Source organism: Oncorhynchus keta, chromosome 24 (assembly GCF_023373465.1).
Source record: "Oncorhynchus keta strain PuntledgeMale-10-30-2019 chromosome 24, Oket_V2, whole genome shotgun sequence".
Classification (NCBI taxonomy): domain Eukaryota; kingdom Metazoa; phylum Chordata; class Actinopteri; order Salmoniformes; family Salmonidae; genus Oncorhynchus; species Oncorhynchus keta.
This window is the reverse complement of record NC_068444.1, coordinates 28,052,980-28,180,985: the sequence shown is the minus strand read 5'-3', so window position 1 is coordinate 28,180,985 and position 128,006 is coordinate 28,052,980. Positions and strand designations below refer to the sequence as shown.

At 44.0% G+C, this 128,006-nt stretch overlaps 7 protein-coding genes and 1 pseudogene across 13 annotated transcripts; 4 read left to right on the top strand and 4 right to left on the bottom strand.

The window, feature by feature from the left end:
* Positions 1-53,482: 53,482 nt before the first annotated feature.
* On the top strand, positions 53,483-61,641 carry LOC118402914 (neuronal pentraxin-2-like). Its single transcript, XM_035801281.2, has 5 exons — positions 53,483-54,344; positions 55,404-55,623; positions 57,192-57,436; positions 57,729-57,908; positions 60,398-61,641. The coding sequence occupies exons 1-5, from the start codon at positions 53,889-53,891 to the stop codon at positions 60,632-60,634; spliced, it is 1,338 nt and encodes a 445-aa protein (XP_035657174.1). The 5' UTR covers positions 53,483-53,888; the 3' UTR covers positions 60,635-61,641.
* A 3,876-nt stretch (positions 61,642-65,517) lies between these two features.
* LOC118402923 (protein FAM104A-like) lies at positions 65,518-67,696 on the bottom strand. 2 transcript variants are annotated; one of them, XM_035801294.1, is made up of 4 exons: positions 67,678-67,696; positions 66,918-67,028; positions 66,288-66,411; positions 65,518-66,199 (listed from the first exon to the last, which is right to left on the bottom strand). In XM_035801294.1, exons 2-4 carry the CDS (start codon positions 66,932-66,934, stop codon positions 65,963-65,965), a joined length of 378 nt encoding a protein of 125 aa, XP_035657187.1. In that variant the 5' UTR covers positions 66,935-67,028; positions 67,678-67,696; the 3' UTR covers positions 65,518-65,962. The 2 variants fall into 2 exon arrangements, with proteins under 2 accessions (XP_035657187.1, XP_035657186.1); XM_035801293.2 differs by lacking the exon at positions 67,678-67,696 and adding an exon at positions 67,497-67,633.
* A 1,641-nt stretch (positions 67,697-69,337) lies between these two features.
* On the top strand, positions 69,338-73,235 carry LOC118357712 (archaemetzincin-2-like; annotated as a pseudogene).
* A 190-nt stretch (positions 73,236-73,425) lies between these two features.
* Positions 73,426-85,045, bottom strand: LOC118402910 (monocarboxylate transporter 7-like). 2 transcript variants are annotated; one of them, XM_035801277.2, is made up of 6 exons: positions 84,882-85,045; positions 77,348-77,602; positions 76,821-76,964; positions 76,589-76,717; positions 75,348-76,358; positions 73,426-75,158 (listed from the first exon to the last, which is right to left on the bottom strand). In XM_035801277.2, exons 2-6 carry the CDS (start codon positions 77,583-77,585, stop codon positions 74,863-74,865), a joined length of 1,818 nt encoding a protein of 605 aa, XP_035657170.1. In that variant the 5' UTR covers positions 77,586-77,602; positions 84,882-85,045; the 3' UTR covers positions 73,426-74,862. The 2 variants fall into 2 exon arrangements, with proteins under 2 accessions (XP_035657170.1, XP_052334009.1); XM_052478049.1 differs by lacking the exon at positions 84,882-85,045 and adding an exon at positions 79,904-80,039.
* On the top strand, positions 77,869-95,855 carry LOC118402911 (arylsulfatase G-like). The gene is made up of 12 exons (XM_035801278.2): positions 77,869-78,005; positions 85,489-85,731; positions 86,023-86,210; positions 86,339-86,386; positions 86,527-86,644; positions 89,952-90,098; positions 90,761-90,957; positions 91,041-91,121; positions 91,240-91,348; positions 93,117-93,237; positions 93,370-93,460; positions 94,665-95,855. The coding sequence occupies exons 2-12, from the start codon at positions 85,502-85,504 to the stop codon at positions 94,943-94,945; spliced, it is 1,611 nt and encodes a 536-aa protein (XP_035657171.2). The 5' UTR covers positions 77,869-78,005; positions 85,489-85,501; the 3' UTR covers positions 94,946-95,855.
* On the bottom strand, positions 95,085-105,198 carry LOC118402915 (WD repeat domain phosphoinositide-interacting protein 1-like). 2 transcript variants are annotated; one of them, XM_035801282.2, is made up of 12 exons: positions 104,030-105,198; positions 100,269-100,351; positions 99,442-99,611; positions 99,221-99,317; positions 99,035-99,132; positions 98,701-98,793; positions 98,044-98,114; positions 97,792-97,899; positions 97,441-97,605; positions 97,234-97,341; positions 96,847-96,995; positions 95,085-96,697 (listed from the first exon to the last, which is right to left on the bottom strand). In XM_035801282.2, the coding sequence occupies exons 1-11, from the start codon at positions 104,104-104,106 to the stop codon at positions 96,899-96,901; spliced, it is 1,167 nt and encodes a 388-aa protein (XP_035657175.1). In that variant the 5' UTR covers positions 104,107-105,198; the 3' UTR covers positions 95,085-96,697; positions 96,847-96,898. The 2 variants fall into 2 exon arrangements, with proteins under 2 accessions (XP_035657175.1, XP_052334013.1); XM_052478053.1 differs by lacking the exon at positions 104,030-105,198 and adding an exon at positions 103,341-103,881.
* A 130-nt stretch (positions 105,199-105,328) lies between these two features.
* prkar1ab (protein kinase, cAMP-dependent, regulatory, type I, alpha (tissue specific extinguisher 1) b) lies at positions 105,329-115,097 on the top strand. 2 transcript variants are annotated; one of them, XM_035735073.2, is made up of 11 exons: positions 105,329-105,465; positions 106,915-107,152; positions 107,341-107,508; positions 107,750-107,841; positions 107,976-108,037; positions 108,149-108,195; positions 108,610-108,768; positions 109,033-109,093; positions 112,118-112,239; positions 112,321-112,402; positions 112,642-115,097. In XM_035735073.2, exons 2-11 carry the CDS (start codon positions 106,979-106,981, stop codon positions 112,812-112,814), a joined length of 1,140 nt encoding a protein of 379 aa, XP_035590966.2. In that variant the 5' UTR covers positions 105,329-105,465; positions 106,915-106,978; the 3' UTR covers positions 112,815-115,097. The 2 variants fall into 2 exon arrangements, with proteins under 2 accessions (XP_035590966.2, XP_052334014.1); XM_052478054.1 differs by having other exon boundaries at positions 105,379-105,535.
* An 823-nt stretch (positions 115,098-115,920) lies between these two features.
* Positions 115,921-125,699, bottom strand: fam20a (FAM20A golgi associated secretory pathway pseudokinase). Of its 3 annotated transcripts, none has more exons than XM_035801297.2 (12): positions 125,591-125,699; positions 124,066-124,549; positions 122,218-122,396; positions 122,003-122,053; positions 119,991-120,069; positions 119,776-119,868; positions 118,330-118,445; positions 117,976-118,156; positions 117,665-117,774; positions 117,379-117,460; positions 117,230-117,289; positions 115,922-117,036 (listed from the first exon to the last, which is right to left on the bottom strand). In XM_035801297.2, the coding sequence occupies exons 2-12, from the start codon at positions 124,458-124,460 to the stop codon at positions 116,757-116,759; spliced, it is 1,626 nt and encodes a 541-aa protein (XP_035657190.2). In that variant the 5' UTR covers positions 124,461-124,549; positions 125,591-125,699; the 3' UTR covers positions 115,922-116,756. The 3 variants fall into 3 exon arrangements, with proteins under 3 accessions (XP_052334010.1, XP_035657190.2, XP_052334011.1); XM_052478051.1 differs by having other exon boundaries at positions 115,923-117,036; positions 124,066-124,373; positions 125,591-125,665; XM_052478050.1 differs by lacking the exons at positions 122,003-122,053; positions 125,591-125,699 and having other exon boundaries at positions 115,921-117,036; positions 124,066-125,583.
* Between the last annotated feature and the right edge of the window lie 2,307 nt (positions 125,700-128,006).

The following is a 128,006-nucleotide window of genomic DNA, read 5'->3' as shown; positions in this document are numbered from 1 at the left end:
ACACCTCATTTGGCCGCCTTCATCGTTCAAGTACTTTGCTGCCTGTGACTGGAACGGCTCCAGGTCATCTGTCCAAAAATCGCTGAAGTTGGAGACTTTTATCTCCCTCACCAACTTCAAACATCAGCTATCTGAGCAGCTAACCGATCGCTGCTGCTGTACATAGTCTATTGGTAAATAGCCCACCCATTTTCACCTACCTCATTCCCATACTGTTTTTATTTATTTACTTTTCTGCTCTTTTGCACACCAATATCTCTACCTGTACATGACCATCTGATCATTTATCACTCCAGTGCTAATCTGCAAAATTGTAATTATTCGCCTACCTCATGCCTTTTGCACACATTGTATATAGACTCCCCCTTTTTTCTACTGTGTTATTGACTTGTTAATTGTTTACTCCATGTGTAACTCTGTGTTGTTGTCTGTTCATACTGCTATGCTTTATCTTGGCCAGGTCGCAGTTGCAAATGAGAACTTGTTCTCAACTAGCCTACCTGGTTAAATAAAGGTGAAATAAAAAAAATAAAAAAATAAAAAAAACTTTTTATGACCTTTTGCCTGTCCACGACGATTCTCTTGCCTGCCCCATGGATACTAATAAACATTAGGAATCTGCCTCCCGTGTCTGCATCTGGGTCTCACCCTGTGCCCTTATAGTCTATGTATATAGGCAGCAGCCTCTAACTGCTAGTGATGGCTATTTAACAGTCTTGAGATAGATGTTTTTCAGTCTCTCGGTCCCGGCTTTGATGCACCTGTACTGACCTTGCCTTCTGGATGATAGTGGGGTGAACAGGCTGTGGCTTGGGTGGTTGTTGTCCTTGATTTTTTTTATCTTCCTGTGACATCGGGTGGTGTAGGTGTCCTGGAGGGCAGGTAGTTTGCCCCCGGTGATGCTTTGGGCAGAGCGCACCACCCTCTGGAGAGACCTGCAGTTACGGGAAGTGCGGTTGCTGTTAGTGATACAGCCCGACAGGATGCTCTCAATTGTAAATGTTTGTGAGGGTTTTAGGTGCCAAGCTAAATTTCTTCAGAGGTTGAAGAGGCTCTGGTGCAATTTCTTCTCTACGCTGTATGTGTGGGTGGACCATTTCAGTTTGTCAGTGATCTGTACGCATAGGAACTTGAAGCTTTCCACCTTCTCCACTGCAGTCCCATCGATGCTGTTTCCTTAGGTCCACGATCATCTCCTTTCTTTTGTTGATGTTGAGTGCGAGGTTATTTTCTTGGCTCCCAGAGCCCTCACCTCCTCCCTGTAGGTTGTCTCATCATTGTTGGTAATCAAGCCTACTACTGTTGTGTCATCTGCAAACTTAATAATTGAGTTGGAGGCGTGCTTGGCCACCCAGTCATGGGTGAACAGGGAGTACAGGAGGGGGTTGAGCACGCATCCTTGTGGGGCCCCAGTGCTGAGGATCAGCGGAGTGGAGGTGTTGTTTCCTACCTTCACCACCTGGGGACAGCCCATCAGAAAGTCCAGGACCCAGTTGCACTGGACTCAATGAGGAGAACAGGGCCACAAACTTAATGATGACCTTGGAGGGTACTATGGTGTTGAATGCTGAGCTAGTCAATGAACAGCATTCTTATGTAGGTATTCCCCTTGTCCAGATTGGATAGGGCAGTGTGTAGTGTGATTGCATCGTCTGTGGATCTATTGGGGCGGTAAGCAAATTGAAGTGGGTCTAGAGCGTCAGGTAAGGTAGAAGTGATATGATTCTTGACTAGTCTCTCAAAGCACTTCATGATGACAGAAGTGGGTGCTACGGGGCGATAGTCATTTAGTTCAGTTGCCTTCGCTTTTTGGATACAGGAACAATGGTGGCCATCTAAAGCATGTGGGGACCAGTGATGGGTCATTCGCGAACGAGTAGGCTCTAAGAGCCGGCTCTTGTAGGTGAGCATCGGGAGCCGGCTCGCATATCAGACGAGCCTAATCTATTTATAAAAAAATTAAGATGTGAATAATCAAAATATTTAAATGAATAGAATTAACTAATGCAAAGAGCAACATTTTCTGTAATAATTATATAGGCCTAAATGCTCAAGCGCGCACACACATTCTTTCTAACTGTCTGCTCAGACTAACAGCCTCACCTGTTGCTCCTGTCAATCAGACATGCAGTGTTAACCAATGAACCAAATATGCGTGAGGAAGGGCCGAGCCAATTCACTCAGTCACACAGTTAGCAGCCGATGAGAGAGAGGAAGGACAGCTGTGAAAACAGCAGCTAGAAAATGAGTCAGAAGCACAGTAGCATTTGGATGCATTTAAATAATGTAGACAATATTAAAGCACAGTGTAGAATTTGCCAAAACAAAATCTCATATAAAGCCGGTACAGCTATCGAGAAACTAGCGGGCCTGCTAGTGATAGTGGTGGAGCCAGCACCTCCACACGTGGAGATGTATCCACTCAGTCAAGTAGGCCTACTCCGCGACCCACAGCAACGCAGTCTTCTATGGACCAGTTTATGCCAAAATCTATGTCTGTAGAAAAACAAGGCCAAATTGCTATTGCATTGGCTAAAATGATTGCCACCAATTTCCAGCAATTTTCGATCCTGGAGGACAGAGGTATTATAAATTATAGTAATAGTCTAAATCCAATATACACAATTACAAGCAGGAAAACCCTTTCAAAATCACTTATTCTACAACTGTATGAGAGGACACAGGCTTCAGTGTGGGAAAGAGTCCAAAAAGCTACTGCAGTTTGCCTTCCCACTGACTGCTGGACATCAGGGGTAACCACTTCTTACATGTCAGTTACATGTCACTTCATTGAAGATTTTTCAATGTCTATCTGTCTTCTGGACTGCTTTGAGTTCACAGACAGACACACCTCAGAGAATGTGGCAGAGGAACTGTAACCACAGGACATGTGACAGAGTTCATGCACACCCTATGTTCATCAATGGACAGAAAGTTCCACAGAATGGAATATAATCACGTGCTATCAGAAACCACTACACTTGACCCCAGGTTTAAGAAGTTAGCCTTCAGTGTTGCCAGAGCGATTAAGGCTCTTCAAAGAATAACCTCAGCAGCAGGGAGGGACAGCCCCAGCAGTCAGCTGGCTCAGGCACCAGGGCAACGAGAAGAAGAGGGATCAGATGGAGCAGAAGCACCAGCAGTATTGCCACACACATCTGCTGTTTGGATGCTGTTTGACGAGAGAGCAACTGGGGATGCAGCACGAAGGAATCACTCAGCAGATGCAATAATGGAGGTCCGATCCTATTTGGAGGAGCTCCTCCTCCAAAGACCTGCAGATCCTCTGAGCTGGTGGAAGAACAAGGCCTCTGTCTAGCCACGGCTTACTAAAGTCATGACAGGGAGACTCTGCATAGTGGCCACATCCGTTCCCTCTGAGAGGGTCTTCTCGAAAACGGGACAAATAATTACTGAGAGAAGAAACCGCATCAGCCCCTCAAAAGTGAGGCAGCTTGCATATCTGAATTCAAATCTCTCATAAAAGCAAAATATGGTCAGCATTGCTGTCTGCTGCTGGTTATAACATGGCAATAAAGAAGACAGGGAAAAGAGGGACCAGTGGAATATTTTAAGTGGGATGCTGCAGTTTTGCACATTGTGATTTATTTTTCTTTGATATGGTGCAATATTCTATTATGTTGTTCACATTGTATTCCTTTTGTATGGTTAGATTTATATGCTCTTTGTTTATATACTGTCACGACTCCCACCGGTCTACGGCGGTGCTCGGCGGTCGTCATCACCGGGCTACTAGCTGCCACGATTCCCTTTTCCTTTACTGTTAGTTTTGTCTTATTGGTTACGCCTGTTTCTTGTTTAGGTTCTGGTTAGGGCTATTTAAGCCGGTTATGCCCGCCTGCTTTTGTGCGGGCTTGTTCCTCTGTTCATTTTGGTGATTGTGCTATTTTCTTGTTTTCTCCGGTCTGTTTGGGTCCTGTTTTTGGGCTGGGTCATTTGTATGCGCCTGGTGTTTTGGCATGACTGTTTTCTGTGCCGGAATAAACACATGGTCCTTTACCCTCTGCTCTCAGCGCCTGACTTCGCACCCACTACTCCTGGAAGTTCGTAACATATACATAAAAAAGTTATACTTTAAATGCAAATGTTTAATACCATTATTTTTCATAACAAACCAATGCATTTTTAAATACATTGTGGTTGAGGTATAGTATGATTTCATTTAATTATAATTGTTTTAACACCAATCATAGTCAAACTGTTTGACTTGAAAAAATATTTTAAACTTTTTTTTTTTTTTGGTGAGCTGAGCTGAACAAGCCGGCCCACAGAAAATTGTCGGAATACCAGCATTGAATAGTCCTTAGCACGGGTACTTCCTGTTTGAGTTTCTGCCTATAGGAAGTGAGGAGCAAAATGGAGTTGTGGTCAGATTTGCAGAAAAGAGGGCGGGCGAGGGCCTTGTAGGCATCCTGGAAGTTGGAGTAACAGTGGTCGAGTGTTTTAGCAGCGCAAGTACTACAGTCGATATGTTGATAGAACTTCGGCAGCCTTTTTCTCAAATTTGCTTTGTTAAAATCCCCAGGGACAATAAATTCAGCCTCAGGATATGTAGTTTCCAATTTGCATAAAGTTCAGTGAAGTTCTTTGAGGGCCGTCCTGGTATGGGCTTGAGGGCGGATATAAATTCAGCAAAAAAAAGAAACGGCCCTTTTTCAGGACCCTGCCTTTGAAAGATAATTAGTAAAAATCCAAATAACTTCACAGATCTTCATTGAAAAGAGTTTAAACACTGTTTCCCATGCTTGCTCAATGAACCATAAACAATTAATGAACATGCACCTGTGGAACGGTCGCTAAGACACTAACAGCTTACAGACGGAAGGCAATTAAGGTCACAGTTATGAAAACTTAGGACACTAAAGAGGCTTTTCTACTGACTCTGAAAAACACTAAAAGAATGATACCCAGGGTCCCTGCTCATCTGCGTGAACATGCCTTAGGCATGCGGCAAGGAGGCATGAGGACTGCAGATGTGGCCAGGGAAATGAATTGCAATGTCCGTACTGTGAGATGCCTAAGACAGCGCTACAGGGAGACAGGACGGACAGCTTATCATCCTTGCAGTGGCAGACCACGTAGAACAACACCTGCACAGGATAGGTACATCCAAAAAACACCCGCGGGACAGTTACAGGATGGCAACAACAACTGCCCGAGTTACACCAGGAATGCACAGTCCCTCCATCAGTGCTCAGACTGTCCGCAATAGGCTGAGAAAGGCTGGACTGAGGGATGCTTGTAGGATGTTGTAAGGCAGGTCCTCACCAGACATCACCGGCAACAACATCGCCTATGGGCACAAACTCACCGTCGCTGGACCAGACAGGACGAGCAAAAGTGCTCTTCACTGATGAGTCGCGGTTTTGTCTCACCAGGGGTGATGGTCGGATTTGCGTTTATCGTTCAAGGAATGAGCGTTACACTGAGGCCTGTACTCTGGAGCGGGATTGATTTGGAGGTGGAGGGTCCGTCATGGTCTGGGGCGGTGTGTCACAGCATCATGTTGTCATTGCAGGCAATCTCAACACTGTGCGTTACAGGGAAGACATCCTCCTCCTTCATGTGGTACCCTTCCTGCAGGCTCGTCCTGACCTAACCCTCCAGCATGACAATGCCACCAGTCATACTGCTCGTTCTGTACGTGATTTCCTGAAAGACAGGAATGTCAGTGTTCTGCAATAACCAGAGAAGAGCCCGGATTTCAGGGACACATTATTCCATTTATGTTAGTCACATGTCTGTGGAACTTGTTTAGTTCATGTCAGTTGTTGAATCTTGTTATGTCCATACAAATATTTACACATGTTAAGTCCGCTGAAAATGCAGTTGACAGTGAGAGGACGCTTATTTTTTGCTGAGTTTACATGGCCGTGACTATAACCAAAGAAAATTATCTTGGGAGATAATACGGTCGGCATTTGAATGTGAGGTATTCTCGGGTGAACAAAAAGACTTGAGTTCCTGTATGTTATCACAATAACACCATCAATTACATGTATTTATAAAGTCCTTTTCACATCAGTCGATGTCAGAATGTGCTATACAGAACCCCAGCCTAAAACCCCAAACAGCAAGCACGTAGAAGCACGGTGGCTAGGAAAAACTCCCTAGAAAGGCAGGAACCTAGGAAGAAACCTAGAGGGGAACCAGGCTCTGAGGGGTGGCCAGTCCTCTTCTGGCTGTGTCGGGTGGAGATTATAACAGTACATGGCCAATATGTTCAAACGTTCATAGGTGACCAGCAGGGTCAAATAATAATAATCACAGTGGTTGTAAAAGGTGCAACAGGAGTAAATGTCAGTTGGCTTTTCATAGCCAATCATTCAGAGAGAGAGAGTCGAAAACAACAGGTCCGGGACAAGGTAGCACATCCATTTTATTTTTTTATTTTTTTTATTTCACCTTTATTTAACCAGGTAGGCTAGTTGAGAACAAGTTCTCATTTGCAACTGCGACCTGGCCAAGATAAAGCATAGCAGTGTGAACAGACAACACAGAGTTACACATAGAGTAAACAATTAGCAAGTCAATAACACAGTAGGAAAAAATGGGCAGTCTATATACAATGTGTGCAAAAGGCATGAGGAGGTAGGCGAATAATACAATTTTGCAGATTAACACTGGAGTGATAAATGATCAGATGGGCATGTACAGGTAGAGATATTGGTGTGCAAAAGAGCAGAAAAGTAAATAAATAAAAACAGTATAAAAACAGTATGGGAATGAGGTAGGTGAAAAAGGGTGAGCTATTTACCTATAGACTATGTACAGCTGCAGCGATCGGTTAGCTGCTCGGATAGCTGATGTTTGAAGTTGGAGAGGGAGATAAAAGTCTCCAACTTCAGCGATTTTTGCAATTCGTTCCAGTCACAGGCAGCAGAGTACTGGAACGAAAGGCGGCCAAATGAGGTGTTGGCTTTAGGGATGATCAGTGAGATACACCTGCTGGAGCGCGTGCTACGGATGGGTGTTGCCATCGTGACCAGTGAACTGAGATAAGGCGGAGCTTTACCTAGCATGGACTTGTAGATGACCTGGAGCCAGTGGGTCTGGCGACGAATATGTAGTGAGGGCCAGCCGACTAGAGCATACAAGTCGCAGTGGTGGGTGGTATAAGGTGCTTTAGTGACAAAACGGATGGCACTGTGATAGACTGCATCCAGTTTGCTGAGTAGAGTGTTGGAAGCCATTTTGTAGATGACATCGCCGAAGTCGAGGATCGGTAGGATAGTCAGTTTTACTAGGGTAAGCTTGGCAGCGTGAGTGAAGGAGGCTTTGTTGCGGAATAGAAAGCCGACTCTGGATTTGATTTTTCATTGAGATGTTTGATGTGAGTCTGGAAGGAGAGTTTGCAGTCTAGCCAGACACCTAGGTACTTATAGATGTCCACATATTCAAGGTTGGAACCATCCAGGGTGGTGATGCTAGTCGGGCATGCGGTGAATAGGTCAGGGTTCTACAGCCGCAGGCAGAACAGTTGAAACTGGAGCAGCAGCTCGAACAGGTGGACTGGGGACAGCGAGTCATCAGGCCAGGTAGTCCTGAGGCATGTACCTAGGGCTCAGGTTCTCTGAGAGAAGAGAGAAAGAGAGAGAGAGAGAATTAGAGGAAGCATACTTAAATTCACACAGGACACCAGATAACACAGGAGAATTACTCCAGATATAACAGACTGACACTAGCCCCCCAACACAAACTATTGCAGCATAAATACTGGAGGCTGAGACAGGGGTGGGTCCGAAGACAGCGATGTTACCCCCGGACAGGGCCAACCATGCAGGATATAACCCCACCCACTTTACCAAAGCAAAGCCCCCACACCACTAGAGGGATATCTTTAAACCACCGACTTACTACCCTGAGACAAGGCCAAGTATAGCCCACGAAGATCTCCCCCACGGCACAAAACCGAGGGGGGAGGCACCAATCCGGACAGGAAGATCACGCCAGTGACTCAACCCACTCAAGCGACACACACTAGAAATTGTAGGGACAATAAAGTGGCCTGCATCTTGTGACCGTATCATGAAACATCCTTCCCTGCCCTTCTTCTTCCCAGGGAGATACTTATTCCTGTCTGCACAATGAACTGGGAACCCTGCTGGCTGGATCGACTCAGACAGTACATGCCGAGAGAGCCATGTTTCCGTGAAACAGAGAATGTTACAATCCCTGATGTCTCTCTGGAAAGAAACCCTCGGCCTGAGCTTGTCAACATTATTATCCAGAGACGGAACATTAGAGAGTAATATACTCAGAAGCGGCGGGTGGTATGTGCGCCTTGCCTAGAAGACCACTCTGAGTACCTCGCCTCCGCCGGCATTGTTTTGGGTCGGCCTCTGGAATCAGTTCAATTACCCTGGGGGGTGCGAACAAAGGATCCGCTTCGGGAATATCGTATTCCTGGTCGTAATGCTGGTAGTGCTGGTGAGTTACCGTCGCTCTGATATCCAATAGTTCTTCCCTGCTGTATGTAATAACACAAAACATTTTCTGGGCTAACAATATAAGAAATAATACATAAAAAAACAAAATACTGTAAAGTTTCCTAAGAGCTAGAAGTGAGGAAGCCCTCTCTGTCAGTGCCATTTCCACTCTACTCTTTGAAGAGGTAGGGTTTCAAATGTTTTCGGAAGATGGGTAGGGACTCTACTGTCCTAGCCTCAGGGGGAAGCTGGTTCCACCATTGAGGTGCCACTGCATTGATGTTTGCAGAGAACGACAGGGTGTTGTACTTTGCACTCTGGGAGGGGGACACCGTGGAGTTGTCAACCTGATGGAGAGGTCTTGGAGCGGGCAGGCCTTACCCGGAATGAAGACTAGCTCCGCCTTGTTGAGCTTGAGGTGGTGGGCCAACATCCAATCTGAGATATCTGCCAGGAACGCAGAGAATCGTGCTGCCACTTGGTGTCAGAAGAGGGGAAGGAGAAAAGTAGGTGTGTCATCCACGTGACAATGATAGGAGAGTGTTGTTGTTTTATGTGTTCTTGTAGCTCAAGCTTTTTACGACGTGTGTGAATATGAGTTTATGACTCAGTGACCGTCACACTCTTAACATACTCCTTAAATCACACCTCTACTTTTATCTCCTCTGGACGAACAGACAGGAAGATAGCGTTATTATTCTCACCTCCTCACGCACACACACACACACACACACACACACACACACACACACACACACACACACACACACACACACACACACACACACACACACACACACCCTCTGGCTCATAGACCCCCACAGCGCACATTTGTTCTTTAACGGTATCCGTTAGTCTGTGTGCTGTAATAATGCCCTAGATGTGAAGGTTGGGGTTAGTTTGAGTGATTTTTCATCTTATGTGGTAAGGCTAGGGAGGGAGGGAGGGGTTGGGTCAGGAGGAGGATGGCACTGGTACTGGCTTGAAATAATAATAATATATGCCATTTAGCAGACGCTTTTATCCAAAGCGACTTACAGTCATGTGTGCATACATTCTACGTATGGGTGGTCCCAGGGATCGAACCCACTACCCTGGCGTTACAAGCGCCATGCTCTACCAACTGAGCTACAGAACAGGTTCTGGAAGTGAAGCTTGTACTAGATTAGATCAGGGGGGTGTATGTTTGTGCTTCATTTGGGACAGGGCCATGGGCAAGATGGGTTGAAAGATGGTGTGGAGATAATGACTTCTGATTGAACAGGAAGGCTAAGCCCTGTCCCTGACCTGTATGTATGGTGTGGAGGTGCAGGAAGAGGTGGAGAGAAAGATGAGAGCAGATGAGGATGATGAGGACTGTTAGCCTGGCTGACGCACAGACCCACGTGGTACACTGTCAGCTAGAGTATGTCGCTTTAGCCAACCAAGGGATTGTGTGTGTGTGTGTGTGTGTGTGTGTGTGTGTGTGTGTGTGTGTGTGTGTGTGTGTGTGTGTGTGTGTGTGTGTGTGTGTGTGTGTGTGTGTGTGTGTGTGTGTGTGTGTGTGTGTGTGTGTGTGTGTAACTAAATGTCTCTCTATGTTCTTATGTCTGTAGTGGAGACCATCCTGGGACTGACTGGAGCCACCATGGGCTCCCTCATCTGCTTCATCTGCCCCACACTCATCTACAGAAAGATACAGAAGAATGGACTCACTGCACAGGTACCACACACACACACGCTATATTGTAATTACTTCACCACCATGGCCTATTTATTGCCTTACCTCCCTTATCCTACCTTATTTGACTGTGTTTGTTTATTCCATGTGTAACTCTGTGTTGTTGTATGTGTCGAACTGCTTTGCTTTATCTTGGCCAGCTCGCAGTTGTAAATGAGAACTTGTTCTCAACTAGTCTACCTGGTTAAATAAAGGTGAAATTAATTTTAAAAACACACACAATCCCTACTAACCCCATCACTGTCCAAAATACCTCTCTCTCTCTGTCTCTGGTGGTCTTCTGTAGCTCAGTTGATAGACCATGGTGCTTGCAACAACAGGATAGTGTGTTTGATTCCTGGGACCACCCATATGTAAAATGTATACACACCTTTGGATAAGCGTCTGCTAAATGGTATATTTTATTATTATATAATCTTTCTCTCTCTCCTTCTATAGCTGGTGTTATGGGTGGGGTTAGGCATCCTGCTGGTCAGCACCCTTACCACGTTGTCAATCTCAGCCAGTGACTCCACCCCCAAGCAGGCCACTCCTCCCCCTGCATCGGGGTCCTTCCTGATATTCCTGATTTACGGAACAGTACAGCCCACATATTACTATTATAGCCACAGGCCATGTTCCATCGCCGAGGGAACTTTCCATTCTATTCTGTTCTTTGTTATTCTATTATAATCAGTTCCAAATCGGCAATGTTCAAAACTCCAAAGTTCACATTTTGATGTCATTGTTGGAGAGAGAGGTGTAGAAAAGTGAGAGTATAGAGAACAAGAGCCAAAAGGTGAAAGCAATCTTAAAACAAAGAAATATGGAACCGCAGATAAAAGGGGGAATATATTGGGTTTTTGACTGACAGACAGCTAGACAGACTGACAGACGGGGGTAGAGGATAACCACTTGATAATATCGAAGAGAAGCAGCGTTTGACATTGATGGAGCCAGAATGATGCCCTTCAAACTCCAGTGGTTTCTCATCTTCCCCTTATCCCCCCACTCTCTCCCCCTTTCCTTCTCACCTACTCCCTCTCCTCTTCCCCCTTTCCTGGGCAGCTGAAATGCCTGCTAGCTCTTTCCTGTAACAGTGGTATCAGATGGAGGGAGGGGTTGAGAGGTACAGACAGAGGAAATGAGGGGAGAGATGAGTGAGACAGGAGGGCTGGGGTTAGGGTTTGGGTAGGAGGAGAAGAGGGGGATCGTAAAAATTAGAAAGAGCTCCACACATAGGAGCAAGGACAGTTCACACAGCCCCATCCTCTGCCTTCCTCTTTCTACCTCTATCACTCTCTTCCTCTCTCTCACTCCCTCTGACTGATAGTCACACACTTCCTTCCAAACCTGTTTCCTGTTTGTTGAAGATAAGTGAGGCCAGTGGAACAGTTCTCTCTCTCTCTCTGTACCCTCTCGTAATTTTCTCTCCATTCTCTCCTGATTCTCTCTTCGACTGTACTGTAGCAGGTATTGTATTTATTGCATTAGTGTTGCATCTCTTTATAGTTTAGATCTCTGCTACCATCTAGTGGATCTCACACTCACAAATATTAGTATATAGATAAAAATTATGTTCTACATTCTCTCTCTCTCTCCCCATTTCTCTCTCCCCTCTCCCTCCCAGCAGTAGAGAAGCCAGTGGCAGTGAAACAGCCTGAGGTGAAGCCTGTGTTGGTGGAGAGGCCTAAAGCCCCAGCTGCAGTAGAGCCAGACCGTCCAGTGGAGAGACAGCAGGAACAGGCTGAGGCCCCCCAGATCAAAGGACCTGAACATGTAGTAACAGACATTAAAAAGAAGGAGGAGGAGGGACAGCTGGACAGCCCAAAGCAGGTATGGAACCAGGGAGAACCCTATGGAACCAGGCAGAATCCACTAGACTAGAACATACAAGAAGTAATCTATACGTGATAGTATTCCGGAATAAACTTTAAAAAACTATTTACATCAACATCTGAAGACCCATGTGTTATACCTGTTTGTGAATTCCCTCTCCTCCCTCCCTTAAGGTGTGGTGGTACCTGAGGTGGAGACTCATCGGCACGAGCCGCCCATCCACCACAACGAGGTCCAGATAGAGAAGAGGAAGAACGTTGCTGAGCTGGAGGACGCTGCACAGCTATTTTCAGGTCTCTCCAGAGATTTTCGATTGGGCTCAAGTCCGGGCTCTGGCTGGGTCACTCAAGGACATTGAGTCTTGTCCCGAAGCAATTTCTGCATCGTCTTGGCTGTGTGCTTAGGGTCGTTGTCTTGTTGGAATGTGAACATTCGCCCGCAGTCTGAGGTCCTGAGCAGGTTTTCATTAAGGATCTCTGTACTTCGCTCTGTTAATCTTTCCCTCGTTCCTGACTAGCCTCCCAGTCCCTGCCTCTAAAAAACATCCCCACAGCATGATGCTGCCACAACCATGCTTCGCCGTAGGGATGGTGCCAGGTTTCCTCCAGACTTGATGCTTGGCATTCAGGTCATTGAGATCAATCTTGGTTTCAGAAGACCAGATAATCTTGTTTCTCATGGTCTGAGAGTCATTTAGGTGCCCTTTGGCTAACTCCAAGCGAGCTGTCATGTGCCTTTTACTGAGGAGTGGCTTCCGTCTGGCCACTCTACCATAAAGGCCTGATTGGTGGAGTGCTGCAGAGATGGTTGGGGTTCTGGAAGGTTCTCCCATCTCCACAGAGGAACTTTGGAGCTCTGTCAGAGTTACAATCGGGTTCTTGGTCACCTCCCTGGTTAATACATTTTAGAATAAGGCTGTAACGTAACAAAATGTGGAAATAGTCAAGGGGTCTGAATACTTTCCGAATGCACTGTATAGACGGGTGTAGGCCTTTCCAAATCATGTCCAATCAATTGAATTTACCACAGGTGGAGTCAATCAAGTTGTTGAAACATTTCAAGGATGATCAATGGAAACAGGATGCATCTGAGCTCATTTTCAAATCTCATAGAAAATGGTTTGAATACTTATGTAATTAAGGTATTACATTTTTTGTTGTTGTATACATTTGCAAACATTTGGGCCTCCCACGTGACGCACTGCATCACAGTGCTAGAGGTGTCTCTACAGACCCGGGATAGATCCCAGGCTGTGTCATAATCGGCTGTGATCAGGAGTCCCAAGGGGCGGCGCACAATTGATCCAGCGGTTTAAGCGGATCAATTGATTCCGGTTTAAGCGGGGGCGAGTGTTAAGAAATGCCCTGTTTGGCGGGTCATGTTTCCGAGGACGCATGACTCGACCTTCGCCTCCCAAGCCTGTTGGGGAGTTGCAGCGATGAGACAAGATCGAAATTGGACAGAAAAAGGGGGTAAAATACATTATGGGGTATTGTGTGTAGATTGATGAGGGGAAAAAACATGTAATCAATTTTAGAATAAGCCTGTAACGTAACAAAATGTGGAAAATGGGAGGTGCCTGAATACTTTGCGAATGCACTATATGTCCAGCAGAATGCACTATATGTCCAGCAGAATGCCCTATATGTCCAGCAGGATCCACTATATGTCCAGCAGAATGCACTATATGTCCAGCAGAATACCCTATATGTCCAGCAGAATGCCCTATATGTCCAGCAGAATGCACTATATGTCCAGCAGAATGCACTATATGTCCATCAGAGATGTGTTGGGCGGAATGGTCTACTTCACTCCCTTCTTGGCCTGCAAGACAATAAGATGATCAAGTCAGTTGAATTTATACATCAAAGACAGACAAATGTCATACAAAATGATGGAACACCTGTAATATGCCACTCACTGCTGTAACAATGCAAGTCTTCAGAGCATCAAACTCTTTAACACACAGGTCCTTTCTCAGCTCCTGTCTGCCTGTGGTAGTAGCTGTCACACACTTCCCATAAGCTGCAGCCTGAGGACATGATATTCAAAAGTCAGTATTTAGATCAAACTTCTGTTGGAGGATGATTGCGCTGATTAGACTATATACATTATTGTTCAAGGCAGTGTTTCCCCTTGATTGTTTTTCTTAGTGAGGCACAAAGGCCCCCAAAGCATCATCCAGGGCCACAAGACAAAGTCCTTGGCGGGCCGCCCCGGTTAAACAATGGTAGGGGAAACACCGGGACATCTCATCCTCTCCTGACTTCGAGTCCACACATTCCTTCCAGACATGATCAGTTGAGTGAGCAGCAGCAGAGATGGACACTTGATCAATACTTTTTGACAGAGGAAAAACAAGGAAAATAATTGAACAACAATGTAATGCATTAGCATTAGCTCTTGTACAAGATTCGCATAGTATCATAGAAATAAAATGCAGTCGCAGAAAAATATTTACTCAAACAATTGGATTATCCAGACCATGGACAGCGACATGTTTGTTGTTGACTGAATCAGGAAATGACACGCAAGTAATCTACGAACGTGATTTGTTAATTTGCAAATTAATCTATGGAGAAAAGGGATTATGATATTTTTTATTCGCCAATGGGTACCCTAACTCAAAAGTATTGGACCAATGGTATCGTATAAGTCCTACCCATGGTTGTTTGATTGGCTACCTGTTATTATAGGCCTCGGCTTCCTTGTCTGTGCCAAGGAAGCGATGTGCAGACAGACAGACGCATGTTGCTGTAATTCAAATCAAATCAAATTTTTATTTGTCACATACACATGGTTAGCAGATGTTAATGCGAGTGTAGCGAAATGCTTGTGCTTCTAGTTCCGACAATGCAGTGATAACCAACAAGTAATCTAACTAACAATTCCAAAACTACTGTCTTATACACAGTGTAAGGGGATAAAGAATATGTACATAAGGATATATGAATGAGTGATGGTACAGGGCAGCATACAGTAGATGGTATCGAGCACAGTATATACATATGAGATGAGTATGTAGACAAAGTAAACAAAGTGGCATAGTTAAAGTGGCTAGTGATACATGTATTACATAAGGATGCAGTCGATGATATAGAGTACAGTATATACGTATGCATATGAGATGAATAATGTAGGGTAAGTAACATAATATAAGGTAGCATTGTTTAAAGTGGCTAGTGATATATTTACATCATTTCCCATCAATTCCCATTATTAAAGTGGCTGGAGTTGGGTCAGTGTCAATGACAGTGTGTTGGCAGCAGCCACTCAATGTTAGTAGTGGCTGTTTAACAGTCTGATGGCCTTGAGATAGAAGCTGTTTTTCAGTCTCTCGGTCCCAGCTTTGATGCACCTGTATTGACCTCGCCTTCTGGATGATAGCGGGGTGAACAGGCAGTGGCTCGGGTGGTTGATGTCCTTGATGATCTTTATGGCCTTCCTGTAACATCGGGTGGTGTAGGTGTCCTGGAGGGCAGGTAGTTTGCCCCCGGTGATGCATTGTGCAGAACTCACTACCCTCTGGAGAGCCTTACGGTTGAGCGCGGAGCAGTTGCCGTACCAGGCGGTGATACAGCCCGCCAGGATGCTCTCGATTGTGCATCTGTAGAAGTTTGTGAGTGCTTTTGGTGACAAGCCGAATTTCTTCAGCCTCCTGAGGTTGAAGAGGCGCTGCTGCGCCTTCTTCACGACGCTGTCAGTGTGAGTGGACCAATTCAGTTTGTCTGTGATGTGTATGCCGAGGAACTTAAAACTTGCTACCCTCTCCACTACTGTTCCATCGATGTGGATAGGGGGGTGTTCCCTCTGCTGTTTCCTGAAGTCCACAATCATCTCCTTAGTTTTGTGGTAGGATTCACGTTCCCGAGTTCCCTGTAAGGATGAAGAATTAAGGATGTTGCGGTAGCTAGGATCAGAGCTATCCAGGAAGTCTCATATGTGGAGGAAGTGGAAATAGCTGAAGTGAGTAGAGATGAGAATCCAGAAAAATCACATTGTAGGATTTTTAATGAATTTATTTGCAAATTATTGTGGAAAATAAGTATTTGGTCACCTACAAACAAGCAAGATTTCTGGCTCTCACAGACCTGTAACTTCTTCTTTAAGAGGCTCCTCTGTCCTCCACTCGTTACCTGTATTAATGGCACCTGTTTGAACTTGTTATCAGTATAAAAAACACCTGTCCACAACCTCAAACAGTCACACTCCAAACTCCACTATGGCCAAGACCAAAGAGCTGTCAAAGGACACCAGAAACAAAATTGTAGACCTGCACCAGGCTGGGAAGACTGAATCTGCAATAGGTAAGCAGCTTGGTTTGAAGAAATCAACTGTGGGAGAAATTATTAGGAAATAGAAGACATACAAGACCACTGATAATCTCCCTCGATCTGGGGCTCCACGCAAGATCTCACCCCGTGGGGTCAAAATGATCCCAAGAACGATGAGCAAAAATCCCAGAACCACACGGGGGGACCTAGTGAATGACCTGCAGAGCTGGGACCAAAGTAACAAAGCCTACCATCAGAAAACACACTACGCCGCCAGGGACTCAAATCCTGCAGTGCCAGACGTGTCCCCCTGCTTAAGCCAGTACATGTTCAGGCCCGTCTGAAGTTTGCTGGAGAGCATTTGGATGATCCAGAAGAAGATTGGGAGAATGTCATATGGTCAGATGAAACCAAAATATAACTTTTTGGTAAAAACTCAACTCGTCGTGTTTGGAGGACAAAGAATGCTGAGTTGCATCCAAAGAACACCATACCTACTGTGACGCATGGGGGTGGTAAACATCATGCTTTGTGGCTGTTTTTCTGCAAAGGGACCAGGACGACTGATCCGTGTAAAGGAAAGAATGAATGGGGCCATGTATTGTGAGATTTTGAGTGAAAACCTCCTTCCATCAGCAAGGGCATTGAAGATGAAACGTGGCTGGGTCTTTCAGCATGACAATGATCCCAAACACACCGCCCGGGCAACGAAGGAGTGGCTTTGTAAGAGGCATTTCAAGGTCCTGGAGGGGCCTAGCCAGTCTCCAGATCTCAACCCCATAGACAATCTTTGGAGGGAGTTGAAAGTCCGTATTGCCCAGCAACAGCCCCAAAACATCACTGCTCTAGAGGAGATCTGCATGGAGGAATGGGCCAAAATATCAGCAACAGTGTGTGAAAACCTTGTGAAGACTTACAGAAAACGTTTGACCCCGGTCATTGCCAACAAAGGGTATATAACAAAGTATTTAGATATACTTTTGTTATTGACCAAATACTTATTTTCCACCATAATTTGCAAATAAATTCATAAAAAATCCTACAGTGTGATTTTCTGAGAAAAAACAGTTGTTGTCATAGTTGAAGTGTACCTATGATGAAAATTAAAGAGCAGCAAGTCGTATGGCACCGGGAGCCAACCGGAAGCCAGTTGGGACAGCGTCGGGGACCAATCAGAACGGTGAGTCAAAAAAAATATTAAATGATATAATGTCTTCACCGTCAAAATACTAAATGAGTCAACCATTCAGTTTTCCTTTCTCTACCTCTATCCATCTTTCTCTGTTAGGGTGGAGGTCATGCAGTTAGGGGACTGTGGCCAGGAGATGGCGCTAATCAGCAGAATGACTGATGGCTCCAAGGTCTTCCTGTCCAGAAAGGAGAGCCAGCACTTCATCAAGGAGTTAATACCGACCAACATTCAACCCTTATTCCTCTCTAACCTCACCTTGATTTTTGCCCAGTGTCATTTGGATATAATTTAATTCCCTCCCCTCCCCTAATTCCCTCCCCCTTGTCTGCAGGTGTTCCACTCTAAACTGAGGTGGTGGTGGAGCTGCTCTCTCGCAGACTGCAGGACCCATCACAGACAGTCCAGATGGTACTGTCAAATTGACTGTTGGAATGTGCTGCTATTTTTGGCTAGATTTTTATTGAAAAAGAAACACGATTTCAAACATCAAACATGAGCCCTTACCTGGGGGCGAACTCACCCCCATACCGGACTTGGGCTGGCCCCAAAGGGGTACATCTGAGAGGTTACTAAATTACAACCATGAGGAGGATAGGTCTGCTACTCTGGATGAAGAGTTTGTGGAAAGTCAGACTGGGTTCAGGACTGGTGAGACCCAGCTCACCTTAGATCTTAAAGTTAAAGATCCAGAGCTCCATACAGAGAGGGAGCCCATCCGACTCAAGGACCCCAAGATTGAGCAGCCCTATGGGGTCAGACTCACTTTGTTCAGTGGCATGGTGCTGGTGACCAGAGGGAAGTCTGTGTGCCCATCAACCTTTACAGAGAGGAATGGAGACATGCAGTCTGAGGCGGAAAAGAGAGATGGGATGGAACGTCTGAGAGTTGAAATGGAGAGCATTACCCTTACAAACACACCGCTACTCTGTCTCAATGACAACCGTGATACAACGCCCACGTGTGACGTCATGCCCACCTGCAGCCAATCAACCTCAGCCTTTTCTTTCCTTAACCTCTGACGGTAATGCTTAGGATAATGTCACCATAAGTATGTCTGCTCTAAAACAATGACTATACAGTTTGTCACGGGAGCCAAGTCCACAGTATGTTCAGTTTGCATAGTTATGTTTTGCAAAAGTGGAGGTAATTTTCATGAGCTAGTTCAGGTTATTAAGAACAGTTGTTAGAGTATGTCTTCTGTTCTTCTCTGGCACTTGGTGCACTTATTACTACTGTAAATATAAACATTGTATGGGTTGTTTCACAAGTGTGTTTTATTTCTGTTGGTTCACATTCAATAGGAATGGGACTGGTTGTAGAGTGTGTAGTGAAGTAATATTTGATACGCATATACACACACCTCACATGTGACTCATCTGACTTAGTAATTCCCCTATTAAAATGTTTCTGACTCCATAAAGATAATTGTAGTATCCTTAAAGGCTTCTTAGAGTTACAACTCATGAGACTTTAGTACAGTTTAGTATTTAATTTTAACTTAGAATTACATTATTTGATCCACCTGGCTTAAACTACCTGAAGCTTTCTTAATCATAGTTATATAGGCGGAAATCGCTGCGGAAAGCAAACCCCCGTCTTGAGTCAATACTGTCATCTATTGGTAAACAAATATACCAGGTTACTACATTCCCCCCCTTTAAAGCTAATAACCCAACTTAATTCCACTCTGAGCTATACTATTTTCTTATTGACATTTTTTCAAAAATTATCTGAAAAAGTCTGGCAGACGTCTCTCTAATAGAGCGTCCCAGATCTTTACCCCTTGATGGTGAAACAAAGTCCCTTTGTGGAGACTTCACAGGAGGTCGTGCCAGACTGGTGGTCTCAGGAAGTTGAGCATTGTTGGTCTCAGGTGGTTTGTCCAACTGCAACTCTGGGGAACGTTCCTATGTCCTGTCCTGCTCGTTTAAGAATTGATCCAAATCTCTGGATGGAACTGGAATTCGAGCTCGGATCTGATCCACATGTCTCCTTAGTCTTTGTCCACTTCCGATGATCACAGTATAAGATACTGGTCCTGAGCAATCCTCAATGGTAACTGGAATCCATTCCGGACCAAACCCATAGTTTCTTGCATAGACATCATCTCCAAGTGAGAAACTTCTGAGTTTGGCTCGGGTGTCAGGATTACATTTTTGATTCCATTGCTTTTGTTGTATTTTCATTTTCGGATCTGGTCTGATGAGATCCAAGGTTGACCTTAACGTCAACATTTCTGCAGGTGACAACCCAGTTGTTGATTGAAGAGTAATCCTGTAGCTAAACAAGAATATTGACACCTTTGTTTCAATGCTGGGCCCTTGCATCTTCCTCATCCCCTCCTTCAAGCTCTGAACCGCACGTTCTGCTAATCCGTTTGAAGATGGGTGAAAAGGGGCCAACGTTACATGCTGAATTCTATTTTGTTTCATAAAACTTGTGAATTCAGTGCTTGTAAAACAAGTAGCATTGTCACTAACCAACATTTGCGGCAATTCCATAACACTGAAGCTTTGTCTCAACTTCTCAATCGTAGCGTACAATGTTGACGTGTTCATTGGGTAAACATCCATCCACTTTGAATGAGAATCAATCAGCACAAGGAACATTTTTCCTAGGAAAGGTCCAGCGTAGTCCATATATAGTCGTGTCCATGGTTTTTCTCGCCATTCCCATGGATGTAATGACGAGGTGGGGGGTGACTTCCTGTTACTCTGACAATCTGCACGCCGGCTAACCTCATTTTCCACATCGTGGTCCATCTTTGGCCACCAGACATATGACCTCGCTAGGCCTTTCATTCTCGACATACCTGGATGCAACTGATGCAACAAATTCAGTAGCAATCCCCGCCCTTGTGGTGGGATAACTACTCTTGAACCCCACAGAACACATCCATCTCGAACACTCAATGCCAAGCGGCGAGTGTAGTAAGGCATGATCTGAGACTTATGGTCAGTCACGATAGTGAATGTTCTCCCGTACAAGTACTTGTGGAATCTCTGTATTCCGAATATGACAGCCAGTCCTTCCTTGTCCAGCTGAGAGTATTTGTTCTCTGCTGGCGTCAACGTTCTTGACATGAACCCGATAGGTTTCTCTGCACCATTCTCCATCCGGTGGGATACCACCGCCCCCACACCATACGATGAGGCATCACGCGATAAGATGAGATCTGTCTGCTGAGTAGTGCACTGATTGCAGCAACACCTTTAACTTTGCAAAAGCTTCTTCCTGTCTTTCTGACCATTTCCAGGCCACAACCTTCCTTAGCAGTTGATGTAGAGGAGCTAAGAGGGTACAGAGGTTCGGGAGGAAGCGATTATAATAATTCAATAAGCCTAGATAGGCTTTCAGCTCTGTAACGTCTGTCGGAGCTGGAGCTTCCACAACAGCCCTCCCTTTAGCTTTGACAGTGTGTAACCCCTTGGTATCCACCTTGTGACCCAGGTACTGCACTTCATCAGCTAAGTGTACACTTGCTCCTCTTCAGCCAGAGACCGGTGTCCTCCATCCTCCTCAAAACTTCACCTAAGTTTCTGAGATGTTCCTCCTTCGTGACTCCCGTGACAAGAATGTCGTCGAGGTAAACCGCTACCTTGGGTATTCTTTGGAAGATAGCTTGTGCAGAAGACTGGGTAAGCGTTTATAGGTAAACATCCCCCTGTGGGTGTTTATGGTCAGGTACTTCTGTGAAGCTTTATCCATTAGCACTTGCTGATATGCGTGACTCATGTCCAGTTTTGTAAACTGTTGCTCTCCGGTTAACATTGACAGCAAATCCTCCACTTTGGGTATGGGGCACTGCTCTAATGAGGAAACTATTTACAGTCAGCTTATAGTCACCGCAAAATCTGATTGAACCATCTAGTTTTAATATGGGAACAACTGGTGCTGCCCACTCAAACTTGACAGGTACAATTATATCCTCTGCTAAGAGTCTGTCAATTTCCACATCCACTTTAGGCTTCATGGCATATGGAACTGATCTTGGCCTATAGAATCTGGGAGTAGCATCAGCAGCAACATGAATGGTAGCTTGGACCCCTTTTAATGTCCCTAGCTCTTCTTTGAAAACACACTCATGCTTTGAAAGCACCTGCTGTAGTGTCAATGTCTCTGTGGTGACATGTTTGATTTCATCCCAGTTCAATTTTATTTCCTCCAACCACCCTCTTCCTAGTAAACTGGGGCCAGTAACTTCCACCACTAAGAGAGGCAGACTTTTCTTTTGTCCATGATATTCCACTTGAACATCAGCAACTCCAATCACAGTGATCTTCTCCCCTGTGTACGTTCAGAGTTTAATGGGGGTGTCTCTCAGTTTAGGCACTTCAACGGTTTTCCACTTCCTATAGAATTGGGACCCGTTCATCAGCGTGACACTAGTTCAAACGGTCTAGTTCAAACAGTACCTTTAATCCATCTATTCCCATTTCCACAATGAAAGCCTTCACCTTCTTCATATTCGCCCCTTGTACACTGTACATTGAGAACGCTTGCTCTGCGTCCTTACTTTCACTTTCTATCACTTGATTAGAGCGGTAGCTGGAGCGTCTGTAGGTATTCGGTTTTCTGTCCGTTCTCTTTCCTGAAGCCCGTGGCTTTTTTTTTTATTGCTGCACGCCCTCGCAATGTGGCCAATTATCCCACATGCATAACACTTTTCGTGTTTGAATTTACAGTCAAACGCTGTGTGTTTCTATTGGCTGCTGCACCACGGCATTCCGTTCTTTGAAATTCAACGCGCTCAGAGCTGCTCTAATTTACTGTATGGCACGCAGTTGCGCCCCTTGCCTGCAAATCCAGTGCATTTCTATTTGCGGACTCCATGGCCTGGGCCAGTTTGAGTGCATTCTCAAATGTGAGATTAGGCTCTGATAACAATCGTATTTGTATCCTGTCATCATTAATCCCACACACCAGCCGATCACCTAGCATTTGCGATAATGTATTCCCATAGTTACAGTCCAATGCTAGTTCTCAACTCAGCCACATATTCACCCACTGATTCGGTAGGTTTTCTCATGCGTTAATTTATTTTCATTATTTTTTTTTATTTCACCAGGTAGGCAAGTTGAGAACCAGTTCTCATTTACAATTGCGACCTGGCCAAGATAAAGCAAAGCAGTTCGACACATACAACGACACAGAGTTACACATGGAGTAAAACAAAAATACAGTCAATAATACAGTAGAAACAAGTCTATGTCTACTATGTGAGCAAATGAGGTGAGATAAGGGAGGTAAAGGCAAAAAAAAGGCCATGGTGGCAAAATAAATACAATATAGCAAGTAAAACACTGGAATGGTAGATTTGCAGTGGAAGAATGTGCAAAGTAGAAATAAAAATAATGGGGTGCAAAGGAGCTAAATAAATAAATAAAGTAAATATAGTAGGGAAAGAGGTAGTTGTTTGGGCTAAATTATAGGTGGGCTAAGTACAGGTGCACTAATCTGCTCTGACAGCTGGTGCTTAAAGCTAGTGAGGGAGATAAGTGTTTCCAGTTTCAGAGATTTTTGTAGTTCGTCCCAGTCATTGGCAGCAGAGAACTGGAAGGAGAGGCGGCCAAAGAAAGAATTGGTTTTGGTCACATGTGCAACCAGAGGGAAAACTCTAGACCACACACAGAGATGCATACAAAGCTCTCCCCCGCCCTCCATTTGGCAAATCTGACAATTATATCCTCCTGATTTCTGCTTACAAGCAAAAACTAAATCAGGAAGTACCAGTGACTTGCTCAGTACAGTGGTCAGGTGATGCGGATGCTATGCTACGCTACAGGACGGTTTTGCTAGCAGACTGGAAAATGTTCATCCAATGGCATTGAGGAGTATACCACCTCAGTCATCAGCTTCATCAATAAGTGCATCGTCCCCACAGTGACCGTACGTACCTATCCCAACCAGAAGCCATGGGATTACAGGCAACATACGCATTGAGCTAAAGGCGAGAGCTGCCGCTTCCAAGGAGCAGGACACAAATCTGGACGCTTATAAGAAATCCCGCTATGCCCTCAGACAAACCATCAAACAAGCAAAGAGGCAATACAAGATTAAGATTGAATCCTACTACACCGGGGCGGATTCTCGTCAGATGTGGCAGGGTTTAAAAAACTATTACGGACTACAAAGGGAAACCCAGACACGAGCTGCCCAGTGACGCAAGCCTACCAGACAAGCTAAATGCCCTTTATGCTCACTTCGAAGCAAGCAACACTGAAGCATGCACGAGAATACCAGCTATTCTGGATGACTGTGTGATAACGCTCTCGGTAGCCGATGTGAGCAAGACCTTTGAACTGGTCAACAGTCACAAAGCCGCGGGGTAAGATGGATTACCAGAAAGTGTACTCAAAGCATGCGTGGACCAACTGGCAAGTGTCTTCACTGACATTTTCAACCTCTCCCTGACTGAGTCTGTAATAGCTACATGTTTCAAGCAGACCACCATAGTCCCTGTGCCCAAGGAAGCGAAGGTAACCTGCCTAGATGATTACCCTCCCGTAGCACTCATGTCTGCAGCCATGAAACGCTTTGAAAGCCTGGTCATGCCTCACATCAACAGCATCCCCCCGGATACCCTAGACCCACTCCAATTCGCATTCCGCCCCAACTGATACACAGATGACGCAATCTCAATCGCACTCCACACTGCCTTTTCCCACCTGGACAAAAGGAACACCCATGTGAGAATGCTGTTAATTGACTACTGCTCTGGTCAGACTCTGGACAAGGGCACATCGCACACCACTCCCCAGCATTCTTCTTGCCAATGTCCAGTCTCTTGACAACAAGGTTGATTAAATCCGAGCAAGGGTAGCATTCCAGTGGGACATCAGAGACTACAACGTTCTCTGCTTCACGGAAACATGGCTTACTGGGAAGACGCTATCCGATGCGGTGCAGCCAACGGGTTTCTCCACGCATCGCGCTGACAGAAACAAACATCTTTCTGGTAAGAAGAGTGGCGGGGGCGTATGCCTCATGACTAACGAGACATGGTGTGATGAAGGAAACATACAGGAACTCAAATCCTTCTGTTCACCTGATTTAGAATTCCTCACAATCAAATGTAGACCGCATTATCTTCCAAGAGAATTCTCTTCGATTATAATCACAGCCTTATATATCCCCCCCAAGCAGACACATCGATGGCTCTGAACAAACTTTATTTAACTCTTTGCAAACTGGAAACCATTTATCCGGAGGCTGCATTCATTGTAGCTGGGGATTTTAACAAAGCTAATCTGAAAACAAGACTCCCTAAATTTTATCAGCATATCGATTGCGCAACCAGGGGTGGTAAAACCTTGGATCATTGTTACTCTAACTTCCGCGACGCATATAAGGCCCTGCCCCGCCCCTTTCGGAAAAGCTGACCACGACTCCATTTTGTTGATCCCTGCCTACAGGCAGAAACTTAAACAAGAGGCTCCCACGCTGAGGTCTGTCCAACGCTGGTCAGACCAAGCTGACTCCACACTCCAAGACTGCTTCCATCACGTGGACTGGGACATGTTTCGTATTGCGTCAGATAAAAATATTGACGAATACGCTGATTCGGTGTGCGAGTTCATTAGAACGTGCGTCAAAGATGTCATTCCCATAGCAACGATAAAAACATTCCCTAACCAGAAACCGTGGATTGATGGCAGCATTCGCGTGAAACTGAAAGCGCGAACCACTGCTTTTAATCAGGGCAAAGTGTCTGGCAACATGACCGAATACAAACAGTGCAGCTATTCCCTCCGCAAGGCTATTAAACAAGCTAAGCGTCAGTACAGAGACAAAGTAGAATCTCAATTCAACGGCTCAGACACAAGAGGCATGTGGCAGGGTCTACAGTCAATCACGGACTACAAGAAGAAACCCAGCCCAGTCACGGACCAGGATGTCTTGCTCCCAGGCAGACTAAATAACTTTTTGCCCGCTTTGAGGACAATACAGTGCCACTGACACGGCCTGCAACGAAAACATGCGGTCTCTCCTTCACTGCAGCCAAGGTGAGTAAGACATTTAAACGTGTTAACCCTCGCAAGGCTGCAGGCCCAGACGGCATCCCCAGCCGCGCCCTCAGAGCATGCGCAGACCAGCTGGCCGGTGTGTTTACGGACATATTCAATCAATCCCTATACCAGTCTGCTGTTCCCACATGCTTCAAGAGGACAAACATTGTTCCTGTTCCCAAGAAAGCTAAGGTAACCGAGCTAAACGACTACCGCCCCGTAGCACTCACTTCCGTCATCATGAAGTGCTTTGAGAGACTAGTCAAGGACCATATCACCTCCACCCTACCTGACACCCTAGACCCACTCCAATTTGCTTACCGCCCAAATAGGTCCACAGACGATGCAATCTCAACCACACTGCACACTGCCCTAACCCATCTGGACAAGACGAATACCTATGTGAGAATGCTGTTCATCGACTACAGCTCGGCATTCAACACCATAGTACCCTCCAAGCTCGTCATCAAGCTCGAGACCCTGGGTCTCGACCCCGCCCTGTGCAACTGGGTACTGGACTTCCTGACGGGCCGGCCCCAGGTGGTGAGGGTAGGCAACAACATCTCCTCCCCGCTGATCCTCAACATGGGGGCCCCACAAGGGTGCGTTCTGAGCCCTCTCCTGTACTCCCTGTTCACCCACGACTGCGTGACCACGCACGCCTCCAACTCAATCATCAAGTTTGCGGACGACACAACAGTGGTAGGCTTGATTACCAACAACGACCAGACGGCCTACAGGGAGGAGGTGAGGGCCCTCGGAGTGTGGTGTCAGGAAAATAACCTCACACTCAACGTCAACAAAACTAAGGAGATGATTGTGGACTTCAGGAAACAGCAGAGGGAACACCCCCTATCCACATCGATGGAACAGTAGTGGAGAGGGTAGCAAGTTTTAAGTTCCTCGGCATACACATCACAGACAAACTGAATTGGTCCACTCACACTGACAGCGTCGTGAAGATGGCGCAGCAGCGCCTCTTCAACCTCAGGAGGCTGAAGAAATTCGGCTTGTCACCAAAAGCACTCACAAACTTCTACAGATGCACAATCGAGAGCATCCTGGCGGGCTGTATCACCGCCTGGTACGGCAACTGCTCCGCCCTCAACCGTAAGGCTCTCCAGTGGGTAGTGAGGTCTGCACAACGCATCACCGGCGGCAAACTACCTGCCCTCCAGGACACCTACACCACCCGATGTTACAGGAAGGCCATAAAGATCATCAAGGACATCAACCACCCGAACCACTGCCTGTTCACCCCGCTATCATCCAGAAGGCGAGGTCAGTACAGGTGCATCAAAGCTGGGACCGAGAGACTGAAAAACAGCTTCTATCTCAAGGCCATCAGACTGTTAAACAGCCACCACTAAGATTGAGTGGCTGCTGCCAACACACTGTCATTGACACTGACCCAACTCCAGCCACTTTAATAATGGGAATTGATGGGAAATGATGTAAATATATCACTAGCCACTTTAAACAATGCTACCTTATATAATGTTACTTACCCTACATTATTCATCTCATATGCATACGTATATACTGTACTCTACATCATCGACTGCATCGTTATGTAATACATGTATCACTAGCCACTTTAACTATGCCACTTTGTTTACTTTGTCTACATACTCATCTCATATGTATATACTGTACTCGATACCATCTACTATATGCTGCTCTGTACCATCACTCATTCATATATCCTTATGTACATATTCTTTATCCCCTTACACTGTGTATAAGACAGTAGTTTTGGAATTGTTAGTTAGATTACTTGTTGGTTATCACTGCATTGTCGGAACTAGAAGCACAAGCATTTCGCTACACTCGCATTATTAACATCTGCTAACCATGTGTATGTGACAAATAAAATTAGATTTTATTTGATTTGCTCAGCGTTCAACACCATAGTGCCCACGAAGCTCATCACTAAGCTAAGGACCCTGGGACTAAACACCTCCCTCTGCAGCTGGATCCTGGACTTCCTGACCGGCCGCCCCCAGGTAGTAAGGGTAGGTAACAACACGTCTGCCACGCTGATCCTCAACACTGGGCCCCTCAGGGGTGTGTACTTAAGTCCCTTTCTTTACTTCCTGTTCACCCACAACTGTGTGGCCAAACATGACTCCAACAACATCATTAAGTTTGCCGATGACACAACAGTGGTAGTAGACCTGATCACCGACAGCGATGAGGAGGTTTGAGAACTGGCAGTGTGGTGCCAGGACAACAACCTCTCCCTCAGTGTGAGCGTGACAAAGGAGATGATCGTGGACTACAGGAAAAGGCAGGCCGAACAGGCCCCCATTAACGTCGATGGGGCTGTAGTGGAGCGGGTCGAGAGTTAAGTTCCTTCGTGTCCACATCAACGATCTATCATGGTCCAAACACACCAAGACAGCCGTGAAGAGGGCAGAAAACTCCCCCCCCTCCCCTCAAGAGACTGAAACGATTTGGCGGGGGTCCCCAGATCCTCAAGAGGTATTGCACCATCGAGAGCATCCTGACCGGTTGCATCACCGCCTGGTATGGAAACTGCTCGGCATCTGAACGTAAGGCGCTACAGATGGTAATGTGTACGGCCCAGTATATCACTGGGGCCAAGCTTCCTGCAATCCAGGACCTATATAATAGGTGGTGTCAGAGGAAAGCCCATAAAATTGTCACACTTCAGTCAGACTGTTCTCTCTGCTACCGCATGGCAAGCGATACCAGAGCGCCAGGTCTGGGAACAAAAGGCTTCTTAACAGCTTCTACCGCCAAGCCATAAGGTTGCTGAACAATTAATCAAATGGCCACCAGACATTGACAACCCCCCACCATTTGTGTTGTACACTGCTGCTACTCGCTGTTTATTATCTGCATAGTCACTTCACCCCTACCTACATGTACAAATGTTACATACGCCTCTAGGAAGAGGGAACGCAACACCCTGCTACAACTCAACTTCCCGTGGAGTGAAAGAGGTATGGGATTGTAGGTGCGAGTAAGGATGACAAAGGCAGAGAATTTACCGTATACCGGGAATTTATTCCATCACACAGTCATTTTGGGGAAAAGGGGCTGAACGGAACCAAAGCAAAGAAAGTAAATGTCAAAGCCCCCAGTCCTACCGTACCTGCCTACCCACCTAACTTAGCACCTGGTATGCTAATCAAAATACAGAGGGTGATCTGCCCAGGTCTTACCTAGTGTGCATAGACATAGTACATACTACGGGTTATGTATGCCCGCAGGCCTCTTGCCTAAGCACCCCTAGGTGCCTTCACCTTCCCCTCTGGGAACAAAAACAGAATAATAAACTATTTCAATAATCAAAACAGTCCTTTGGACATAAACATACCACCGCAGGACCAGCTACTTCACACACAAAAAAAACTGAGAAACTACTAACACAGCACATCAAAGAATCTCTTTCTCTGTCTGAGCAACAAACAAACACAGAACATTACGATCAATCAGCTCTCTCAGCAACAACTAACATAGTACATACAAAATCTCTTTCTGAGAAATAACCAGCATATGATATAACCCTAAACTCTCTTCTGAGCAACAGAACACTGGCTTATATAGCTGGAGAAGGAGTCGGTAATTGAAGACAGCTGTTTCTGACGAGAGGGCGGGGTCAGCTCCAATCATCAAATGGGGCCAACCAATCAGCTGCTTGGGGGAATTTCAGGAAGTGTTGGTGTATACATACTGGAGAGGGAATGCAAAACAACGACGCTGGACAGAGTGGAATCAGGTGTATCAAAAAGGCAGTTTATTGAGTCAAAGATATCTTGTCCTGCCGTTTATCGTGCACGGACCTAAGCAATGTGACTCTGTGAGAAGTCAGAATAATTAGGCTGCCTCGCCAGAGTTTACAACAGAATGTATAAACAGAATAATGTAGGTGGAGTCTCGTCGTGTTGGTCTTCTGACTGGTCCTGAAGAGTTGGAGGCGGGCCTGCTCTAGCGCCCCATTAGTGCACAGCGGAGTCTTCTGCTGTTGGCACCCGACCAGTAGAGGGGGTAGAGTGTGAGTGTACAGTGCTCATGAAATGTTTGTGTGTCAAGGAATCAAGGAAACATAAGATAGGGGAAACTAGCAGTATCTGCTTTAGGCGAAGGTGTTTCCTGTTTATGCAGGAGTGCATGTAGGGTTCAATGTCAGTGAGATAGTTTGGCACTCTAAGCTCGTTAGTGTTGCAGGATGCTCTTTGTAGTTTACAGGGGAGTATATGTGCGTGATGGCAGCTGTGTGTCCTTCGGATAATCATGTTATTGCACGTAGGCTCTAAACTTGACTGAGGGCACTGGGCCCAGAGTTATCTGAGGGCATCCGGTTTAACCAGAGCTTTGGTCTGCTAGTAATGCTTGATATTGGATTATTTATATAACAGAAGTCATCCTGAAACACACACAAACAAAACCACAACACAGAAACTGGGGAACGTAACAGCAAATGACCTCTAACCTGTACCTCCCCCATCTAATGAACCATTGCATTTCTGTAATCATTTTTCTATCAGGACTGCCGAAATGTGCCTAATATGTTTATTAATAACTTATCATGTTCAAAATGATGCACTCTCCTGAAACAATAGCATGGTATTCTTTCACTGTAATAGCTACTGTAAATTGGACTGTGCAGTTAGATGAACAAGAATTTAAGCTTCTGCCAATATCAGATATGTCTATGTCCTGGGAAATGTTCTTGTTACTTACAACCACATGCTAATCACATTAGCCTACGTTAACTCAACCGTCCCGTGGAAGGGACACCGATCCTGAAGAAGAACAAATTCTTATTTACAATGACGGCCTACCAAAAGGCAAAAGGCTGGGATTTAAAATAAAAATATAGGTCAAAACACATCACGACAACACTACATAAAGAGAGATCTAAGACAACAACATAGCAAGGCAGCAACACAACATGACAACAACATGGTAGCAACACAACACGGTAGCAGCACAAAACATGGCACTAACATTATTGGGCACAGACAACAGCACAAAGGGCAAGAAAGTAGAGACAACAATACATCACACAAAGCAGCCACAACTGTCAGTAAGAGTGTCCATGATTAAGTTTTTGAATAAAGAGATTGAGATAAAACTGTCCAGTTTGAGAGTTTGTTGCAGCTCATTCCAGTCGTTCTTGCAGCGAACTGAAAAGACAAGCGACTCAGGGATGTGTGTGCTTTGGGGACCTTTAACAGAATCTGACTGGCAAAACCGGTGTTGTATGTGTAGGATGAGGGCTGCAATAGATATCTCAGATAGGGGCGAGTGAGGCCTAAGAGGGTTTTCTAAATAAGCATCAACCAGTGGGTCTTGCGACGGGTATACAGAGATGATCAGTTTACAGAGGAGTATAGAGTGCAGTGATGTGTCCTATAAGGAGCATTGGTGGAAAATCTGATGTCCGTATGATAAAGACCATCTAGCTGCTCAAAAGCACCCTTACCTGCCTATCTATAAATGATGTCTCCGTAATCTAGCATGGGTAGAATGGTCATCATCAGGGTTAGTTTGGCAGCTGGGGTGATAGAGAAGAGATTACAATAGAGGAAACCAAGTCCAGATGTAACTTTAGCCTGCAGCTTTGATGTGTGCTAAGAGAAGGATAGTGTACCATCTAGCCATACTCCCAAGTACTTGTATGAGGTGACTACCTCAAGCTCTAAACCCTCAGAGGTAGTAATCACACCTGTGGGAAGAGGGGCATTCTTCTTATCAATCCACATGACCTTTGTTTTGGAGGTGTTCAGAACAAGGTTAAGGGTAGAGAAAGCTTGTTGGACACTAAGAAAGCTTTGTTGTAGAGCGTGTAGAATAGAATAGAATACAACTTTATTTTCCATCCAGGATGGACATTTTTCTTTGGCATCACCTTCTATTAAAATAATCACATACACATACATTCTCACATCAGACACATTTAAACCAGTCAGTCCATCATGTTGCATACACTAACAACATAGAGGACATGAATACATTCACTCACAAACGACCACTGTCCCAACTGCACTAGATAGATAAGTACATATACGATACAATTTACTTTGCATTTAGTAGACCTACAGCACAAGCAACAACTTAATGTTTGAACACGTTCTTCTTGGCCATGGGCATTCTGAATCGTCGGCCAGACGGAAGCCTCTCGAACTGAGGGTGTAGAGGGTGGGAGGGGTCGCCAACGACAGCCAGTGCCTTCTTTTTGGTTGCCTTTGTGGAACAGAATGCTCAAATGTGCCTGTGGTCGAGCAATTACTTTACTGGCTGTGTTTACTATTCTGGTCAGTTTGATTTTGCTCCTCACACTCAGATTACCATACCAGACTCTCATACTGAACGTGAGGATGCTCTCCACCTAAGACTGATAAGACTGTATCATCTGCATATAAATGGATGAGAGAACTTCCTACTGCCTGAGCTATGTTGTTGATGTAAATTGAGAAGAGCGCGGGGCCTAGGATCGAGCCTTGGTGTACTTCCTTGGTGACAGGCTGTGGCTGAGACAGCAGATGTTCTGACTTTATACACTGCATTCTTTGAGAGAGGTAGTTAGCAAACCAGGCCAAAGACCCTTCAGAAACACCAATACTCCTTAGCTGGCCCACAAGAATGGAATGGTCTACTGTATCAAAAGCTTTGGCCAAGTCAATAAAAATAGCAGCACAACATTGCTTAGAATCAAGGACAATGGTGACATCATTGTGGACCTTTAAGGTTGCAGTGACACATCCATAACCTGAGCAGAAACCAGCTTGCATACCAGAGAGAATACTACAGACATCAAGAAAGCCAGTCAGTTGATTATTGACAAGTTTTTCCAACACTTTTGATAAACAGGGCAAAATAGAATTAGGCCTATAACAGTTAGGATCAGCTTGATCTCCCTCTTTAAATAAAGGACGAAAAAGTAAAGGGTCTGTATGTATACTTATGTAAGTGTGATATTTCTGTTTTTTATTTTTAAGAAATGTGCAAAAATTTCAGAAAAATGTTGTTTCTTTGTCATTATGGGGTATTGTGTGAAGATAGGAAAATAATATTTTATATCAAGTTTATAATAAGGCTATAAAGTAACAAAATGTGGAAAAAGTCAAGGGCTCTGAATATTTTCCAAATGCACTGTATATGTTAACCCTTGGCAGCGTTATCAGAAAGCACTACATTGATCCTCAATGCTGCACAGACCATACACAAGTTTACATGTCTGTGTCACCAGAGGATTTTAGCTCCACGGATAAAATTTTGCTCCACGGATAAATTATTATAACTTCCTCCAGCTACATGAAGACAAGGCCGCGGTACTTACTGTTGGAGCCAAAGCACAGAGAGAGAATATAGCCACACATTTTAATTCACAGGAAACAAAGATAAAACCCCACATAAAAAATCTCGGTGGTATTTTAGATTTGGAACTAAATTTGAAATCACATGTTAGGAATGTGACCAAAATAGCTTTTAACCACCTGAGGAACATTGCCAAGTTGCGGCCGTTTCTCTCTCAGGCTGATACAGAAAGACTCACCCATGCTTTTCTTACAAGCAGGCTTGACTACTGTACTGCTCTCCTGTCTGGCCTACCCAAGAATGCCATTGGTCAACTGCAAAACATACAGAATGTTGCAGCACGGGTACTGACCAAGACCAGACGTAGAGCACACATCACATCGGGTTTAAGGTCTCTGCTCTGGCTGTCTGCGAGTTTTAGAATTCATTTTAAGATTCTTCTATTGTTTTTTAAATCAATCCACAATTATGAACACCAATACATGTCACACATGCTTTTAAGTTAAGTTTTGTATCCAGTAGGTCCCTCAGGTCCTCTGGCACTGGCCTTTTAACTATTCCAAAGAGTAGAACCAAGAGGCATATGTGTAACGACGCTCCTCTTCGTCTGATGATGAGGAATAGGAATTATTGGACCAACATGCAGTGTGGTAGGTGTTCATTGTAAATTTAATTAAATAAACTGAACACTGAATGACAAAAAAACAACAAAGAGATTGAACGACACGAAACAGTCCTGTAAGGTGAAAAAACACAAAACAGGAAACAACTACCCACAAACACAGGTGGGAACAGGCTACCTAAGTATGGTTCTCAATCAGAGACAACGATTGACAGCTGCCTCTGATTGGGAACCATACCAGGCCAAACACATAGAAATACAACACACATAACAAAACATAGAATGCCCACCCCAACTCATGTCCTGGCCAAACTAAAATAGAGACATAAAAAAGGAACTAAGGTCAGGACGTGACAGCATGGAGAGGCAGCCTTTAGTTATTATATACCCAGTCTTTGGATTAGCCTGCCAGAGAAACTGAGGGGAGCCGAAACTGTGGACATAATTAAAAGAGATCTTAAATACATATGTATAGCTTTGCTTTTAGGGTGCTTTTTAGTTCCGTTTGTGTCATTATTTGTGTCTGTGTCATTATTTTCTTTTTTTAATCTTATGTTTGTTGTATAGTAAATATTTCAGCTTTTATTTACATTTTTATATTTGTTTTTCCTGTAAAGCATATTGCATTTCATTCCATGTCTGACATTTGCTGTATAAATAAAGCTTGATTTGATTTGCTTCATACATGTTTCTGTGAACACATACACACATAGTCACTGTTCTATTACCAATGGCAGTTCGGATAGGTAATTTCTGACACACAAACAGGTACAATGTTGAAGTTTAAATATGTCAGATAAAACCTACCCAATTATGGTCCCTCCATCAAACAACTGAGTCTGCAGTCTGGCATCTACAGTCTATCTGTATAAATAGGCAGAGTTGAGGCAGAGTTCATCAGTGACACATGGACTGAAAAGAGTGTTGCAAATACTGGATATTTCTGCTGTACTGTATTATTAGTAATCACTTTCAGTCGCACATTGTGGATGTGTTGAGTGCCAGGTCTCTCTCGACTCAGAGACGTCAGTATCAAGCCTGTCTGTTTGTCAGGACTCCATCACATCCTCTTGCAAGTCTCCAAGTGCTGGCTCCATAGATTCTATTTATTACTGTTTTATTTAACCTCTATTTAACTAGGCAAGTCAGTTCAGAACAAATTCCTATTTACAATGACGGCCTATCAAAGACAAAAAGGCCTCATGCGGGGATGGGCTCTGGGATTAAATAAAAATATAAATAAATACAATATAAATATAGACACACATCATGTTAAACACAGTGATCAGACTGGTTCCACTAGGCTAGGTTATGAAGGTGAATTGGGATAAAACTCCAGGTCAAATGTCACCAACCCGACTCAAGTGTCCTCCCTCTTCCATTTATAGGAATGCTCACAGTGAGGCCATGTCTGTGTGATGCTGAGGGGCCCCTTACTGGTCTTCTCTATGTTGCAAACAATAGACAGCCAAGTAGTAAATTGCATTTTGTTATTAAGAAAGGCAAATGCTTTTTGATACCGCACTTCACAACCAAAATGACTCTACTACTTGTATCTGCTTGTTTGGGTAATTACCCTACTAATTTATCAAACCATGTATTTTTATGCAACGTTTCACATAACAGACATTACCATTGTTGATGAAGCCATCTGTGTCTTCATGGCAGCAACTCAGGTCAAGCTAATTCTAGGTCGTCACTAATTACCACAGCCACAAAGTCGTAAATGTGATTTTAAATGTAACCGTTGCCCACCAAGCTAGCGTTAATGTTGCAGAGTTGGGGACCGACAAACTACCACCACTTTTCCGCATGTGTCACGCCCTGACCTTAGAGAGCCTTTTTATTTCTCTATTTGGTTAGGTCAGGGTGTGATTAGGGTCGGCATTCTAGGTTTTCTGTTTCTATGTTGGTGTGTCTGATTCCCAATCGGAGGCAGCTGTCTATCGTTGTCTCTGATTGGGAATCAGATATAAGTTGTCAGTTTCCTTTTGGGTTTTGTGGGATCTTGTCTTTGTTTGTTGCTTTATGCACGACTAGCTTTACATTTGTGTTCATTGTTTTTTCCCGGTGTTACGTTTTCAAATAAAGAGAGAATGTACGCCTACCACACTGCACCTTGGTCACGGTCATTTATTTACATTTACATTTAAGTCATTTAGCAGACGCTCTTATCCAGAGCGACTTACAAATTGGTGCATTCACCTTAAGACATCCAGTGGCACAGCCACTTTACAATAGTGCATCTAAATCTTTTAAGGGGGGTGAGAAGGATTACTTTATCCTATCCTAGGTATTCCTTAAAGAGGTGGGGTTTCAGGTGTCTCCGGAAGGTGGTGATTGACTCCGCTGTCCTGGCGTCGTGAGGAGTTTGTTCCACCATTGGGGGCCAGAGCAGCGAACAGTTTTGACTGGGCTGAGCGGGAACTGTATTTCCTCAGTGGTAGGGAGGCGAGCAGGCCAGAGGTGGATGAACGCAGTGCCCTTGTTTGGGTGTAGGGCCTGATCAGAGCCTGGAGGTACTGAGGTGCCGTTCCCCTCACAGCTCTGTAGGCAAGCACCATGGTCTTGTAGCGGATGCGAGCTTCAACTGGAAGCCAGTGGAGAGAGCGGAGGAGCGGGGTGACGTGAGAGAACTTGGGAAGGTTGAACACCAGACGGGCTGCGGCGTTCTGGATGAGTTGTAGGGGTTTAATGGCACAGGCAGGGAGCCCAGCCAACAGCGAGTTGCAGTAATCCAGACGGGAGATGACAAGTGCCTGGATTAGGACCTGCGCCGCTTCCTGTGTGAGGCAGGGTCGTACTCTGCGGATGTTGTAGAGCATGAACCTACAGGAACGGGCCACCGCCTTGATGTTAGTTGAGAACGACAGGGTGTTCTTAGCGCTCTGGGAGGAGGACACAATGGAGTTGTCAACCGTGATGGTGAGATCATGGAACGGGCAGTCCTTCCCCGGGAGGAAGAGCAGCTCCGTCTTGCCGAGGTTCAGCTTGAGGTGGTGATCCGTCATCCACACTGATATGTCTGCCAGACATGCAGAGATGCGATTCGCCACCTGGTCATCAGAAGAGGGAAAGGAGAAGATTAATTGTGTGTCGTCTGCATAGCAATGATAGGAGAGACCATGTGAGGTTATGACAGAGCCAAGTGACTTGGTGTATAGCGAGAATAGGAGAGGGCCTAGAACAGAGCCCTGGGGGACACCAGTGGTGAGAGCGCGTGGTGAGGAGACAGATTCTCGCCACGCCACCTGGTAGGAGCGACCTGTCAGGTAGGACGCAATCCAAGCGTGGGCCGCGCCGGAGATGCCCAACTCGGAGAGGGTGGAGAGGAAGATCTGATGGTTCACAGTATCGAAGGCAGCCGATAGGTCTAGAAGGATGAGAGCAGAGGAGAGAGAGTTAGCTTTAGCGGTGCGGAGCGCCTCCGTGATACAGAGAAGAGCAGTCTCAGTTGAATGACTAGTCTTGAAACCTGACTGATTTGGATCAAGAAGGTCATTCTGAGAGAGATAGCGGGAGAGCTGGCCAAGGACGGCACGTTCAAGAGTTTTGGAGAGAAAATAAAGTAGGGATACTGGTCTGTAGTTGTTGACATCGGAGGGGTCGAGTGTAGGTTTTTTTCAGAAGGGGTGCAACTCTCGCTCTCTTGAAGACGGAAGGGACGTAGCCAGCGGTCAGGGATGAGTTGATGAGCGAGGTGAGAAGGTCTCCGGAAATGGTCTGGAGAAGAGAGGAGGGGATAGGGTCAAGCGGGCAGGTTGTTGGGCGGCCGGCCGTCACAAGACGCAAGATTTCATCTGGAGAGAGAGGGGAGAAAGAGGTCAGAGCATAGGGTAGGGCAGTGTGAGCAGAACCAGCGGTGTCGTTTGACTTAGCAAACGAGGATCGGATGTCGTCGACCTTCTTTTCAAAATGGTTGACGAAGTCATCTGCAGAGAGGGAGGAGGGGGGAGGGGGAGGAGGATTCAGGAGGGAGGAGAAGGTGGCAAAGAGCTTCCTAGGGTTAGAGGCAGATGCTTGGAATTTAGAGTGGTAGAAAGTGGCTTTAGCAGCAGAGACCGAGGAGGAAAATGTAGAGAGGAGGGAGTGAAAGGATGCCAGGTCCGCAGGGAGGCGAGTTTTCCTCCATTTCCGCTCGGCTGCCCGGAGCCCTGTTCTGTGAGCTCGCAATGAGTCGTCGAGCCACGGAGCGGGAGGGGAGGACCGAGCCGGCCTGGAGGATAGGGGACATAGAGAGTCAAAGGATGCAGAAAGGGAGGAGAGGAGGGTTGAGGAGGCAGAATCAGGAGATAGGTTGGAGAAGGTTTGAGCAGAGGGAAGAGATGATAGGATGGAAGAGGAGAGAGTAGCGGGGAGAGAGAGCGAAGGTTGGGATGGCGCGATACCATCCGAGTAGGGGCAGTGTGGGAAGTGTTGGATGAGAGCGAGAGGGAAAAGGATACAAGGTAGTGGTCGGAGACTTGGAGGGGAGTTGCAATGAGGTTAGTGGAAGAACAGCATCTAGTAAAGATGAGGTCGAGCGTATTGCCTGCCTTGTGAGTAGGGGGAAGGTGAGAGGGTGAGGTCAAAAGAGGAGAGGAGTGGAAAGAAGGAGGCAGAGAGGAATGAGTCAAAGGTAGACGTGGGGAGGTTAAAGTCGCCCAGAACTGTGAGAGGTGAGCCGTCCTCAGGAAAGGAGCTTATCAAGGCATCAAGCTCATTGATGAACTCTCCGAGGGGACCTGGAGGGCGATAAATGATAAGGATGTTAAGCTTGAAAGGGCTGGTAACTGTGACAGCATGGAATTCAAAGGAGGCGATAGACAGATGGGTAAGGGGAGAAAGAGAGAATGACCACTTGGGAGAGATGAGGATCCCGGTGCCACCACCCCGCTGACCAGATGCTCTCGGGGTGTGCGAGAACACGTGGGCGGACGAAGAGCAGTAGGAGTAGCAGTGTTATCTGTGGTGATCCATGTTTCCGTCAGTGCCAAGAAGTCGAGGGACTGGAGGGAGGCATAGGCTGAGATGAACTCTGCCTTGTTGGCCGCAGATCGGCAGTTCCAGAGGCTACCGGAGACCTGGAACTCCACGTGGGTCGTGCGCGCTGGGACCACCAGATTAGGGTGGCCGCGGCCACGCGGTGTGGAGCGTTTGTATGGTCTGTGCAGAGAGGAGAGAACAGGGATAGACAGACACATAGTTGACAGGCTACAGAAGAGGCTACGCTAATGCAAGGAGATTGGAATGACAAGTGGACTACATGTCTCGAATGTTCAGAAAGTTGAGCTTACGTAGCAAGAATCTTATTGACTAAAATGATTAAAATGATACAGTACTGCTGAAGTAGGCTAGCTGGCAGTGGCTGCGTTGTTGACTTTGTAGGCTAGCTGGCAGTGGCTGCGTTGTTGACACTACACTAATCAAGTCGTTACGTTGAGTGTAATAGTTTCTACAGTGCTGCTATTCGGGGGCTAGCTGGCTAGCTAGCAGTGTTGATTACGTTACGTTGTGTTAAAAGAACGACAATAGCTGGCTAGCTAACCTAGAAAATCGCTCTAGACTACACAATTATCTTTGATACAAAGACGGCTATGTAGCTAGCTATGTAGCTAGCTACGATCAAACAAATCAAACCGTTGTGCTGTAATGAAATGAAATGAAAATGTGATACTACCTGTGGAGCGAAGCGGAATGCGACCGGGTTGTTGAGTGCAGAAGTTCTATTCGGAAGACGTTGGCTAGCTAGCAGTGTCTCCTACGTTAAGGACGACAAATAGCTGGCTAGCTAACCTCGGTAAATTAAGATAATCACTCTAAGACTACACACTCTAAACTACACAATTATCTTGGATACGAAGACAGCAAAGACAACTATGTAGCTAGCTAACACTACACTAATCAAGTCGTTCAGTTGAGTGTAATAGTTTCTACAGTGCTGCTATTCGGTAGACGGTGGACGTTTGCTAGCTGGCTAGCTGCTGGGCAGATAGCAGTGAGACTACGTTAGGACGACGAAATACGATAATTACGCAATTATCTTTGATACAAAGACGGCTATGTAGCTAGCTAAGAAGAAATTGCTAAGATTAGACAAATCAAACCGTTGTACTATAATGAAATGTAATGAAAAGTTATACTACCTGCGGACCGAAGTGCGGATGCAACCGCTCGCCCCAACCCGGAAGTTACCGGGTTTATCATTCGACGACGAGCGTAACAGCATGCTAGGTCCTTCAGCAGGGCTTGCAAGACATAGAACTTTGTCTGTGGAGGCATGCTCAATCCGTATAGGGCTTTACAGTCTTAAACGGCCATGATCCTTTGAACGCATTAGGGCAATGAAACAACAGAGCTCCGTTCAATGAAGGAAAGCGAAGTGGGCAGAGACAATTTGCACATTCGCCTTGGCCAAAACGAGCACAATTTGTTGACATAATTGTAACCCATAATTGTAATCCAAACCCAACCTTCAACCTTCCCCGCTCTGCCCTTTCATCGCCATTTACCCGCTCTCCTGATTAATTGCTTTATGCCTCTCTCTAATGTCAATGTGCCTCGTCTACTGCTGTCTTGGCTAGTTTTTATTTCTTTATTTCACTGTAGAGCCCTCAGTACCGCTCAAAATGCCTTAAATAGCTCTTTCGTCCCACCCCACACACATGCAGAGACCTCACCTATGTTAATTGATGCCTCCAGAGACGAAACCTCTCTCATCGTCACATAACGTGTAGGTTTACCTCCACTGTACTCACATCCTACCACACCCTTGTCTCTACATTATGCCTTGAATCTATTCTACCACGCCCAGAAATCTGCTCCTTTTATTCTCTGTCCCCAACGCACTAGACGACCAGTTCTTAAAGCCTTTAGCCGTACGCTTATCCTACTCCTCCTCCGTTCCTCTGGTGATGTAGAGGTTAACCCAGACCCTGTAGCCTCCAGTTGCAGTCCTATTCCCCAGGCGCTATCATTTGTTGACTTCTGTCAATGCATGTTAACATCAGAAGCTTCCTCCGTAAGTTTGTTTTATTCACTGCTTTAGCACACTCCGCCAACCCTGATGTCCTAGCCGTGTCTGAATCCTGGCTTAGAAAGGCCACCAAGAATTCAGAAATTTCCATACCCAACTATAAAATTTTACGTCAAGATAGAACTGCCAAAGGGGGTGGAGTTGCAATCTATTGCAGAAACAGCCTGCAGAGTTCTGTCATGCTATCCAGGTCTGTGCCCAAACAGTTCGAGCTTCTACTTTTAAAAATCCACCTTTCCAGAAATAAGTCTCTCACTGTTGCCACTTGTTACAGACCCCCTCAGCCCCCAGCTGTACCCTGGACACTATATGTGAATTAATGGCCCCCCCATTAATCTTCAGAGTTTTACTGATAGGTGACGTAAACTGGGATATGCTTAACACCCCGGCCGTCCTACAATCTAAGCTAGATGCCCTCAATCTCACCCAAATGATCATGGAACCTACCAGGTATAACCCCAAATCCGTAAACTTGGGCACCCTCAAAAATACCATCCTGCCCAACCTGCCCTCTAAATACACCTCTGCTGTCTTCAACCAGGATCTCAGCAATCACTGCCTCATTGCCTGCATCCGTAATGGGTCCGCAATGGGTCCGCGGTCAAACGACCACCCTTCATCACAGTCAAACGCTCCCTAAAACACTTCAGTGAGCTGGCCTTTCTAATCGACCTGGTCCGGGTATCCTGGAGCTGGTCATGGGTGCACCTCAGCAACGCTCAAGGTCCTAAACGATATCATAACCGCCATCGACAAAAGACAATACTGTGCAGCCATATTCATCGACCTGACCAAGGCTTTCAACTCTGTCAAAGCATTCTTATCGTCAGACTCAACAGCCTTGGTTTCTCAATTGACTGCCTTAACTGGTTCACCAACTACTTCGGAGGGCCTGTTGTCTGGACCTCTGGCAGCCTCTATGGGGGTGCCACAGGGTTCAAGCCTTGGGCCAACTCTTTTCTCTGTATACATCAATGATGTCGCTCTTGCGGCTGGTGATTCTCTGATCCACCTCTATGCAGACGACACCATTCTGTATGTCCATTCTTTGGACACTGTGTTAACTAACTTCCAGATGAGCTTCAATGCCATACAACACTCCTTTCATGGCCTCCAACTGCTCTTCAAGTAAAACTAAATGCATGCTCTTCAATCGATCGCTGCCTGCACCTGCCCGCTCGCCTAGCATCACTACTCTGGACGGTTCTGACTTAGAATACGTGGACAACTACAAATACCCAGGTGTCTGGTTAGACTGTAAACTCTCCTTCCAGACTCATACTAAGCATCTCCAATACAAAATTAAATCTAGAATCGGCTTCCTATTTCGCAACAAAGCATCCTTCACCCATGCTGCCAAACATACCCTCGTAAAACTGACTATCCTACCGATCCTTGACTTCGGCGATGTCATTTAAAAAATAGCCTCCAACATTCTACTCTGCAAATTGGATGCAGTCTATCACAGTGCCATCCATTTTGTCACCAAAGCCCCATATACTACCCACCACTGTGACCTGTATGCTCTCGTTGGCTGGCCCTCACTTCATATTTGTCGCCAAACCCACTGGTTCCAGGTCATCTATAAGTCTTTGCTAGGTAAAGCCCCGCCTTATCTCAGCTCACTGGTCACCATAGCAGCACCCACCCATAGCACACGCTCCAGCTGGTATATCTCACTGGTCACCTCCAAAGTCAATTCCCCCTTTCCTTCCATTTCTCCGGTGCCAATGACTGGAATGAATTGCAAAAATCACTGAACAGGAGACTCCTAGCTCCCTCACAGAGCAGCTTACAGATCATTGCACCTGTACATAGCCCATCTGTAAATAGCCCATCCAACTACCTCATCCCCATATACTTTTTTTCTTCTACTTTGCACCCCAGTATCTCTACTTGCACATTCATCTTCTGCACATCTATCACTCCAGTGTTTATTTGCTAAAGTGTAATTACTTCGCCACTACGGCCTTTTTATTGCCTTACCTCCCTAATCTTACTTCATTTGCACACACTGTATATAGACTTTTCTATTGTGTTATTGACTGTACGTTTGTTTATTCCATGTGTAACTCTGTGTTGTTGTTTGTGCCACACTGCTTTGCTTTAACTTGGCCAGGTCACAGTTGTAAATGAGAACTTGTTCTCAACTGTCCTACCTGGTTAAATAAAGTTGAATTTAATTGTTTTTTTTAAAACTATTTGTGACTCACTGAGGTTCCAAAATCCAGGGAAATGACTTATATAGCCCTTCTTACATCAGCTGATATATCAAAGTGCTGTACAGAAACCCAGCCTAAAACCCCAAACAGCAAGGATTGCAGGTGTAGAAGCACGGTGGCAAGGAAAAAGTCCCTAGAAAGGCCAAAACCTAGGTAGAAACCTAGAGAGGAACCAAGCTATGAGGGGTGGCCAGTCCTCTTCTGGCTGTGCGGGTGGAGATTATAACAGAACATGGCCAAGATGTTCAAATGTTCATAAATGACCAGCATGGTCAAATAATAATAATCAGTAATTGTCGAGGGTGCAACAAGTCAGCACCTCAGGAGTAAATGTCAGTTGGCTTTTCATAGCCGATCATGAAGAGTATCTCTACCGCTCCTGTTGTCTCTAGAGAGTTGGAAACAGCAGGTAACACGTCCGGGGGACAGGTAACACGTCCGGTGAACAGGTCAGGGTTCCATAGCCGCAGGCAGAACATTTGAAACTGGAGCAGCAGCACAGCCAGGTGGACTGGGGACAGCAAGGAGTCATCATGCCAGGTAGTCCTGAGGCATGGTCCTCGGGCTCAGGTCCTCTGAGAGAGAGAAAGAAAGAAAGAAAGAAAGAAAGAAAGAAAGAAAGAAAGAAAAAAAGAAAGAAAGAAAGAAAGAAAGAAAGAATTAGAGAGAGCATACTTAAATTCACACAGGACACGGGATAAGACAGGAGAATGACTCCAGATATAACAGACTGACCATAGCCCCCCGACACAAACTACTGCAGCATAAATACTAGAGGCTGAGACAGGAGGGGTCAGGAGACTCTGTGGCCCCATCCGATGATACCCCGAACAGGGCCAAACAGGCAGGATATAACCCCACCCACTTTGCCAAAGCACAGCCCCCACACTACTAGAGGGATATCTTCAACCACCAACTTACCATCCTGAGACAAGGCTGAGTATAGCCCACAACGATCTCTGCCACGGCACAACCTTTCCGTTCACCTTCACACTCCTGGGCCAGACTACACTCAATCATATGACCTACTGAAAAGATGAGTCTTCAGTAAAGACTTAAAGGTTGAGACCGAGTCTGCGTCTCTCACATGGGTAGGCAGACCATTCCATAAAAATGGAACTCTGTAGGAGAAAGCCCTGCGTCCAGCTGTTTGCTTAGAAATTCTAGGAACAGTAAGGAGACCTGCGTCTTGTGACCGTAGCGTACGTGTAGGTATGTACGGCAGGACCAAATTGGAAAGATAGGTAGGAGCAAGCCCATGTAATGCTTTGTAGGTTAGCAGTAAAACCTTGAAATCAGCCCTTGCCTTAACAGGAAGCCAGTGTAGGGAGGCTAGCACTGGAGTAATATGATCAAATGTTTTGGTTCTAGTCAGGATTCTAGCAGCCGTATTTAGCACTAACTGAAGTTGATTTAGTGCTTTATCCGGGTAGCCGGAAAGTAGAGCATTGCAGTAGTCTAACCTAGAAGTAACAAAAGCATGGATTAATTTTTCTGCATCATTTTTGGACAGAAAGTTTCTGATTTTTGCAATGTTACGTAGATGGAAAAAAGCTGTCCTTGAAACAGTCTTGATATGTTCGTCAAAAGAGAGATCAGGGTCCAGAGTAACGCCGAGGTCCTTCACAGTTTTATTTGAGACGACTGTACAACCATCTAGATTAATTGTCAGATTCAACAGAAGATCTCTTTGTTTCTTGGGACCTAGAACTGGCATCTCTGTTTTGTCTGAGTTTAAAACTAGAAAGTTTGCAGCCATCCACTTCATTATGTCTGAAACACAGGCTTCTAGCGAGGGCAATTTTGGGGCTTCACCATGTTTCATTGAAATGTACAGCTGTGTGTCATCCGCATAGCAGTGAAAGTTAACATTATGTTTTCGATTGACATCCCCAAGAGGTAAAATATAGAATGAAAACAATAGTGGTCCTAAAACGGAACCTTGAGGAACACCGTCATTTACAGTTGATTTGTCAGAGGACAAACCATTCACAGAGACAAATTTAAACTTTGCAGTCAATTTTGACACTAGAAGAAGTATTTCTGACTCATATCAATGCCACATGTAGGCCATTTAAAAGGGATTATTTGCTTTTTAGGGGCACTTGCTCTTCAAGTATTTTTTCTCCAATTTATGCTTTGGCCACAAATACGAGCATTATTTGGGTATGAGTTAACAGAATATGAACTTTTAAATGTGTGATTTTCCCTTGACAGTTACTGTACTTTAAAATCAAAGAACCCTTTAATTATTTGAAATAACCTACAAACAGTCATTTCAAGGGTTAGGCCTACACCAAAAACCTGGTTGTTACATACAGCGGTGTAAAGTGCTTAAGTAAAAATACTTTAAAGTACTACTTAAGTAGTTTTTTGGGGTATCTGTACTTCACCATTTATATTTCTGACTACTTTTTCTTTTACTACACTACATTCATAAAGAAAATTATGTACTTTTTACTCCATACATTTTCCCTAACACCCAAAAGTACTAGTTACAATTTGAATACTTAGCAGTACAGGAAAATGGTCCAATCCACACACTTATCAAGAGAATGTCTCTGGTCATCTCTACTACCTCTGATCTGGTGGACTCACTAAACATAAATGCTTCCTTTGTAAATTATGTCTGTGTTGGAGTTGGCCCTAGCTGTCAAAAAAAAGGAATACCGAAAGGAAATTGTGCTGTCTGGTTTGCTAAATATAAGGAATTTGATGTGTAGCATTTACTTTTACTTTGTACATTTACTCAAGTATGAAAATGTAGTACTTTTTCCACCACCATACTTAAGTATTATTTAAAATGTGATACTTTTAGACTTTTACTGAAGTAGTATTTTACTGGGTTACTTTCACTTTTACTTGAGTCATTTTATATTAAGGTCTCTTTAATTTTAGCATGACAATTGAGTACTTTTTCCACCTCTGGTTAGATATTTATATTAGCCATTATCCACCATCAAGCCATTGATGTATGCTACAGTATCTACCAGTAATGAATAGATTTTTGAAAGGGGATTATCTTTGTCTTGAGCATGGTTCCACTGCATGTGCCTTTGCTAAATGGTTTTTGTAGCTGGCTTTGTGAATGGCTTTTTAATTAGTCTGAATGTACAATCGCATCTGTTTTAGTGCAGCGGATGAGGCCTCGGACTCAGCACACAGGCTTCAAATGGATTTTAGTTCAGGATCCATTCAGCACTTTTCCAGGCGTGGATGGGCTGCCGGTGCACAGAGAAAAAACAAGGTTTGGGTGGGGGGGTGTGAATGAGTGTGAACCATAGGGCCTAATATGGTTTTATATAACATTGACTAACTTTAACAGTGATGTCGACCTGTAAAGATCTTTGATTGAAGCTCATTGTGGTGTTGTGCTCAGCTCATCTCATCTCATAATGAGACTTGTTGTGAAGGCTCTAACCTACCTGGAGTGGGTGATTCAATAGCTCGCTATCCATCTGCTCTCAAAACACTCATCACTCCATTACATTAGTGCACCTTTTCAGTGTGCAATAGCCTATATACCCTCTGGTGAGTAGGCCTATGGTATAACCTTGTAGCTGTCTCTCTTGTTGAGAGACTCTGCTCAGCTTCGATCCCCTGAGTGATGTCATCCTGAAAGGCTTCTTGTGTGCTCAATCATTCATGTGCACTGTGCACATCTCATACAGATATGGTAGTGTCTACACTAGATTTATTATGTGTGATTTTTCTGAAAAACTTTTTCCTGGCGGCTTTTCTTTTCTCTCCGTCTCTGAGGTGTTATTTTTCCTTCCATAAATGATTGGCAGAAGGCAGCTCTGACCGATCCTGATGCCCCCCTCACCCCATAAGTAACTGTTGGGTGTCGACTCTGTGCAGTGACTAGGTGTTGAGGACAGAGGCGAGACTCAAAACAGGAGTAATAATTGGTCAGCAGCCAATCCCCAGTTGCTAGAACTAGGCCTATACCTACCTGATTGTCTCTTCCTCGCCTTGTGAAGCCAAGGTGTTGATGGCGGACCACTGTAGCTATACCAAGGTCCTCCTGTACTTGCTCTGCCAATCACTTCACTGTGTCATTTTCTTGATATTTTCTCTGTGCTTTTTGGCAGATAAGATATTTGACCAAATATATACAGTGGGGCAAAAAAGTATTTAGTCAGCCACCAATTGTGCAAGTTCTCCCACTTAAAAAGATGAGTGAAGCCTGTCATTTTCATCATAGGTACACTTCAACTACGACAGACAAAATGAGGAAAATAAATCCAGAAAAACCCATTGTAGGATTTTTATTTTATTTATTTGCAAATTATGCTGTTCAGCAACGTTCCCCATCCAACCTGACAGAGCTTGAGAGGATCTGCAGAGGAGAATGGGAGAAATTCTCAAAATACAGGTGAGCCAAGCTTATGACGTCATACCTAAGAAGACTCAAGGCTGTAATCGCTGCCAAATGTGCTTCAACAAAGTACAGAGTAAAGGGTCTGAATACTTATGTAAATGTGATATTTCAGGTTTTTTTTTATATAAATAAGCAAACAAGTCTAAAAACCTGTTTTTGCTTTGATATTATATTATTATTATATATAAATAATAATAATAATAATATATGCCATTTAGCAGACGCTTTTATCCAAAGCGACTTACAGTCATGTGTGCATACATTCTACGTATGGGTGGTCCCGGGGATCGAACCCACTACCCTGGCGTTACAAGCGCCATGCTCTACCAACTGAGCTACAGGACCACCCAATATATGTTATGTTATGTTTGCAGATGGATGAGGGGGGAAAAAATAATTGAACAAATTTTAGAATACGATTGTAACCTAACAAAGTGTGGAAAAAGTCAAGGTGTCTGAATACTTTCCGAAGTTACTAATATATATATATATCAAATCAAATCAAATCCAACTATTTGTCTCATGCGCCGAATACAACAAGTGTAGACCTTACTGTGAAATGCTTACTTACAAGCCCTTAACCAACAGTGCAGTTCAAGAAGAGTTAAGAAAATATTGGGTGCTGGTCAGTCAAAAATAATGATGATATTTTTATTTTATTTTTTATTTCACCTTTATTTAACCAGGTAGGCTAGTTGAGAACAAGTTCTCATTTGCAACTGCGACCTGGCCAAGATAAAGCGTAGCAATTCGACACATACAACAACACAGAGTTACACATGGAATAAACAAAACATACAGTCAATAATACAGTAGAACAAAAGAAAACAATAAGTCTATATACAGTGAGTGCAAATGAGGTAAGGAAATAAATAGGCCATGGTGGCGAAGTAATTACAATATAGCAATTAAACACTGGAATGGTAGATTGGCAGAAGATGAATGTGCAGGTAGAGTTACTGGGGTGCAAAGGAGCAAAATAAATAAATAAATAAATACCAGTATGGGGATGAGGTATGTAGATAGATGGGCTGTTTACAGATGGGCTATGTACAGGTGCAGTGATCTGTAAGCTGCTCTGACAGCTGGTGCTTAAAGCTAGTGAGGGAGATGTGAGTCTCCAGCTTCAGAGATTTTTTGCAATTCGTTCCAGTCATGGGCAGGGAGGTAAAGGCAAAAAAAAGGCCATGGTGGCAAAGTAAATACAATATAGCAAGTAAAACACTGGAATGGTAGATTTGCAGTGGAAGAATGTGCAAAGTAGAAATAAAAATAATGGAGTGCAAAGGAGCAAAATAAATAAAATAAATACAGTAGGGAAAGAGGTAGTTGTTTGGGCTAAATTATAGGTGGGCTATGTACAGGTGCAGTAATCTGTGAGCAGCTCTGACAGCTGGTGCTTAAAGCTAGTGAGGGAGATAAGTTTTTCCAGTTTCAGAGGTTTTTGTAGTTCGTTCCAGTCATTGGCAGCAGAGAAATGGAAGGAGAGGCGGCCAAAGAAAGAATTGGTTTTGGGGGTGACCAGAGAGATATACCTGCTGGAGCGCGTGCTACAGGTGGGTGATGCTATGGTGACCAGTGAGCTGAGATAAGACGGGGCTTTACCTAGCAGAGACTTGTAGATAACCTGGAGCCAGTGGATTTGGCGACTAGTATGAAGCGAGGGCCAACCAACGAGAGCGTACAGGTCGCAATGGTGGGTAGTGTATGGAACTTTCGTGACAGAACGGATGGCACTGTGATAGACTGCATCCAGTTTGTTGAGTAGAGTGTTGGAGGCTATTTTATAGATGACATCGCCAAAGTCGAGGATCGGTAGGATGGTCAGTTTTACGAGGGTATGTTTGGCAGCATGAGTGAAGGATGTTTGTTGTGATATAGGAAGCCGATTCTAGATTTAATTTTGGATTGGAGATGCTTAATGTGAGTCTGGAAGGAGAGTTTACAGTCTATCCAGACACCCAGGTATTTGTAGTTGTCCACGTATTCTAAGTCAGAGCCGTCCAGAGTAGGGATGCTGGACGGGCGGGCAGGTGCGGGCAGTAATCGATTGAATACCATGCATTTAGTTTTATTTGCGTTTAAGGTTAGTTGGAGGCCACGGAAGGAGAGTTGTATGGCATTGAAGCTTGTCTGGAGGTTAGTTAACATAGTGTCCAAGGAGGGGCCAGAAGTATACAGAATGGTGTCGTCTGCATAGAGGTGGATCAGAGAATCACCAGCAGCAAGAGCATCATTGATGCATACAGAAAACATAGTCTGCCCGAGAATTGAACTCTATGGCACACCCATAGAGACTGTCAGAGGACCGGACAACAGTTCCTCCGATTTGACACACTTAACTCTATCAGAGAAGTAGTTGGTAAACCAGGCGAGGCAATCATTTGAGAAACCAAGGCTGTTGAGTCTGCCAATAAGAATGTTGTGATTGACAGAGTCGAAAGCCTTGGCCAGGTCGATGAATACGGCTTCACAGTAATGTCTCTTATCGATGGCGGTTATGATGTCATTTAGAACCTTGAGCGTGGCTGAGGTGCACCCATGACCAGCTCTGAAACCATAACGGAGAAGGTATGGTGGGATTCGAAATGGTCAGTAATCTGTTTGTTAACTTGGCTTTCGAAGACCTTAGAAAGACAGGGCAGGATAGATATAGGTCTGTAGCAGTTTGGGTCTAGAGTGTCACCCCTTTGAAGTGGGGGATGACCGCTGCAGCTTTCCAACCTTTGGGAATCTCAGACGTTACGAAAAAGAGGTTGAACAGGCTAGTAATAGGGTTGCAACAATTTCAGCAGATATTTTTAGAAAGAGAGGGACCAGATTGTCTAGCCCGGCTGATTTGTAGGGGTCCAGATTTTGCAGCTCTTTCAGAACATCAGCTATCTGGATTTGGGTAAAGGAGAAATGGTGGGGGCTTTGGCGGGTTGCTGAGGAGGGTGCCAGGCAGTTGACCGGGGTAGGGGTAGCCATGTGGAAAGCATGGCCAGACGTAGAGAAATGCTTATTGAAATTCTCAATTATAGTGGATTTATCGGTGGTGACAGTGTTTCCTAGCCTCAGAGCAGTGGGCAGCTGGGATGAGGTGCTCTTATTCTCCATGGACTTTAGTGTCCTATAACTTTTTTGAATTAGTACTACAGGATGAAATTTTCTGTTTGAAAAAGCTTGCCTTAGCTTTTCTAACTGCCTGTGTATATTTGTTCTTAACATCCCTGAAAAGTTGCATATCACGGGGGCTATTCGATGCTAATGTAACGGATGTGAAACAGCTAGCTGGTTAGCGGTGGTGCACGCTAAATAGCGTTTCAATCGGTGACGTCACTTGCTCTGAGACCTTGAAGTAGTAGTTCCCCTTGCTCTGCAAGGGCCGCAGCTTTTGTGGAGCGATCGGTAACAATGCTTCGTGGGTGACTGTTGTTGATGTGTGCAGAGGGTCCCTGGTTCTCGCCCGGGTATGGGCGAGGGGGCGGTTTAAAGTCATACTGTTACATTGGTGCCGTGACCCGGATCACTGGTTGCTGCGGAAAAGGAGGAGGTCAAAAGGGGGGTGAGTGTAACGGATGTGAAACGTTAGCGGTGGTGCGCGCTAAATAGTGTTTCAATCGGTGACGTCACTTGCTCTGAGACCTTGAAGTAGTAGTTCCCCTTGCTCTGCAAGGTCCGTGGCTTTTGTGGAGCGATGGGTAACGATGCTTTGTGGGTGACTGTTGTTGATGTTTGCAGAGGGTCCCTGGTTCGTGCCCGGGTATGGGCGAGGGGACGGTTTATCAGTTATACTGTTACACTAATGCAGAACGCCACATGATGTTTTTGTGCTGGTCAAGGGCAGACAGGTCTGGAGTGAACCAAGCACTATATTTATTCCTAGTTCAAAATGTTTTGAGAGGGGCATGCTTATTTAAGATGTTGAGGAAGGAATCTACTTCATGAGGATATCTACTTCATGAGTTTGAATCAAGACTGTCACATTTACGACAAGCTTTCCATGATTGAGGTAGCAACTGGTGGTAGTGTCTTCTTATATATATACATTGAACAGAAATATAAACACAACATGCAACAATTTCAACTATTCTAATGAGTTAGAGTTCATATAAGGAAACCGGTCATTTGAAATGAATTCATTAAGCCCTAATATATGGATTTCACATGAGTGTGAATACCAATATGTATCTGTTGGTCACAGATACCTTTAAAAAAAAAGGTAGGAACGTGGATCAGAAAACCGGTCAGTATCTGGTGTGACCATTTGCCTCATGAAGCATGACACATTTCCTTTGCATAGAGTTGATCAGGCTGTTGACTGTGGCCTGTGGAATGTTGTCCCACTCCTCTTTAAATGGCTATGCAAATTTTCTGGATATTGGCTGGAACTGGAACACGCGGTCGTACACGTCAATGTTCAATGGGTAGCATGTCTGGTGAGAATGCAGAGCATGGAACTGGGACATGTTCAGCTTTCAGGAATTGTGTACAGATCCTGAAACATGGGGCCGTACATTATCATGCTGAAACATGAGGTGATGGATGAACGGCACAACAATGTGCTTCAGGATCTCGTCACTGTATCTCTGTGCATTAAATTGCATTGATAAAATGCAATTGTGTTCGTAGGCCATAGCTTATACCTGCCCATACCATAACCCCACCACCACCATGGGGCACTCTGTTTACAATATTGACATCAGCAAACCGCTGTCCCACACAACATCTGTCATCTGCCCGGTACAGTTGAAACAGGGTTTATACCACGAAGAGCACATTTCTCCAGTGCGCCAGTGACCGATTCTGAACTGCAGTTAGGTCAAGACCCTGGTGTAACGATCGTCTGTGGTGGAAGAAGGTGAGGACCAAAGCGCAGCGTGGAAACTGTGTATATTTTTTATATAATAACTGAACACTGAACAAAACAATAAACGACAAACGAACAGTCCCGTAAGGTGAATGGGAAAAAACACTAAACAGGAAATAATCACCCACAAAACACATGTGGGAAAAGGCTACTTAAGTATGATTCTCAATCAGAGACAACGAACGACACCTGCCTCTGATTGAGAACCATACCAGGACAAACACAAAACCACAACATAGAAAAAAGAACATAGGCCCCAACTCACGCCCTGACCAAACTAAAACAAAGATATAACAAAGGAACTAAGGTCAGAACGTGACGACGAGGACGACGAGCACGCAGATGAGCTTCCCTGAGACGGTTTCTGACAGTTTGAGCAGGACTTTTTTGGTTGTGCAAACCTAGAGTTTCATCAGCTGTCCGGGTGGCTGGTCTCAGATGATCCCGCAGGTGAATACGCCGGATGTGGAGGTCATGGGCTGGATTAGAGTGGCCTTTTAATTGTCCTCAGCATTTGAAATAAATCATATTTCTGTGTGTATGGAACATTTTTGGGTTATTTTATTTCAGTTTATGAAACATGGGACCAACACTTCACATGTTGCGCTTATATTTTTGTTCAGTAAAGATACAAAGATATTCTATCTTCACCAGCTGAGCTCTGAGCCCTAATGCCAGTATGCCACACTGTGTCATAGATAACTAATTGGCTGGTTAGTGACTGTTTTGGATGCCACATCCAAAGCCAATCCCACCCGTGGTACATAGCTTCCTGTCTTCCTGTCCGTGCTCCTCTCTTGCTGTTAAGGTGCTATTGCCTTTCAGATTTCCCAGTCAGACGTTGCAGGTGATTCTGCTAATTGTAGTCCTGTGTAGCGCAGTTGGTAGAGCATGGCGCCAGGGTTGTGGGTTCGAGTCCCACAGGGGACCAGTATGAAAAAAACATTAAAATCAATGCAGGCGCTCTGGGTAATTGTGTTTTCTAAATGACGTAAATGTAATGGTTTACCGTACATCCTTTGTTTACCCGCACATCCTTTGGTAGATCACCAGTGTTCTTAAGGCAGGCTGATATAATCAGTGTGGATGGTGGCAATGCTAAACGAGCAACAGTGTATATCCTTATATAGTCCGGTTAGACATCTGTTCCCTTGTCAACTCTACTCACCTCATTTTCCATCATTCCATCGACTTTCCTATCCTCCTTTCCATCATCTTTCCGGCAGTGTCTAGTTTTATCACACCAGGCGGTTCTCGATTTGTCCATGGGTGGTATCAAGATTATTCATAACCCTCTCGCTGTGCCTGTCTGTTTAACAAACTACCTATCCTTTCACCCGTGGCCCCAGCAGCATGTAAGTCAAAAACTTTCCTCCAATCAGGAACTGGAGGAAGTAACCGTCTAAGCGCAGGGTTATTAGGCTATTGGATAAAGAGCCTGCCGGTACAGGTTTGATGGAACTGAACCATATGTGTGAAGCCTTTTCCTAATTTATTTAATACTATTGTTTTTCTAATGATATAGAATTTTGGACTAGTGGACATTGTTTAGCTCATCTATTTCAATTGATTGGTCAATGATAATCTAGTACCAGGTAAATACACAACTCAAAAATGACCTGTCCATCATACAGACCCTACCTTTATGGACTGTAGTTACGTAAACATGCTACAACCAATCCAATCGCGCCATACGTCTGAAGGTATTCTTCTTAACACACTGTCGCTGTCCTTTCAGCACTAACGTGCGTAAAGCCAGGCACACTTAATGTAAACCCAGACTTCAGGTGGTTTTACCATTTCCTAAAACTTTATTTTTCTGAATTTTCTGTCGTATGGATTGAGAACGTTTTGAAACTAAATATATCGATTAATCCGAGATTGACTATGGTATTCCTAGTAGATTCTAGTAGACACCGCTTTCTCGGTGTGCTTTACGCACCGGATTTGAAACGCTTAATCATCGGTTAGGTGTCCCCGCGATTACCCAATAACCTTATTTCACTAAAGCTTAACGACCAAAATACTGCCGCAGGTATGTTATTTCTTTTGAGATTGTTGTGTTTTTACGCACTGGGACTGGGCTATGGGAAGCTTGTACGTGGACAGGATGACACCCCGGGCACCGGAACCCGGCTCCTATGCCGAGTCATCCCCGTCGGCGCCGACACTTGTTTGGTCCCCGTAGGTCCCGAACCTAACGCAGCGGCACAGGAGGAAGAGTTGAGGAACACAGTCATGCAGCTCCGGGAAACGATTCTCCAACAGAAAGAGAATATAGTCAACCAACTTGGGACCATAAACGAGCTGACCGCAAAGCTCTCCCTTTGTGAGTCTGCCTCAGATGGAGGGAAGTATGATAACGGTGGATCTTGGAGTAAAAGCAAAGATAATCAGAACACAATGGGAGATTTACCCAGAGATCCCAATGATACAATCGACAACCTCGGGAAGACCATGCAGAGTCTGAAGGACCGACTAGAAAACCTCGAGGTAAGGCGCATGAGTGGATAGTAACCACATGACTCTGGTTCCTAAATAATGGAAAGGGAATGCTGAAAATGATCGGTGTGAATTAAATACATCTGAAATAGGCCTAATGTTTGTTTTTACATTGTTGGCCCTTGCTTGATCGTCTGCTTATTAAGTCATTGAATCTAAAGTGAACACCGGTTCCCGTGGTCAGCGTTGAGTAGCCATTAACTTTGCTCCTATTTTGACCTGGAGCCTATCCATCTATTTTTGCCACCATGTGGAGGCGTACCCTATATGGATTAGCCTTCTATCTCATTTACCCTCCAGTGATTAAGTTCCCTATGCCGCCTTAATCAACAAATGTTGTATTTCCTCTTAATGGCACAGTAACAACTACAGTGAACAAAATATGTAAACACAACATATAAAGTGTTGGTCCCATGTTTGATGAGCTAAAAACAAAGATGGAAAATAGAAAGGAAAACACACTTCTGCTCAAGCTCCCTGGTGATATTTATTTATAACAATGTTTCGAACATTAGGTCTTCATCAGGCATCCATGTCCCAGGTTGGGGTGGAAGGTCCTATATATAGGGGCAGTACTCAATGACATCACTTCCTGAAACAGGAGGTAAAAAAATATTAACATACAATCTATCAAATTATATGATCATACGCAAGGAATGTGATCAATATTTACAGTAATATACATATATATATACACATACAATATTCAATTAGGATGAAAAAAAGACAACAATTTGGACATTTTGAAACTATAAAAATGGTTTTAAGTTTAACTCCTCGTTAAGGCCAAGAGGAGTGTGTTGAGCCTGTAGATCCAAAAAGATTCCCTTTGAAGAAGTTTCCTCTCAATGTCCCCTCCAGTTTTCCCTTGTCAGTTCATGTGGCCCTTCTGAAGACATACTGGTCTACACACAGTGCACTCGATTTCCACTCAGCCAATGATCTTTGACAATTACACTCTTTGCATAAACCTCTACTGATTGTCTTTGACCAACTTGCGTTTCCTCCACTTATTTAATTGTTTTGTGACATCTTCATCCTCCCCCACAGCAACAGCAGCAGAGAGCCAACACATCGGGAACGTCGTTCCCCAGTGAACTCAGAGACCTGCTGCAGAGCAGGCTGGGAGATCTGGAGAAACAGCTTCTCAGTAAGGTTAACAACCTGGAGGAAGAGAAGTCTCTGCTCTACAACGAGACCGCAGCCCACAGGCAGAAGACTGAGAGCACCCTCAACTCCCTGCTGACCAGGATTAACGAGTTGGAGAAAGGTAAATAACTGGAAATATATGACAGACCTTCTCACATATGCCTGGCAGCATACCACCCTGCATGGCTTGCCTCTGAAGCTAAGCAGGGTTGGTCCTGGTTGGTCCCTGGATGGGAGACCAGATGCTGATGGAAATGGTATTGGGTGGCAGGTAGGGGACAATGCCCTGAGTAGGGTGCCATCTTTTGGATGGGATGTTAAATGGGTATCCTGACTCTATGTGGTCATTAATCTTCTTTGGGATCACTGTCCCTTCCACGGGATGGTTGAGCTAACATATGCTAATGTGATTAGCAAGAGGTTGTAAGTAACAAGAACATTTCCCAGGACATAGACATATCTGATATTGGCAGAAAGCTTAAATTCATGTAAATCTAACTGCAATGTCCAATTTACAGTAGCTATTACAGTGAAAGAATACCATGCTACTGTTTGAGGAGAGTGCACTGTTTTGAACATGAAAAGTTATTAATAAACATATTAGGCACATTTGGGCAGTCTTGATACAAAATGTTGAACAGAAATGCAATGGTTCATTGGATCAGCCTAAAACGTATTACATGCAATGCCGCCATATAGTGGCCAAAATATAAATTGCACCTGGGCTGGAATAATACATTATGGCCTATCTCTTGCATTTCAAATATGATGTTACAAAAAAAAGGCAAAAAAACTGTTTTTTTTCTTCTTTGTATTATCTTTTACCAGATCTATTATGTTGTATTCTCAAACATTCCTTTCACATTTCCACACATTTCAAAGTGGTTCCTTTCAAATGGTACCAAGAACATGCATATCATTGCTTCAGGACCTGAGCTACAGACAGTTAGATTTGGGTATGTCATTTCAGGCAAAAATTGAAAAAAAGGGGCGGATCCTTAATGATCCCATGGCACTTTTTGTAAGAGTAGGGGTCTTAACCCCGGTGTCCTGGCTAAATTCCCCATCTGACCATCATGGGCACTGAATCATCCCCAGCTTCCAATTGGCTCATTCATCCCTCCTCTCCCATGTAACTATTCCCCAGGTTGTTGCTGTAAAAGAGAATGTGTTTTCAGTCACCTTACCGGGTAAAAATAAAATGCACAAACGTCTGTGTACACAATCGGATGACAGGAGTACACACACATGCAGCAGAAACAGGAAGACTCACATATTGTAAACTCAACGGGTCATTCAATCTACTTTCAATTGACCTGCTTTCTAACTGTCACACACTTACTAGTAGAAGTAGTAGAAGACTGAGGCTTTAGATCAAATCTGACAAACATTGGCTTATCATTTTGTTCTCTTATACCAGCATTTCCCAAACTTAGTCTTCGGGACCCCAAGGGGTGCAAGTTTAGGTTTTTGCCCTAACTACACAGCTGAATTAAATTATCAAAGCTTGATGACTAGTTGACAGGTTGAATCAGCTGTAGTGCAAGGGGAGAAAACTAAATGTGCAGCCCTTGTGGTCCCGAGGCCCGAGTTTGGGAAACCCTGTCTTATACTGTCTTACTACATGCATACTGCGTATACAGTATAGAGTTGACTTCATAGACAGCTCTCCCATTGCTTTCTCTGTAGGTGGCGGTGGTTTCAAGTCCCCTGAGCAGTTTAAGTTGGTCCTCCCCCTGCGTACTAACTACTTGTACGGCCGCATGACCAAGAGCCTTCCTGAGATGTACGCCTTCACGCTCTGCATGTGGCTGCGGTCCAGCGCCGGCCCTGGCATAGGCACCCCCTTCTCCTACGGGGTGCCAGGACAGGCCAATGAGATTGTGCTCATCGAGTGGGGCAACAACCCCATAGAACTGCTCATCAATGACAAGGTAAGAGCATTCTAAAAGACTCAATAACTCTCTGTGTTTATCAGTAGTGCTGATATTTGAGGGGGAGCTTACCTTGCTTGACAGGAGTCTTAGTTCTTACTTTTAAACTAGATTTGGCTTTAATGAGGTTGCAGATTTTTTATTTTTGCATGCATGGTCTAAAACAGTGTCTGGTGTTTTATACGACTTTTACCAAACCCTAACCTTTCTCCCTCTAATATGCACCTCTTCTTTCTGTTTGTAAGCATCGTTACCTTCCTTACACTTCTCTGCTATTTTGTTATCTGTCCAGGTGGCTCAGCTGCCTCTGTCGGTGCGTGACGGTAGGTGGCACCACATCTGTATCACCTGGACCACCAGGGATGGTCTGTGGGAAGCCTACCAGGATGGTCAGAGACTGGGGGCAGGGGACAACCTGGCCCCCTGGCACCCCATCAAGCCTGGAGGAGCCATCATACTGGGGCAGGAACAGGTGAATCTGCTGGCTAGTGCCTCCTATCTGTAGTATATATTATTTGTATGTGAAAGATTTTTTACCTATTTTACTCTTGGTTTACTAAACTGCATCCTCAGGTTTTCACAGATTTTAATTGTACAGTAGCTTAGCCATGACCATGAGTCCTGAGCTATAGGTTCTAGTGCAGTGGGTACCAACCGGTCGATCTCCAAGGCATTCGTAGTCGATCACCGAATATTTCTGTAAAAGACAATGATAAAGCCTTTCGTTCTCTTTTTAAAAAATTATGTTGCACTGTTGGTGTTAGGTGCACTTGATTCAGCAGCCCTATCGCTGGGAAGTCAAAGTGTTCCCAGTTTGAACCATTTCCTTAGTCTGAAGGTAGAAGACTCCAGTCACCCAAGTCAGACTGTTCACTCTGATATCGCACTGTAAGCGGTACAGAAGCGCCAAGTCTAGGACCAAAAGGCTCCTTAACAGCTTCTACCCCCAAGCCATATGACTGCTGAACAATTAATCAAATGGTCACCTGGACTACTTACATTGCCCCCCCCCACCTCAACTAACTGTAGCCCCACACATTGACTCACATTTTCTTAATTCTATTTCTTGAACTTGTTGGTTAAGGGCTTATAAGTAAGCATTTCACTAAGGTCAACACCTGTTCTATTTGGCGCATGTGACAAATACGATTTCATTTGAGAACGCCCTCAGAGAGCAAAACAAGTGCACCTATAGGTCTACCGCTGGCCAATAAGATTGCTCAGACCAAAGTGTCTGTACAGTTTCCTCGAGCCATAGGTTGTAAAAAGAAACCTGGAGTGCACAGAAATGTTAATACTGTGAGATTATAAAAACATTTAAAACCAGAGAGAGACTCAACGGATACAGCAAAGAGCTGCTTTTTTTTATAAGTTCATGTGTAAGTTGTTATTCAGCACTTTTAACACTTTTTCAACACTTTTATAAGCCATAATTGAGGAATATTTAACTTTTTCTGGTTATAAAAGTAACAACATGAATTGGTGCATGAGGCAGAGATAATGCAGTGCGACTTGTGTTTCGCTCAGTTGGAAGACTGTGTCCCCTTTGCTCAGCGGAGGAAGGGAGAGCAGAGGGACGGTGAGTCTAGTGAGAGGCAGCCTCACCACTGCTCCCTCCCCTCAGACTGACCATCAGATGCTCTCTCTCCTCAGACTGACCATCAGATACTCCTCCCCTCAGACTGACCATCAGATACTCCCTCCCCTCAGACTGACCATCAGATGCTCTCTCCCCTCAGACTGACCATCAGATGCTCCCTCCCCTCAGACTGACCATCAGATGCTCCCTCCCCTCAGACTGACCATCAGATGCTCCCTCCCCTCAGACTGACCATCAGATGCTCCCTCCCCTCAGACTGACCATCAGATACTCCCTCCCCTCAGACTGACCATCAGATGCTCCCTCCCCTCAGACTGACCATCAGATGCTCCCTCCCCTCAGACTGACCATCAGATGCTCCCTCCCCTCAGACTGACCATCAGATGCTCCCTCCCCTCAGACTGACCATCAGATGCTCCCTCCCCTCAGACTGACCATCAGATACTCCCTCCCCTCAGACTGACCATCAGATACTCCCTCCCCTCAGACTGACCATCAGATGCTCCCTCCCCTCAGACTGACCATCAGATGTTCCCTCCCCTCAGACTGACCATCAGATGCTCTCTCCCCTCAGACTGACCATCAGGTGCTCCCTCCCCTCAGACTGACCATCAGATGCTCCCTCCCCTCAGACTGACCATCAGATGCTCCCTCCCCTCAGACTGACCATCAGATGCTCCCTCCCCTCAGACTGACCATCAGTTGCTCCCTCCCCTCAGACTGACCATCAGATGCTCCCTCCCCTCAGACTGACCATCAGATGCTCCCTCCCCTCAGACTGACCATCAGATACAGGCCATCAGTCCAATAAAATTTAAAAAGCAAATGATGATGTACACTCAGCTGTGCCTCACAAGTAATACGACAAATTATCTATTACCTGAGTTACCTAACATGTTGAAATATAATTTCAAAATGGTCTGAGAAGAACAACATTGGCTGGGCAATTCAAGCATAGCCAATATGCAGTGATAATAATTGGGCCTATAGCCTACTGCACAAACTGCATTGCTACAGAACTGTTTTGAATATGTTAATGTTGCATAGGTTTATGTTTTTAAGTCCTGTTTAAAAAAAAAAAAATCTGAGTGGTAGATATCGGCTTGCTTTTGGACTCAGAAAGTTACCGTGCTGTAACCAATAGGCTATCTATTGGGAAACCGTGCTGTAGAGTGTAGTCCAAATATGAATAGACCAATCGCTAATAAAATTCTAACCATCAGTGACTTGAAAGCAAAACATTGTCTAGAGAGTACAGCATCCTTGAGTGTGACAGGTTGAGCCTGGTGGTACACAGCGAATAGGAGGATGATGTTATTATTGTTGTTTTTAACGAGGCCTGTCGTTTATGGCCTCAACAGGACATAGTGGGCGGGCGCTTTGACGCCACGCAGGCCTTTGTGGGTGAGCTGAGCCAGGTTAACATCTGGGACAATGTCCTGAAGCCATCCGACATCCTCACCATGGCCAACTGCTCCTCCTACACCCCCGGGAACGTGGTGTCCTGGCTGGACAGTGACGTGGAGGTGTTTGGCGGTGGAGCAGCCAAACTGCCTCTAGAGCTATGCCAGGACCGGCTGTCTGAGACTGAGTCTTAGGATGGTTGTCTCAGTCTGTCTGTGACTTGTTCAGATTCATGTTCTTGATTTGATGCATACTGTACATGTTACGTGTAATGCTTGTCATGTATTGTTTGGCTGTTCATGTAAGGAAAGGCTTTGATTGACCTAATTCGAGATGATTCTACTACACCGAGACAGTTATACTCACACACGTGTTGACACTCACATACAGACTTACACACCGGCAGACACAGACTTAATTACACTGGATTTGACATGTGAGGCTGGCTAAGGCTTGCGTGTGGCGTGGGCGGTGTAAGGCACAGATTAGCCGTCCCAGGACTCACATACAGTACAGTAGCCTAAGTCTCCTGGTCTCCTGATAGAGGTCAATATAGCCTCTCCACCTTGACCGGAGACAGCCTAAGCAGATCTAGGCAAATATCAAATCAAACTTGGAAGCCAGGTTTCCATGGTACAACCTATAGCAGAGATGATCAGTGACTAGCTATGATCTTTGAGTTAGTACTGGTAAACATTTCATAGTTATGTGTGGAAGTTGGTGTTCTTGTACTTGTGGCATGTCTGTTGTACTATAATGTTAATAAGGTTTTATTTTCCATTATTACCCATACTGTTTTCAAAACCCCAAGTCAACCTCAATGCCTGCAGCAGGATATGCTGTTGTCTCACAAAACTATTCCATAATTATCATATTGTTGTTTGGGACATGTTGGTTTGTTTAGGTCTACAATGTGTGCAGTGCATAGTTTAAGTACAAACAGAGACTAATTTATATGGGATCATTGTTACTGTTAAATGTGTACATGTAATTTTTTAAGCAGATAAGAACAATTTATGTATGATATGAACAATACGTTAATGTGTACAAGTGTTTCTTTCCATGAAAACAATGTTGGGTGTGTAATGTGTGTAAAGCTATTACACTGCTGACTTTTCATGTGGCCTTCTTTTAAGGATTTTGTGCCAGATGTGCTTTACAAACCTAACCTTTGCTTTGCCAATGAAAATGAATGTGAAAAATGTAGGAAAAATAAAACACTATTTAAAAGCAGTCGACTGTTTATATAGCAGTTACATTTCATAGACCAGTAGCCTTAACCAACAAGTGACCAAAGCCTAGGTGGCATTAGTAATGCTTAATTAAGACATGACAGCAGCTCAAAGATCAACGGTGACATCACAGTCATTTAGGTACACTCCTACACACCAACTCATACAAACTAATGTGAAAACATCTCCCTGACTCTTCAGCAAAATAAATGGAATATGGTTATGAATAGAAGTGGGACAGGGTCAGTGTCCACAGTCTTCTCTGTATCCACATGTTCATGCAATGCAGTCATGTATTACTTATCAAAATCATTCACTTTTTTATTCTATTCTACCAGAGACTATTTCGTTGAAGGCCAGTTTCTGTCTGGAATTCAAAGTCAGGGTAAGTAGCATTACTGAAGTACAAATCAAGTTACTTGATGGCATTGTAAGATACAATTCAAATGCATATGTTTTGGTATAGTCGTGAGCAGCAAGTACAATTGTAAGTAACAAGATACATACAAAGAAATAACAGCCACAGAGGTCTATTGCCTAACAAATACATACATGTTGGAGAACATAAGCATGTAAATATAACAAGTTAAATTGCTAACAAAGAATTGATTTGTTTAGATGTTCTTCTCCATAAAAACATTTGTTATTGTGTTGGTGAGTCACACCCAACCCCAAATTCAGATGCTGCAATAAAATGGTACATCTCAATCAAGTCCATGTCTTTCAGCTCGAGGTCATTAGTCATGTGACTGATGAATTCATCTCTGGTGCTCTGTAGCCCAGACAGAGAGGTGGCTGGCTGCTGTGATGGTGGGGCCTTTAGGTAACAGCCATTAGGACCGTTCCCTACAGTGTTACTGGCAGCTCTCATCTATCATCATAGGTGGATCCAATCCTCTAAAATACCCTGGATGGATACTTTGTTTTAGGGGTCAGACTTCTGGCTGGGTCTTGGGATCATTAAGGCAAATAGTAAAATTGTCAAATGCACACAAACAGAGGAAATGTAAACTGCAGTGGTATCAAATTATAATGAATGAATCAATAGTTCAATGTTACATTATTCATCCTGAACTATCCATTTCTAACAAATGATATCAATATCAATATTTGACTTGAATCAGACAAGCAAAGCCCAAATAAAAAGCGTGTACATGAAGACTAGTTGCAGTACAAGTAGGCGTCAGCTCCAGTCCTGTGCTGCAACAGAAGGGTTTGGACCTCTCCTTTCTCTGCCCTGGACACATACAGTTGAAGTGGGAAGTTTACATACATCTTAGCCAAATATATTTAAACTCAGTTTTTCACCATTTCTGACATTTAATCCTAGTAAAACTTCCCTGTCTTAGATAAGTTAGAATCACCACTTTATTTTAAGAATGTGAAATGTCAGAATAATAGTAGAGAGAATGATTTATTTCAGCTTTCATCACATTCCCACTGGGTCAGAAGTTTCCATACACTCAATTAGTATTTGGTAGCATTGCCTCTAAATTGTTTAACTTGGGTCAAACGTTTCAGGTAGCCTTCCACAAGCTTCCCACAATAAGTTAGGTGAATTTTAGCCCATTCCTCCTGACAGAGCTGGTGTAACTGAGTCAGGTTTGTAGGCCTCCTTGCTCGCACATGCTTTTTCAGTTCTGCCAAAAAAATGTCTATAGGATTGAGGTCAGGGCTTTGTGATGACCACTCCAATACCTTGACTTTGTTGTCTTGAAGCCATTTTGCCACAACTTTGGAAGTATGCTTGGAGTCATTGTCCATTTGGAAGATCCATTTGCGACCAAGCTTTAACATCCTGACTGATGTCTTGAGATGTTGCTTCAATATATCCTCATGATGCTATCTATTTTGTGAAGTACACCAGTCCCTCCCGCAGCAAAGCACCCCCACAACATGATGCTGCCACCCCTGTGCTTCACGGTTGGGATGGTGTTCTTCAGCTTGCAAGCTTCCCCCTTTTCCTCCAAACATAACAATGGTCATTATGGCTAAACATTTCTATTTCTGTTTTATCAGACCAGAGGACATTTCTCCAGAAAGTACGATCTTTGTCCCCATGTGCAGTTGCAAACCGTAGTCTGGCTTTTTTATGGTGATTTTGGAGCAGTTGCTTCTTCCTTGCTGAGCGGCCTTTCAGGTTATGTCGATATAGGACTTGTTTTACTGTGGATTTAGATACTTTTGTCCCTGTTCCCTCCAGCATCTTCACAAGGTCCTTTGCTGTTGTCTGGGATTGATTTGCACTTTTCGCACCAAAGCACGTTCATCTCTAGGAGACAGAACGCATCTCCTTCCTGAGCGGTAAGATGGCTGCGTGGTCCCATGGTGTTTATACTTGTGTACTATTGTTTGTACGTGTGCATATGGTACCTTCAGGCGTTTGGAAACTGAGTTATAAGTGAAATAATCTGTCTGTAAACAATTATTGGAAAAATTACTTTTGTCGTGCACAAAGTAGATGTCCTAACCGACTTGCCAAAACTATAGTTTGTTAACAAGAAATTTGTTGAGAGGTTGAAAAACAAGTTTCAATGACTCCAACCTAAGTGTATGTAAACTTCCCACTTAAACTGTTCAGATCACTACTGATATCAGGGATGTCCTGATGGGGCTGCAGTTCCATTTTAATGCTGGAGTAAGTGGCGTGAATGTACGCAGACATCTGGAACATAATAAATTGTGTCATAGCAATTCCAAACTGAACAAGTACATACACTGCAAAATTGTCACTTGACAGGGCTGCTGACTGCAGCCATCCTTAAGTCTAGGTATAGTTTGCCCCCTTGTGGATAGTGTAGAACAGACTCCTAAGTAATCAAGCAGTGACTTTACTTGAAGAGTGGAAGAAAGTATGCTTTTTTCAAAGTTTTCAAACAGGGCCAAACATTTTTCAACATGACCAGAGATGTCAGTCTCCCACCTGTGTTTTGTTGTTTACTTTCCTCGGGTGACTATAACAGTGATGAAGGTAAGCATTGCCAAGATGATCCCAGCACAGGCAAGGATAAAGAAAAGGTTATTGGAGGCTGTATGAAAACAAACTCAAAAGCCCCTGCAACTCAATGTTTGTGATGGTATCTGGAAAATAGCAGAGGCATGGCAAAATGTAGATTCTCTCTCATTACAGTGAATCCACTGACCTTCCCACAGACTGACCCACACCCCTGGGTCTGAGGCGTATACTATTGAGTGGTGTGTGTTCCGTTAAACAATGTGGTAGAGAGAAACAAAAAAAAATACCATTTCCATTGGAACATTCTGTAATGTTCAATTCACTCCCCTGAACAATGGAGAATGTGGCCTGTTATTGTCATAGATAAATGTATTCTGTGCAAGAGAGTGTCCTCATGGTTCCCTCTACTTTTTTCGTGGTGGAAGGATGAGCAGTTCATGGTCACTGCAGCTGCTGGAAATGCCAGTTCTACAGAAACCTGCCGACATGTGTCCACAAGGACAAACCCAAACTTCAGCCTTTATTCTGCAAAGAACCTCACCTTATCAGTACAAGAAGCTTGGCAGTGTGGCTTGAAATTCTCTTTCTGGATTTCCTCAAGGCCAATGTGATGATTAGGGTAGCCTCGTGGTTAGAGCGTTGGGCTAGTAATCGAAAGAAAGACAAATTTGTCATTCTGCCCCTGAACAAGGCAGTTAACCCACTGTTCCTGGGCCGTCATTGAAAATAAGAATTTGTTCTTAACTGACTTGCCTAGTTAAATAAAGGTTAAAAATATATATATAAAAAATAGAAAGTAACCACAGAGACTAATCAACACCAACTCACACTCAGCTATGCATAGAAACAGCATGATGAGTACTGGCCTAGACAAGAAAAACAGGCAGGATAAAGTGCTTCACTTTATTAATTAGGCTACAGCAAGCACTTAGACACTCATATGTCTGTCTGTAGTAGATAGCACCAGTGGCAATGATAATGTCCAACAACTCACTCATGTAAGGAGACCACCACAGAACAGTAGACCCCTCAGTAAAGTGCTGGAGTACATACATACTGCATATAGTAGTACCACAGTGGGTGGGCCATTGGATATGTAGGTGTGCTTTATGTATGGCACATTTCAAGGTGTACAGCACAGGGACAATGGTATGGATTGGGTCCAGAGCCCAAAGGATATTTTGCCACATCCTGAATCCAGGTAGGATGAAGTTGCTCCTGGACACAAATCTGGGGTTAGTTTATTCTAGATTCGAGCCTATGGGCAACTTCTTCCTGGATCCTACCCAGGGGCTTGTTCCAGTGGGGTAACAATGGTCTGGGGTGGGGTGATGTCACGTAGATCCTGGTTGACCTCTGGTTTGCAGACTGCTGAAGTGGGCCTCCCTCAGGACACTGTTGATGTGGTCATAGGGGGTGTCGTTGCCATAAAGACTCAACGAGGAAATGGAAGGGTCTTCTGGCAAGGGTCTGAGGAGACCCTGGGATGTGCGGTTCTTTGTGTATGTGCTACCTCCTCCCGTTGCCCTCTCAGGACTACTGATACCACTACTGCTGTCACTGCTGGACGACTGGAGGACAGAACGAGAAGAACAGGTATAACTTACAGAAAATACTTGTTGCCCAAACCATCACAAGTATGTGTGTGTGTTCTGTCACCTCAGAGTCCCAAACTTCTTGGCCCAGCTTGGACACCATGACGTGACCCTCCTGCCCACCTCCTGACCTTTTGGCCTGGGGGTTCAGCTGGTCCCCCTCATTGTCTCCACCACGCCGCCGCTTCCTGTACACAGTGAGAGAGTGAGAGTGGCCAGAGAGTAAAAAGTGAGAGAGTGATTAACTTAGAGTGAAAGAGAGGAAGTCTGTGGTCTGTGTGGCTCAGTCAGAAGATCATGGTGCTTGCAACAAAGGCCATGGGTTTGATTCCCACTGGGCCACCCACACTTCAAATGTATACTGTAAGTCCCTTTGGATAAAAGCGTCTACTAAATGGCATATATTATTAGGACTATTTTGAGAGAGCAGGTGTATGTGTGAGAGAACACCAAGTACCCAAAATAGAGAAATAGGCGATCTCAGGCACAGCCTAGTTACAGGAGCAGACGTGCTCAAATTATCAGCCATGGGTATGACAACTTATTGATCAGTACACACAGGGAAGAAAACCACCAAGTGAGATATTAAACTGATACGGTGAGATGAGTTAGCTGCATTTGTCTCTCTTGTAGGCTAACAGTCACTGAGGTCGATAGTAATTCAATAAGGCGTTATTCTAAGAAAGAAACTCACCTGTTTTCTGTCAACATTTGGGAGACGATTGTCTATGGCTTCTTTTTAGTGAGAAAGACGTTCGTTAAGGCCCCTGCCCTGGACACGTCTGAATGTAAACAACTCCTCTCCCTGGAAGAAAATCTATTATCGTACGCACAACAGCTCTCCCCAAACTTACCGCACAAGCTCAGTCAGGGCATTCTGATCTATCTGAATGCTAACGTTATATTGTTGAATAGCCTCCCTGCCCTGTTAGCAAGGTAACAACTCTTGACTGGTTGAGAATTGATCATTCACTGTCCCAGAATATGGCTGCTAATTATGTCAGTCAACTAGCTTCCCTCTCAGTTAACCTTATGCAATGAATTCTATTTCCAGTCTCTCTCTGCTAGTTGGCTACCGTTCACCGTTGTTAGCTAGCTAACGTATAGCCTACGCTACTTTGCTAACAAGCTTGCATAGAAAACTGGCTAAACTATAACGAAACGAGAGATTCCTTCAAACCGTCAATTTAACTCGAGTGTTGAGTTTGACTGATCTCAAATAAGACTATCATTCCATCTTGGTGAAATGACAGATCCGAAAGAAGTACAGTACCAGGAATCCAAGCTAGCGAGTGAGCTGCTGCTGCTAGGAAAAAGACCCAGCTGATAGTATTTACATGACGTTCGATGACGTTCGATCCACTTGAAGCAGAAATCGACCGAATGCCATCTGCAAAATCTAAAGTACCTTTTGCAAATCACATGTAATACCAAATATATTTTTTAGAACTAACCCTCATTGATCTATCTACCTGGGTCACCGACGAAAAATAATGACTGTGTCATTTTGTGTTGTATGTGTGGTTGCTGGTGGTTGCAAAAGTTGACATTTAGAAGTTACTTTTATTCCTCCAGCAGTTCTAGAATTATAGGGGCCATAGTTCAATTTTTGCGTATCTGAATTATATGATTTCTGCATAGTGCAGCTTTAAAAACAAAAAAGTCAGGAGGCGTTCCCAGCTAGCACATTTGGTTCCTTGGAAGTTGTGGGAACGTATGTTTTTTTGCTTCGCGTTGGTTATGGGAACGACGTCATGCATTTCCTGACTAAAAAATATATAGGTTTTTACCAAACATTCTGAGAACAGAAGTGAACATTTTGTCTGGGACTTATTTCTTTCAGTTGCAGGAACGTTTTACTCTGGTTCCTTGAAAGTTTTCCTTGGAGGTTTTATTAGCGCTCTGAGAACAGGTATTATAGGTTCTTTGGAGATTTATAACTTCCCTAAACAGCCTTTTAATAACACTGCTATCTTATTTTGGGCTAACGCCAAGCATAGATAGGACCAATGGAAATGAATTTCCTTATGCATGAATAATGTAAACACATTTATTGCGACCCTGCATCAATCTTTGTCCACTTAAAAAGGTCATACAAGAAGTGTTGTAGTGCTTCCTATGTTGTTGATGTAAATAATATTTCTTGGTCCGTGGTGTGTAATGAGGAGCAAACCGATACTGCGCTTCACACATTTATGAAATAGCTTATTCCAGTTACTAATAAGCATGCACTCATTAAGAAAAGTACTAAAAACAGTTAAATCCCTGTGGATTGATGAGGAATTGAAAAATTTTATTAGTTGAGAAGTATGATGCAAAATTAAATGACAAATAAGTCTGGCTGCACAACCGATTGGCAAACATATTTCAAATGTAGAAATCCTGTGACTAAACAGAATAAAAAGAAGAAACTACACAAACAAAGAAATTACATAAAGAATGATAGTCAAACAACTTGAGCAACTTAAATGACATTGTTGGAAAAAAGTCAAACTCCGCTCCATCATTCATTGAATCAGATGGCTCATTCATCACAAAACCAACTGATATTACCAACTACTTTAATTTTAAAATTCTCATTGTCAAGATTAGTAAACTTAGGCATGACATGCCAGCAACAAACATTGTCACTACGCATTCCCCTCAGGAGACAGAAAATATTTGGCATTGGTCCTCAGATCCTCAAAAAGTTCAACAGCTGCACCATCGAGAGCATTATCAGGCGGTGTCAGAGGAAGGCCCTAAAAAAATTGCCAAAGACTCCAGCCACCATAGTCATAGACTGTTCTCTCTGCTACTGCATGGCAAGCACCAAGTCTAGGTCCTAAAGGCTTCTTGACAGCTTCTACCCCCCCACCCCCATTTTTATGCTGCTGTTACTCTGTTTATTATCTATGCATAGTCACTTTACCTCTACCTACATGTACATATTACCTCGACTAACCTGTGCCCCTGCACATCGACTCTGTACCGGTACCCAAAATATTTTTCTTAAAACTGCATTATTGGTTAAGGGCTTGTAAGTAAGCATTTCACTGTAACATCTACACCTGTTGTATTCGGTGCATGTTACAAATACAATTTGATTGTCATTTTGAATTCCATAAAGTGAGCATGGAAGAGGTGAAAAAATGGTCCTTGTCGATAGACAATGGCAAGCCATTGGGGACTGACAGCTTTGATAGACAATTACTGAGGATAATAGCAGATGATATTGCCTACTAGAAAGTGTATGCCCCCAGGTCTGGAGTTAAGAAAAAAAAATAGCCCCCTTAACTGGCTCAAATAGCCAACCAAGCAGCCTGTTACCAACCCTTAGTTCTCAGAACGTTATGTTTCAGTTGGCTTTAGTTTCTGTTGTCTGAGCCCCACATATAAGGTGGGTCTTACCTGTGCAGTCTTAGTCCCACTTGTCGCTGTGACATACAAGGCTCTGGAAGATGCTCTAAGGTACAAATATTAAACATCCTTCTCAAACCCTAACCAATGCCATTAGGAGGGAGGTACAGTGTCTAGGCCTTTAGGGCAACTTCATCCTACTCTAACTTCACCTTGCGTCCCACCTGCAGCACCCCCGGAGACACGTCGCACCGCCCTTGTGTCCAGGCGCTGTGACCTGAGTGATCGCTACTGTAAGTACAGCCGACAAGAGCGGAGGTTCCTAGAGGAGAGTCTCCATCCGGGGGATGGGTCCTGGTTCCGGCTCATCACTGTGTACTCCGACTCGGATTGGATCCCCTCGCACACAGAGGAGCCGCTGGACTTCTAGTTTCTATAGCAACCCCTACCGCAGCACGCCCATAAAGGGTCACAGTACCATCTACACATAGACCATCGGTAGGTGGGTCCACAATCTCTCTCTGTCTTTGTCCTCTCTCAAGCCCTATGGCATAATATTGTACAGGGATACAGTATCCCTGCAGTGGCAAGATCCTCTGAAAATAACAGTGAATCAAGATGCCATAAGCTGGCGCACCATGTACAACAAACTAATTAGTGTGTGATTGAGCTGACCACTACTTTTGAGCCACACACAGCAGCTACTGTAAGTGGCCGGATAGGGCATACACTGCCAGTGGATCTCCTAGTTTTACTTTCATTCTGAGCCAGGCACAAACACCACAGAAACAGCATTCAGGGCTACAGTACAAACACCAGAATGTTCCATTGAACCCATTTTACAGAGCTATGTGGGAGAGGATATGCAAGGTTAAACATTGAGTGGTACCATTCAGCTGATTTCACCCATCTATGGGTTATTTCACAGGTTCCTATGGGGAGGGAGAGACAGGCCAGTACGTGGAGTGGCTGAGGGACTACTGCCAGGCCTTCTTTGGGCTGATGGTTAAGCTATTGCCTCCGGTGACCACTGCCGCCATGGTCTGTGCATTCAGGGTCAACTGCAGTTCACGCAACCTACAGATCCACACAGGTGAGAGAAACCACCTCATGGCATACCCAGGGGCATGGGCCAGGGTTCCCCTTTGGGGATGTTTCCAGGTGCTATGGCCCCCAAAGGGTCACTTTGAGTACAAAATATACTGAAATAAATTAACCTTTGTCTTATCCTCACATGGCCTCTCCTATCATTGCTATGCAGAAGACACTCACCTACTCTACTCCTTCCCCCCTTCATACACCCAGGTGGCAACACACATCTCTGTGTGCCTGGCAGACATCTCAGCTTGGATGTCAGCCCACAACCTTAAGCTCAACCTCAACAAAATGGAGCTGCTCTTCCTCCCGGGAAAGGCCTGCCCACTCCAAGACCTTTCCACCACGGTTGATAACTCCACATAGCGATGGGGAAACAAAGCTTCCTGAAGCATTGAGGTTTTCCAGCCAAGTGTGTCGAAAAGGTTCATTACTCAAGGCTTTAATCAGTCAACACATTGTACACTAGTGGAACCTGCTGGTCAAAAGAATTTAGAGTAGCCAAATTATTATAGATAACTTACCACCACGTAGCGTGTGCGCATCATAGACTTTTTGTCTTCTACCAAACCAATACCAATCCAATGGTTGTTAGACTAAACAAAGCTCCGGATGTCATTGATCACGTGCTTCCGATAAAGTGATACAGGCATCGGAACACCACTTCTAAGTACACTGCTTTGCGTGCCTTGGAGCTCCGGCATAAGAGGTAACATAGCTAAATCCATGGTGTCCCCCTTCCAGAGTGCAAAGAAACTTGGCATGACCCTGGACAACATCCTTTCGTTCTCAGCAAACATCAAAGCAGTGAGTCGCTCTTGCTGGTTAATGCGCTACAACAGGTGTATTCAACTCTTACCTTACAAGGTCCTGCTCGTTTTCTTTTCTACCTGATACTAAATTGCACCCACCTGGTGTCCCAGGTAAAAATAAGTCCCTGATTAGGTGGGAACATCAAAACCCTGCAGCTTATCCAGAATGCCACAGCCTGCCTGGTGTTCAACCTTCTTAAGTTCTCTCATGTCACTCCACTTCTTCGAGGTGGCGCAATTACAGATCCTGGAGCATTGGCAGGTTTTTCACTTTGTCAGCTTTTGGATTTGAACTGGTGACCATTTGGTTACTGGCCCAATGCTCTAACCGCTAGGCTACCTGCTGCTTCCACTTTTGTGTCTATTCCTACCTTTGCCTCCAGACAGTCACCCATGAGATAGGGCAAATCTTTGGGGTGAAGCAATGCCAGTGGCTGCAGTGTGTCATGCAGGGCTCCAACCACCTGGAGGAGTCAGACACCCAGCCCATGGACCCCTGCCCGCTCTGCCTCCGCAAGGTAAGCACATAATTTGCAGAAACTTTGATACACTACTATATTCTGTAGCCTGGTTGCAAGTCTATTTCCCAAGGTACAGTATAATGGGCTGACTTGTCTCTCTCAGGCCTTGCTGCGATGGATAGAGGAGGGAGCAGCTAGCCATGGACACCTCACTGTCTCCCAGTCTGACTCTGAGCCACATTGTCCCAAACCCACAATGGCCTTCCAGACAGTGGCAGATTTACCTCTAGATTCTAGAACGGTCACACTGCGGAAATAGATATGACTGATGAATGTACACAAGGATGAGATGAAGATCCTAGAATGTACATTTCTATTCAAAGTACTTTACTGACTTTACACACACCTCAAACCAACTAGGAGTTGTAGATATTCATTTACAAATATTGAAAGCATTTAATGAGACAACTAAATATGTGCAACATGAAAATGCTGTCCCATTTACATTGTCATGTATTGACCGTCGCTAACTATACCCAGAGATGGGCTATCCAAAGTTAAACCAATTTCACTATTGTCGCATACCAACCGGCTGAAGCTAATTGGCTAAATCATTTAGCTAACTTTTCCCACCTGTGAACACACACAAGAGGCATCCACGTCAAATCATGTCCCAGGTTTTAATTCAGTCATGGCTGCTATCATTTCTTAATTAGCCAAATCTAAAACGAGGCCAACTCAGGAAGAGCAGTCACCCTTTAAAGTTTGTTCACTCAACAAACTCGAAGTGAGTTCAATTTAAAAAAAACTTTTGATTAAAATGTCAAATTCATGTTTGCCTTTGGAAGGCAGCACTGTATGCCCAAACTCCCAATCCTGTTGCAGCTGGTTGCCTTACAGTTGTACATTGATTCAACAAATTCTCCTTGAAGTGAGCTGAATTTGAACAAGCTTGTTGATGAGTAAAATTATAAATTTATGTTTGCTCAACCACTCAACCATGCCCATCATTATCACATTTCCCAGCATGCTCTAGTGCAGGTTGAATTTCAGAATTGCTTGTTTCAATACCTGTTTTTGCATGTTTGTTGATTAATCTTATGACACACAAACATAACATTTCTAAACTAATTCAATCTGTTATTGGTTGGACTTTTTGACCCATCACTGAGGTGGCTGTTCCAGTTTATGATTTAGGTTGTCTCACTAAACAATCTTACTAATGCTGGCATTCATTCTGAACGCAGGTTGCAGGTGATTAAAAGTTCCAGTTGTTGGCTATCCTTTGCAAGTCAGCATAATGTGAATTGCAGATGTAGCCTGTAAACCAGGAGTTTCAAACCACTGCTTTAGTGTGTAATTAGGCCCTCAAAGAAAGGTGTTGTGGTTCATGTATTCTCATATTTCCTAGTGTAAAATTAAACTATGCGAATAGGAAAGAATACATTCTCAAGTTGAATTGTATCCTGAACAAAAATATAAACTCAACATGGAACGATTTCAAATGTTTTATTGAGTTACAGTTCATATAAGGAAATCAGTCAATTTTAATAAATGAATTAGGCCCTATTCTATGGATTTCACATGACTGGGAATACCGATATGCATCTGTTGGTCACAGATACCTTTAAAGAAATGGGGTGCTTGGATCAGAAAACCAGTCATTCATTATCTGGTGTGACCACCATTTGTCTCATGCAGCGTGACAGATCTCCTTCGCATATAATTGATCAGGCTCTTGATTGTGGCCTGTGGAATGTTGTCCCACTCCTCTTCAATGGCTGTGCAAAGTTATATTTGATATTGTCTAGAACTGGAACACGCTGTCGTACACGTCAATCCAGAGCATCCCAAACCTGTTCAATGGGTGACATGTCTGGTGAGTATGCAGGCCATGAAAGAACTGGGACATTTTCAGCTTCCAGGAATTGTACACAGATCCTTGCGACATGGGGCTGTGCATTATCATGCTGAAACATGAGGTGATGACGGCAGATTAATTGCACGACAATGGGCCTCAGGATCTCGTCACGGTATCTCTGTGCATTCAAATTGCCATCAATAAAATGCAATTGTGTTTGTTTTCTGTAGCTTGTGCCTGCCCATACCATAACCCCACCACAACCATGGAGCACTCTGTTTACAACGTTGACATCAGAAAACTGCTCGCCCACACAACGCCATAAACATGGTCTGCGGTTGTGAGGCCGGTTGGACGTACTGCCAAATTCTCTAAAACAATGTTGGAGGTGGCTTATGGTGGAGAAATAACATGACATTCATGAAACATGGGCTTTACACTTTACATGTTGCGTTTATATTTTTGTTCAGCGTATGTTCACTCAACCTAAAATTAAAAGTTGAGTGAGCATACAATTCAACTTGAGAATGTATGTTTGTTCAGCATTACTCCCAAATGAGATACAATTGTAAGTTGAATCAACTTTAATGTTATTTTGGGGAGGAAACTCAAAATCCTATTGCAGCTAGTTGCCTTACAATTGACCTTTGAAATCAAGTGTGAGCGTAATAAGGTTTCCCAGCTGACTTCATAAATCTAATAACTGGCCTCTACATATTGTTTGTATATCCTCTCTAACAGTACCATGAGTTAAAACACAGTGTTTTGATATTCAGGGAAGCAATAATAACATTGTTGTCTCAGTTTACAACAAGGTTTGTAGTGCTAATTTCACCCCTTACATCCAGGATGTTTAGTATGCCCTTTCCTTTGTTCAGTGTGAGTGACTGGAGATATGAAACCTCTCCAGACTCCCGAAACCAGATCTGAAATCACACGATAGAGATTCCTTATCCGTCCATGGCATTCTTTATTCACATATTTGTCTGATTTGTCTCAATCAGCACTAGCTTAGCCAAGACTTCAGTTCAGACTCTTATGGGGTTTCCTTCTGAGCTGTGTGATGTCTTTTCAAGTAGAGATTGTCATCAGTTGGCCTTTTTCAGTAATGATTTCCTGTTTCTGGTCCAAATCAAGGTCAACTTCTAGGAAGTCCTGAAGACTATCTCTGTCCTGGGCCTCCTTCCCCTCTCGCTGAGGTACAGGGTTCCCTGGTTCTGGGCAATTTTGAGGCCCCCTCTTGCTGCAGCAGGGCAAGCCTCTCTTGGCTGGTCGTACCAGTCCCAGGAACACAGCTCCCAAACCCATACCCACCGCACAGGAGTAGAAAGCTGAGCCGTAGTTCTGAGTCAGGTCCACCAGAACACCTGAGAGAATAACAATTTTAAAAGTTAAACGAATTCATAAAAATTATGCACAAATTAATCAAGTTATTTCATTTGATGATAATGAAAATAAAACCAATGGTAAATCTATCATTAGTGAGAGAGAGAGAAAAAGAGACATGCCATGACAGAGAGCTGTGAATAAATATGAGACCAGAATGCATCTCTTACCTCCTAGAGGTGGTCCGGCCAGCCCAGCGAAGCTCTGTATAAACACATAGACTCCTGCGGCCGACGCCATCCTCTCTATGCCCACCACATCTTTCTCTGCCAGCATGGGTATATGCGTTGAGGACACAGTGCCCATGAAAAAACCATAGAACCCACAACATATCGCCAGGCCCCAGAACTCCCACACCAGGGTAAAGGCCACCAGCACCAGGCACAGCAGGATTACACATCCTAGCAGCACCAAGGGCTTCCTGCCTCTAAACAGTTTCCTGCCTAGCACCCAACCAATGGAGAGGCGACCAAAGATCTCTGCAACCGCCATGGCGGAGAGCATGTAGGTTGCACGGTCACGCTCCACGCCACGGCTCACGCTCAGCTCAATGATGTAGAGCTGAGGGGCAAAGAAACCCAATGTGGCGAAGAGGCCAAAGAGAGCATAGCAAATGAAGCTGCCTTCTCTCAGCACGGAGAAGTCAAGGAGTTTGGGCTTTTGGGCGGATACTGTCCATGTCTGCTCCTCGTCCTTCTCCATCTCCTTCTTGCTTCCTAAGCACAGCTGTGAAGACGCCTCCTTCTCTCTTCTCTCTTTTCCCTCCTTTTCTCCCTTCTCCTCTTTCCCATTCAGAGGAATATCCATCCCTGCCTTGCTACCATCATCCAGGACCTGGTGATGGAGGGACTGGACCCCAGAGTCCTCAGACTCAGAGCTCAGGGAGTAACAATGAGTCAGCTTGTTCTCCTGAGAGTAGGAACTCTGCGGTGTGTAATAGCTATCCTTAGCATATGAAATGTCCTTAGTGTACAGTCTCTCCTTAGTGTAGGACTCCTCCTGTGTGTTCAGAGCCTTCAGCTCTTGGTCAGCCAGTCCACCTGTCTCTGTCTCAGTGGCTGGTCCAGGTCTGATGAAGATTGGTCTTAGCAAAACTCCACAGATGATGATGATGCCCTGCAGAGCTCCGATCACCACCAGAGTGTAACGCCAGCCGATACAGTCCCTCAGAGCAGAGAATGCTGAGGAGCAGATGGGGGAGAACAAAGAGGAGAGTGTTTGAAATACAAGACTATAGTGGTCAGGGTTTGCAATCCAACCTCAAATTAAATGCAGGTTAATTTTAAAAGAAAAAGCAATTGAGAAAAGTGAGATTAAGGTAATGGGAAGGTTGGTAAACTGAAACATTGTATTTTTTAAAGAGAAACTTTGCTAGTAAGCATAGGCTTTTAGTCCCACTGTGACCTCTTACCTGGGGCGAGGGCGAACACAGAGAAGGACTCTCCCGTGGAGGCGACAGCTGTGACCAGGGAACGTCGCTGGGAGAAGTACTGAGACAGTAGGGTGACGGTGGGCAGGAAGGTCAGACAGTACCCCAGGCCTGTGGAGGGGAGAGGACAAACATGCACACCCACTAGTGACAACACTGGTGCCGCTGTGACAGTTATGATGGTCAATATCCTGTGTGTATTTGTTTGTCTTACCTGCAACGAGTCCAATGGTGATGTACATCTCGTTGATGGAGCTGGTGAAGCCACTGGCGATGGTTCCTATGGAGATGAGGAGTCCACCAATCATAACAACTGGCCGGAACCCAAATCGATTGGTCATTATAGAAGCAAGAGGAGCTGTGAGGAGAGAGGGGATAGGTATCTCTTGTTAGCACTAAGATATGACACACTATAGAGCATCTGACCTTTTTCAGTTAATATCACCCTAATAAAATATTATGAGATCAAGCAGTCTGGCACAGTAACACAAGCCTTCACACTCAGCAGCTCTTCAGAACCAGAATTTCTTAAACTATGGGTCTGGACCCATAGTGGGCCCTGGGCATGTGAGAGGTGGGTCACAAGTTATGAGAATACATCTATAATCAGGCACTATGTCTTCTTAATTTGGAGAGCCATTTGGCTCACAAGAGGACAGTCAATTTCTCATTTGGGTCTTGATCTGAAAAAGCTTAAGAACCCCTGCCTTAGACCCTCTCATCCCCCATCCCCAGTCTCACCAGTGAAACTCATAGTGAAGACGCAGATGGAGATGATCCAAGAGACTCGGCTGTTGCTCTCCCCAAACTCCCCCATCAGGTCCTGGAGGAAGATACCCAAGCTCTTGATGACTCCGTAGGTGAACACTTCCACCAGGAAGAAGGAGACCGCCACCACCCAGCCCCAGCCACCATCTGGAGGCACCGTGTAGATGTTAGGCCCCATGTAGCGCTTCACTCTGGACCCCCACACTGTCATAGTTGGAGCAGAAGATGCTGTAGGGAAGGGGGCAATAGAGAACTTTTAGAAAAGGTAACAAGTAAACAACGCTTGTGATTGGGAAGAAAATAAATACATAGTTAATAATGTCAATGTTATTGGTATGGTATAAGGTTAATATATTAACATTGTGTGTGTGTGTGTGTGTGTGTGTGTGTGTGTGTGTGTGTGTGTGTGTGTGTGTGTGTGTGTGTGTGTGTGTGTATAAGGCTAGGATTAGCTGATTTATGAAGAGCACTTTTTTTTTTGCAGTTTACATGTGATTTTCTGAGTCAGTCCCTCCCAACTGTAACGAACCCTCTGGTAAATGTGGGTGTGTGTGAACGCGCATTGTTGGCGTGAACGTGGACGTTCTTCGAGTCTGCAGTAACTCTGCAAGCAAGACGTCACTATAAAGCGGTAATACAATCACTGTTACCTGTGGATTACATGGCAAATTTTCAATAAAACGTATCCTTTATCAATGTCATATGTTAGGTACATAGTTGCAGCTTGCAAACTATATTCGTTTTAGGTAATGTTATGATGAAAGTTGTTGCTGCTTACATCCGGAACAATGTAGCTTTTCAGGACACGTTGCTTGCTATATCAACGCAACTGTTACTTTGTATCAAGGATCCTAATCGGTCCTGCAGCGTAATTAGCACATCTTCAATTACGCAACAATAACCACAATTCACACACACATAAACCTGTTTCACTCACTGACTTTTTATTGTCGTTCCACATATCCAGTTTGCCTTTTCTCAACGAATGAATGAGCAATGCCATCCCTTGATGTCATTGGTGAATAGCCTATGGCATTGGTAACTCCATTCCAACGGTCATTACCTATGCTGCACTTGTCTTCTCTGACTTGTCTGTCTTATAACCAAAAGTGTGTGTATAGATCTGTGGGTCGACCCACACCAATGTTTAATGTGCCAACATGTTATCTCATTCAGCCAGATGTGGCCAAAGGAAAGACAAACAGCAGATAAAGATAGGCCCTCTATAGACTTGACTTCGCCTAAAGTACAACACCAATACTACTTTACTTGTCTTATCCCATGGCATCATGTTCTCTTACATTCTAGGGCCTTCTAGATATTGTGTATCTAACCGATTTGGCTATAAGCTGTAAGCTATAAGCTGCCCAAGTATTTTAATCAGTAATTAATGTTAGACCACAATTAAAATGATTATAACTAGGCTGCTACAGAGGTGATTATTGGGCCTCTTGAAAAACCTGTATTTACAGTAGGAAAATGGGGGAGGGTCATGCTTTTTCAATTTCAGTCAAGGGGAGGGGTTAGTATTATTTAAATCTAGTCCAGGGGAAGGAAGGGTCATGTCATTAATTACATTTCAATATTTCTGAGTGTTTTATAATGAGTTGATTATTAGGCTACATATAGATGTGTGCCGGATGCCGCCCCTCATCTCTGATTCTCTACTGGGCGCTCAATATCATATTATTTTTAGATTTTAAAAAATTCCACCTTTATTTAACCAGGTAGGCCAGTTGAGAACAAGTTCTCATTTACAACTGCGAACTGGCTATTTAGTGTGGTCTCAAATCAAATGATGTATAGGCTATAGGCTAGGAAGTGCATGCTCGAAGATGCACAGAACAAAGTTTAATTATTAAGATAGCTGCTGGGATGGTGTAAATAAAACAAGGCTGCATTACACACATCAATGGATATTCAAACCCTGAGTGCTGCTTAACCAATACCTGCACTGTGTAATGCTACGTGGCAGTTTACGAGGAGAGTCAAAGGTTTCTTCTAAAATAATTTTTGATTAGGTCTAGTCCAAAAAATGTGCAGGGATAATCAACTAGATTCAACTGCGGACCGATTTTTTTTTTTTTTTCTTGAGAGGATGGTCGGGGCCAGAACATAATTATATATCATTTGTAGACTGCAAATTGACTGCAAGAAGCCAACACATATATACAGTTGAAGTTGGAAGTTTACATACACTTAGGTTGGAGTCATTAAAACTCGTTTTTCAACCACTCCACAAATTTCTTGTAAACAAACTATAGTTTTGGCAAGTCAGTTAGGACATCTACTTTGTGCATGACACAAGTCATTTTTCCAACAATTGTTTACAGACAGATTATTTCACTTATAAATCACTTTATCACAATTCCAGTGGGTCAGAACTTTACAATTACTAAGTTGACCGTGCCTTTAAACAGCATGGAAAATTACAGAAAATGATGTCATGGCTTTAGAAGCTTCTGGTAGGCTAATTGACATAATTTGAGGCAATTGGAGGTGTACCTGTGGATGTATTTCAAGGCCTACCTTCAAATTCAGTGCCTCTTTGCTTGACATCATGGGGAAATCAGCAAAGACCTCAGAAAAAAATGGTAGACCTCCACATGTCTGGTTCATCCTTGGGAGCAATTTCCAAACGCCTGAAAGTAGCACGTTCATCTGTACAAACAATAGTACGCAAGTATATACACCATGGGACCACGCAGCCGTCATACCGCTCAGGAAGGATATGCGTTCTGTATCCTAGAGATGAACATAATTCAATCCCAGAACAACAGGAAAGGACCATGTGAAGATGCTGGAGGAAACAGATGCAAAAGTATCTATATCCGCAGTAAAACGAGTCCTATATCGGGAGGGTAGAAAGGCCGCTCAGCAAGGAAGAAGCCACTGCTCCAAAACCGCCATAAAAAATCCAGACTACGGTTTCCAACTGCACATGGGGACAAAGATCATACTTTTTGGAGAAATGTCCTCTGGTCTGATTAAACAAAAATATAACTGTTTGGCCATAATGACCATGTTTAATGACCAAGTAATGTTTGGAGGAAAAACGGAGAGGCTTGCAAGCCGAAGAACACCATCCCAACCGTAAAGCACGGGGGTGGCAGCATCATGTTGTGGGGGAGCTTTGCTGCAGGAGGGACTGGTGCACTTCACAAAATAGATAAGGAAGGAAAATTATGTGGATATATTGAAGCAACATCTAAAAGTATATCAGTCAGGAAGTTAAAGCTTGGTCGCAAATGGGTCTTCCAAATGGACAATGGCCCCAAGCATACTTCCAAAGTTGTGGCAAAATGGCTTAAGGACAGCAAAGTCAAGGTATTAGTGGCCATCACAAAGCCCTGACCTCAATCCTATAGAAAATGTGTGGGCAGAACTGAAAAAGCATGTGCGAACAAGGAGGCCTACAAACCTGACTCAGTTACACCAACTCTGTTAGGAGGAATGGGCCAAAATTCACCCAACTTATTGTGGAAAGCTTGTGGAAGGCTACCTGAGACATTTGACCCAAGTTAAACAATTTAGAGGCAATGCTACCGAATGCTAATTGAGTGTCTGTAAACTTCTGACCCAGTGGGAACGTGATGAAAGAAATGACTGTTATTCTGACATTTTCACATTCTTAAAATAAAGTGGTGTTCCTAACCTACCTAAGACAGGGAATTTTTACTCTGATTAAATGTCAGGAATTGTGAAAAACTGCATTTTTAAATACATTGGAAATGTACAATTGTACACTGTCCGAATTGGACATGCTCTAATATACTGCAGAAATGCCCTATTGAATGGCTCGTTGAACTCAGGATGGCCGAGCAGTGATAGACGTTCCTGAGTTTCAAGTCTTTACGTTAAGAACTGACTGATATATAGAGGGTTGAATACAGTGTTTTTCACTAACTACAGGTTGTGAAATCAAAACCACTTTTAGGGTGAATTTAACCACTCGTGGTTGCTCCAGGAAGCTTTGAATCAACACAGGTAATCCTCATAGAGGCCTGATAGATTGTCATTGAAGACAGTTTGATTTGGCAATCGTAAACAACAGGTTGAATTTAGGGAAGGAGGCAATGTATTCCTATGGGAAGAGATGTCATTGCAAACTGTCAGAAGAAAACACCCTGTTTTCACTGTTAAGGGTTCATACTACATGGTCAATGTTAGGCTTGCGCAGATCGGGAGGACCTTAGGAACTTTCCTGTCGTTGAATTGTGTTTCTAGCCTCAACGGTTCTGCCGCTGTCACCCAAAAGGACCTCAAATTTAGGTCAGGCTTCATTTCGGGCCTACTTTTTGCACGGTCACTGCAGTCAGACCGAGTGAGCTACGGTCAAGTGGGGCATCTCTTTGAACTCGGAATGGCCTAGAGACTATGGTGATGCCATTTGTTTTCCTTTTTGTGATGATTTAAGCCTCCCCATTTGATGGTAAAGTTCACATTTCCACTTTAGGATATGAAGGGGACTATTCAATTCAATCTTTTTATGTTTATCTATAGAGGTACAGGTGACCCTGAACACGTGGCAAAAGTAATTTTGAAAGTGGCCTGCATTGAAGAAAAGTTAGAGCATAACCTGTAAACACATGTTGTCCTTAGGGAGCAACTCGAATGTGTCAGACTACATGAACCAGCGAGCGCAGCTATAATAACTCTGTGGCTTATCCATCCCAACCTCCCCCCGAAGAGCCCATCAAGAATGGCGTGTCTCTGTATGACCAGAAGGCCGCAATATGTCTAAAGCATGTTGAAATTACTACTAGTCAGGCTTCATTCCGGGCCTACTTTCTGCAACGTCGCTGCGGTCAGGCTGAGCGAGCTACGGGCAAGTGGCGCATCTCCTTGAACTCGGCACGGCCTAGAGACTAGGGTGATGCATTTTGCCAACCCTTTTAGTGTTGATTTCAGTCTGTCCATTGGGTGATGGTTCATCACTGTTTAAACTTATTGGAAACAGACAAAAGTCAGCCATCAAGTCAGCATCCATCAGTCAATAAAATATCATTCTAACACCAAACTGATACATACTGACACCAAACCCACTTTGTCCAACTCGTTTAGAAGCCAACTATCACATATTTCAGAGCCGACTCAAAATTCACAGTGCCTCTGTTAAAACCATTTTAAAAAATCATTTAAGACGTAGTTACGTTCTCGCTGCGGGTCCAGTTCTGACAGAGCATAAATGCAATGGAATTTTGAAATAAAAGGGGCGGATCCTTAAGAGGTTATTAATGAGGGATTTAACATCACCAAATGGACAGGCTGAAATCAACACCAATGAGCAGTGTGAACATGGTCTTCTGCAAGTTGACAGTGTCCATTGCCAATGTATATCCATAAGGACTTCCCATTACGAAATGGACATGCTGAATCAACATCAATGAGAAATTCTTACTTCCTATGACTTCCTATGATCAAACATGTCAACAAAACCTTCTAGGTTTATTCAGGGCTTAACATGGTGATATATATAATTTGGTCAGTATATATGCCATTTGGACATTTCTTATGCCATTTGGACATGGTACACTGACTTTTTGGTTCGGAAGCCGACTTCGTATGATCATATATTGCAAATCGACAAAACATAGGCCTTATGGACAAACTCAATAAAATAAGACAAATTTGTGGCCGTACGGTTAATACATATGTATAATTGAACATAAAATATGTATAATTGGCAAATAAAGCTCTTTTTATGAGGTTTTAACATTCTGAAAAAAAAATAGATTTCACCCTTGGGACCTGACTTTGTAACCATTTCCCATATCAAAATCTATGGTGGAGTGCGCTCACCCCCTATGGGAATTTTGGTTTATCACACTTGGCATTTGCAATGTTCCCAGCTGCAGTATGGTTTTGATGAACTGCCGTCCATTTGAGTGATATTTGTGAGTGTGGATATGGTTCTCCCAATGCCAATAAGTTACCATTAATTTTTTTTCCATTTCATGGGGTTCTTACTAACAATGAGTGTTTTGTGTTGGAGCCTATTCCTTCCTATTTTAAGAAATAATAGGTAGGCCTTCATGTTTAGGCTATAGGCTGCTATATCCATAGATTTGTTGGTCAATTCCTCCACCCACCATAAAACTAAGACTCGAATTGAGGAGGTATGATGAGAGGGTATGCCATAGGCATACCTTTTTATTACTGAAAATGGCAAAGGATTTTGAAGAATATCAAATGTATCCGATTATATCAAGTGATCTATAACAGCGCTTTGGTCTGCGATGCTTTATGTTAGAAACGAGCTGTAAAATACCCAGGAAAGACGTGACTCCGATGCAAATGGGGATATCATTGTTTCGTTTCGTTGACCTTCAGAGGCTGACTTTGCTTGGGAAGTAATCTAATCCTTTCACTATCAATTGATTAAGCTATTACATTTCTGTACAGTAGAAGATGTTTAAACCCAGACAGCTTTTAGGGAAACACTTGTGACCTTCTCTCATTGGGTTAAGCCACGGAAGAAGAGTAGCCAGCAGTTAAAGCTTACACTTTTCTGTGTCAGTGGGTCTACTCTGTCTGGGTTAGAAATGTAGGCCTAACTTTTGAAAGTACAATGCTCAGATTCCTAATGACGTCTTGGATGTAATTATTTGCAAACAAGACAGACTGATTTGGCATGGGAGAAATGTGATGAAATGAACACATAGGCCTATTTCTCTGTCCATTCTTTGGTTGTAATTTCAATAATTTGTGTGTTATAAAAATGATTCCTCTAATATGTCAAATTAATTAGAAAAGGCATTTTTTTCTACATATGAGGATAGATTAATGCAATGCTTTCACTATAAAGGAGATCTTTGCATCCCTACTCATGTCCACGGCGGTCTGCGTACCCACAACCTCCTGACTTGCAGCCCTGTGCACTATCAAAATTCCACATTGCCATGTAGGCTACTGGACGAAGAACCGTTTCTCATATCTGAGGCTCTGCCTGGTCCGTCCAAGAAGTGCGGGTAAACGCTGTCCACTTTTGTGTTAATTATTAATTTAGCTGTAGGGGAGGGTCTTCTTTTTTTTTTTTTTAACTATATTTTGCTGAAGAGAGGACCATCCATTTTCTACATGTAAACCTTATTATAAATAACTTTCACTTTCTAACTGAAAAATCTCACTAATTTGGAACTGTCCGAATAATTATTATAATGAGAACAGAACTTTAGGCTCCTAACCTTATTCCTCACCTTTAGTGGACCGAATAACCACCGGTGAAAGCAAATACCCCGGGTGGGCTTCTGCCATATTGCTGCCACTTCTCCAATATTTTGAAGAATTAAGGAGAGGAGAGCTGAGGAGAAGAGACCCCATGTCTTGAATTTAAAGGTAGCACGAGTTTGTGAAGGACAGCGTTGAACTACCCATTGTATAGGTCTCATGCTGTTGGCAACGTGGATTTGCCAGCTCACTTGTTGCTCCTTTTCAATCAATACTTCTCAGTCAGATACAGAATATTTACTTCAAGATAGTAAAATTAGTATTGCATAAATCTTACCTGTTTTTCAGTTTTAGAGATAAAAGATCTGTCTCTATCCCAAATGTTTTTCACATTGTGCTGTGTGGTAATCCTGTGTGCTGTTCAGTTTATGACCGGTGAAACCAGTGACAACCTTACTGTGGCTCTCTCTCTCTCTCTCTCTCTCTCTCTCTCTCTCTCTTTCTCTCTCTTCTCTCTCTCTCTTCTCTCTTTCTCTCTCTCTTCTCTCTCTCTCGCTCTCTTTCTCTCTCTCTTCTCTCTCTCTCGCTCTCTCTCTCTCTCTCTTCTCTCTCTCTCGCTCTCTCTCACATTCTCTCTCTCTCTTGCTCTCTCTCACATACTCTCTCACTCACACACACACACACACACACACACACACTCATGAGGAAACACAGGCGTTAAGGGGATTGGGTTACAATCAGTCAGCTCGGTCCTATATCAGTCTACTGCAGCCCCCTGCACCTAATAACTGTCAGAGTGCTGTCTGTGTGCAGTTGACCATGATTGTTATAATTGTTATAATAATGAATAATACATTGTTCAACCCAAAGCTGCTATAAAAGTGTCTCTTGGGACCTTCGTTTTGATCAGTTCTTTGCCTTGTCTTACTCTGTCACTCTCCCAGGTCTTGAACCAGAATGGCAGGGAGTGTCTTCCTGCTCCTATTAGCTGGGACCCTGCTCTGTGGGCTACTGTTCCACACAGTGAGCCATTATGAAGCTGGGGACAGGACCCGCACCAGGAGACCCAACTTCATCATCATTCTGGCAGATGATATTGGATGGGGAGACCTAGGTGCCAACCAGCAGGCGGGTCAGAGTACAAGCCAAACGCCTCATCTGGATCTGATGGCCCAGCAAGGAATGAGGTACAGCTCTTGTTAGCCTGTTCACTAACCAACTAGCCTAACTTAAAGTAGTCTTTTTCTCACAGGATAGAACTGTCATGGATAACTGCAACAGGAGGTGGAGGCTTTAGTTCCAGTCCTGGTGTCAAATACCTTTATTGAATCATGAGCTACACATTTCTTACTTATGTATTGTAACAAGTATTTGCACACCCTGTAACTGTCTAGTCTAGAGCCAGTGTTGGTCACCACCACTTTATTGTTCAAAACACTATTTTGTCCTCCATAACCCCTTTCATCTGTATCCTCCAGGTTGACAGACTTCCACTCCCCAGCCTCCACCTGCTCCCCGTCCCGTGCTGCTCTCCTCACAGGCCGACACGGCCTGCGGAACGGGGTCACACACAACTTCGCTGTGGGGTCCGTGGGGGGGCTACCCCTCTCTGAGACCACCCTGGCCGAGATACTGCACCAGGGTGGATACTACACAGCCATGATTGGTGAGAGACAAAGAGACCTCTTCTATTTTATTCTATTCCATATTTGATTATGTTTTGTTCTATTCTTTCCGGCTCTATTCTATTTTATTCTGTTCTAACCCGTTGTGTTTTCTCTGTTGTAAGTGTAGGTAAATGGCATCTAGGGCACAATGGTCCATACAGTCCCACCAACAGAGGTAAGAGGCATTGAGTTCTTGAGTTAAATGGTTGACATATTATATCTACTATATCTATCTGCATGAAGCCACAGTAGTGCAGGTGTTACAGTGAATGCGAGGTCTAAAACAATGAGTTTCTTATTGCTTTCTGTGGGCAGGTTTTGACTACTACCTGGGGATCCCATACAGTAATGATATGGGCTGTACAGACCTGCCTGGTTACGACCTGCCCTCCTGCCCTCCCTGTTACCCTGGACCACAGATACTACACAACAGGTGGGGGTCGTATGCTCATGGTTAACACGGGTACACAAACATACACAGGGGTCTTTGCTTGCTCTCATAGACAGATGAGTTTATACAGACTGAGCCAGATTCTAATTTGAGACCCAGAAATATTATTTTTCCTGCATGAATCATACATTTCCTTGCCAGAACTAGGGCTGTGGTGGCCACAAAATCTTGTCTTCCACACATAGCCTACAAGCCGCTGATGCAGACCTTTGGAGCATCTACATTTTAACAAGTCTAATAAATCCAGGTAATATAGCCTACACCTTCACAATAAAGCCAATATATTGTAGGCTATTAAGATGGCGCTGGAGAAGAAGGCAGACGTTTTACGTGCCCCCAACCGATTGTTTTTTTTGTTAGTTTACTTGTGTTGTTTGTAACTTATTTTGTAACTTATTTTGTAGATAATGTTGCCGCTACCGGCTCTTATGACCGAAAATAACTTCTGGACCACAGGACTGTGATTACTCACCACGTACTGGCAGAATCCTTTTTTTTTCCTTTAAGGAGTCTGACGAGGCCAACGCGAATGATATACTGCTTTCTCTGAAACAGGCCCAGATCCCAGTTATTTGCATGAAGAGGGGGCAGAGAAAAGGGGGCAGGAGGACTGGCTGGCCGCTGAGAATTAATAGGCGATTGAATAAACCCCCACTTCCTTCCATTCTGCTAGCAAACGTGCAGTCTTTGGACAACAAAATAGATGACCTACGCGGAAGATTAGACTACCAACAGGACATTCAAAACTGTAATATCTTATGTTTCACGGAGACGTGGCTGAACGACGACACTATCAACATACTGGTTATACGCTGCACCGGCAGGATAGAAAAGCGGCTTCTGGTAAGACAAGGGGCGGTGGACTATGTTTTTGTAAATAACAGCTGGTGCACGATATCTAAGGCAGTCTCAAACTATTGCTCGCCTGAGGTAGAATATCTCATGATAAGCTGTAGACAACACTACCTATCTAGAGAGTTTTCATCTGTATTTTTCGTAGCTGTTTACATACCACCACAGTCAGAGGCTGGCACCAAGACTACATTGAATGCGCTGTATTCCGCCATACGCAAACAAGAAAAAGCTCACCAGAGGCGGCGCTCCTAGTACCCGGGGACTTTAACTTCTCTAGGGTAGGGGGCAGCATTTGGAATTTTGGATGAAAACCGTACCCAAATTAAACTGCCTTCTACTCAGGCCCAGAAGATAGGATATGCATATAATTGGTAGATTTGGATAGAAAACACTCTAAAGTTGCCAAAACTGTTAAAATGGTGTCTGTGAGTATAACAGACCGGATTTGGCAGGTGAAAACCTGAGAAAAATCCATTCAGGAAGTAGGATTTTTTGTGTGTAGTTTTCTATTCAATGCCATTGCAGTATCCATTGACTTAGGACTCAAATTGCAGTTCCTATGCCTTCCACTAGATGTCAACAGTCTTTAGAAATTGTTTCAGGCTTGTATTCTGAAAAATGAGGGAGTAAGAGCAGTCTGAATGAGTGGACCCTGCCGTGTCACAGAGCTTTTTCATGCGTGCGACCGAGAGAGTGCCTTTCTTGTTTACCTTTTATATTGACGACTTCATTGTCCGGTTGAAATATTATCGATTATTTAGGCTAAAAACAACCTGAGGATTGAATATAAACATTGTTTGAAATGTTTCTACGAACTTTACAGATACTATTTGGATTTTTTGTCTGCCTGTTGTGACTGCGTTTGAGCCTGTGGATTACTGAAGAAAACGCTCAAACAAAACGGAGGTTTTTGAATATAAAGAGACTTTATCGAACAAAATTAACATTTATTGAATAAATGAATGTCTTCTGAGTGCAACCATATGAAGATCATCAAAGGTAAGTGATTCATTTTATCTCTATTTCTGACTTGTGTAACTCTTCTGCTCGGCTGGTTACTGTTTGTAATGATTTGTCGGCTGGGCGATGTTCTCAAATAATCGTAAGGTATGCTTTCGCCGTAAAGCATTTTAAAAATCTGACACCGTGGTTGGATTCACAAGAAGTTCATCTTTAAACCTATGTTTAAAAAAAATAGTTGCATCTTTTCTGAATTATTATAATGAGTATTTCTGTATTTGAATGATGTCCTTGATGAAAGATCATCAAGGACATCAACCACCCGAACCACTGCCTGTTCACCCCGCTATCATCCAGAAGGCGAGGTCAGTACAGGTGCATCAAAGCTGGGACCGAGAGACTGAAAAACAGCTTCTATCTCAAGGCCATCAGACTGTTAAACAGCCACCACTAACATTGAGTGGCTGCTGCCAACACACTGTCATTGACACTGACCCAACTCCAGCCACTTTAATAATGGGAATTGATGGGAAATGATGTAAATATATCACTAGCCACTTTAAACAATGCTACCTTATATAATGTTACTTACCCTACATTATTCATCTCATATGCATACGTATATACTGTACTCTATATCATCGACTGCATCCTTATGTAATACATGTATCACTAGCCACTTTAACTATGCCACTTTGTTTACTTTGTCTACATACTCATCTCATATGTATATACTGTACTCGATACCATCTACTGTATGCTGCCCTGTACCATCACTCATTCATATATCCTTATGTACATATTCTTTATCCCCTTACACTGTGTATAAGACAGTAGTTTTGGAAATGTTAGTTAGATTACTTGTTGGTTATCACTGCATTGTCGGAACTAGAAGCACAAGCATTTCGCTACACTCGCATTAACATCTGCTAACCATGTGTATGTGACAAATAAAATTTTATTTGATTTGATGACAGACACATCGGGGACTCAACTGGAACAGCTGTCCACATTTAATTGTTGTCAGCCAACAAGATGAGTAGGCCTAACGAACAGCAAAAGCACTAGCCTATGTCAATCTAGTATCCCCCATAGTACAAGAGTTGAACTATTCTATTCTGTGCGAGAAATAAATAATCCAAACATAGTCTGGGACAGTTGTGGGATGTGACATATCCCAAATGAATACAACCACTAGCATAAAAAAATGTAACCAATGAGGCTGATGCAACAGATCAGAACGTTTAGCTTAAATGTTGATAAACTATAAGGCTATTTCTTCACATTATAAGTGCAGCAATGAGCACATGGCAGTAGGCTATTAGCGGGAATGTTCCATTAAACGGTCACGTGGAATTTGACTGCCTTCATGACTCTTGACCGCTGGTGTGGAGGTAATACGGTCACCGTAACAGCCCTAGTCAGAACTCTGTATTCTCCTAATACTGAATATTTGTGTTGTCTACTTAAACAGATTGAAGAGGAGTGGTTACAGCAGCTGTTACACCAAAGTGGCTCTGCCTCTGTTTGAGAACAGGACCATTGTAGAGCAGCCTCTGGACCTGTGGAGGCTAACGCAGCGATACACATCCACTGCGCTCAATGTCATACACACAGCCAGGTAAAATATGCCCATAAAAACATATATGTGACAGGAAAAAAACATCCAGCTATTTAATAGAACAAAACCCTCATATGCAGTACTGTAACTTGGGTTGCTGCCGTTGATATAGCCTACATACTCAGTGAGACAGTTGTATTGGTCATGGCGTGATATGTTTACAGTTTAGTGCAAAGGGAACATAGTTCTGAACGAATGTAGCCCAGATTGTTAGAACAACATGTTTTTGTCAGTGCGTGTGCTGTTTATTTTAAGAACCCAATTTCACAATCTGTCTCTGCCAACATTCTGATTCAGAAAGCAAAGATGGTGTTCCATTCTCGCATGTCAGAGCACAGCTGCCTAAACAGTAAGCAATGTGTGTTAAGAGGGGGTTATTTGGGCTGAACAATATTCTGTAAGTCTGACTCTCTCTCGTTTTGCATCACACCTGTTTGAAGTTCCCATCGCTTACAGTATCAGGTTTCGTGACGGCTTAATACACTCTCACTCTGCCAAAGAGAAGAGCTTGCCCTTTCTCTAGCAAGTCAAGTGGCTATCTATAGGCATATACAGTAGCCTACCATACTCCTAGCTCAAATATACCTTTCTTCACAGTGCTCAAAAGTTTAAATGTGGGATCTTTTATGTTATCAATATCATGATATCATGTTTCTTCATAGGGAACGGGGACAACCTTTTCTGCTCTATGTAGCTCTGGCACACATGCACGTCCCCCTGTCCCCCCCTTCCTATGCCCCCCACCCCTCAGAGGGCGGTGTGTATGCTGACAGTCTGCGGGAGATGGACGGTCTGGTGGGGGCAATAAAGAATGCCTCTGATGCCTCAGACAAGGAGAACACTCTCATCTGGTTCACTGGTGAGTGATCACTAACTACCAGCGATCATGTTTCCATTTGGATCATTGAACATCACTGTATTTTTTTATGTGTTTTTCTTCAGGTGATAATGGCCCCTGGGAGCAAAAGTGCCAGTATGCAGGAAGTGTGGGTCCTTTCCTGGGGAAGTGGCAGACCAGCAGAGGTAAATTCTTCCTGGGTCAGCACTTGCATTCTAGTGCATCAACTCACTGAACTAAATTACGAACCTTATGGATATTGACATCAATGGTCCATGTATTGGTCTGTTACCTGTCTGTCAGGTGGGGGTTCTGCCAAGCGGACCACTTGGGAGGGGGGGCACAGGGTGCCCACAGTGTCCTACTGGCCTGGCAGAGTACCAGCCAACAGCACCAGCAATGCCCTGCTCAGGTTTGGTCATCATTACAGTAGATACAGTGCCTTGCGAAAGTATTCGGCCCCCTTGAACTTTGCGACCTTTTGCCACATTTCAGGCTTCAAACATAAAGATATAAAACTGTATTTTTTTTGTGAAGAATCAACAACAAGTGGGACACAATCATGAAGTGGAACAACATTTATTTGATATTTCAAACTTTTTTAACAAATCAAAAACTGAAAAATTGGGCGTGCAAAATTATTCAGCCCCTTTACTTTCAGTGCAGCAAACTCTCTCCAGAAGTTCAGTGAGGATCTCTGAATGATCCAATGTTGACCTAAATGACTAATGACGATAAATACAATCCACCTGTGTGTAATCAAGTATCCGTATAAATGCACCTGCACTGTGATAGTCTCAGAGGTCCGTTAAAAGCGCAGAGAGCATCATGAAGAACAAGGAACACACCAGGCAGGTCTGAGATACTGTTGTGAAGAAGTTTAAAGCCGGATTTGGATACAAAAAGATTTCCCAAGCTTTAAACATCCCAAGGAGCACTGTGCAAGCGATACTATTGAAATGGAAGGAGTATCAGACCACTGCAAATCTACCAAGACCTGGCCATCCCTCTAAACTTTCAGCTCATACAAGGAGAAGACTGATCAGAGATGCAGCCAAGAGGCCCATGATCACTCTGGATGAACTGCAGATATCTACAGCTGAGGTGGGACACTCTGTCCATAGGACAACAATCAGTCGTATATTGCACAAATCTGGCCTTTATGGAAGAGTGGCAAGAAGAAAGCAATTTCTTAAAGATATCCATACAAAGTGTCATTTAAAGTTTGCCACAAGCCACCTGGGAGACACACCAAACATGTGGAAGAAGGTGCTCTGGTCAGATGAAACCAAAATTGAACTTTTTGGCAACAATGCAAAACGTTATGGTTGGCGTAAAAGCGACACAGCTCATCACCCTGAACACACCATCCCCACTGTCAAACATGGTGGTGGCAGCATAATTGTTTGGGCCTGCTTTTCTTCAGCAGGGACAGGGAAGATGGTTAAAATTGATGGGAAGATGGATGGAGCCAAATAGAGGACCATTCTGGAAGAAAACCTGATGGAGTCTGCAAAAGACCTGAGACTGGGACGGAGATTTGTCTTCCATCAAGACAATGATCCAAAACATTAAGCAAAATCTACAATGCAATGGTTCAAAAATAAACATATCCAGGTGTTAGAATGGCCAAGTCAAAGTCCAGACCTGAATCCAATCGAGAATCTGTGGAAAGAACTGAAAACTGCTGTTCACAAATGCTCTCCATCCAACCTCACTGAGCTCGAGCTGTTGTGCAAGGAGGAATGGGAAAAAATTTCAGTCTCTCGATATGCAAAACTGATAGAGACATACCCCAAGCGACTTACAGCTGTAATCGCAGCAAAAGGTGGCGCTACAAAGTATTAACTTAAGGGGGCTGAATAATTTTGCACGCCCAATTTCAGTTTTTGATTTGTTAAAAAAGTTTGAAATATCAAATAAATGTCGTTCCACTTCATGATTGTGTCCCACTTGTTGTTGATTCTTCACAAAAAAATACAGTTTTATATCTTTATGTTTGAAGCCTGAAATGTGGCAAAAGGTCGCAAAGGCCGAATACAAGGCACTGTATATCCGAAGCTACCCCCAGCTCAGATACAAAACACAGGTGAATGAATGTTACACTTTTGCGTTATTTGTGCAAACTTGACCCCCTCTTTCTCCTGATCTCCCTCCCTCTTCCCTCTCCATTCTCCAAGTGGTCTGGATATCTTCCCCACCCTCCTCTCCCTAGCTGGAGTGAACCCCCCATCAGACAGACGCTATGACGGTATCGACGCCACAGACGTCCTCCTACACGGCAAAGAAACAGGAAATGAGGTATGACACACTGAGCTATCAGAGCTAGTCTTAACACAAATGTAGTGACGTAGAACTACTCTGAAACAGGAATATGATCGGATGGATTTCTGGAACGAGTCTCTCATTTTGTCTTCCTCTCCCTACCTGCAGTTCCTCTTCCACCCCAACAGTGGCGCTGCAGGGAAGTATGGGGACCTGCAGACTGTCAGACTGGGGCGCCACAAGGCCTTCTACATCACGGGTAATACAGCCGTTAAAGTAACGGCTAAAAGGGATCTGGATAAACTTCATTGGTATGCTTGGTCAGGTGCATTGAGTGACTGACTGAGATTTGATTGATCTGCTTTAGTATTCAAATCAAATCAAATAAAATTTATTTATATAGCCCTTCGTACATCAGCTGATATCTCAAAGTGCTGTACAGAAACCCAGCCTAAAACCCCAAACAGCAAACAATGCAGGTGTAAAAGCACGGTGGCTAGGAAAAACTCCCTAGAAAGGCCAAAACCTAGGAAGAAACCTAGAGAGGAACCGGGCTATGTGGGGTGGCCAGTCCTCTTCTGGCTGTGCCGGGTAGAGATTATAACAGAACATGACCAAGATGTTCAAATGTTCATAAATGACCAGCATGGTCGAATAATAATAAGGCAGAACAGTTGAAACTGGAGCAGCAGCACAGTCAGGTGGACTGGGGACAGCAAGGAGCCATCATGTCAGGTAGTCCTGGGGCACGGTCCTAGGGCTCAGGTCCTCCGAGAGAGAGAAAGAAAGAGAGAATTAGAGAGAGCATATGTGGGGTGGCCAGTCCTCTTCTGGCTGTGCCGGGTGGAGATTATAACAGAACGTGGCCAAGATGTTCAAATGTTCATAAATGACCAGCATGGTTGAATAATAGTAAGGCAGAACAGTTGAAACTGGAGCAGCAGCATGGCCAGGTGGACTGGGGACAGCAAGGAGTCATCATGTCAGGTAGTCCTGGGGCATGGTCCTAGGGCTCAGGTCCTCCGAGAGAGAGAAAGAAAGAGAGAAGGAGAGAATTAGAGAACGCACACTTAGATTCACACAGGACACCGAATAGGACAGGAGAAGTACTCCAGATATAACAAACTGACCCTAGCCCCCCGACACAAACTACTGCAGCATAAATACTGGAGGCTGAGACAGGAGGGGTCAGGAGACACTGTGGCCCCATCCGATGCCCATGCCACTGCTGCTAATTCGTGTGAAAGATTGGTGTGAACTTTCCAACCTATGAACCAGAAATAAGAAATTTAAACCTGAACTTTCCAACCTATGAACCAGAAATAAGAAATTTAAACCTGAACTTTCCAACCTATGAACCAGAAATAAGAAATTTAATAGTCAATAGAACTATCTCTATTGATAGTTTAGTGAAATAGTAGTATTGATAGTTTAGTTTACTGTAGTACATGTTGCCCCTACAGGTGCGGCTGAGGCGTGTGGGGGGTCTAAAGGGAGGCAGGAGCTCCACGACCCCCCTATGATATTTGACCTGTCTGGGGACAAGGGCGAGGAGACACCCCTGGACCCCACCACGGAGGAGTACAAGGAGGTGGATGAGAGGGTGAGGAGGTGGAGGGAGGCGCTGCTCTATGACATTGCCACTGACCAATCAGTGTCCATGGCCGACTACGCCACAGACCAATCAGCAGCCCCCTGCTGTGACCCCCGGCACACAGCCTGCCGCTGCCTCACCCTGGGCTGAGGACACACACACATTCAGTGTTATACAGTTTGACATTCACAGAAACACCGACTGATACGCAGACACACACACTTTAGTTTTAGTCCAATAATTGTTTGCTCTTGGAGGTATATGCGTGCCCCTGGGAATGTAGAAATCAGACCTGTAGCCTACATCTGGGTTACTGTAAACAACCCCAGAGACCAACCAGAAACATTTGCCAGAGTGAAGAAGAAAAGCAAATATTAGAACTAGCATCAGCCTGTTGTGAGGAGGCCGGACTGTGGGTCATTCTCCTGGAGGTCAGTACTGGGGATTGACTGAGACACATTGCTCACTGCTGCTCTGAGGGGAAACATGGGAAGACAGCTGCAGTTGCGTAGCAAGGACAATTTACTGTATTATTACCAATATTAAGTGTTTTCCTGTACACAGGCTTTTTGTACAGTTATATAACAGAGGCTTCTGGGATGCTCTAGCACTCTCTGGTGGGGAGTAAAGTAGGATGAAGTTGCCAATACACTGATCTAAGACCAGTTTAGTTTGTCCCACGAATAACTTCCCTTTAACCCAAAATCAAAACATCCGAAGAACAAAAAGCACCACCCTTTGGCAAATCAGTCACAGGATCATATCAATAGGTGTGCTATTTACATACTATATGTATAAATGTATATATACACAAACAATAAAAAATCACTTTCCACCAAAACCACTTAAGATCTAATGTATTGATGAATAATACTAATTTCATTTTCCAAAAGAGTATTTAATACAAGTCAACATAGTTTTTTTACAAAGTAAAAAGATCTGTCATATCTGAAATGTTACAATATTCAATATTATGTAGTCAATGGTGTTAATAATGAAATCAATGAAATAAAAGGACCTGTACGATCCTATAATACAGTTCTCTATTCAGTTTTTCACATTTCAGTATTTGACTCTTTTTTTCTTAGCGCTGTTCGAAAACTATCGCTTCAGACATGATAGAAGCCCCCCCCTCTTTCTTTCTCTTCCCTCCCCCTTCTCTCTCAGGGCGTGCCACAGCTAGAGCCCACTGGTAAGCCTCAGTCTCTGGGCCCCTCTCTGCCACCCTACACTGGGTTCTAGCCAATCTGCATCAAGCAGCAGAATAGGACTCAGACTTCACTATCCAGTCAGTGTTATATATCACTTAACGATACTAAGAGGTTATAAAAGTACAATTGAATGGTTTTGCCTCTTCCCCTTTTGACAATGTTAAGCACTTTGAACACTTATCGATAGCTGTATATGAATGCAATTAAATATTAAAGTCCCTTTTTAACCATGTTAATATTGGTTAATATTAGACTAGAGGTAGGCTACAACTTCAGTGCCCAGACTTCCTTTCCTTCTGTGATAGTTAGGGAATGAAATGTTTGTATTCATATTGACCTTCAGGGCGAGGTATAAGACAATGTACAGAGACAGGTCTACTGTCTATCCATACTCTACTTCTGAGTGGCGCACGATAGTAACCAATCACCATTGTGGCTTCTACATTTCTCCTATCTGCCTCATTGGGGACATGGGGGTGGGACCTGGGGGGGGGTGGGGGGGAGTTCTCTGAATACTGATATCCCTTCTAGCTTGAATGGCTCCAGTTGATTGGTTCCCAGGAAAAGTTGGGTCAGTTGCTCTGGTTGTTGACTGGAGGAAACTCGTTCTTGTCATCCAGACAGACAGGTCCCTTGGTAAACTCATGTTCAGGGATCACATCGCCTTTCTTAGCCCCTCCATCTAAGTAGCCTGGGAGGAGGATTGAGGGATGGAGAAGAAGAAGATGGAAAGAGAGGAGAGATGACAAAAGGTCACATCACCAGACTAAATTACACAAGGTAAGACAGATACAAACCATACACACAAACCATACACATAACCAAACATCCACATAATACCTGTGAGAGTGGTAGAAGAGTGTGGGGTCGAGGGGAGAGCCACAGTGGCAGCTTATGATAGGCTGTTTGACGGTGGGAGGGACCTTCTATCCTCAAGCTCCTCCTCTTCCTGTTGTTCTTCCTGTGGCTCCTTATCTCCTTCAAATAGTCTGGAGAAAACAAAAAGAGCCTGAGAGCAAATACACACGCACAGAAGCGCATATACAAACATGCTTCCACACACACCAGGGTATATTCTATTTAAATTCCAGTCAATTCAGAAAGTAAACCAAATTTCTGATTGAAAAGCAATGAAGAGAAATGAAATGGGACTTTCAGTGTACTTCCTGAAATTACTGTAATTTAAATGGAATTGACCCCAACCCTGAGGCTCACACACTTATTCACCTATGTTTCCTGACCAACACACACTCTCCTCCCTCCTGTGTGTCGATGTTATAGATGTAGATATGTCCATCTGATGACGCCACCAGCAGACGAGGCAGCTTCTGAACCCTGAAAATCATAACAAATAGGACTGTCAAATAAAGAGTTACCAAACATCGAAATGCACACAGACACACACCATCCCCCCGCAAACACACACAAACTTACGTGGCCAAGGCGCAGATGTTCTTGAGACCGAACATGTTAAGTCGTACAGTGGCGAAGGCCCGGTCCTGGTGCATCATGTCAGAGACCTGGGAGGGAAGGTAGGTGCTGGCTGCTGTGAACATCTTTCCCACGTATGCACCCCACGTAGGACATCCCCCCTCTCGACTAGACAGGCAGAAGAGACATAGTCACACTCAACAAGTCAATCACACTCCTCTTCCCAACTGACTACAAAGACAACTGTAACACAAAGCATCTTCCACTCCTGACAACTAGCCACTGAGGACCAGAAAGGGCCAGGTTGTAACACAATCAACACAACAAACTCAAAAGAGAGTAAACAGTGTGTACCTGGGGCTGTGACGTTCCAGTTTGAAGATATGGACCGTTTCCGTGTTGCTGGAGGCACAGAGGAACTGGGCATCTGAACTAAAGGACAATGAGCTGATACTCACGTACCTGAGACAAACACACATGGTAAAAGTCATCATCCTCAAGAGACCAAACCTACCCCTACAAAACCTTGTCGAGACATTCTAAAGTATTGTGTCTATCAGCTGTACTATTGTATGTGTTTCTGTAGTCTGTCTGTCATAAACAGACCTCTTCATCCCTCTGCGGAACTCAAACAGTCTTTGTCCCTCTGGGATGGTGAACACTCGGATCACTGTACCCTGGGGAGGAGGAGATGGTCAGACAGAACTATTGTACACAGAGAACGGAGTGACACACTGAGTGTACAAAACATTAAGAACACCTGCTCTTTCCATGACCAGGTGAACGTTAGGATCCCTTATTGATGCCACTTGTTAAATCCACTTCAATCAGTATAGATGAAGGGGAGGAGACAGGTTAAATAATTATTTTTAAGCCTTGAGACAATTGAGTCATAGCTTGTGTATGTGTGCCATTCAAGGGGTGAATTGGCAAGACAAAAGACTTAAGTGCCTTTCAACAGGGTATGGAAGTAGGTTCCAGGCGCACCGGTTTGTGTCAAAAACTGCAACGTTGCTGTGTTTTTCATGCTCAACAGTTTCCTGTGTGTATCAAGAATGGTCCACCACCCAAAGGACATCCAGCGAACTTGACACAACTGTGGGAAGCATTGTAGTCAACATGGGCCAGCATCCCTGTGGAACGCAACTCAATATTAGGAAGGTGTTCCTAATGCTTGGTATACTCAGTGTATATATAGAGAGATACAGTAGAAAGACATGCAGAGATAAACAGAAAGACAGAGGGAGGAACAGTCAGACTCACCCTCTCGGAGGCGCTGGCCAGTTTGGTTCCTGACACGTTGAATGTGAGAGCTGCAAGGGGACTGTCATGGGCTGGGATCATCGTCACCGTGCTCTGAGGAACACACAGGTCATATGTCATTGACATTAACCTGTGACCACTTCAACAGCTGTGACATGCAATGACTGTACTACATGTACTCAAAAGTATTAAGTCATTTCCACTACCACTACAAACACTCTACAACCTAATCGCATGCTGCCATTGAGATCAACATGAATACCCCCTGCGTTGTGCTGTGTAGACTGACTTGAATAGCAGCGGTGGCAGAAGAAGTTTGAATGTCAGGTCTTACCAGGTTGTTGGCGTCATAAACCATGATCTCCCCGATGGTCTCACTGCCAGGGTACGCCAGGTAGGAGTTATCATGGTTCACAGAGAGGGCACAGAGACCTGACGGGTTGGAGGGTGTATCTGTGTTTAAAAACGGAGCATAGTTGAGGGTACGCATCGTGTGTGTGCCTACGTGTTTATTCAGTACCTGAGGGGTTGTGTGGTATGTTGAGCAGTGTTTTGAGCAGCTTCATGTCTTTGATGTTGTGGATGTAGACTGACTCCTCCAGACATACTACCATCCTCTACAGGGGACGGAGAGAGAAATGTTACTGCAGAGCTATACGGTTTGGAATGGGAATCCCTCTCAGGTGGGCCTCAATCTGGGGTGAGGAGTGGGTTTGGAATGGGGCCTCCGATGGCCATTACCTGTCTGTTGAGCCTGACTGAGAGGATGTTGTTGGAGTAGCTATAGTTGCAGATCTCTGTTCCTCTCTTGAAGTGGTAGACATTCATACGTCGGGGCATGGAGAGACTGACCACCACCACCAGACTGCTGGAGAACAACCGCTCCACGATGTACACGTCTGGAGACTCCGCTGGGAAAGGGAGGGAAGGAAGTGGGCGGGAAGGGTTAAATCACATAGATGTGCTTATATAAAAACAACACTTTGCATAGAATACACACGCAGGTAAACATGTGCATAGAGCACACATGCACAGACACGCAAACACGTACACACTCCGCAGGCGCACATTCCATCACATTAATTTCATAGTTTAATATTTTCTGAACTTTTATTTATCTTAAAACTGCGTTGTTGGTTAAGGGCATGTAAGTAAGCATTTCACGGTAAGGTCTACTACGCCTGCTGTATTTGGCGCATGTGACAAAATTGTATTTGATTTTTGTATTTGACACTCAAGCCAAAACATTAATACGCTGACACTTTCCTCTCACCGTGATAGGAAACACTGATAAAATACTTGTAGAATGCATTACTGGGAACAGGTTTATGGTGTAACACTTTACTCACAACCATTGTTTACAAAAGTGGGAGAGGGTGGACTGTGTCAGCTTAGAACTTGTTCTCTGGTTACAGAGACTACTGTACAACCACGCTGGTTGACCTGACCACAGCTTACTAGGTGCTTGTTTTGTCCCTGTCCTTATGATACCAGTTTAGTGAACATCTGCCAGTGTTTAATTGTAGTTACTAGCTACCAGTACACACAGGCTAAGGAAACTCACTCACCTCCTTCATGGATGCAGTCCATCTTGTCCACCGAGGTGACAGAGAAGAGTCTGTAGCCTGACTTAGTGCCCACTGATAGAGACCTGAGACACAAAGAGACAAAGAGAACACTTTTTTGGTTACAACATGATTCCATGTGTTATTTCATAGTTTTGATGTCTTAACTATTATTCTACAATGTAGAAAATAGTCAAAATAAAGAAAAACCCTTGAATGAGTAGGTGTCCAAACTTTTGACTAGTACTGTAGATGTTAACTTGTGGTGCCATAATCTATGTAAATCATATACCATAGGGGTCTTAAGCTACGGAGATAAATGCACATATAACAGAAAAACCATACAATAAAAAATGAGATGACACAATGTTTATGAGTGGAAAGGCTGACTGGACCAAGGCTGATTGTACCACTGAAGGCAGAGGATGTTGTTTTCTAAGGACAGTCATACACACTCGGCTAACCGGGAAGTGTAGGCAATACGTGCAATGCCTCACTACCCAGTGAGATATATATATAGCAGTCATGGGGAAATTAAGGATACACAGTGTGCTGTATAGCCAACACAACAAGAGTTGAATCAGGTCATGTATTATTATTATATATTTTTTTAGGATCCCCATTTGCTGTTGCGAAAGGATGTGATCGCCCTAAGCACTTCAAACAGCACTGATAATCAAGCACACTATCTATGGTTCCATGATCTCGCCATCACGGTTGACAACTCCATTGTGTCCTCCTCCCAGAGCGCTAAGAACCTTGGCGTGATCCTGGACAACACCCTGTCGTTCTCAACTAACATCAAGGCGGTGGCCCGTTCCTGTAGGTTCATGCTCTACAACATCCGCAGAGTACGACCCTGCCTCACACAGGAAGCGGCGCAGGTCCTAATCCAGGCACTTGTCATCTCCCGTCTGGATTACTGCAACTCGCTGTTGGCTGGGCTCCCTGCCTGTGCCATTAAACCCCTACAACTCATCCAGAACGCCGCAGCCCGTCTGGTGTTCAACCTTCCCAAGTTCTCTCACGTCACCCCGCTCCTCCGCTCTCTCCACTGGCTTCCAGTTGAAGCTCGCATCCGCTACAAGACCATGGTGCTTGCCTACGGAGCTGTGAGGGGAACGGCACCTCAGTACCTCCAGGCTCTGATCAGGCCCTACACCCAAACAAGGGCACTGCGTTCATCCACCTCTGGCCTGCTCGCCTCCCTACCACTGAGGAAGTACAGTTCCCGCTCAGCCCAGTCAAAACTGTTCGCTGCTCTGGCTCCCCAATGGTGGAACACACTCCCTCACGACGCCAGGACAGCGGAGTCAATCACCACCTTCCGGAGACACCTGAAACCCCACCTCTTTAAGGAATACCTAGGATAGGATAAAGTAATCCTTCTCCCCCCTTAAAAGATTTAGATGCACTATTGTAAAGTGGCTGTTCCACTGGATGTCATAAGATGAATGCACCAATTTGTAAGTCGCTCTGCATAAGAGCGTCTGCTAAATGACTTAAATGTAATGTAAATGTATGGGCATACACAGAAATACTGTGTAGAGAAAAGGAAGGGCAGGCATCTGTCAACAGATGGAATAGGATGGAGTATAGGATATTCATTCTAGAATAGACACTGATTTAAGATTAGTTTAATGTTTTCCTCCCTTATGGTTTAGGTTACGCTATCGGGAGGGTGAGCTGATCCTAGATGTGTGCCTGAGGGCAACCGCTACCCAGAGTTGATCAGGTGTGTGGTTCAGTGGGATATAGGCTTGCCCAGCCAGGCAACAAATAGCCTAACTGCTGAGAATGATTGAAAATGGGAGAGTTAATGTCAATGTGTCTGTTTGACCACCTGGATTGTTTATGACACCAGACCCCAGCCAAACAGCTGTTATTACACCTGTAATTGACCTGTAGATCAACAATGTCTGGATGCTCCGTTCTCACTCACACTAATGTTGCCATTATCCAATACATCCAACCGCCCCATGCATGCAGTTGTGATAGCCTAAGTAATTGACAGTTCCAAAACTCATTGCATGTGTCCTCATCTGAGACAAATACCAGACTTGCACAATACACACAAAAAATGTGGGTTCCTCAAGTGTTCTTGGCGAAGAGTGATGGTTCTATGTGGAACCATACTGACCCAAAGAACCCTTTGAGCCCTTCAATAGTTATTTGCTGTTCAAAAAAAGGTTATTTCCTTTTTTTGTGATAATTAAAATGTAGGGATGGCAGCTCATTTGAATATTTTGGGGCCTGGTTTGCTCACAGATATTTCTGTGCAACTGTGAGTGAGTGTCATTGCAGTTTATCTAAAATGTTGTGTTATGCTATCATATGTTATACAGTATATGACTTAGGCCAGTGACAGTGTTTTATGAACAGTTGACTAAGTCAGTAGTTCTCAATTCTCTCCCCAGGGACCCCCAGCAGTTCCACAGCTAGCACACCTAATTTAACTTGTTAATAAACATAATACAACCTGTGGAATTTTTATAATATAATATGGCTATTAAACCAAAATGTAAAAAACTTGTACGGCTCTAAAATTGAAATAAGAATGAATAGAACAGGCGTCTCCAGTCAAGTAAATTACAGCATAAAAGAGTACCACAGTACGAGTCATAATGCCTATAAAACATAGAAGTCAAACAGGGAAATGGTTCCAATCGTTTTTCCACCATTCATTTTTCCCATATGGTATTTTATAAACACTTAAAATAAGGGCTGTGTTTCATGTAGGCTTACCCTGGCTTGACATTTTGATAACCACGTAAATCTCTCCAGGGCAAGGTGACTTTTATCAAGATTGCATGATATTGCCCCCCATAAAAAAAAAACATTAAATGCTGATTAGCTGCTAATGTGGCTATCATAAAGAACTAAAAATGCCATGATGATCAAGACAAAGGTATGAATCTCTGGATTAACTATCTAATATGTTAGCTAATGTATTAATCAATACATTGATTACATTTCTTTACATGGAAAATTCTGTGAACTGTCTCGTGCAAGTTTTAAATTGACAAAATACATGTTAGCAAAAGTGACAGCTAGAGATGACGTGCAGGAGCTTACATGGATTTGTAGTTTTGCATGATGTCTCTTTTGATGCTAATTAGCATTTTCGAATCTGAGAGTAAATACAGACGAATATATTGATAAATCACCTTATCCGAGAGAGATTTACATGGTTATCAAAACGTCACGCCAGGGTAAGTCTACAGGAAACACAACCCTTATTTTAAGTGATTCTAAAATCCCTTATCCCCTTTCTAGTGGCGCACATATTAATTATGGTAATGCACGAGCGTGGAGTTGTATCCATAGTTTCCTGGTTTGGCTTCCGTGTTTTAAAAGCGTTCGAGAATGAGGTGGATATGTTAGAAGCCAAATAACCCTGATTTGGTACTATATAGAACCATGTGTTTTTAGTGTGTAGTCTGCTGACCAGTATCTCCACTGTAGGTCAAATCTAGATTGGCTACTTTTATCTGACTATCAATAGGCCTTAGTAGTGTGGTGGCCTACTTCACAAGCTAGTAACCTATATTTTAGGAACAGTGTTGAAGAGACACCATGGGACAATTGGATTAACAGCGATAAACAAACTGCACAAGTGGGTGAGGTTTGAAGATACAATTCACACACTAACATATTTCTGCTACAGACCATATTATAGCTGGAAGCATAAGGATTTACTTCGGCCCTAGATTATGCAATTAGAATATATCTAGCAGTATGACAAGGAGAATCCGCTAGATTACGTGGTGTCCTGGTTGAACGAGGAGCTGATCAAGTCTTGAGGCCCTCCTGGACCGTCGAAGGTCTCCGGGTCCTCCATCTCGTCCACGGTTATTCTCCAGCTCCACTGCCCTAGTTTGGAGAGCTGGGTCCTGATCGATCACTCTGTAACCCAGCTCCTCTACACACGTATGCGCTAGAGATGAGTTAATACAATGTAATAAATGCTATACAAATGACAAACAGTTGGTTTGAATCCTGAAACTATAAGTCCCTGTTATTGTTTTTTACTTTTTGAGGAAGGCGCTTGTAATTGCTCTGTTTTTATCCTTAACAGGAGACCGACAAGTGAAACAAAACCGCTGAGGGCTGTATCCGTGACTTTTGCCACGTTTTCTATTGGCTGGTTAGAACATTACCTCTGCATCACTCAGATTGGCCGACCTTTTCATAGCTTGTATCTGATTGGTTTACAAGAAAACAGTGCAGAGAGCACCGCCCATTACACGATTGCGATTGGTTCACTTTACCTTCTTCGGGCACGAGGAATTGTTTTGATTGTTTTGATTGGATGGACCCATCAACTGTTTTGCTGACCGCATCTTTGCTACATCTCTCTGTGAAGTTTTGCAGAGTTTGCACAAAAGCAATACATACATATATAGGATTTTACTTAAATTGATCACTGTTTTGTTAAAGAGAATTTTCCTGCTATGCAGGAAATGCACATTTGTAGTGTATTTGAGTTTTAAAAAGGCTTCTTAAGTTTGTAATTTCCACTTTGAAATGTCAGACTTGATGTGCCCTAACGAAAGGGTGTCGACCCCTACAAAAATGTACTTGAATTATAATCCACTGAATAATTAACATTTCCTTTTGCTCCATGATTATTTTACTGCTGTAGCAAACTGGCTCTAATTAAGATCCTACATCTGTACAACACTGCATTTGACATATTCCCTGGCTGATCAGTCATTAAACATAATCTAATCCAATGGCACTGCGATCAGTCATCTATTGTTTATATTAAGGTTAAACTGCTGAAGCACAATGTGCAGAACATTTATCTTCATAAAACAACAATATCCTCCCAAAATATTCATGCATCGAGTACTGTAACGACCCTGGGTTTATAAGCGCGGAAATCGACCCTGCCGCAGGAGCATGCTTTTGCGGTACAGTCGATAGCTAGAAGGTCGAGGGTCATTACAGTACTATTTGAATAGAGGACGCTCCACCGTTCATGAGAAATTAATGAGGCTATCAGGTCCTTATATCTGCCATTGATTTCCCATTGACGTCATGATTTCCATGCGTTCCCCTTTAATGTTGCCAAGGGTTACGGCTCACGTGTCAGAATGAGGCGAATTGACGTCAATGACGGCTCGTGATTGGTTCTAACCCCATATCCGGTGGGGCAGCGGTCCAAGTTTTTGGAAAAATCGAAGGGAGATATTTGGTGAGCTTGTGGAAATAACATCCAAATCCGAGTTAGTGTCAAAGGGCTCGCCAATAATTTGCGGATTCTTGTAAGTATTGCGCCACATAGTTTGAAATTGATGCCATTGCGATCGCGGGATATGTAGCCTCCGCCTTGTATTTGTTTATGATAGAGCTCAAGATGGCGTCATTGGCAAGACTGGCCAGAATTGAAGTATCTCTGGACTGACTGGCTTTGCAGGCCAAAATGCCAACTAGGTTTCTAGCTACCTAGCTGGTTGATAGATTTGATATCCATCAATACAGTTTTAGCAAGCTAGCTTCGTCATGATTATGTTTATTTAAGTTCGCTAACGTACTACTAGTAAGGTGCGATCAAACAGCCATCTGATGCGTACTAACTATAGTAACGTTAGATGGCTAACGGTAGAGTATTATAGGCCAGGGCAGTTAGGTATTGGTTTCTGTCATCTCTTATGCTCCTAGCTAACGTAGCGTTGTATCTTTAACAACTATATTATCAGAGTTGCCTGGCTAGCTAGCATTGATGCAACCGAAATGTACCTTGTTTTCCATGTTTGTTGGTAGCCAACCATAGTTTGCCTTCTAATTTAACGAAGTTGTAACGTTACTGCTCCAGTCAACGTTTTGAAAGCAAGGTCATTTTGAATGTTTTTCTTTTTGGTGGGGGGTGTCTGTCATATTATTCCATGGCATATATATATTCCAGGAGACAGTTCATGGGCAGTATTGAAAACGCCAGAGCAAAAAACATTGCTAAATAGCAGGACGTTCAAGAACTGTCTGAAATCCTAATCAGCAGTAGCTCGGTTAGCTATTTATTTTATTGATACTTGATGTAAATGGTTGTTTCTATCATTTGACTCTTCATGATCTGTACTTGGGTACACCACCAAAGGGTTGCATTGTGCACCAGATCCTCTCGTTTGTAGTAAAGCAGCATGTCATACTTGCTACTGGCTCCATTTTTTGGGGGGGTCAATATTATAAATCTAAATCTACTTTGACAGATTAGTAATGACATGGTCCTATTTAAATGGCATATGATACACAGTAATCCAGACCTCAGCATGATGAAACTGATAAGAAATGTAACTTTTCTTCCCCCATCAAACAAGGATACAGTTTTGTTGTTTGGGCCTATCTGTTTACCACCACTTAAGACTTAATCACATCATATGACCAAGTTACCCTCAAGCATCCCTGAAATGCCTATCTCTTTTTCTTTCTGTCTCACACTCTCCCTCCCTTCCTCTAACCCCTTCCAATTAGTCCCTCCCTCTCTTCCCCCCCCCTCTCACATCTGCATTTTAGCCAGTTATCAGATGTTATAAGACTATAACAACCACATTAGAAGAAGATTGTAACTATTTAAAAAAATATATATATACGCGTAATAGAAGTACGCGTAATAGAAGCAATCCAAGTTGTCTCTCTCAATCTCTAGTTTCGAGGCCAGAATTCGCCAGTTCACCAGGTCGTAGCAGAGCAGTAACGCGTCTTCAATCGTGATGGCGTCGGGCAGTACGAGCAGCGAGGAGGAGAGGAGTCTGAGGGAGTGTGAGCTGTACGTGCAGAAACACAACATCCAGCAGCTGCTGAAGGACTGCATCGTCCAGCTGTGTACCTCTAGGCCTGACAGACCCATGGCCTTCCTCAGAGAGTACTTCGAGAGGCTGGAGAATGTGAGTCTGGGCGGGTAGTGTGTGTCCAACTGTGGGCATCATCCAGCTGTGTGCTTCATCCAGCTGTGTGCCTCCAGGCCCATGGCCTTACATGAAACTAGTTTTATAATTGTAGTGCCTTTATATTGTAAAGTCTTGCCCTGGCAGCTGATTGGCTGTGTGTGACCTCTGACCTGTGAACCATGCAGGAGGAGGCCAAGCAAATCCTGAACCAGCAGAAGGCCAGCAGCCGTTCTGACTCCCGGGATGAGGAGGTATCTCCTCCCATGAACCCTGTTGTCAAGGGTCGCCGGCGGAGAGGAGCCATCAGTGCTGAGGTCTACACAGAGGAGGACGCTGCATCCTATGTCAGAAAGGTGAGGATGCACAGACACTCATACAACATACCGTACGCATACATCACACAACTGCACACATAAAAACTTCATCTTGAAAAGCATGGCTCTACTAAAACAACAAAGGATCTGACAAAATGCAGTCATGTAGACGATCCCACAAAACAATATTCTCTACTTACAGTCATATCTATAGGCTGGCTGGAGATTTTGTGAATACTTAGGGTGATTTGCTTAAACATGGATGGTTTTTGTTTTCAAGGTCATTCCTAAAGACTACAAAACAATGGCTGCCCTAGCTAAAGCTATCGAAAAGAATGTGCTTTTCTCTCACTTGGATGACAACGAGAGGAGGTATGTTGTTAACAGGCTTTGTTGTTAATTTTCCTTGATTTGTCTGTAAAGATTGGTTGTCAATGTGAGTTTAGATCAATCCCACTGATCATGACACAAACCTGAAACTTTACAAACACAATCTTTATTCACAGCGACATCTTTGACGCCATGTTTTCAGTTACCTACATCGCTGGAGAGACTGTTATTATGCAAGGTACAGTAGGTTCTCATTGTCCTTTTGATTCAGTGGAAATTCAAGTAGACCTGAAGTCTACTGTCTTTTTATTCCAGAGAAAAGATTAACAATGTCTTCCTTCTCTCTCAGGTGATGAGGGAGATAATTTCTACGTCATCGACCAAGGAGAGACGGATGTAAGTCTCTTGATGTATTTTAGGAACACACACATTTTTTGCACAATGACTCTTGTATTAATAAACCAACATTCTCACACAAGCATTCCAGTTTGATAAAAAACAGGCCCCCAAGTTGAAAGCTTGCCTTGTTTTTTTCCCTCCTGAATGTGACAGGATTATTTTTGCAACTGTCTTTTCAGACTGTTTTTTGTTGTCATATGTTACTTTGCTATTCAGATCCTATTATCTGTTACCTTAGCGACGCCTACTCTCATAGATCTAGCATTCTAATTGTATGGCTACGTCACATTATTTCTATATCATACAAGAAACAACTTACACATAGGCAGTGAACAACATCTAATAGAGACAGTAACACGCCGACGTTACCTGATCTTAATGTCTAAATACTCTTCTCCCCCTTCCTGCCAGGTGTATGTGAACAACGAGTGTGTGACCAGTATCGGGGAGGGGGGCAGCTTCGGAGAGTTGGCCCTGATCTACGGCACCCCCAGGGCTGCCACTGTCCGAGCCAAGAGCAACGTCAAACTGTGGGGCATCGACAGAGACAGCTACAGGAGGATACTCATGGTGAGCCTTGCCCTGCTCTGCTCTGACACTTCACCTGACTGACATGCTTTGATTTACATTTGGAGTGATTAACGATGAGTAGGGACATGTAGAATTGCTGCGATTTTTAAATTGTATTTTTATAACTGCTGGATTTTACGAATTGAAAATACAGACAACTACAGAAGGCAATCCGTATGACCAGTTTATACATGATGTTTGAAGGCTTACAACAATTGTCAGAACTCAGGAATAAACATTATGACTTGTTGTTATTCTTTACAGGGAAGCACTTTGAGGAAGAGGAAGATGTACGAGGAGTTCCTCAGCAAAGTTTCCATCTTAGGTAAGGTTCACTGTTTATTTAGCTTTTTGACATTTCTGCTCATAATAATAATAATAGCCACTGTTAACAAAAATTGGTCCACCAGCCACTGGCATGTACAGTGCATTCAGACACCTTGACTTTTTCAACATTGTGTTATGTCACAGCCTTATTCTAAAATTGTCTACACACAATAGCCCATAATGACGAAGCGAAAACAGGTTTTTAGAAATTTTAGCAAATGTATTAAAAATAAAAAATAACGATATTTCCATAAGTATTCAGACCCTTTGCTATGAGATGTGAAATTGAACTCCGGAGCATCCTGTTTCCATCTATCATCCTTGAGATGTTTCTCCAACTTGATTTGAGTCCACCTGTAAATTCAATTGATTGGATATGATTTGGAAAGGCACACACCTGTTTATATAAGATCCCACAGTTGACACTGCATGTCAGAGCAAAAACTAAGCCATGGGGACAACGGAATAGTCCGTAGAGCTCCGAGACAGGATTGTGTCCGTAGAGCTCCGAGACAGGATTGTGTCCGTAGAGCTCCGAGACAGGATTGTGTCCGTAGAGCTCCGAGACAGGATTGTGTCCGTAGAGCTCCGAGACAGGATTGTGTCCGTAGAGCTCCGAGACAGGATTGTGTCCGTAGAGCTCCGAGACAGGATTGTGTCCGTAGAGCTCCGAGACAGGATTGTGTCCGTAGAGCTCCGAGACAGGATTGTGTCCGTAGAGCTCCGAGACAGGATTGTGTCCGTAGAGCTCCGAGACAGGATGGTGTCCGTAGAGCTCCGAGACAGGATGGTGTCCGTAGAGCTCCGAGACAGGATGGTGTCCGTAGAGCTCCGAGACAGGATGGTGTCCGTAGAGCTCCGAGACAGGATGGTGTCCGTAGAGCTCCGAGACAGGATGGTGTCCGTAGAGCTCCGAGACAGGATGGTGTCCGTAGAGCTCCGAGACAGGATGGTGTCCGTAGAGCTCCGAGACAGGATGGTGTCCGTAGAGCTCCGAGACTGGATGGTGTCCGTAGAGCTCCGAGACTGGATGGTGTCCGTAGAGCTCCGAGACTGGATGGTGTCCGTAGAGCTCCGAGACTGGATGGTGTCCGTAGAGCTCCGAGACTGGATGGTGTCCGTAGAGCTCCGAGACTGGATGGTGTCCGTAGAGCTCCGAGACTGGATGGTGTCCGTAGAGCTCCGAGACTGGATGGTGTCCGTAGAGCTCCGAGACTGGATGGTGTCGAGGCACGGATCTGGGGAAGGGTACCAACAAATTCTGCAACATTGAAGGTCCCCAAGAACACATTGTCTTCCATCATACTTAAATGGAGGAAGTTTGGAACCACCAAGGCTTTTCCTAGAGTTGGCCGCCCGGCCAAACCGAGCAATCGCGGGACAAGGGCCTTGGTCAGGGAGGTGACCAAGAACCCGATGGTCACTCTGACAGAGCTCCAGAGATCCTCTGTGGAGATGGTTGTCCTTCTGGAAGGTTCTCCCATCTTTGCAGTACTCCACCAATCAGGCCTTTATGGTAGAGTGGCCAGACAGAAGCCACTCTTCAGTAAAAGGCACATGAAAGTCCACTTGGAGTTTGCCAAAGGCACCTAAAGGACTTTCAGACCATGAGAAACAAGATTCTCTGGTCTGATGAAACCAAGATTGAACTCTTTGACCTGAATGCCAAGCGTCGCATCTGGAGGAAACCTGGCACCATCTCTACGGTGAAGCATGTGGTGGCAGCATCATCCTGTGGGGATGTTTTTCAGCTGCAGGGACTGGAAGACTAGTCAGGATCGAGGCAAAGATGAACGGAGCAAAGTACAGAGAGCTCCTTGATGGAAAAAGCACTCAGACTGGGGTGAAGGTTCAACTTCCAACAGGACAACGACCCTAAGCACACAGCCAAGCCACTCCTGCGTTTTCTTCGGACAAGTCTCTGAATGTCCTTGAGTGGTCCAACCAGAGCCCGGATTTGAACCCGATTCGAAAAACCTGAAAATAGCTGTGCAGCGACGCTCCCCATCCAACAGAACAGAGCTTGAGAGGATCTGCAGAGAAGAATGGGAGAAACTCCCCAAATACAGGTGTGCCAAGCTTGTAGCATCACCCAAGAATATATATATATATATTTTAAATCTACCATTCACTCAGATTTTTTACCAGCCAAAATATATTATTTTCTGCTAAAGTTACACAAAAAAACAGATGAGCATGCTTTGTAATGTTTCTAAAATAATACATGTATTATTCGTAAGAAGAAATGTGGTATTTGTTTCATTACATTTTTTGTGACCTGTCTTTTAACCAAAATATTAGATGACACAAAAAGGCAGGATGTTACCGTGGTAATGCAACTCCAGTCATGTTTGTGCCTGTGAGATTGAGTCTGACAGGTAATAACGTTATCTTCTCTTACCTAGCAGTTGAAACTCAAACATTGGAAAAACAACCCCGGCTTGTGAACAAAACTATGTAAATAGCCAAGAAACACAATGACAAAGTTTCACTTCAGTAGACTTTCGTTTCAAGTAAATTAGACCAACTTTTATGCCTGCGCTTCTAAAAATGAATATTTGACTCAGCTCTTCATGTGCTTACAGCCCCTAGCCAGGCAGTGTTGCAGCGCGAGGTGGGATAGGCTATATAGGATTCATAGTACTTTTACTTTTTTAAGTTATTTTCCCTATCTATGAAACATGGCATAAATATTTTGATAAAATCTACTGCAGCATTTGACTATAAATGTGATCATACTTGACCATTTTTATTCACAAATGCAAGTGAAATGCTTGCATTGTGGAGGACTGACCACCCGGCAACGTGATTAGTGAAATAGACATCTTTACCCACCAATGCCCAAATCTACCCTCCATTTAGCAGGTGGCGGATGTTCATTTTAGGCCCTGATTATAGCCACATGCATACAGTGGCTTTCAAGTCACGTTAACAACTCTTCCTCCACCACCTAGGTGTACAGTGTGTGGTTTCTTTATTGTGATGTCACTTATGTCCCTGTCTTGTGATTCCATCCCCTTAGAGTCTCTGGACAAATGGGAGCGTCTGACGGTGGCAGATTCTCTGGAGCCGGTGCAGTTTGATGACGGACAGAAGATCGTGGTGCAGGGAGAGCCTGGCGACGAGTTCTTCATCATACTGGAGGTATGTACGTCACTCTAGGGTTTCATTTAGTTTGTTTCGGTTCTCCCTACTGAACACTACCCTGATGTTTGTGTTCTGTAGGGCTCTGCAGCTGTGTTGCAGCGTCGCTCTGAGAACGAGGAGTTTGTGGAGGTTGGGAGATTACAACCTTCTGACTACTTTGGTAAGAAGAACCTGCTCAGGCTTCAGCTCTCCCTCTCTTCTCATCAACTCTCTTTCTTCATTTGTTTGTATATGCACTATATAAGCCTGAATCTCACATTTTTAAGGTGATATGATGAGAAAAGCACAAAGCTCTAACCAGATTTGGCAAGCCTCTTACATATTTAGGTGTTATATTAGCAGAAATTAACCCAATTTGTGAAGCCTGTTTTGTACTGACCATGTACTCCGTTCTCCCAGGTGAGATTGCCCTGCTGATGAACCGTCCCCGTGCTGCCACTGTGGTCGCCCGCGGTCCTCTGAAGTGTGTGAAGCTGGACCGACCACGGTTCGAACGCGTCCTCGGACCCTGCTCGGACATTCTCAAACGCAACATCCAACAGTACAACAGCTTTGTTTCACTGTCTGTCTGAGGGGTTTACCCTCTCCTGTAACCCCTAATCCCCTGTAACCCCTAATCCCCTATGTAACCCCATAACCCCCCTCTTTTAGACCCAGGGTCCACCAATGCAATTTTACTTCAATGTCAATTCATTTGGTAATCCGTTTGCGTCAGCTGTTTTTAAAACCTCATATTCATTTTATGCTACCCATCAGCTAGCCATCCTAGTCACCCATACAGGAACAGTTATGTTGCAGTTTGTTACATGTACCAGCTTCATACAGTATGCCTTCACTGCATTCACTGATATTTATATATATTTTTTACTCTAATTTAAACCCGAACAGTGATTAGTAGGGGATTGGCCGAGGTTAGGCCAGGCCAATGATAAGATGGGACAATCAAACATGGTGAAGTAAGGATCCATGATGAATATTATGCAGATATTTTGGTTCCATATAAAAGTGTCAAGTTTGGCATTCTCACATTTTTCCTTTCAGAATGAAAAGAATGCTGGAAGCATAAGGATTCCATCTAATTTCTTATGTAGCTTTCATGTTATGATCTCCTGTTTATCCTCCATTGCTACATTAAATCAAATTTATTTTTACATTTCTCATATTGTTTCCATTGATTGTGCCATCAATCTAATTCACTATTGTTTTATCTAGTTTGAGAGCGTTTGTACAACTTAATGCAACCAGAAGGTTTTCTGTTGTACAGCTATCAAACTAGTGCCAAATGTTGATAATTCTTTTCACAACTCGGAACCCATAGAAGATTCTTATTCTATAGTCCGAAACAGTGGAACTCAAAACAGAAAGTATCTATCACCATGTTAACACTCACCTCTGTTTGGTTGGTACATTATTGGCTACAATGGGGGGAAAACATGGAGTATTAGTGTATTTCAGTATTCATCATTTTTCAGTATACACCAAATAATTTAATCACTAAAATTCTTTAAACAGAATTATTCTATAGTTATTCAATTATTATTAAAGGTATTATTATCTTTATTGACTGAACAAACTAATGTTACGCTATATGGTTTGGAGTGATGGTAATCTTAAGTACGTTTTAAATGTCTTTTTGTAAATGCTTATTTTTCCATAAATTCTATTTTAGGTGTTCAGTGCCACAGCGTAAATAAATGCTTCTTGTCAACTGACAAAACAGTATGTAGTTGTATTGTGAAAAATGTAAGGGGTTAACCTTTTAAAAGTAGGCGAAAGGGCTTTAAAATAATTAGCATTTTAAGTCTCCAAATTGTAGATTGTTTTATGGGTTTTAAGACTTTCAATTATTTATGTATTTGAGCACTGAAGTTAAACAAGCAAAAGAAATCTTGCGTTTTAAGATTATATATTTATTTTAAAGCGGCTTCGCTGTTAAAGCTTTGTGAGAATTATTTGAATGTGTTTTTGAAGCAATCTGTGATCTACTTTATGCTCACCTACAGCATAATGTAAGGTGATGAGATGGTGTGAATGAAAGCGTATTCTCAAACTGGTATTCCCTGTGTTGGTCAAACAGTTTCACCCCTTCAATCTTAAGAATGCAATGTAATTCTGACAAATGTATTTAGCATTTTTTTTCCCTATTAACTCCTTCAGAAATATATAGTCTCAAGGTTGTATTCCTTTGCACTCCTGCCCCACAGCTTGCCCCTCACCCCCTTCTTACAGAAAGTACCTTTACATACGGTAATGCTATTATCCCTTTCTGAGGTGTTCTCCTTGTTTAGGCTCTGTCATGTTTCCAATCTTAATCTTGGTGTACAAAACAGTATGGCTGATTGGATGGATGGATTGACTTGTGTAACCGTTTGTTTGTATGTCCAAACCAATCAACATGATCCTGAGTCGATTGCAGTGTTGCCTACTTGGTCCAAAACCTTTGTCGTGCTTTCAGATTCCGTTGATGTTATGGAATTTTGCAGTCGTCTATTTGCTGACAGTTCAAACTCCCACCAATGATTTGCTTGTGTTTCGTCTGTCACATAGCAATCAACATAGAAGTACTGATGTGGTAAAACACATCACCACAAGATTACTACTAACTAGTAGGCACACTGCAATTGACCCAATTTGCCTTAGCTTATGTAACCTGGGCGTAGGCACTCCTGCTAGCCCTTCAGCAAGTTTGTGCGGCCTGCAGCAGGCTCTGAGAGCTGCAGGTCATCTGAGGACCATTCTTTTTATATTCTACCCAATGACTGTACTCGGTTTGACTTCATGTATGTGCAAAGACATTTATCCTTTTGGTATAGATTGTTTCAGATGGCAGTTTAAGCAATAAAAGGTAAAATCACCGGCTGAGTCATTTACTCATTGGTTGTCTGAATATGTCCATACGATAATATTAATGAATAGTCCTCACTCTGGAGGGCAGTGTAGTACCTCTTCTCAATATTCTTCAGTGGTTTCCTTTAATCACTTGATCCGACAGGTGAAGGCAAATCTCCAGGAGGGCCTCTTGACATTCTGTTTTATTGGTTCAGTGCATATGAAGAAAATAGATGAGAAAAGGATTCCACTGTAGCCTATAGGTGTTTGGTGAAATTAGATGTTTAACTGTCGGTGGATGAAAGAAAGCCACCCACTTCATTGGAGAGCTCATAAAGTTAGTATACCCAGAACCCACTCCTGCATGCATTTAAGATCAGTCACTGTTGCACAACCAATAAATGTTCTGAGCGTTTTTGCTGCTGACACCTTATAAAACAGTCTTCCATAAGCTCCCTCCAGCATTGTTGGACAGAAGCCCAACTTCATTTGGTGTGATTTCATTTACTCAGGCTCTTTAAAATAGTTGTGGTTATTCTCCCTCTTCAAAAACATCAGGATGCATTGGATTTGACAACAATGAGAACAGCTCGGAGCAAATGTTGAGATGAAATGGCATCAAACAGAATGTTGTTTGAAGACAATACTTTGTTTCAGACTAGTTAGAACAAAGTATAAGATGCATGTACACATACAGTACTGTAGCTGTGACGATGATGAGGTATTTATGGCAGGGTGTGTTGTGGTTGTGAAAGTACTTAAAGGGCAGACAGACAGACAGATACCTGATTAAATAGAGACAGCCACCTCTTGATGAGACAGACGGGCATTAGACGTCTACGTGCTATCTGGAAAAACCATGGGCCGTTTCAATGGAGTTTTAATAGGTAACACTTTCCTGTAGGAAGAAACACCTCATACACACACTTTCTTTTTCATCCATGCACTTTCTCTCAGTTTGTCTTTCCTTTTAACTTTCACTATGTGTGTCTAATGTGAATCCAGATCAATCAAAACAGTTACACAACAGAAAGCAGTAGAAATGTAAGGAGTATTGAAGTGTCATAATTTCTTCGTATTAAAGTTTTATTCAATGGATCACCCCAAATCATAACCTTTATTTACAAATGTATATTTGATTAAATATCTGTTGGCACAAGGTTACTTCACAGAACTGATGTGCAATCATTGAAATGAAATTGAAATGACAGAGTACTGAAGAAGGGTGTAAATTGTGAAAAAGCAGAAATCATCTTACATTATCCAGTGCTTCTTCCACAGTCATTTGGCTCCTTTGACACACTGATACAGTAGGTCCATTTCAATGCACTGCAAGGCAGAGGGGATCTCCAGAGAGGGTGGAAGGTGACCTCAGGTGACCTCATAGCCCAAGGCCATGTGTGACATTTTGACAGTGCAGGAAAGCAGTGCTGCTTTCTATTGTCAAAGCAGACCGTATCATTCCAAAGGTTTGACTTCAAAGACTAGTTCGGAATGCATTACTCGGTGAGAGGGACCAGACCCTGTGGTTCCTGCTTTTACAGGACAAGGTCACCTGCCATCATGGTCCTCAGGCTGTCCTTGGTCTTATGTTACCTCCCCTCATAGGACTTGGGGATACGTCCAAAATGTCATCCTCTTCCCCTATTATAGTGCACTTCTTTTGAAATCCTTGTTAACCTTAGTTACCTCTCCTTGTTGGGCACAGACACTGGTTTGACAGACTCAGGCATGGCGGAGGTATCAACAAAGTCTGTGGTGATCACCTGAGCCTCTCCCAGCCTGCGCACACACCTGTGGACTGTCTTCAGGACGCGCTGCAGCCGGCGGTCCAGGGCCTGCAGGTGGGGCTCAGTAAGGACCGGCTGCAGTGCGTCTCCTCCCAGGGACTCCCTCATCACGTCACTGAGCCTGTAGCGGTCCTGGGAGAGGAGCTGCAGCCGCAGTAACGTGGAACGCTTTATACTGAGAGGTGAGGTGATGGGGTAGAGGGAGGGGAGGGATGGAGGTGAAGAGGGGGAGAGAGAATGAGGGAGAGATAGGCAGAGAGTGAGACTTGACTCGAGAGTTGCCATGCCAAGTTAAATATGAATACAGGTTCAATGTTGGTGTTAGTTCATCTGTGTTAGTGACTATAGTGTATGCTCTCCATATTTACATGCAGCACTGTGACAGTGGAGCCAGTATGGACATCTCATCTTGAGAATGCTTCCCAAACCTGAAACACAGGAAGTGATGTCATCATAAGGGAACTAGAACTATTCCATTGTGCAATGACTGAAGTTATAAAGCAACTCTAGTACCCACCCTCTGGCATTGTCAAAGTGAAGAAGAAAACCTTCATCGCCGAACTTGGTGAAGATCTCATAATGGTGCCTGTCCATGTTACCTGAGGGAGAGTGCCAAGAACAAATATTCACTCACATAGGGCTACAGACAAAAGTAGTGCACTGTAATTGGGAATAGGGAGTCATTTGTGACACAGTGTGTTTATTCAATGTATAGACAAAGGCAGTGCACTACATAGGGAATAGGGTGTCATATGGAACAAGGACAGGGATCCATCAGGGGTGATGGGTGGTCATATACATACCAATAAGGAAGTCAAAGATGGCCATGTCTATGATGTTGAGCAGTCGGTTCCCTGAGTTGTAGGGATACAGCTGCTTTATGGTGTCACAGTACAAGGGGTTCACCTCCCACCTGGTAGAGACAGACACATGCAGATTGTAACAAGATAGTATAACAAGATATTCATTGTACCAAGATGTTCAGTCTGCCATATTACTGTATCAAAATACAGTCAAATGGATCACTTTCAAAATGGAAATGAGAGGCTCCAAATTGGTATTATGGGAAGAGATGACAGTAGGTCTCAGGGTTAAGTAAGGGTTGTATGCATACTCCTCCCTGCCAGTGAAGGTGTATGATCGTATCCACGGGTTGGGGATGGAGATACGAGGGGCAATGCTGAGACCGGGGAGGTAGGCTGACATGGAGCCCTCCAGCAGGTCAGGGCTCCCACACACTGCATACTCCGTCTTACACACGTACAGACACTTAGCAAAGAAACACGTGTTGTTCGCTGTTTGAAAGAGAATATACATAGATATACTGTAGATTAGTTGAAACCATCAGTATTCATCCTCGTCTTTTAATCACAGACTGATTCATTAAGATCTAAGTAGCAGGTGTGTAGACTCTCAAGCCAAATTGTCTTATTATGGAACTATATTGCTCTAGTAGGGTAATGCCTACCTGGAGAGGTAAAGAACACACTCCTTAGGTCCTCATTGTGAGTGGTCAGGAGAATCTCCCCCGTCAAATTCACCAGCCTGCCCACCACCGGCGGTACCCTCCGGAAGTCCAGGATTCTAGGTGAGAGAAAGATAAGAGTCTGTGGCTCAGTTGGTAGAGCATGGCGCTTGTAACACCAGGGTAGTGGGTTCGATCCCCGGGACCACCCATACGTAGAATGTATGCACACATGACTGTAAGTCGCTTTGGATAAAAGCGTCTGCTAAATGGCATATATTATTATTATTATTATTAAATACATGAAATACAAACTCATACATCTTCTACTACTCCGAATTCGAGAATAAAGAGTTCCATTCTGAACAGAACAAACAATAGAAAGTCAGATGAACTCATAGCTCCTGCAATCTCTCACCTCAGTTGACATACACAAAGTCACAGGAATTGAATTCAACTTTATAGATTTTTATCCATAATAACGCCTATGTAATTGCCTCTGTTCCCCGCGGTGTAGTCTAGCAGTTGTTGACGTGTGGCAACAGCCCCCAGGGCCATATTTACAGTCTGTCAGAATTGTGTGTCTCAGTAACAGTCATCAGTGTGTGTATCTGAGACTAAATACTGGAGATGTTATTGAGGTGCTGCATATCTCACCTGCTGATTGGGCCTTATAATGATAAAGCCTCTGGTACAACACAGAGACAGAGACACAACACAGACATTGGTGGGAACACACAGACATACTAGACATACAGTATCTAGTCTTAGACAGTACTGTAGTGTACAGTCACAGTGTTCAATTCATGAATGATAACCGAGCATTTAGTCTTTGTTTTATTTCTCTTCCTTTCCACTTCGTGAAATTCGAAATGGAATAAATGGTATATTGTGAGGTAAAAATGTATGGAACGTAATAACTTGATAACTTCTCTGAGCTTTATTAGCCGACACCCATGTACACCCATCCATAATGTTGTCGTGCGTTAAGGTATATCAACCACGTTGACTTGCTGTCTTGTGTGGTTTTGGGTTCATAAGCTGTGACTCAAATGACTGTATGTGACTGATGACTCACTTCAGTTAATGTGCAGTAACCTGGAGGCATGGAGTTTAGAGAGGCTTTACAGTAGATAGCAGTAATTACACCTAAGTCTGTGGAAATGAAATGCTTGGCTTGGGAAGGAGACATGTTGAAATAGTGGAAAGGCCTTAGTCTCCCCAAGGACACTCTTTCACAGTCAAAGGTATACAGAGGTACACATTTTAGGATCTGTTTGTTGGGAGGCAACTTGGGAAATACAGTATGCTTGAAAATCATTCAATTTGAAGGGTTCTTATATGCTTTCTCAGAAAATAGATTGAATCGGCGAGAGAGTTCCAGGTAAGATAAGGTTGAATAAAACAAAATTAAATAAATATGAGGAGAGTACAGGTTGCCAAGGTTACCTGTCCAGGTGAAAGGCAGCAATCTCAGCATTGTGTCTCTGGAAGTCGACGAAGTAGAACAAATCATCAGGAGTCTCCTGGTCTCTCTGCTGTCTGAGAGAAGGAGATGAGAGGAGAGAGTTGCTAACGATTGGTTCATATAACTACAGTACTGTTCAAAATATCACTACAAACCAGAGCACTCCCCCTGATTGATTTCCTCAAAAAACAATCACCTCATGGGTTTGAACATGGCCTTGCCATAGTTCTGCATCTTCAGGGCCAGCTTGAGGTGGTATCCACTGGGCTTTACCACTGATACCGAGAAAGAGAGAGAAAGAGATAGAGAAAGAACATGAAAGATAAAGAGAGAGAGACAGTGATGGATCAGAAATTAAATTAACTAAACAAGGCCTTTTCTCTAACCAATCACTCAGCCAACCACCTGCCTTCAGTTTCTGTGTCTCTCTCGGCAGCTCTTCGTCTCGTACAGAGAGAAAGCTTGGCAAAGCTAAGCTCGCTAAAAATCCTATCCAAAAAACACATAGTTGGCCGGAAATCTGACCCAAGTTTATTTTGCAGCTTGAATCCTTGGGGTTTCTATTTGATTCTGTTGGATATTATTTTATCTGCTCTAGATCTGTTTCAGCCTGGACCTGTTCCCAGTGATAAGACCATGACAGAGGCTGTAATGGTTCCACAGATGGAGAACTACACTCAGTACGGTTTCTCTAGTATGTCAGGGTATTTAACATACCGTGGCAGAAAGCAAGGCTAACCAGTAACCATAAAGATACACACTTCTCCTCCTGATTCCAGCTGACTCAGCTCAGTCTTCTGAAGTTCTGGCTTATTAATAGTTTACAATCTCTTTCCGCTGTGTTTAACTGGAGGGAAATCAAACAGACACAAACAAGCTTTGAAGTGCAAAGGGGACATTGTCGCTATTTCAACTGTTCAAGAAGAAGTGGTTGAAAAAGCCATTTTCTTTTTAAAAGAGGGACAGAGGAATAGAGTGATTTTGGGTTCTTGGAAGTGTGTTTGTGTTGTTGCTGAGGTTGGAGACACCTGTGTGTTTTTAGGGAGTGTGGTTGGAAGCTCTACAAATCTTGGAATGCAGCCGGCTGCAGGCCCTGTTAGATGAGATTGTTGTGTGTGTGTCTGTCTGTCTCTCTGTGAGTGTGTGAGTGTGTATCCATGGTCTGAGTTGTTTGTTGCTGGAAGGTATAGCAAAGCTGTGGAGATTGCCGGTGTGTGGGCTGTTGTAACAACTCCCCACTCTCCTGCTTCATGAGATAAAGCTTTTTAAAGAACACTCTTCTTTTGAACTAAATAAGTCGGTCTCTGCTCTCTGTCTCCAGGGATGTGACTTATGAAGATCTGGAGAGTGTGAGAAATTAAAATGATGCTAATTTATGGGGCTTGGAACCAGATGAAAACAAAAGTCTTGTCAGTCCTGCGACTGGGTGTTCGGTTCTGATAGCACGGCTGAGCACCAAAGGAAATAACACAGGGAGCAAAACTACAAAAGAACCAGTCATGAAGATGACTGTGTCAACTGATTCTCTCTTTTCTCTCCCTTTTCTCTCCCTGTCCTCGTGGGAACATTTTTAAGCAAATGGAATGCATCTTAGAACTGTGGTAGCAGGATTGTAAGATGATGTTATATTTATGCACCAAATGGTTGTTTTATTTAACAGAGTATGGTTCTCTCTCCTTTCTGAGTTAACTGAGAGGAGTCTTTATGGAGCTTGGGCTGGGAACTGATTAAGTGATGGCCTGGTGATAAAAACCTACAGCTGGCGTACCATAGATCAGATGTGGTGGGTGTCACTGAGATAGAGAGAGCCTGGAGGAACAGAACAAAGGCCTCAGTAGTCCTAATTATTCTGGCATCTGGGAGACAATACCAGCAGCAGGTGACCTCAGGATGAACCCCAAGTGGCTTATGGTGCCCCCAATCTATATGGGGGGAGTTGAAACAGCTATGACTGAGCAATCTTGGTATCTGGTATATAAGGAACAGCATGGTCTGTAAAGGGTACGATCTCGACCCAACAGTCAAGATTGTTGAGTCGACGGTGTAATTGTTGCAATAATTAATCGATATTGAATAAAGATGATTGTTTGAAGAAATGAACAAGTCTCTATCACTTGAATAGAATATTCCTCCACAGAACACAAAACACCTAAATCATAGAGGAACAAAACAGAGCAGATACGTAGACAAGACAGCACTGGACCTTACCCCGGGTACAGTCACACGCTCCTTTGAGGGCCTTTTCGTCTTGAGTGTAATCTACATAAAGACATTTCTGCAATGAATACCTATAACAATCATATAAATGGTTCAAGCTTCGGGTCCTATAGCACCTGCATGCACTGTTGACAGTGACTATAATGCAACACTCATATGAGTACCGCTTATATGAATGGTTATAACGCTCATACAACAGGTCCAACCTGCGCTGATGACGGCGTTGGACTGCATGTCCTTCAGCAGGCGGGTGATTGTGGGGTCCTCGCGGGCATACAGAGCGTAGCGATTAATGCCCAGGTGGAACTTCAGCCAGCTGGCCTCAGGGTCAAAGGTCGCTTGGTGTTCCAGCAACGTTGCTGCCTCGCTGTACAGCTTCATATGCCTGGGGGGTTACAGTGGTGTTAAGGTTATGCATAGCCTTGCCGTTGCTGCACAACGTCATAATGTATGCCTGAGGGGGTGAGAGAAGCGGTCAAAATGAGGTCAGAGTTAGGGTATGCAAAACAGTGGAGTTATCCTTGAAAGCCTGTGATACACATACAGTATCAAATCAAATAAAACTTTATTGAAAGCGCCTTTAAAAATACACTTGCAACAACCATTGTGAGGACAACAGTTCCTTCACCGGACAAACAATCATCCAAACCTTTAGGGTATCTCCACAGAGGAGAATAGAGTCAGCGGTAATCAGTCAAAGACACATGCAGATTATTCTCAGAGGAAAACATTTGTAGTGGCAGCATTCCAGACAAACCAAAGCCTAGTAAACAGTCGCCACCTCTCTCTTGGACTCTCTGACTCCCTCTCGAAGCTTCCGAGCTGTTCGCCCTCACTTAGAAATCCCCCTTCCTTCCTCTCCTCCTCTCCTGACACTTCCCCACAGAAACATACACTTAAAGTAAGGGCAGGAATCACCCCGGATCCAAAGCAAACATTCAAACCATTAAGGAGGTTTGGGAAGCATGTGACATTGGTGCACCGTTGTGCCAGTTCTGACCGCGGTGGGTGGGAGGGTTGGTTGCTTCTCTACGCTCAAACATCATCAGTTGCTGTGGTCAGATGACAGGAGGGGTCGTCACAGGAAGGCTGACCACAGACCACAACCAGAGACCACAAACCCAGAAACTAGAAACTAGGAACCAGCAGCTGGCTGCAACACCACGTCGCCTTCCTCTTTCAGTGGTCTTGATTCAAACTATTGTTGTATGCCACACACACACACACACACACACACCATAAATCGTAGTGGTTGACTTGTAAGCCAGTAAACTATAACTGCTCTATTTCAGCCTCCAAATAAAACAGTCAAAACTTTCCCCAGAAGTCCCTATGAAAACCATCCATCCTCTTGTTAAGTCCATTTCTCTTCTGTTAACAGGCTGCTGCAAGATTTTTGCAAGACCCTAAGCCCTGGGGTATCTATTGTTATGTGCCATTTAGAAGTAAGCTAAGGGGGTAGAAATCTCCTCTCTTCATATTTCTTCTGTTTTTCCACCAGTGAAGCCCAAACAGGATCTCTCTGAGGGCAATGCACTGAGCTGTGATGGACACTGTTAGACAGGAGCCAAGACAGCTACAGACTGTTCAGCTCTCACAGGTTTGAAGGATTTCATCAGGTTTAAGGGTCTTGTTTACCTAGCACAGGGAGATCCAGACATAGGCTCTCAAATTATGTTTGAGTGCTGGTTCCAGACCACCATTAAATGCTGTTTACAACATCGACTTTAAAGACATTTTATGGGGTTAGTCTTTATGGAAAAATAGCTTGCCTAAGAGAAAACGTCGACGTGCTTATGCTTGAGTGTCTGTGCGTGTGTGTGTGTGTGTGTGTGTGTGAGAGAATAAGAGAAGAGGGAGAAAGAGAACGGTGTGTTTATGCGTGTGCCAGGGATCCACAGCCATAATGTCAGGGACCTTACCCCTCCACCACATCGAAGCCACAGTAGGGAAACACACGTCTCCTAACATGTCTAGTCCCACCAAAACTAAATCACAACCATAACAAAACATTGAGAAATATCTAAACTCAGGGCTGTGTGTAGTGTACTCACCTCTCCCAGCGCGAGACCTTCCTCCTGTAATACCCCATTACCTCTTCAGACTGTAACAGCCTCTCTTCTCGCACCAGCTCCGGTGTCTGGATGTTATACAGGGGTTGAGCAAACAGCCTCTCCAGCTTCGAGCCCAACTCTGTGAGGTTGTCCTTAGCTCTGACCCCCATCCCCTGGAGGTCCATGGAGGTGGTGTTGGAGGGCCAGGGGGTGGTGAGGCCGCTGTACCCAGCAAGGGTGAAGTTAGTCCCCCTGGAGGAGGGACAAATGCAGCCTCCATCATCTGGTCCTGGTTGTCTGTGGCGGAGCTTGGGGAGCAGGACGAAGTAGAGGTCAGCAGTGAAGATGGCTGTGAGGGTCACAGACAGGAGCAGACGGTCTCTCCTCAGCATCATAGCGGGAGGATGTAAGGAGACAGAGAGAAAGATGGAGGGGAGAGACAGAAGCGAGACTAGAGAGAAAGACTGGAGGACAGAGATAGTGGCTAGGGAGACACACGGGAGAGAACAAGAAGATGTAGAGAGTAACCAAAGAAGTCTTAAAATACAGAAGAGAGAGACAAATATAATAAACTAGACAGTGAGGCTAAAGAACGAGACCATGTAAGGAGAGAGACTAGAGAGAACAGAGAAATAGAGTAGGTGCTGCTCCACAGTAGACAAGCCGTCACACCGCCAGCCACAGGCTGCAGGTGAGAGGTCAGAGGCTAGATCCGGGTCTCTGTCTGTGTGCAATCCTCCTGGATGAACGTGGTCAAAGCCCAAAGCATGTGCTGGACACAGTCAATGTTCTAGGTTCCAGGTGCTTGGTTCCGTTCTGACTCAGATCAGATGAGAGACAGTGTGTTACTCCAAGTGACAGGTTGTTTAGTGGCTCCAAGCAGAGGTCCTTGGCTGTGTGAAGAGAGCGTGTGTCTATCTCTTGTCACAGCAGAATGTAGAGTGCAGTCCAGCTTCTGTCCTCCTGGTCTTGCTCTGACGGTGTGTGTGTGTGTGTGTGTGTGTTTGTTACACGCCTGTTGGTAGGAGATTGCAGGTCCAAGTCCAGTGTGTGTTTCCTGGTCGCCTCTCGTCCTCCTGAACACATTCCTCTTCATCTGGACCTGGCAAACAGTGTTCTCTGAGAAAAGTGAAAGTCTGTGTGTTTGTCTGTGTGTTTGCTTGTACATGTGTCTGAACAGATTTACAAGTCTTTGTGCATGTGGCCGAGTTGCTCTCTTTAGGTGTATGTGGTGTGTGTGTGGTGTATATGTGGTATGTGTGTGTGGCATGTGTGTGCGTTGGTGGGTGTGTTAAGTCAACCGTCTCAGTGGGATTGCCTTGTCTCTGGTCATCTGTCTCCTGCTCTCTTCTCTTCCGTTGGGTGAGTCGGGTGTGAACACAACACTCTCAACACCCTCTCTCCTCTTTTCTTCTCCATTCTCTCTCCTCTCCACCTCTCTCTCGTCTCTCTCCACTCCTCCCCCTTTCCACCTCTTTTATTCTATTATTCTCCACCCATCTCCTGTAATCTCAACTCCTCTCACCTGTTCCTCAGTCAGATCCACTCCCCCTCTTCCTCTCCCCTCTGCTCCTCTCGGTCTTTCTCTCCTTTACTCCTCTGTTCTAGACTGCTCCCTCCCGCCCTCTTCCTCTCCTCTCCATTGCTCCCGCCCTCTTCCTCTCCTCTACACTGCTCCCGCCCTCTTCCTCTCCTCTGCACTGCTGCCGCACTCTTCCTCTCCTCTACACACCTCCCTCCTTTCGTCTCTGCTTCACTATGTTCAGCTCCGAGGCACTGTTCCAACAGCACTTTCCTCCCCATCCCACTTCCCATGAACACACACACACGGACACACTCCTCCCTTACTCTGTCATACTTGCAAGAGGGAGAGAGGGAGACAGAGAGAGAGAGAGCATGGTGAAGAGAGCTAGAATACGTCTACCCACACAGAGTAAGACAACGTTGACAGACACTCACACTCATACTCTTTTTTATGCTTCTGCTGTTTCAGTGTGTGAAAAGGTTCTTCAATGGCACTACTAAAAGTCACAGTAGACGACATTTGTTATTCTAATTCCCTGAGCAGCAAGAAACTCAGAGGGTATTTCCCAGACTCCATCTGTGTGTTGTTGTTACTGTGGTATTTTAGAAACATCTGTCGTGTGTTTGGGTGTGTGTGTGTGTGTGTGGAACCTATTCTCTGAGGGTTTTCACTCTCTCTCTGAGAAGGAGAAAATGGACCCAGACTCTCCTTGATTGATTTTGGAAATTAGCGAACCGCGTCCGTAACCTGACCTTTTAGCTGTTAAAGTGCTTCTGTGTGAAGACACTAAAATGAGTGAAGTGAACACTCCCTAGAAGTGCTAGGAATACCACAACTATGAAAATATAAGAAGCTATTGTTGTTCTAACAAACCTAAATGTTTGATGTAAAAATAAGCATTTTATTTAGACAGACGACGACCACTCTTTTTCATAACAGACTGAGCTTTCCATTTAATTAAACTGTTGTTTGCATGTGACTCCTTAAAAGGCTATTGTCACAGTCCCCCTAAAATAAACCTTGGTAGCCTGACACTGATAGAGAGAATCCTTTTTTAAGGATTCATATGGGTTCAATTCATAATACCTCCAGATTATCATCTGATAATTCCTGAAATCAACATGTGTTAGTATGAACCGTGAGTTGTTTACTTGCTTTAAGATAACCCTGTCTGTTTGTGTTCTATCCCCGACACAAACACTGCTCTGCGCCTACTAGAAATGTCCTTTCCCTCTCTCTCCAGAAAACCAAGTGTAAAATAGCACAACTCTGGCTTTGGGGAACATACACAAGAAGGACACACGCAGGCAATTCATAGGGGGAAATAGAATAAGAAAACAACACAACAAAACTACCCCAGGTTGTACGGCATTGTTTTTACTTCTATAATTAAAATGTGCCGTGATGAGGATGGGATGGATAATATTGTAAAACATGTAATTGTGCTGATAAAGGTTTAGTCTCTACCCTTTTCTTCTTACACAGTGAAGCCTGTGCACTGGGCACACACTGGTTGAATCAACGTTGTTTCCAAGTCCTTTCAATGAAATTACGTTGAACCAACGTGGAATAGACATTGAATTGACGTCAGTGCCCAGTGGGTGCTGTATTTTATGTACACCTGTCATCACAACTCACCCTGATTCCTGTTATTTGGTCGTTGCGATGATGTCATGAGAACCAGAACATGTTGTGGGAGATGATAGTGCCAAACAGGTCAGACAGAGAGATGGGAAAAATATGGAAGGGAGGAGGAAGAAGGGGAGGAAGAGCGAGAGAGGGAGGGAGCGAGAGAGGAATAGAGGGAGAGAGAGAGAAAGAGTTAAGAGAGTGGGAGAAGAAAGAGACAGAGAAATGGGACAGATAAAAACCAATGAAGAAGTAGAGAAAGGACAAGAGAGGAGAAGAAAATGACACAGCGACTGACCTTGGATGCTCTAGAGTTCCTTGCAGTAGTTTAGTCAAAGTGGTATCGCATTACCCTTTATGGACGCCAGCCCTGCCATAGCATAGTAACGTTACCCTGTGACGTGCAGTAAGGGTAGACTGTGTTTACCCTGTGATAATCTAATAAAAAAAAGCTGTTATGAAAAGCCAAATATTTTTTTACGTTATATAACACAGTTTAATACTTTATGGTTTATTTCATGTTTTTTGATTCTGGTCGTTTTTATGAAAAAAAAATCTAAAAATGTGCTTAAACTGCATTAAAGAAATGAGTACTAGATTGTCCACTTGTCTGAAAAGTCATTATCAGTTACTTTTTACCCAGACTTTTACACATCTTGGACATTTACTTTTGCTTTGTGGATTTAAGGAATGGGAATTACTTTTTGTGTCAGTGTCAAGTGTGAACCTCGTATTTGCATTCACAAAGTGGAGAGAGCTGGCTAGCTAGCTAAATTTAGGGTTTAAA

What these genes read in the sequence shown, in the direction of transcription:
- prkar1ab (XM_035735073.2), top strand. Translation starts at nt 106,979, where the DNA reads ATGGCGTCGGGCAGTACGAGCAGCGAGGAGGAGAGGAGTCTGAGGGAG. An exon ending in AGAGACTGTTATTATGCAAG is followed by an intron (nt 108,038 to 108,148) that starts GTACAGTAGGTT and finishes CTTCTCTCTCAG; the next exon opens with GTGATGAGGGAGATAATTTC. An exon ending in GCTACAGGAGGATACTCATG is followed by an intron (nt 108,769 to 109,032) that starts GTGAGCCTTGCC and finishes TATTCTTTACAG; the next exon opens with GGAAGCACTTTGAGGAAGAG.
- LOC118402914 (XM_035801281.2), top strand. Translation starts at nt 53,889, where the DNA reads ATGTTATTTCTTTTGAGATTGTTGTGTTTTTACGCACTGGGACTGGGC. An exon ending in ACCGACTAGAAAACCTCGAG is followed by an intron (nt 54,345 to 55,403) that starts GTAAGGCGCATG and finishes CCTCCCCCACAG; the next exon opens with CAACAGCAGCAGAGAGCCAA. An exon ending in AACTGCTCATCAATGACAAG is followed by an intron (nt 57,437 to 57,728) that starts GTAAGAGCATTC and finishes TTATCTGTCCAG; the next exon opens with GTGGCTCAGCTGCCTCTGTC.
- LOC118402911 (XM_035801278.2), top strand. Translation starts at nt 85,502, where the DNA reads ATGGCAGGGAGTGTCTTCCTGCTCCTATTAGCTGGGACCCTGCTCTGT. An exon ending in AATGTCATACACACAGCCAG is followed by an intron (nt 90,099 to 90,760) that starts GTAAAATATGCC and finishes GTTTCTTCATAG; the next exon opens with GGAACGGGGACAACCTTTTC. An exon ending in GCAAAGAAACAGGAAATGAG is followed by an intron (nt 93,238 to 93,369) that starts GTATGACACACT and finishes CCCTACCTGCAG; the next exon opens with TTCCTCTTCCACCCCAACAG.
- LOC118402915 (XM_035801282.2), bottom strand. Translation starts at nt 104,106, where the DNA reads ATGGAGGACCCGGAGACCTTCGACGGTCCAGGAGGGCCTCAAGACTTG. An exon ending in TCGTTCAACCAGGACACCAC is followed by an intron (nt 100,352 to 104,029) that starts GTAATCTAGCGG and finishes TTTGTGTCTCAG; the next exon opens with GTCTCTATCAGTGGGCACTA. An exon ending in AACATCTGCGCCTTGGCCAC is followed by an intron (nt 97,342 to 97,440) that starts GTAAGTTTGTGT and finishes TATGATTTTCAG; the next exon opens with GGTTCAGAAGCTGCCTCGTC.
- LOC118402923 (XM_035801294.1), bottom strand. An exon ending in AAGAAGTTTGGGACTCTGAG is followed by an intron (nt 66,200 to 66,287) that starts GTGACAGAACAC and finishes TCTGTCCTCCAG; the next exon opens with TCGTCCAGCAGTGACAGCAG.
- fam20a (XM_035801297.2), bottom strand. Translation starts at nt 124,460, where the DNA reads ATGATGCTGAGGAGAGACCGTCTGCTCCTGTCTGTGACCCTCACAGCC. An exon ending in AAGGTCTCGCGCTGGGAGAG is followed by an intron (nt 122,397 to 124,065) that starts GTGAGTACACTA and finishes GTAACCCCCCAG; the next exon opens with GCATATGAAGCTGTACAGCG. An exon ending in CATCTTTGACTTCCTTATTG is followed by an intron (nt 117,461 to 117,664) that starts GTATGTATATGA and finishes ACTCTCCCTCAG; the next exon opens with GTAACATGGACAGGCACCAT.
- LOC118402910 (XM_035801277.2), bottom strand. Translation starts at nt 77,585, where the DNA reads ATGACAGTGTGGGGGTCCAGAGTGAAGCGCTACATGGGGCCTAACATC. An exon ending in CTTCACTATGAGTTTCACTG is followed by an intron (nt 76,965 to 77,347) that starts GTGAGACTGGGG and finishes CTCTCCTCACAG; the next exon opens with CTCCTCTTGCTTCTATAATG. An exon ending in GGCCGGACCACCTCTAGGAG is followed by an intron (nt 75,159 to 75,347) that starts GTAAGAGATGCA and finishes TTATTCTCTCAG; the next exon opens with GTGTTCTGGTGGACCTGACT.